The sequence below is a fragment of the Lycorma delicatula genome, chromosome 8 (assembly GCF_047948215.1).
Source record: "Lycorma delicatula isolate Av1 chromosome 8, ASM4794821v1, whole genome shotgun sequence".
NCBI lineage: Eukaryota > Metazoa > Arthropoda > Insecta > Hemiptera > Fulgoridae > Lycorma > Lycorma delicatula.
This window is the reverse complement of record NC_134462.1, coordinates 86,249,235-86,351,490: the sequence shown is the minus strand read 5'-3', so window position 1 is coordinate 86,351,490 and position 102,256 is coordinate 86,249,235. Positions and strand designations below refer to the sequence as shown.

The window sequence follows — 102,256 nt, the reverse complement described above, 5'->3', positions numbered from 1 at the left end:
TCAGGTTCAATCTCTTATTTCTTAAAACAACCTGAAATTCATCCTTCATTTCTTTGCTTGTCTTAGTTATCCCTTTCATGTTAACAAAAATTACCTCCGGGACAAACTAGCCTCTCTCTTTTCTTTAACACCTCATTGTAACTCTTATCCCAAGGGTGCACTGATTGAAGAACAGCAGCGGGGACAGAGATTGTCTCTTGAACCACAACCTCTTTAACCTCGACAGGCTTACTAGCCAAAGCCTTGTAACCTTCGGCCAAAGCCAAAACAACAGCCTTAAATTCTTTTATTATATGAATTAACCTACTTTGTACACTGACGTACTATGTGGGCTTTCTAAAAACGTCATCAATTGATCAAATGACTGTATCAATGGTATGGAAATACCCACCTTTTCAATAGACTTAATTAAGTCCTGTAACACACCTAAATCTTTACCTTTCTGAGAGGAAGTCCCGGCCTGCAGACCTCCTCCCCATAAGAATTGGATGAATCATTTAATCTCACCTCAGGCACATGCCCTCTAGGTACTTTGACCCATTTTTGGGCTTACCTACCTTTTTATCTGATTCTGACATGGTTACATCTACTGCACGCAACATTTAACCGTTGCCGGATCGGCTGAGAAAACACTCGCATAATACCACAAATTATAGTTCCACCCCAAAGGTGACAGACTAACAGACCTCATCCTCACTAACTACCCTTCAAAACCTAACAATAACTATGAAGGGCACTTGATATAATGTGGGTGCACGCATTAACTAAAACACTAAACAAAATAAATATTAAAATAAAAACCACTCCTAATAAATGAAAACAAACAATACGGCTGCTCATATAAACTAACAGCCAGCTGTACATAAATAAACAAAATATCCTTGGCAACCAAAAATTAAACAAAATGAATAAAATATTCAAAAATAACCAAAACAGCACACACAAAAAAAAATAAAAACAATAAACTAGTTTGAAACAGTTACCTTTACTAAATAAGCCACCCCAAGTAAATAACTCAGATAACCTATGCTAACTTCCTACCAGAAAGTTCCAAAAATATACTTTTTAATAACATTGAATCCCTAAAAATAAATGGTATACCAATACAAATTCTTACAGAACCTAACTAGAAAGCAGAAGAAAACAAACAAATCAAAAGGAATTTCAGAAAATCAGTAGAGAAACAGCCAAAGTCAGAAGACAAAAAAGGAACCACTAAAGGAGATTCAAGCTATAGAAAAAAATTACAATAAACACCAGATAAGGGATTACTACAAAACATTTAAGCAACACCTTTCTAAATTTCCAACCTGATGCTTAAAAATAAAAATCGAAAAACTGCCCCTAATAATAAAGAAAGTGCAAAAATATTAATTAGCCTTACTTCAACAACGATCTAAACTGCAAGGAACCTAAAAATGAATGAAAACACTCCAAATAAAATTGCACTATAAAACGTAACACCCCTACATCTATGGAGGTAATATATGCCTTAAAAACCCTTAAAAACTATCAAAGCATCTGGAGAGAACCAACTTGTTGCAGAACTATGGAAAAATGCTAATCGACAAACTAAGCAAAATTTACGTAAACGATATAATTGATATTTGGAATACTGAGAAATTCCCAGAAGACTGGAATACTGCAATCATTTATCCCTTGCACAAAAAAGGAGTTAAGATGGATCTGAAAAACTACACAGAAATCCCCTTGTCAGATGTCATTTACAAAATTTTCTCTTAATCCGCATGTAAAACCAACTCAATGAATAACTGCGGGAATACAAAGAAGGATTTAGACCAGGAAGAAGTTATCCAGATCAAACCATCAGTTTGAAGTGGATATTGAAATATTACAGAATGAGAAGAAAATCATTGGTACCATAGACTACATCTACATCACCTTTGTAAACTTCAAGAATGTGTAAGACTGCATCCAACAAGAATTCCTTCTAAAAAAACCTTACAATTTTGTGTACACCAGAAGATAATAAATCTAATTGGAACAACCCTTAAAAACACAGTTTCCAAAGTGAAATTAAAAAGCGAACTTTCCGAAATCATTCAAAATAAAATCAGGACTTTGACAAGAGGATAGACTCTCCTCTTTACTGTTTAACTGCGCTCTGAAAAAGGTCATGAGAGAATGGACTAAAAAGTGCAGGTCAACTATTAAGATTGGTACCAACATCAATTCTATCTTATTGCTTTGCATTCGCTGATGACCTTGATCTGCTGGCAAACAACATGGGAGAAACTCAAAACAAAGAAAATTGATCTCATTCGACAAAACATAAGTTATGCCCACTTTTGAAACAGAATCTACAGTCCTCCAACTAAATAATAACTTGGAATCTTAAAAGAAAAAATAACTGAGAACAAAACAATGAAACTTAAAAAAGCCCAAAGATTAAGATTGTCCACATTAAAAAAAAATCAATAAATAAATAAATTTAGACATTATAATACAGTTATTAAAATCTGAAGTCACATATGCTTGTGAAACCTTGTTCAGTCAAACCTACAAAAGATGGATAATTCCCAACAAGATTCTCTACAACATGTCAGAATCAATCACCAATACCATGAGAAGGCAAAAACTAGCTTAGTATACACATATTAATTATGGATGCCAGAGACCATACTGATGAAACAAATCTTCATTAAAATCAAGAATTACAAAATGAAGAACAGATACAATTAAGGTTTAAGGAAATCAAAGAAGACCTACCAAAACTTAAGATCACGGAAGAAATTATTCTGGTAAGAGAAGACAAGAGAAATTCATCAAAGAAGAAAGGAAAAATTCATCAAACTCCTCTTGAGAAAGAGAATGTACAAGATAATTACATAGAAGAAAAAAGGACAGTCAGATCTTTACATATAAAAAACTAAATGAAAAAATATTGTGAGAAAAAGAAGCAGATACTTCATTTTTGAACTTGTTCAAGGATTTTGAAATAATGAATTGATTAATGTGCTTCTCAGTGGGCGTAACAATACGAATACATTATCTTTAAACATTATGTATGAATTCATTGAATATATTTTGTACATAGAAATTAAAAAACTTCATTTCTTGAGTTGAAAATTAATGCTTCATTTTTATAAATTTTTGAATTTAGCATGAAAAGTTTCAAACTCTTATTTAATATTACACGAGTTATTACCTCAAGCCAACAGCTAAACAATAATAAAAAATTAATAGATGAAATTTTTAATAAAATTCATCCAAACGTGTACTCTTTTTTAATATTTTGGCTTTATTCTGTTATATATAATAAAAGTACACTAGGCTAAATGAATTTTATTAAAATGTTAACTGCAGTTTTATATAATTAATGAATTTCTACCAAATACTAACTTATTCAAAATGGTTGTTTTCAGTGACCAGTGAAATTAATTCTGATACAACCAAAATTGCAACTGACAACAATGTGTGTATTACTTTGCAAGAGTACACCAATGAATCGGTCACAATTTTATTTTTCATTAAGAGTATAAAAATAAGACTATGAAGGAAAAGAAGATTCAGAAGTAATCTTATTTTAATTTGAAAAAAAAGATTGTCATCTAAAACAAGTTTTAGATTAGCGATTGAAAAAAATTTTGAAGATAATTTCTTCAAAGCTGCTTGAGGAAATACATCATTTTTAACATTTATTGATGCAACATTCCAGCACACAATTTTATATTTTTTTATTCCCAACTTTTATAAATTCATCCTTTTCTTGTAATTAAAATTTATATGCAATAACAGATACAAGGCTATTTTATTAAACATTTTTCATCAGCTAATATTATTAATATTTTGCCATTAATATCTCAAACCATTAACAATTTGTTTTGACATTTTCAATGCTACAAATCACCATCATCTTCAGAAACTATTGTAATTTGAAGAAAAAAAAATATATATGAAATTTTATAACACCTAATAAGATGTATTAATTGCCAAAATTAAAAAGTGCTTTTCAACACGCTAATTGAAAAATGAGACAAGTATGATATAATCATTTGTTATTCAAGTAATTCTTACAACAGTATTGCAATCTTAAGCAAATCACCACTTAACTGACCTGTTTCAGTTAAGATATAAAAATACAAGATATAAAATTTAAAAAAATACTTGCTTTAAACAAATTTATTTCATTTGATTTTACATGTTTTTAAAATTCTTACAACCTTATTTTATGTTACTTAAAAGGAATATGATAATTAGACAACCTATATACTAGTTGGGTGTTTGAAAAAGGTTTTTTAAGTATATTTTCAGCTTTTAATATCAGGAACATGTGATGGCATTAGGATTCAGACCCTTGCCAGTAACCTTAGGACATGACTGCTGATTTGATAGAAAATCTTTAATTTTTTGATAAAATAAACAAAGTTTATATTAAAAGAGTAAGTTTTTGTGCCCATCTTCAGTGAAACAGACCAATAAATTTAAAAACATTATTAAAGTAAATTCAGTAAGTTTGGTAGGTCATTAAAAATTATTATGTAACAAATTTATTACAGATAATAATAATGATTATTCCAATAAGAAATAAATTAAACAAAACTTTCTTTTGTTTTACTAAATAAATTAACAGTAAAACTGATAATAAACAACAATCAATAAATAAATAAAATTTAACTGAAAGGAGTAAAACGAAGAATTGGTAAGATAAATTAACATAATACACCAGAAGTTAAAGAATTTTAAAATGGTAGAAGTAGTAGAATTAAAAATGGTTGACTAAGTTGGGTAGTAACATCAAGAACAGACTAGCACCAACAAGGAAACTTTACCATTTAGAAAAGATGTCTGATATTATTAAATACAGATCTAAGAATTTTAAACAAATTCTTTAAAATCTTAACATTGTTATGGTAATGAAATGCTGACATTAACAGTAGAAATTAAAAGAAAAAGGTATTGAAATGAGGTGCTTCCAGGTATTTAAAAATCAAGAGCATAAAAACTGTAGAGGAAGATAAAGAACATAAAACAAATAAAAATTCTGTATATGTATTAGATATGTAAATTCTTTTTACACATAAAAAATATTATATACAATTAAACTTTCAACTAGTTAATTTTTTGGTTTTTCTTTTACAAACAGAAGGCTAAATATTTTACTGAAATTTCAGTCTGGTGGATCTGTTTTTATGACTTCTTACATTCTCAAATTAAAATTTTAACTGTAAAAACAATTTTAAAATTTTCAGGATGAGTCTCCTACCAAATAGGTTAAATAAATAGGATCAAGTAACAAGTTTAATATAATTAAACAATAACACTAACTGAAAAACACAATAATAATAAAAAAAAACATAATTAATAATTGTATTTTAATTATTAATTAATGCATTACAATATTTTTTACAGTATATCAATTAATATTAATTGATGACATTGATAAAAAAAAAAAATATTGAACAGATAAAATGAACATACAGCAATAAAATAGTAACAGAGATTATAACTGGTATATTTTTCAATTTGTATAACCAAAATAAAAAACCACAATGAAATCAAAAGGTACTGTAATTTTTATTTACTGGACAATGAACGTTTTTTACAACACAAATAAAAAAATAAACTAAATTAATTTAAAATAAATGATAACAAAACTTAAAATGACAATATTTCCATACATAAATGAAGTAATAATACATGACAATGTATTATAATATATAACAAATATTTTATACAATTAAAAAAAAAAAAAAAAACCACAAAATGTAAATTTATTTAGTTGATACCAATATTAAATACAATAATAATAATAATCATAATAATTACAGTATATGCTAAATGGATCAAAGAGAACACAGCATGCTTTTACTCAGTTTTAAAACATTTAAAAAAATCATACATAAAACTTTCTGATAACAGATTTCATTAAAAAAAATTATTTTATTACAAATAATATATTATTACTACATAATATCTCATTAAAATCAAGAAAAACAATAGTAATTAATTCATTCAAAGGGAAAACATGATTGTCAACATCAACAATTTGATGGCATTTAATCATAAAATATAACTTACTTCCATAACAAATTCTGTATATAATAATTCATTTACATACAAACAATTTTAAAAATAATTTAAAATTAAAGAATTATTCAATAAGCAGTCTATAATCTAAGAAATTTTAGCAAATATATAATTAAAACAACTAACAAAACTGCTTTTTGTTCCATTAAAAACTAAATACGTAATAAATATTATTATATCTACTTTACTTAGAAAGTGAGTTCTTTAGAAGGAATGACTAGACGTACTGATAATTCTATCAAATAGTCTCTTTGACCCATGAATTATTAATAATAATGCAAATTATAACATAATAAACATGTTACAATGTACATTACATTTATTCTAATTTAATATTAATAACAATAATAAACACATATCACTATAAATAATAAAAGAAAATAACCTCAACCACTAATTAATATATTAAAAAAAAAATAAATATTTGAAAGAAATATTTGAAAGAGCATTAACAAAAAAAAAAAAAGTTCAAATATATATTCCTAATTATTTACACTTATTTATTCTTCACATTAACCAAAAATTAACTATCTTTAAATAAGCAGAACTAAATAATATTAGAAAAAAATTCAAACCATTCTCCCACAATTATTTATCAGACTCGCACACAAAATTTTCTTATTTTTTCCTAATATATTTATACAATCCATCACCTATTCATAGAAAAAAAAAAAAAAATTGGTACCGGAGCCATGCGCGAAGTTTACCTCAACGTAGCCTGGCCCAGATTTATCACAGTAATAAAAATTCTCTATGAATTATTTATTCATTAGTAAATTGATACACAATATTATATAAATAATTTTATATTTTTTAATTATTTATTTATGTATGCATTATTATTATTAATTATATTATCGTCATCGTTGCTTGTAAAAAATAATTCGCTCACTATATTCACCAATAATTTATTAATAATGTATGTACGTAAAAAAAGTCCCAATAATACGTAATAGTAGTAGTAGTAGTTGTAGTAGCAGTAACAATTTTAAATCCACGATTCATAACATTTAATTCATTACAATTTATATTAAATATTATAATATAACCTTTAGTTAATAGTTAATGTACAATAAAGCCATGGTTATCGTCATAATTACAATCAAATGTTAACATCATGTCAGTATAATCATTTTTATGTGCTTTTTTTTTCTTATGGGCCAGGCCATATTTTGTACATTCAAAATGCACACCATTATTATTATCATTAATAATAATAATAATAATAAATTTTAATAGGTACTAAAGAACATATTTATTTTATTTACTAACAATTAACTAATTTAACCTTAATAACTGACACTATTGTTAGAAGATTATAATATGTAGTTTTAATAGTATATAATATAATTTTATTAAATAATATTAATCAAACGTAATTAAACATAATTAATTACTTTATATTGTGAACATCCTCCTCTCTTAGATAATATTGTTTTTATAAAAATATTAAATAATTACTGAACAGCACTACAAAACATATAACAATAAAATTTAAATAAGGCCGTTTATGTATATCCACATTTGTGTGCACAATGCATACATATATAAAATACTTTCAGAATCATTTATACCTACTATTTAAGAAGTGTTCTGAGACAGAGTGCTCCTTAAAATACGTATTGGTTGATGAATAATTATGTTTATCAAAATTCACAGACCTAGTCATCATGTTGCCATGGCTGTTTTAAGTAAGATATAATTACAGTAGGTTATAATTAGTAGCTTGCATTTAATTAATCTCTTTGGTTAATACAGAGTATGAATTTTATATGGAATTACTATATTTATAATTTACGTTAGGGGGTTTTACAAGTAAAATAAAACATGAACAAATGAACTTAATTTAAACATATGGTTCGTAAGATGTTTGCAACTATTATGAAATAGAGTTAATATTAAATGAAATATTACCAACCTATTAATAATTAATTACTATATAATTTGTAGGATATCATTTCCAAATCTAACCTGTTCATTTATCAATTTATTATTATTCAAATATATATGAATTTTTTCTAAAATACTGGTTTTATAATAATTACTATTGTATTCTAATATTTTAATATATTTGTTAGGGTTATAATTATGTCCAGTTTCTAAAATGTGTTTTAACGAAATTAATTTTTCTTTATTAATTTTAATAATACAATTAATATGCTCTTTAATTCTAATAGCAAATGAACGATTTGTCATTCCAATTTATTTTAAGTCACAATTTTCGCAATTAAGATTATACACTCCTGGTTTTTCTAAATTATAATTACCTTGATTTATTGTAATAGGTCTTCATTATTTATGTATTTTATTATTTGTTGTAAACACGGTTTTTAATAAAAGTTTTACATATTTTATTAAATTTATATTGTATTCAATTTTAGCGTATTAATTTATTATATTATTGTTCGTTAGCTTTATTTTGTCCTTATGTATATTTTATTTTTTTATTCTGGTGTATAATTTATTTATTAATTTAGTATCACGCCCATTACTTAAAGCTATTATATTTGATACTATTCATTTCATTATTAAAGGTGGCAATCTTTAATTCTGATCTTTAATCAGAATTAAAGTATTTTAACGCTCTAATTTATAGAGCGTTAAAATACTTAATAAATATGATAACATAAAATTGATGAATGAAATTAATAATATCTAAATAACGAATATATTAAAATACTATAATCATTATAAAACCAGTACTTTAGAAAATTTTCATCTATATTTGAATAATAATAAATTGATGAATGAACAAGTCAAATTCGATAATGATACCTTTATAAACAAATTATACAATAATTAATTATTAATAGTACTATTTCATTTAATATTAACTCTATTTCATAATAGTTGGAAACATCTTATGGACATGACGTTACAGTCTTACTGACATACAATTTAATTTTTTTTCTTGACGACCAACTATTATGAACGTAACAATTTTAATTTTCCAAATCTACTCATAATTTAAACATGTAAACTGTTATAATCACAAGTATTTAAGTCAGCCTATCATTGGCCAAATGACATGGCAATACCGTGATTTGGTTGTTTATATGTTTACAACAAAGACTGACTGCTCAATAATTTATTATAAGTAAAATCTGTTTCAGGTAAAATTTTAACATCCTGTACATTTTTTTAAATACACTTATAAATTTGAATTAACATCTTTTAGGAAATCCCTGATGATGGAGAAATGGCTCCAAAAGTACTAGGATATATACTTTTAAAACTGTTGGTAAGTGGAACTTTATTTTATATAACTGTATTAATACCAACGGTGCCAAATTCTTCATATGAAACTAATTCTTCATATCCATAAACCAATATTTTCATAATATTAGATGAGACCGTGTGATAGGGATGAATAAATAGTATGAATCTAATGTGTATGAGTAATAACAGTATGAATTAAAGAAAGTAGCTATAGCTATCATTAAAATAGATGTAGTCAAAGAGGTTTTTGTCCAAGATTTATTATGTCAACTAGGTCTAATGAAAAACAATTATTAACATTAGATTCCAATCCTATTTTTCTTATTCTTCTATGTATTTGAAGTGTAGAATTTGTATTGCTTCATCTTCAGGTGCCCATTAATCTACATCAAACTCTACTAACTTTGCATCACATCAAAAAAAAATTTAACTGAAAAAGTAAATATATTAAAATACACTAATATTAACAAATGACAATTTTTTTTACTAAATCAGAATGTAGTGCGTGGCAAGCTTATTTATTAGTAAGTTCATTACAATGGTTTATCTTTTTTTTTAATTTACACCTTCCACATTTTTTTTCATTCAAGTTTCATAAGAATTGCAAAGAAAGTCATGAACAAAACATGAAAGTTATAGATAACAAAGATTAGAGAAGTTACAAAGGTTAGGTAAGAACAGATTGCCGGCCTCCATGGCGTGAGTGGTAACGTCTCAGTCTTTCATCCAGAGGTCCTGGCTTCACATCCCAGTCAGGTATGGCATTTTCACACACTACAAATGATTCATCTCTTCCTCTGAAGCAATAACCAACGGTAGTCCCAGAGGTTAAAAACAAAAAAAGTAAGAACAGATTAGATAAATCAATACTGTTAACTGTAAATAGTCAATAAAAGTTCGTTACACTAGCTAAATTATGATCTTTCTTAATTTAAAAATTGTTTTATTTTATTCCTATGATTAGTTTCAATAATGACGTCCACATATAAACAATATTATTATATTGCAATAGATGTAGAATTTAATTAATGGATGCCTGAAAATGAGGAGAAAATCTTAATTTGCAAAATATTAACATTATAACCAAATCTACTCATAATTTAAACATCTCAATGTAAACTGCTATAATGACAAGTATTAAAGTTAGCCTATCATTGGCCAAATGACATGGCAATACAGTGATTTGGTTGTTTACAAGTCTACAACAAAGACTGACTGCTCAATAATTTATTATAGGTAAAATCTGTTCAGGTAAAATTTTAACATTCTGTACATTTTGTTTTATGTAAATAATAAATATATAACATTAAATAATAATTTTCACAACATATTTTTTATATTTAATACAATAATAAATCAAAATTTACATGGTAACAAAACATGATTACATAAACTAAAATACTATAATTTATATTACAGAGAATGTTCACAGTCTTCACTTATTTAATGCATATTATACTATTATAGGAAAAATTATTAAAATTAATAATGAAGATAATATAGAAACTTTCAACAGAAAATGCCAGCCATAATAACAATAAGGAGATTCATAAAAATATAAATAATTAGATTCATAAGCGTTTTTATTTACTTCTAAACTTATTATCATTCTATATTAACTTTATTATTTTTTATTTTATTTTATCTTTATTTTTTCAAATTTTAATTTTATAATATTGACAAAATTATGGATGCCATTTTCCTTTTATTACAGCGAAATAATTATAACTAAATATACCAAATAAATTAATTTATCTATATAACATATTTTAATATATTTATAATAATTTACATTACAAATCTTATATAAGAGCAATAATAACTACAACAAAAAACAGTGTACAAAAAATAATATAAAAAAACGCAGTTCATTCAAAAGCAATATTTTTCATAGAATGGGAGATATTTGTAAATGTATTATACATAGACCTTATAACACACAAAAAAATATTTTAACATATCTAACAAATATAAAAAATTCCCTTTTATGGTTTTATACAAGTCTGAAGAAATCACAATAAAATATGTAAGAAATTTTATTATTTATATTTTTAAATTTTCATTAATACTCTTAAAAAGATTTATTGATTTTTCTATTGTTTATATAAAGGAGGAATTGAGATACACTTTGATATAATATTCTGATAAATCTACATTAATAGATAGCACAGTAACCACAGATAACATGAAATATTATTAATCTATGGTAATTGAGAGAAAAATTGTTTTTTCTACATTTTTGCAACAATTCTGTAAGGAGCTTATCAGTCATTTTTAAATTTTCGACAATGAAATTTATTAAAATTTAATGTATCTATCTAACTTACGTTTTCTACTGTCTGAATTTTTTTGTGCACCTGTTTCCCACATCTCTTTTCATTATAAACATTCTTAGAAAAATATAATTAGTATGTTTTTAGTTTACAAAATTTAGTAAATATTCATAAAGGAGAAATATTTCAAGAACAAATAATGATATTTAAACGTCCTGCAGAAGCTTATTTTATAATTACAAAATTTCTTTATGAAAATCTGATTAAAAAATGGTGCCCAAATTACCCATATAGGGTACAAACATAAAGTTCAGTTCATACTATGTCAACAGTTAAAAATAACTATGTCAACAACAATATTAAATCAAATATGATTTAAAACTAAAATAAAGTATTAACACTTTTAAATAATTAACAATTTTTTTAATTATAATTAATTACTTTGTCCTCTGCTTCTTGATACCAATCAAATATGTTAGTAATCTTTTTTACGATGTGGATAGGAATCTCCTTTTAATGCTAATAAAATACCAGTGCCTCTGTAATTTATATTTAATTACTTGGCTTTTAGTTTACAAACTTTATAAGCTATTATGTATTTCAGATTTTAAAACTCAGAAAGGTATAAATACTAAATTTCAGCATCCTGTTGTCTTGTTTGATGCTACAAAGTACAACATTCTCATGTTACAAACTTGTTTTATTCTTTTACATGCTGGTAAATTCATTTCCAGTGTTCAGCAATAATGCTTATGAGGTATAATCAGCTGCTACTGTTTACAAATTTTAGTTAATGTAGTAATTGTAATTATTTACTTATTTAGCTAATAAAATTTATCAAAGTACCTATAGTCAATGAAAGTTTATATTATTAGGACTTATTGATTGATTTTCTATGTAATAGGGTTAAAGTTCATTATGCATGTTTAAGCAAAATTATTCTTAAATTATAACACATCTGTAGTCTTTGTTCTCCTGACTAGTAAAGTAATATGATTTGTCTCACAACTCCCAAATGTAAAATTTAAATATTATTAGGTGTAATATTGATATTTAAGTTATAATAATAATAATGATCAATTTCTTCTTTTCTTTTAATGGCAATCAATTTCTTTTTTTTCTTTTAATGGCAGAAATTATTGCAATCAAGTACCATTACAATTTTTCATTACGGCAGTTTGTATTATTTAAAAATGTTAGTTTATAATTCAGCAAAAATATGAATTTAAATTTAGATGTTTATCCAGTCTGTGGCCGAGTTATAAATGTTGTCATAAATCAAAATTATTTATTCCAAATGACTGAGGTACTGATACATAGCTGCTAGATATACTACAATTTATTGTGCAACTAATAAGAGTGAGAAGATCTTCAGACATGTCAATGCATTATACGTTTTGCTGTAGTGCAGTATTGTGTAAAATGCCTTATTCAATCCAGGAGAGGATAGCTGTAGTTGAGGCCTATATTCGTGCTGGATCGTTTGAAGTATTGCCTGTACCCCAGCGAAGAGTAGCATACACAATTTACTTAAAAAATGGCGTACAACTTGTTTCAAATGCAAAATGAAATAGGCAACCTTACATTAGGACTCCACAGAACATTGCCGATATTGAAAAAAAATTACTGCCAGTCCAAAAAAATCACTACACAAATTATCCCAACAATATGGTGTTAATACACATCTTGTAAAATTCTTCATGAATTAAAATTTAAATCATACCGCACTGCAACTGTGCAACAACTGCAGTAGACAGACAAACCGAAACAACTTCATTATTGCAACTGGCTTCTCAAAAACATTGTTGGTGGACGGATAGAACCAACATCGTATTTAATGACAGACGAGGTATGGTTTTACTTATCTGGCCATGTTAATTTGCAGAACACCAGGTATTGGATGGCGAAGAATCCTTACGAGACATTTGAGCATCTACTTCACAATGAAAAAATTGATGTTTGGTGTACAGTTTCCGGTAACTGTATAGTGGGACCAATATTTTTTGACTGTCCTGTCAGTACACACGTTTACCTCACAATTTTTAAAGAATTCAATGAACAATTAATTGATATTGAAAAAGAATACAGCTTCTTCCAACAAGACAGAGCAACGTATCACACATCAAACATTTCCGCGAATTGCATTCATGCAGCTTTCACAGATGAACGAGTCAGCAGAGGACCATAGCCTCCAAGTTCCCCAGAGTTGACTAGTTGCAATTTTTTCCTTTGGGGCTACTTAAAGAAGAGAGTTTATGCATCTAATCCCCACAATACAATGAGAAATCAACGCAATTGACAACATTTTGATAAGTCGAGCACAAAAGTGCATCGATGCCCAAGGTGGTCATTTTGAACATCTTTTGTAAGACTAAAGTAAATAAATGAAACATTTAAATTATGTCTTATGTTTTTCTTATTTAATCTATCTGCATCATTCATAACATTTCAACATTACCTATCGACTCTGCAGTGGTTACACATTATGGATTCGGTTTTATGTTGCTCACCCTGTGTAACATATAACAGAAAATTATTTTCCTCTACAAATTAAAGAGCCATTTCTGAACATATACAAGATACAAAGGAGCTACTCCATCCATCTTTGTTAATTGTGTAGCATTCTAACTAAAGTAAAACAACATAAATCTAGCTGAACTGTTTGTTCAGCTAGATTGCTCATATGTATTCTAACCATATATTGTTATTTCTTACAGACAATAAAATTAACAAAACCAACTTATAACAAAAATTTTAAACAGGATTTAATATCCTAATTTTATTATTGCATACATGCTGTATTAATGCAAAATATATTTATTTAACTGTCATTATTTTAACTAACATTAAACATTAGAAAAAAGCTTCTATCCAAGAATTACTAAACAGTGCAAGCTCCAACTGCTAGCAGGTTATGATATTATTTCCAATAAATTTCATTACATTCAAAAGAAACAACTAATCAAAATTGTACAATACATCTCTGAATAAATGTTTTACCTTTTCAATTTCAATCTCATCACAAATTCTTTTGTAAAACCGTTCCAAAGCAAATCGCAAATAACTTTTCACCTACAAATAACAGGTTCCCAGCATATTTTTTTTTTTAAAAACGCAGTAAAACTACTGCATTAAATAAAATTTGTCATTTAAAAAAATGTATTATACATAAATACTGTAAATTTTATTTTGTAAAATATAAAATTATTAAATAAGAAAATTCAAATGAATGTAAAAAGGGAAAAGAAATTTTTATTTCAACCTCAATCAATGTCTCGTACAACTGACTTGTTATATATAACTTTATTAGATTAGTTGTTTATTGGTAGTACTGTTTCAATGTTAGATGTTTGTTGTCAAGTTTAAAAGTAAATTTAAAATAAGTGCTCCTTAGTCCGTAGGAAGAAATGCATTTAATCCATAGGAACAATGATAATTTAGGATTACTTAATGTATTATTAAACCAATAGGATAATTCATAAATGCAGCAGCATGGTATGCCTTCCGCTTCAAAGAATAATGACAAAATTGAATATAATCAGACTTGAATTTTCAATCAACCTCTATTCTTTAAACATCTCAAAAGTCTGGGTTTTTTTAATTTCATCAGCTGACAGATACCAACAGAGAATAGATTGAAAATTTTCCAGAAGTTTTTGAGACATTACACAGGAGACTCCATTTTTCAAACAGATAATAATGGCCAATAAGACATGAATCCAACACTTTAAATCAGAGTGTAAACAACAAAATTTATTCTGGAAACATCCTTCATCTCCAATAGCAAACAAATGCAAAACTCAACATCTGCAAGAAATTTGATGACAATATTCTGCATGCAATAGGGAAGGTCCAGTTTCTATTCATCTGAAAATGAAATGAAATCACTGTGAGCTATTACAAACACTGAAAGCAAAAATTAATTCCAAAAGCTGTGATTTTGCTTTAGAATAACTCTTGACTTCATACAGGCCAACAATACAATGATTTGTTAGCCAAACCACAATTTGTCTTCTAGATCTTTATTTTGAGCTGCCGGACCCTCCATCATACAATTCTGATCTGGCTCCAAACAATTTTATCTTTTTAGGCAATGATGAAAAGGTCATAGAGCAGTGCAAAAATTTGCTACATAAGAATTTTTTTTTTACAAAGAAAATTCTTTCAAAAATTCAAAGGTTGTTAACAATATTAAAATACAAGAATATAAATATTCTACTATAGCCCACTTTCATTATATGTTGACTTGTAATGTCAAATTCATGTGAACAAGCTACATTTTCAAAATAAGTATATTTCACTTTTCCAAGCAGAATACTCACTCATTCGGCACATAGTAAATAAGTAAATGTTTTGGTAGTGCAAGAATTGTGAATTACTGTTATAAACCAAACAGATCTAATATTTTAATAAGGTTTGACAATATTCATAGTTAATTTACTACATTACAGTTATTACTGCCTTAATGTTACATTTTTATAATGAATATGAATATTTTCAAGTTAAAGTTAGTGGATAGTTAAGAAGGTATATAATCTTCTTACACACCTAATAAATTTCTGGAAAAAATATTGCTTGCATTGAAATCTGGTGTTGAGACTTTTATTCATGTAAGATTTTGAATTACAAAACAAATGCTTATAAAATTCCAATTCCTCCTGCCAGAACTTACAACAGAAATTCTAATCTTTTAAATTTAAGACATTTTAGTAACTTCAGCAGAAAAGCTGTGATATATAAATAAATTAAATGGTACAGGAAGACAAGCAGTTTTTTTCACATGCAGGATCGAGACCAGAAATTTGTCTACAGAAAATACCTTTGTTAAAAGCTTTTTATGCAAGAAATAATAAAAAATACTTGTAATATTATGATTTAAAAATATATAATACATCATTCTTGTTAAACAGTCTTTGTACATCATCTGTAAAAAGTGAAACGTTTAAGAAAACCACAAGTTCTAGCCTCCAACTCTAGCAACAAAATACATATATCTAGGATTGCTTAAAATATTATCTTTAAAAAACACATTTTTGATTAAATTTAAAATTTCAATATTTATGATTAACTGAACACAGTAATGATATTTTCTTCTGTAATCTTAACTCAAATATTCTTTCTTAGAATTTAGTACCTTTTGTTCCTGGGCAAGATGAACTGCATCATTACAATATATTTCTACACCTGAAAAGCATAAAAGCCTTGTACAGACTCAGACTGACCATTCTGGAGACATATGATTAATTGAACCCCAATCACCAACGTACATGGTATCCACTGTCTATTATTCAAATTCATATAAAAGCAACTAACATTTGAACCTCTGAAAGTCAACTTTGAAATCAGCTGATCATGTGGTATGATTTTTCTTTTATTAAGCAAATGCTCCTCATATGGTATAAATTTCATATGATTTTTTTATTGCTCTTGTTATATATTATAATAGATATCAATAACAATTACAAAAATATATATATAAAGCAATTATCATAAAAAATTTAATTAAGATTATTGACTAAGGAGAAAATAAGTATAGGGATAGTGACTTAAAAGGTATACTTAACATTTTTAGGATATGAAGGAGCTTAGATGAAGTCTGAACCAATATTTTCCTTTCCTTACCTTTGATCCACTTTCACCTAAACAAATGACAGGAATTTGGGTCATCTACCACACTTCTTTGAAAGCCAGTGGAGCTTAGAACTGTTGTATTCTTAGTGAAGTTGGTGGGGTTGCAACTCTATTCATGAGCATGTTTGTGTCCATGGAATCCACTTTCTATTTGATGGGTTTCTCAACTTATGGTTTAGATTCGAATAAGATATATTCAGTCTTCATAAAATGTCAATTCAAATCCATGATTCAACAATATATCATTCAGACATTGTTATAATAAATTTAAGACAAAATTATTAAATCAAGAGATAAAATATAAAAATCATAAATATTAGCAAGAAAAAAATGAACTTTATACATATAAATTTTTGTGTAGACATTTTCTACCAATCAGAATATAACGCACAAACCCAAAAAAATTATTTCCCAGGATCCACATTCCGAAAATGATACGGTACCAACTTTCACAGCAAAGTGGTTATTTGGTCTTTGTTTCTGAAAATTCTCGGTTCAAGTCCCAGTCAGGCAAGGCATTTTTTTACATGCTATAAAATTACAAAATCATATAAGTGATAATTAATTACAAGTTTGCAAAGTACTTTATGGTACAGAAATACCTATAAATTTTACAGATCAAAAGATGCAATTATTAAAGATGACATATTTCAAAGTACAATTTTAAATTTAAAATACTGACCCAATTATGATGGTAAATTATTTTGGAAAAAATTTTCCACACAAAAAACTAATTATTATAATACATATTTATTTATTAATTTTTTTATTCACGACATACTTATAAAGGTCCATATCAAAATATCCAAATAAGTCTGAACTAATAAAGAAAAAATAAAGTTAAGAATTACTGAATGCTTCTGTGGTGAATTTATCATTTTAATAACGAAAAGCAAAATTAGCCATAATGCTAATTGAACTGCTACATGAATATCTTCAAAAAAGATTGCAGAAAAAAACAATTACGGATATTTATATTAAAAGAAATATACATATAATTAATATTTTTTTTTAAATTAAAAACTTGACAACTTTTGTTTTATCTGATCATGAATTATTAAAAAATAAAAAATAGAAAACTGTGAAATACACTTTACATAAAATTACAAGTTTGTAATATTTTGCTAGATAAAAAGAGGTTTCCTACAAATTTTTTTTGTGTATTTTTGACAATACTTTCATCAGTTAAAACTAATTAACAAGATGTTATTGTAGTTCAAGAAAAAGTTCCTGCATGATTAAAAATACCACTTGTCTATGATCTATAACATTACTTAATAATTTTCTACAATATTTATCTATTTATTTACTATTTACCTAGCTAATTACAATATATAAAATACATACATAAACATATGATATCAAATTAATGCAATCACAAAAAGAAGTAATGTGCCAAACTATACTTGACATAAGTATATGCATATGTGGGATGCACATGCACAAAACACACAAAATTCATTTATAAAATTAATTGGACATGCATACTGTTTAAAAATATACAAATATGTAAATAACTTAATGATGTAACAAATAATATTAACAGCAAGAAATCCTGGTAATAATAAAACTTAGTACTGATATTAAAAAAAAAATCTATCAGTTCCCAATCACAATAATAATGTATAACAAATTTTGCCTAATATAATCTCTTTAACAAAATATTTTTATAATCCATTAATAGTTGGTTAATATTAGCAGCATGCATACTTTTAGCCATGACATTAAAATTACTTTTAACTTTATTTTCATAGAAATCTTTTCCATAAAGAAATAACAATAAGATACTACAAATTAATATGTAAACACAGAGTTTTTAATCACTGTTATCTTTGAACACATTGCATTGTATAATTTTACTTTTTTTCATAAAAATAATAATGCAATAATTGTATTAAAAATAGCACTATTGTTAAATTTGCAACAAAATACAAAGTTAAGTGCTTGAATAAAGCTGAAAAAGTTAATTATTTATCAAATGCTAATTTAAAGAGTTTTAACATTATTTAGTTATATAGAAGTAAACCAAACAAGCCTCTATAACATACGAGTTTTTTTTAATTTGAAAAAAGTTTTTAATAAGCTTTCTCAAATAAAAAATGATTTCAAAAATGTAACAGAAATGATGTGCATATCCTAGAAAACAGGCCAGTAATACAGAGATCAGCATTACTACAAGATATATTAGGATCCTGAAACAGTTCATAGTGTGATTAGCAATTTAAAAAAACTCCTATCCATGTTAGATCTAGTTAAGTGGGTTATCCAGCTTTAGATGTTTCTACATCTAAAAAGAAATCCTTAAAATATCCATTATATGCCAAAAAAAAGTATCAAATCTGGAAACCAAAACCATATTTTATAGCACAATTTTAAATTTAACATACTGACCCAATTTTGAGGATGAATTACTTTGGGAAAAAATTCTTCAAACAAAAACGCCAATGTATTACAATGCACATTTAGATATTTTTTTATTCAGAGCATTACTTCATAATGATCCAAAGCAAAATATTCAAATTATACATCAGAATTAATAAATACAAAATAAAGTCTAGTTCCAAGTCAAGAGAGATGTGGTGAATGTTGAAGTTATTGAAAATGAGTGTGAAAGAAGTTTTTAAAAAGGTTTTAATTGTTATGGAAAAATGGAAGGAGTGTTACACGGGATTACTGACAGAAGAGGGAGACAAATTAAAGGAATTAAATTACTCGTTGAGAGTGGTGGATATGTTAGAATTTTAGTGGAAGATGCGAGAAATATCTTGAAGGTTTGAAAAAGAAACAGATCACCTGGTCCAGGAGGTATTCCCATTGAACTTGTTAAAGATGCACCACTTGTGGTGTTTGCTAAGTCCTGGCAAGCTTATTTATACTTCCTGTCTTAAAGAGGACAATATTCTACGATAATGGAAAATAGGAGACATCAATTTCTAAAAGAAGATAAATAAAGGTGTTGTCAGATAATGTTGACTATGAATGTCTATGCCCACATGAGATGGATAGATCCAGGGATGAGACTATCATGCCAGATTTGGGAATGGCTACCACCAACCAGAAGGAAACATCTGCAATGGATCTCCTATTAAAGTACCTTTTTTTTTTACTAATTCAGGAATTCCATAAAGATGGAAGACTAAATTTTTAATTAGCATATTTAGTAACTATATAAATGTTTGTCAGACCCTATCTGCACCTAGTAAAAACCAAAGGATGTTACTAGTTACTCAATGTATGTTGTGATTTTCATAGTAGTTTACTTAGTAAGAAGCTTATTTACAGTTTAGCAAACTAAAATTTTCTTCAGTTTTTATAAATAAATTTTATGTCTTGTCAGCTTAAAATAAGAAGAATCAAAGTAATATATTGGCACTCCAATTTCAATTGAAGAATTTTCTTTCAATCTGTGGAAAAAATCACAACCAAATAATAACCTATTGCTTGCTAAGTTCCCTTATATTTGGAAGCTTTTTTTAAGATGTTCAGATGAGTATTAATTACATTCAAGATAAAATAAGTTTTGATATACAATCAATTTTAAGTATTTAAATTATTTTGTTAAGGAGTTTAAACCTGTAGTCATTCCATATACAAAATATTTTTGGTATTGTTTGGGATGGGCTATTGATATCTTGTACTTGTTATTAGTGACTGTGTAATAAAGAAAAGAAATTCAAATTTTGTTGCCGCAGGTCGATGCAAGATCAGTGACCAGCAATGTTAAGTAAAAATTCTTCGTTCTCAATCTTCCAAGGTATTATGTGCAGAATAGGAAATGCTTCCCCTAAAAAGGGCCTAGAGCATTTCTTTTGGATGAGCTGTCTGTGTTTGGATAATTGGTAAAATTCCCTTTTCCTAATATTTATTCCTTATTCCTACCTTTGGGTTCTGTGGAAACTGCTAACTCTATGTTGAGAATGTTGTATGAACCTGTCTGGATCAATGCACCTTTGATGTGATTTGGTGATTGACCTAAAATGTACTATTATAATAAACTTTTATTTAATTATTTTATTAATAAATAGATGACTTACGCTCTAATATTCTATTTTAGTTCTAAATTTTATTATAAGCTGATGATATGTTATAAAAGAAAGAATATAGCATTTACTGACAAATTTTGGTATTCACAGGTTATTCAGTTCTAGATAGTATGCCAAGCCAACGATTTTCTTACATACTTTTTTTTTTTACTGGATATTTCTTTTTTTTCATGATAGCTAATGTTGAACATAATATATGCTCTGCAAGGAATAAACTAATCAAATCTCTGACAATAATCCAATATACTCTACTATCACTGACTAAATCAGGGCATTCTAGAATTTACTTAAATTCATTAATCTACAGCAGATGTTTTCATTCTAATGACACACAAGGGCTCACTACCGAAAACACTTAGTACAGTATATGATGCTCATAGTTTTATTTCTCAACAAATGTCATTTACAGTTAATGCTTTCTATTCAGGAGGAATACACCTTCACAACCATATGTTTTAAGTTTATATTTAATGCAAACAGATTTGAATCTATTATAAACTATTGATATGCATGTGTATACAGTTGTAAACATATCATGACATTTGTAAATATGTCCATATAAATGATTAAAATCTGTTTACATCGATAAAGATCCTATTATGTAACATTAAAATCAAATGAAAATAATAAGTAATGCATTTATTTTGAGGTAACATACTTACATAAATGCCCACAGTTAATAACAACATTGTTTATATGTTATAGAAGAAAATTATTTTTAAAGACGACAAACTTTTTGAATACTTTAAAATGCCTTATTATACATTCAATTTAATGCTAACTACAATAGAACCTCACTTAAATATACAAGATACCCACTGGAGACAAGTAGCAAGGTAGCTTACAAGTATTTAAGGTACAGAAAATTAATGCTTTTAAATATTCCTACTTAAATTATGCATCTGTGTTAAGCACAAATGTCACCATAATCATCATAATTTAGGAACAATGTTTTTATTATATCACTGATTTTCAATTATTTCCTTGTTTTCTCAACAATAAATACTTAAAATATTGTTCTTATTGGTAATAATACTATTCAATATTATTATTGTTATTTAAATCACTAGTATTATTTTTAATATATAGAATGAAATAAATAAGACACACGTTATAAAAAAAACCCAATATATAAAGCTAGTCATAAAAATCTGTAATTCTAAGTGCAAGTAAAAAAGTTAATCAACTTATAAAATTTCCACCTCACAGACATTAGTTAGGTAAATTAATTAATGTTGTATTCTTAAAAATAATGCTGCAAAATAAAATTGTTTGGATTGCGATTGATGCTTGAACTTGTCGTAGAATTATTACACGAGTGACTTAGGGAAATGGATGTTTTTTGAACAGCCAGTGCATTTTTTTACAGGTGGTGGAGAGATTGAGGTTAGGTAATTCACTTGAGTGTGGCCTACCATTTTAGTTACAATGGAGCAGTGGATAATACAGTATCAAGTTTTCACGTACAATACTTTTATTTGAAATAATGAGTCTATTGCCACAACACAGCGGATCTTTCGTCGCCACTTCAACATTGATCAGAATGGCACAGTTCTAAGCCAAAACATGTTGTTAAGATGGGTTGAGGAATTCAGAACAACAGGAAAAATAACAAAGTAAAGCCCACCAGGCCCTGCAAGAATTGTAAGGATGCCCAAAAACATCACCAGAGTGAGAGGTATTGATCAGGAGTTGGAGTCAATCTGCACACAGACATGGATGAGAACTCAATATGAGCCGTGACTGTGAGAAAGATTTTACGACTTGATTTGAAATTCCATCCATTTAAAATGTAGGTGGTTCAGCAACTCAAAATGGGGTACTATGAACAAAGAATGACATTGCAGTGGGTATTCAAGTGTTGTTTAACGATAACCCTAATGCAATACTGTTAATGAAGGACAAAGCTCATTTTTACCTAAATGGTTCGGTAAACAAACAAAACTTTCATTACTGGGCTTCTCAAAATCCCTTTAACATTCATGAAAAACCTCCCCATTCTCCGAAAGTTACTGTTTGGTGTGCAAACAGTTTCATATTTTGGTGATGTACCGTGGCTCCCAAGGTCACCATAATTGTCTTCCTGTGGAGATATTTGAAAGAATGTGTTTATGCTCACGAACCCCGTAGTTTAATAGACTTGAAAGATGCAATTACATAAGAGGTAAATTTGATTGAACAAGACATGTTGACCTGAGTTAAGGTTGATTTTCCAGAGGCTGGAAACCTGCATTCAAATGGATGGCCACATGAGTGACATAATTTAAAAAAAGAATGACTATTTTTAATCAAATATTATGTTTTGACCTTTATTTGTTTAACAATAAAATAATATTATTTTGTAAATTAACTCTGTACTGCTCATTTTAAAACTGTCCATTTGTTTTTCATAAGTCACCCTGTATAACAGTTATATACAGTTTTGTGGTTCCAACAGATTAGGTTGACTATAGTACTATTTGTTGATGAAACCTTTTTCCCTTAATGACTGTTCATCATTCACATTTAGTAATAATATTTTAAAAAATTACTTTTTAGGAAAATATTTACAAATTAAGCAAAAAGAAAAATAATAAGCTTGTGGCAGTAAAAACCAAAAAATATTAATATTAATTAATAACAATACTAATTTTATTTTCACTGCCTGCACATTATCAGTGTAATCAGCAGCATTGATATGTTTGAACATATCAATTATAAAATTAGATAATACTTTTTATTACTAGCAATAGTGGAATTTACTGTAAGAACAAATCACTGTTGTGTTGTGAATATACCATAATTCCTCTTCTCAAGGTAATAAAAATTTGTTTTGTATTTTTGCTGATGAAATATCAGGAACTTTTATTAATTTTCAAAATTTTATTAATTTTGCTCTCTTATGTTAGAAATTTGATGTATAGATTTCAATAATTATAGGATCAATATATAATATATATTTAATCTACAAAAAACTAACTAAAAAAAATAATATTTTAATTAGAGAATTGCAGTTTGTATAATAAAAACACAATTGTATTTTTTTTTCCATTTTTTGGCATCATCTTTTCAAAATTAAATTTCATTGAGTAATAAAATTTCTCTGAGGTGTAAGCTTTTTTGAAAATAATAATGAAGTATGGTACACTGAGAACAAATATTTTTATTAAGATGACCAGTAAAATATGAAAACAAATTAGTCAATTTGCTTTTTTAAAATATTATAAACAAAGTAAACTACACAGAGTTTGGGCTAAATTACAATTTTTTCTTATAATAACAGTCAGCATATACAAAATTTGTTTAAAGATCATCCTACCATAATTTGATGTGTTTTTTCCTATTAATATATTATTGGCTATCTTTTTAAAAAATTATCTTAATTTTAAAATAACTTTATTATAAACTAAAATAGATCTGCATGTTTTACATTAAAACACACTGTAACATGACTATCTGTAATAGTATTAATCAGTTACATCACAGACAGATGTTTCCTATGAGAAAAGGTCAAAATCATCTAGGACTTTACGATCATCTTATGGATGCTTCACAGTACTTTGTTTGTAATAATGCATAGTATGTTCATTTAGTCAGGCCGCTTAGTCTTTCTTTTATCTACTGTAAAGTATTGCAAGCCAATTTTTAGGTTTTTATTTTCATCAGAATTATTTTAAAATTATTTTAAAATAATTCTATTATTATTTTAATTAAATCAAAAGAGATGTGTTAACAAATTAACTGGCAATTATTATAATTACTAATAATATAAGCGATCTGATTATTCTTTCTTGTTATATTTGATTTTACAAATAAAATATATTTTATATTTTTCCTGGAACTTAAGGTTTTGCTAATTAAAAAAGGTGAATTATTAAATCCCATTCTTGACAGTTATTTTTCATGAGTTTTTGTAGGCACTTAAACAAGCAATATTATTAAAAAAATACACAATTTTTAAAAATTTGTTGCTGTGCAAAGCAAATGGTTATTTAACTATGTAGATAGTAACTTATTAAACTGCATGTATTAAAACTTAGGTACTTAAATTAAAATTTCAGTCTTTTTTTAACAACTGGAGTAAAATGTAATATTTTTTCAATTTTAAATAGACAGTTATTGAGGAGGGAACTCATAATCTAAAGTTAAAAAGATAGAAACACATATCTTCTTTATTTAAATAGATTATAAAATCACATTGCGCACTATCACAAGATTGTTACCATATTTTTTGTCATCAACTGTCAAAAAGTAAACATTAAGCTATGTAAAGCTGTTCAGTGCTTTATTTTGAGAACTGTTAAATCAGATCAATATACTTTTAGAGTCCAGTAAAGGATGACACACAGATTACTATGTTAAAACATTTGATACCATAACTTCAATGCTGTGTATATAAAATATTTTAAAAATTACAGAAAAAAGTTAATATGAATAAGATTCTCTGTAGAACACTTATATGTAGAAATGTAGAAATCAGAAATGCCAAATTTAAAATGTTGTTTAATTTATTTTTAAATCTCATTAAAAAATAAAATTTAATTTCTGATAAAATATTACAAATTTACTTTATGCGATTGTTTTCTTCTATTATATCAAGCGTACATAATTGTCAGACCACTTAATGAACTGAAAATTCATGCAAAATACCTAACACCTTAAGATCTACAACAGAGTGAATAAAGTATTCTGTGAAACATTTTACCTATTCAGAAATACTACTTAATTTAAAGTAACAAAAATTATATTTCATCTAATAATAAAATAATCCTACTTTAAGTAATTATCAAAAAGTACTACTTCAAGTCAAGAAAATGTTATTACTTACAATTTTCATTAGATTTGCTAAACCCTATTTGGGAGTAGACCCCCAAATACATAGGGGGTATTTGATTCAAAAGCCTGGCCAAAAGTAGATTTCATAGAATTACCGATATCATAAAATAACCTTATACCTGAGATACTTGAAAAGATGGTAAACAAAGAGCCGACCCTTTTTCATCCTCCCACCTCACTATTTCATAGCATTCTCAGTTGGAATTTGATCGTTACTCATTGTACACGTGTCCGTTCTTGGCGTTTGTTACAATATCAAATATATGAAAGTGATTTTTGAAGTTTTAACTACATGTTAACCAGTTATTAATTATGGATGTATCAGAGGCAGGCATGTATAACACATTTTACTAATTTTAGTTGCAATACATCAAAATGTATTATGAAAGATACAATTTTTTAAAAACTAGTTTTTTAATATTTTTGTCTGACCTTTTCTTTTTAAACTTAAGAGTTTTATTATAATTCTGGATATGTCCTGGTAATGATTTATCTCAGATATCCACTAATCATCCTACTTATTTCCAACTTCATCAAACTTCCAAAGTAATCGCTCTAACTAAACATACCCAGCAAAATAAAAATAAAAAATTTTATAGCACAACCTTTTTCTTTATAGGTCCCTGCAGAGTCAAAATTATGACTTGGAAACAATTCTATGACAAAATGAGAGAGCACCCAGGTAAGACAAACAAAAAAATTGGAGCATGCTGAATGTTCTTTGTTGGATTCAGAGTATTAAACAATGAACTGACTAAAAGAAATGCGGACAAATTATCATACACAAAATCAGAAATAAAAAATAGATGGATCGCTTCACATTAAAGAGAATATCTTTTTCTTAAAAGAAACAACAGCTGGCTTCAAGGAGTATTTGAAATATCACAAACGAGAACTCGACCGAGGCATCCACAGAAGTCTTTTAGTGAAGCAAAAGAAGAAAAAAAGAAGCTCCTTGAAATTAAGCGAGCTCCACAGCAGAGTTAACTGTGGTCACTTATATGAAGTTATGCTCGGAGGGCAAGATGGATACTTCAAATGTGATAAAAGATTTAGCACAAAATCCAATGTGTGTAAAAAGATATAGAAAATTGTTCATTAAACTTAAAAAAAGAAGTAACAAAAGCAGCAATTAACATAGTTAGCAGAATTGTTCATGTTTGTTGAAGCTGGGCTATCAAGGAAACAGTATGAAATCATAAGGAACTCTAATAAAAAATTCTATCTATGCTATACAGCTCTACAACAGGACAAAAAAGACTGTCATCCTGTGCAAGAATCATTTACAATTACAGATGCTTATGCTGAAGTCAATCTCAAAGATATTTTAAATCACACTGTTTCACAGCTTCAGATGCCAACATTTTTCAAAATTCATCTGTTCCTCTGCAACTGTCTTGTAGCGAAGAAAGTAAGATAATATAGCGCAATCCATTGTCTTCATATCCATGATTTTGCAGATCAACTCAAATAAGATTTATAAAAGAAATAACAGATATCCCAAAAGAAGAAATTAGTTATGTAGAGAATAAAATAAGTTCATTGGAAGCAACTCGAATCACACTAACAAACAAAACATTTTTGGTAAAACATGTCATGACGCTGACAATGGTTGATGCTAATGTATACAATGCCGAGACTATCAATAATGAAATGCTACATCTGTGGAGCTTTGTCCAAGGATTTGAATGATTTAACAAAGCAGATAACTGAAGATCCTTTGAAATTTGGCTTACTGATACTGCATTCCAGAATAAGATTGTTTGAAGGGCTGCTTCATCTTACATATAAATTGCCAGTAAAAAAATGGCAAATAAGAACTCAAAGTGATAAGCAAAACATTCAAAAAATAGAGATACTAGAGGAATTTAAACACAATTGGATTTAATAGCAATGTTCCTAAAGCAGGATTTGGAAATAGCAATGATGGAAACACGAGTAGATTTTTTATGGATTGTGAGCTATCAGCGCCAATAACTGGCATAGATTATAGACTAATATACTGTCAAAAAGTAATTTTAAAGGATATATCTAGTGGCCATAAAATAGATACAGATAAATTCAGTCTTTGGTTTAGAAATGGTGAAATTGTATCTGGAATTATATAGGGCATCCAGTTATACCTACTCTTAAAAAAAATATTATTCATGGATCTATCATCATTGAAAAGTCTGTATTACCCCAGGGAATGATGTCAGAAGACGTTGCTGAGGTTTGAAACAAATACTTTCACTCATACTGTCAAGATTTTGCTTGAAAGTTCAATAGAGTTCTGCAATCTACATGTTATAAGTAGATTGTTGCTTAGCTCAAATCCAGTAATAACAGGCATGCGACTTACTCTGAAAAAAAAAGAGAAAACCATCCTCAAAGAGACTGTCAAAATGCTTCTTCCCGCTGAGGGGTTAATCAGATGATGAAGACCTTGCAGAAGTGCACAAAAATCTTCAAATGAGCCATGGCTGTCATCATAGGATTAATGCCATTTTTTGTTTGTTATTTAATGTATAATAAATTTCATTTATAATAGAAGTACCTATTGGGTATTATTTTGAAACCTAGTGTGTTTTGCAACACTTTTTAACTAAGAAATAGTTAAATTAGTCTGTCCTATGATGTTTTCTATCAAAAAATAATATTGTCCAGGTTTTTTAATTAATACCCCTATGTGTATCGTAATAAAGTAACTGTAAATACTTGATAAAAATTCATGGATACATACTAGAATTGATTATATGATATAGCACCTCTGGTCATCCTAAAACTATATTTCCCTTGTGACTAATAGGATTGTAATATCACTAACAAGCACATACAATAGGCCAATATATACTCACAAAAAACAATTGGTTAAAATTGTACATCAGTTTACTGATGAAACCTGTAGATTATTTAACAATTTACTGAAATCAATTACAATATATAGCCTAATAAAACTGCAATTGACAAAAAAGTTCTACTTATTTTCTTGTTTAATATAAGATAGTAACAAAAACATTCATTTTCTGGAGATTTGGACTTTTTATTACAATTATTTTTTCCTAAAAACATGTTTTCATGACCTAAAGTTTATTTTTAAACTCACCTTTCCATTCTAGAATTTGTAGAGTAAAAAAATTAGAGAAATGTGTTTTGTGGTTAAATATTTCTGACTTATAAAAACAATCTAATACAAAAATCTGACAAAATACAAAACCTATTTTGTAAACATACAAAAACTAGACTGCTTATAAAAAAAATATATTTTAATTCAGCCACAACAGCTATCTTATCAAGCTTGCGTAAATTGTTTACACAACCATTTTTATGTTAACCATTTAAGGGGTGATCAAATTTTTTAAAAATGAGTAAAGCCGTTCAAAACAAGCTAAATAAAGAAGGCCATTCTGGAACTGTCTGAGTGAATCTTATAGATAAGATATTATCTCAGATTTTTACTATAACAAACGAAAAAATTGTTTAGATAGTTTTTGTCTGCATTGTGCACAGGGCGGAGTAGAGGCAACTAGGTACAGCCAAGTGATTGACAGACTGCGCGTGTCAGCTGCTGGTATGCTATTATCTGATTCTTGATGCCAATCACATCTCCTGTTTGTTCATTCAGTTGGCTTTAATACGTATGTTTGCAACTGTTATTTTCTTTGTATTATAATTTAGAGAAAATTTTTTATCAACATACATACTGAGATTATGTAAGTAGTGTTGAATTTTTTTTTCTCTTCCAGTATGGATAAAGATCCTGATAAGTTATTCTACAGTGATTAAATATGACACCTAGTTATGATATTAGTGAAAGTGATCGGTTTACACTGACAGTGAAAACGATGTTTTACACTCCAATGAAGATGTTTTTGAAGATTGTGACTGTGAATTTGAAACAAGTTTTGAATCCTTTTTACAAGAGACAAGTACTATTGATGATGAAGGTAGTTCTAATAACACAAACAATGATTCTGATCAAAATGAATTAAATACTTTTACCCAATCAGTAACTGACCCTTCAATGTGTCCTATATGCAGATGGAAGCAGAGCAATAGATTTTCTCCAAAAAAATTATGATTTTCACCCAACAGATTTAGGCCTAACTGTAGATATAGATAGGTTGGAGGGAAAAGAGATTGATTTTTACCAGTTGATAGGCTAGGATCTTGTGTCGCACATTGCAGAACAAAAACTAACAAATATTAACAGGAAACCTTGAAAATCAATGTAGGCCTACAAAGTTTCTCTAAGCTGAAGCGATGGTCAAACACGAATGATGATGAATTGTATTGCTCTTTTGGCTTACTGCATCTTATGCCTTTCGTAATAAAAAAAAATTATAAAACTGTATTGGACTAAAGATCCCGTTCTGACAATCCTAATATTTTCAAAACTTATGAGTCAAGACAGATTTCTTCTCTTACTAAGAATGTTATACTCTTTGATGTTAATTCATTTGCTCACAGTGGAGATAAGCTATACAAAATACGAACTGTAATTGAAACAGATGAAAATCCTTATAAAGTTTTTCTCCTGGTCAAAACCTAGAAATCTATTAAAGTTGATATTTTGGAAAGGACGGATTGGTTTCAAGCAATATATCTCCTCCAAGTGAAATTGATTTGCATCAAGCTATTTGTTCTATGTGACAGTCAAACAGGCCTAGTCCTTGATTTTCTTGTATACACGGGGAAAGTAAAACATATATTGAAATTGGAAATTTGCACAAATGATTTGCACAATTGAAATTTGCACAAAAAAATTTCCACAAATGAAATTGGAACCTCAGCAAAAGTAGTTAGAACTTTAATTCAGCCATTCTTGGGAAAAAATCATATTCTTTTGTAGATAACTGGTATTCCAACCCATATTTGAGTTAGTAATTACAAGAAAACTCTAATGGAGCATGTCGTACAGTTAGATTGAATCAGAAGAACATGTAAACTGGTGATGTAGTTGTTAAGAAGTAAGAAGGAAATGATTATAGTCATGTAGTGCGACAAGTGTGAAATAACAATGCTTAGCACTATACACTGTCATGCTATGGTTGACATCAATCGACATGGACATGTATTCAAAAGTCAAAAGCAGTTGTACATAATAATATGGGTGGCAGTTGATAAAACGGATATGATGATTTACTCGGCATGAAAATCATCTACATGGGCAGTAAATCATTTTTTCACATACTCCATATAGTTGTTTTGAATTCTTTTCACATGTTTGGACTGCACAACAAAAAGAACACTTCTGTTTTTAATTAAAGACTAAATCTTATCAGACAACTGATAGAACGCCATTTCACTTCAAAAGAAGTGACAGCTATTATTTCAAGGCCATGGTAGTGAAACCACTATAGCTGATCGCACAGCACTTCCCCCTACTAGCCTCGACACCCACAATTAAGATGAGAAAACAGCAAAGGAAGTGTGTCGTGTGTGCAAACATGAAAACCAAAAAAAGAGAAAAGACAGTACCCTTTGAATATAACGCTGGATTATGCATTTATCCAGGTTTTGAAATTTATCACACCAAGAACAATTTTTAGAATTTTTCAGTAATTTTTTGAAATTGTTAAAGAGATTTTGTAATTTTAATTCCAAATACATAGAGATTTTATGATATTGTAATATTTTGAAGTTTTTTTTTTTACTTCATTGTGATAATTTTCATGGTATAGGTTACCATGCACCAGTTGATTAGGACATTCCAGAACAGCCACACTGAGGGTTAATGTAAATGCAATAAAAAAATTCATCATATTCTAAATTCCTAACAGATACTTATGTTCAAATTTCAGATAATAAAATTAGCTTTCATAAAATGAATGGTAAAACAAAATCTTCATTTCCATTGTCTATAAAAGAAATGCTACATTATTTTCATTTTTTTTTTCTTTTAATTTAATTAATACAATTGGACAGATTTTACTGCAATCATCCACGACAAAAAATGGCAAAGAAAATGAAAATGAAAGGCACAAAACTTTTTTTGGGCTAAATATCTGAATTTTTTTTACCACTTGTAATATTTTACAAGACTTTTTTTAAAAAACATCAAATTTATCAAGAAAATTTTGCCCCTTTTAGCCAAGAGCTTTTGTAAAAAAAAATAATCATTTTTAACAAAAAATCATTTACTTTCTCTTATAACAATTTATTCATTTCTCTTTTTACTGACATTTTTTTCCTAAGAATTATAACTAGAAATACTATTAAAAAATTATTTGCATGATGTTGCCATGGTGAGATTGTTTTTCCCCGCAAAAAGATTGAAATTTGAATGAGATTTCTCAGGAATTATATTAGCTATAGAGATAATTTTTATGTTGTTTTAAAAGTTAGAAAATAAACTAAATAATAATAGTTCATGTGTGTACATATGTAATGTTTAAATTCTGAAACTTACATTTCTTTTATGTCATTTTGACTTTTTATTACAATTTTTCCACGTTTTGAATTTCTGTGTTGAACAAATTAATTTTAATTTATCCTTATATTTACACATTTTTTGTCACGTTTGAGGTTATGTTCATGTGCAGTAAAAAGTTGTATTTTAGTGACTACATTATTTAAGTATTTAGATTATTTATTCTGGAACATTCGTAAACATTATTTGTGTCTTTTTTATTAGTATATTCAAGTTGCAATAAGATTATTAGTTTTCATGTCACCAAAAGTTTTATCTCTTAAGAGGGGTTCGTTGAAAGAGAAAGAACTAAAAGCAAAATTAGTTGTTACAAAAAGATGGAAAAAAGACAAAAATGATGATGAAAGTGTAAAAGACAACAGTTCAGTTCCTGGGCCACCTAATAATACAGTTATTAGTTGATAATTTATTGTCCTGAATGTGCGAGTTCCTGTTTTAAACTTGAACAAAAAAATAATTTTGGATTGGTTCGAATTATTTATTTATACTGTAATAATTGTCAAAAAGGAAAAAACTGTCAGTACTTCCCCCACTATTTCTAAATAAAATGGTTAGGACATAAATAAGAGTTGTAAAAGAATTTACTTCTATAGGAATGGGTTTTGGAACCCTAGATCAATTTTCTACAGTCATGAATGTGGATACAATGACAGAACAAACATTTCATTAATATTCTGTTATTTATAAATCATCCAAACATAGTAGTTTAGAAAACATGAAAAAAGTACATGATGATGTTTGAGAACATATAAGTCGTTAAACCTCTCAATAACAGACCAATCTATAATTAGAAATTGTTGTTTCTTTTGATGGCACTTAACAATCCTTGTGGTTACACATCAAAGTACGGAGTAAGATCTGTTATTGAATTAGCGATTGATTTTTGTGTTTTGTCTAAATTCTGTCAGAATTGTGGTTATTATTCAAAAACAGTTGGGAAAAGATAGTCTTGAATTCTATTTTTAGTTCAAAGGCCATGAACTAGAATGAGGTAGAATTACAAGGGCTCATCTCCTAATATTGGAATGGAAGCTGCTGAAATACTTTGGAAACATTCAGTTGCATATCATTTTCATTATACAACTATTATAAGCAAAGAAAACTTTAAGGTTTATACACATCTGAAAATGTTGATATTTATAGGCCAGGTTTAATTATTCATACATAAGAATGTATTAATCATGTCAAAAAAAGACTTGAAAGTGCACTGCAAAAAGATGTGAAGACCTGTTAATGCTAGTACATCAAAAGTCATACTTGGTAAATTTTGGGGCCAGGTTATCAAATACCACTATTTCAAAACCCTCTACAAAACCCTGCATTACTACAGTAATGCAGTAGCTGTACATGTAAATAAACATGTTGTCTATATGAAGAATGCAATTTTAGCAACGCTGAATCATTGCTGTTCTACTATGACAATGCAAAGCATAACAAATGTCCAGAGGGCATTAACAGCTGGTGCTTCTTCAGTAGAGTGATTGCTGAAAATGAGGTACCTGGACAACACAAAAACAAAACATCCTACTCCTATCAATGATTTACTTCTACGACATATTGCACCAATTTATGTTAGAATGATCAAAAGTAGTTTACTGCAACGCTGTATGAAAGGGTACACCCAGAATACTAATGAAAGCCTCTTCACAGCTGTATTTGGCATCAATGGGAGAAGACTACAAATGCTTCAAGGAGAATAAATGAAGCTGCTGCTGTTGTTGAGGGGGGTAAGTGTTTTCAATCTTAGAAGAACTTCATGCTTATCTGCTATGGTAAAAGGTAAACTGTCGCCTGGAATGAAAAGCAAAATAATTGGCAGACATCAAAATCAAAAAAGGAGGAAGGTATTAGTAGCATTTCATTCAAAGAAATACTAAGAAAGAAGAAGGAAACTAAGACTTAGTGAACTCAGAAGGGAAGAAACAGCCTTAAAAAAGAGGAGCTACATATACTGCAGGAGAATTCTACTAATGAGTAAAAAAAACTACATTTTTTATTAGTCAATTCCCAAAAAATCTTATTTTCAGGAATTTTCAATCAATAAAATCTGTATAACTTGAGCTATACATTTTTTTTTTAAATCACTTGAAACATTATAATCAATGCAACCTAGCATAGGAATAACTTAATGCTTAAAAAAAAAATTATTAAAAAAAGCATAAAGTCAAATTAAATAAAGAATTTTTAACATTTCCATGGAAGTAGTTGGAATAAAATACATACTAGGTTGCATAGAGCAGAACTTCCTCTTAATAATGGTTTTTTAATCATTTAAAAATACGCAATATGCAAAACGTTATAACATTTATCATGAAACTCATATTTTCCATGCCCCCTCCTGCAAGAGCTCGGGGTTTAAGTAAATTATAGTTTTAAAAAATGTTTCTAATGGATAAGTAACATTATTTTAATGTGAAAAATGTTAACTTTATAATCTGAAAAGATTTTTGGAAGGTAGACTCCCCTCTTAATGTAAGATATATTGACTGAAGATGAAATGAACTATGGTTACTTGCAATAGAAAAATGAATGTATCATTCTTTTTTGAACTGGTGGGGAAAAAATTAACTACCGCACTTAGTTCCTTTTAATACCCACAGGGCATGCTGTCCTACTAGCTGTTTTTTATTGCTGTGAAGTTTTGTAGCTGGTAACTACTGTTGAAAAAAAATGCACGCATGCAATTTCTGAAGCTATATACAAAGCTATTTATGATCAAATAAGCTCATTTCCTTAAGCAATTGCACATTACAGTGGAAAAGAAATGAAGTACCTTCATTCTAAATTAAATGTTAAAAAAGTAACACTTTTTTAAAACTGAAATCATGAGGCTATTGTTTAGCTTCTACTTATAATATTTTAATGCAAATTCTAAATTTAATTTTTAATTTTGGAAGACCACAAACAGATGTCTGCAGTAAGTGTAAAGAGTTACAAACTAGATCAAAAACCTCACATCTCTGTGATGTGAAACAAGTTAAACGTGCCACAGAAAGTGAAATAATGATACATAAACACAGAAGTAAACGATTTTCTACACAGAACTTAATTATCAAATCATGTGGTGTATTCGAGTTCATGCAAATTCTCTCACTGCCAAACATTCCCATACAGTAAACCTTTATTTAAGACAGTTGTCAAGTTAACAAATTTGAAAGATAACTCTTCTGTAGTATACCTTTATTCTGAAGGAATGCAAAAAAAGATGCTAATGAAGTATATATGTGTTTTCATATCATTACATTCAACATTTTTTGCCCAATATTATCAAAACTTTTCTCCTATTTTCACATGCATGCCCAGGACAAAATCATAATCATACATTTATCCAATTTTGTACGGACCTAACAGAATCTAATAGACCGGCCGACATTGTGCATTGACTTCTTGTTTGTGGCCATTCTTTTTTAGACTGCAACAGGACATTTGCTCTTATAATACAAGCTATAAAAATAACTGATCGAAAATATGCATAAAGATTATGCATTATTTTATTATTGCAAATATATAAAATAAAATTTATGTTGTAATGTCAGAATGTGATGTAGTACTGGATTTCAATCACTGGTGTCCATCACTTCCATCACTGTACAAAAAAGTCGTCTGCTGCTTCTGTCTCAAGAAATGAAAAACAGTTTTTCACATTGACCAATTTTAAAGAATTTAGTTATTCATTTGAAAAAATTGGAATTATCAGAGCATATCCAATGATAAAAAGTATGCGCTACACACTTTTCAACTTAAGCAGTCTGCAGCTCATCCAGTCATACAACATATTCAAAAATTTGCAAACTGTTACCCACAAGGAAAAGTTCCAGTTAATGAAAATAAGATAAAAGACATTAAAAACTTATAATTAACTAAATTCCATCGGATTAAATATTTAATTCCATCAGATTGTAAATATAAAAACGTATTTGAGTTGCCAACAATAAATAAGGACATTCATGAAAATTAAATTCTTTCATAATTTAGTTAACTTTTTAATGTAATTAGAAGTATTTCTGACTTCTTGTGAAAATACAGGCAATTTAACAGTATATATCATAAAAACAATGTTATTATTTCATGTAGAATTAAAAAGCACTAACTACACAACAATTAAAATTAATTTTAAATTCATAGAAATTCAAAACCAAAATTAAAACAATATTTCATATAAATACACATATATGTAATAATAAATTCCAATATTATATAATTTTTCTTAGAAGTTATTAAAATGTTAAAATCTTTTTTTTTTATTTACTGAAAATCTGGTTTACTACAGTTAGTGACTTTTAATTCTAACTGATTCATATGGTTAAGAATAAAAAAACGTTCTATGGGAAATGTTCTTTTTTTTCACTCTACAAATTTCAAAAAAGAATGTTTCAAAATAAGCTGAAAAATAAAATTAGTTTAATTGTTTGTGGGGGGGAACCCTCCACGAACATTATATACCACTGTATCAAATAATTATTAACAAATAAATATTTAAATCCATAAGATACAGTTCAATAAAAGGTAAGAATACTTACTATCTGTCTGTAGCACTTTCAAAGCTTTAAATCCATCATCAGCATACAAATTTTACAAAATACACAATTATGAATATTGAAATATTTAATATGTTAGTATGCATATACTATTGTCATATTTAAAAACTTCTTACATCCACCAAGGTAAGGTAAAGATTAGTTTTTCATTATTGAACTATCTGGTGAATTAAAATTTATTTGTTATAATAATAATTATATATATATATTATATTTATCTCTATTAATATAAACACCACAAGACCTATCTTACCTTAATTTTATCATGAAAGTTCTTTTGCAGGATTCCACATCCTCTTTGTAAAATTAATGTAAGATATATCTTATCTCAATATTCTGTATTATGTAGTTTTTAAATAGAATCTCAATATTCTGTATTATGTAGTTTTTAAAGAGAATTTAAAATATAATTTAACAGTACAGAGGAATAATATGAATCTTAGAAAGACTAATTTCAGTAATATATATATATATATATATATATATACTCATTTGGAAGTCAAAAATCAACAAACTGGATTTTTCAGTAACAGGAGTATTTGCCTATGTATGTCACCAGTATTCAAAAAAGTAAAAAATAAATACAAAATAGTAAATATTTTTCTCTTTCTTCAAGAAACCATCGTATTGTGATTCTTTCATAATGATTAAAAATTTAAAGCAAGCTGTGCAGTATGTATTAAAACTTAAGAGTTCAATTATTTTTTCGTAATGCTAACTTTCTGTTTACAATATTTCTGTACACCTGCTAAATCATTTTTGAATTATCTAAGAGGGATAACTCTAAAGTAAAGACCGCTCGGAAATTTCTCTCCTTAAGGTTGGTGAAACTGTGTCATTCATGGCCACTAGTAATGTACACAACACTGCATTGTTGTCTAAGTTGTCGCGTTGTAGTATCTTCGATTACGTGTGAGTTATTAAGTTATAAAATGTATAGGAAATTCGATGTTGCCGCCGATTGTGAAATATGTGGAGTGAAAGAAACATGAATGAAAGAAACATTCGAAAATGGTGTGAAAGGTTTAGAAATAGCAGAATTAATTTGCATGATGAACGTTCGAGGAGGCCCTAGATAAATCACCGAGGACCTGTTGAAACACGTCGAATGATGAAATCAGAAAAGATCGTTCTTTCAACGATCTCAGACTTTGTTCTTTTTCCTGATGTTTCAAGACCTGTTATTGGTCACATTGTTCATGAGCATTTAGGCTTCAGAAAGGTTTGCGCACGTTGGGTGCCGTACGTCTTAATGGAATGTCACAAAAAAATTCTAATGTGATCTGAATTGGAATTTTTTATGTACTACACAGACTGGCCAACGATGAAACACGGATTTCATATTACACACAAGGAGAAGAAACAACAATTATGAGAATGATGTTATGCCACGTGGAATGAATATAAATGCAGATGCCTACTGCAAAACTCTATGTAAGTTACAGCATGCCATTCAAAATCAGTAACGTGGGCGGCTAACCAAAAGCACCACTGTCTTGCTGAACGATAATGCATGTTCACATGTTGTGGGTCTGACACGTAATTTACTGAGAACATTTAGATGGAAAATTTACAATCGCCCACCATATAGTCTGGACTTAGCTCCTTCTGATTACGATTTGTTTGGGAAATTGAAAGAATTTTTGAGTGTTAAGCAATTCACGGGTGATTAACTCAAAAATGCTGTTGATCAGTGGCTAAATGGACTGGTGGTAGAATACGACAAGGGTATATTGAAGCTGGTGTATTGCTAGAAATTAAAATTAATATAAAATTAGTAACTAAAACAATAAATGTTACTTTTATTGTTGTTTAAAGTTAATTACAATTTTTCAGTGTAAAATCTTTCTTAGTCAGCAATGTGAAATAAAATTAAATATTAAAGAATACTCCCATTACCCTTCTTGTACTTACACTAGACATTACTGTATTAAGCTACAAGCAGAGGACCACATTTTTCAAATGCAAATGTACATGAACAGACCAAGGATATTTTAGAAGTAACTCTACTACAGCTTTTTTACCAAATACACACTATCACAAAAAAGAAAAAATGATATAGTTCATTTTTATGTGCTATTCATACATATAATATGCTACTGATTTCTGATCCCACAAAACTATTGTACAAAGTAATGGTAAGGGATTTCCTCTTCATTTTATTCTATTCTTTTGTGGTTATAACAAGTAATTATAAATTAGCTATTATAATAATGCACATTTGAAAGACATGATTAGAACAGTAGGTTATCAGTTGTTCTATAATGTTGAAGGACCCAGTTCAACCGTATACAAAAAAAAAATTAGATCTACTTTTTATTAGATTTAAATGACAGTACATTTGTTTATAAAGTTCAGTTATAATTGGCACAATATCAGAATTGTCTGAAACAAAATATTAATTAAATCCTTACGTTGGATATCGTAAAGCTTTATAAAAAGTTTTGAGATTTCTTTCAGCACCAGCTTTCTTGCTGCACATCTGGAGTCTGATTACACAGCAACAAAAAGATTCTCTTTCAATTTACAAATGTAATATCATTTTTACCCTTACTATTACTTTGTTATCGTAAATAAAAATTTATAACAATAGCAAAAGGTAATATAATTTTGAAAATGCAATAAAATTCTGGCTGAAGTTGATATTTATGTCTTTCTGTGTTGTGAAAGTGGAACAAAATATGTTGTAAAATTAGTGACAAGTAAAAACAAGCATGAAATAAGATACTAAAATTTTGTTGGATTAATTCCCTTGAAAAAGTAAAGCCTACTAAATATTATATAAGTAAACACTTCCAATAATTCTTTATTTAGTTAAGCATATTTTATACTGCAATACTACACTATTTTTTCTCAGGAAAGACCATTAATAGATTAAATTAAAAATATTTAATAAAATAATATTTCTACATACATAAATAAAGTATACTTATTTTAAGTATAAAACGAGATAGTTTTATTTCTTAATAAACATTTTATAGTTACACTGCATAAATGGTTAGCTACATAAAAATATCAAAAAATAATAAATAAAAAATAAAATCACATTTGGTGTAATTTTTGTTTTTCCTTTTTTAAAAAAATAATATATATATATATTATATATATACCATATTAAAAATAACTTGCATTGATAATAGTATATTTCAGGAAGAAAAACACACTGATCATTTGAGAATATGTTTTTTGTTTTAATTGATTTATATTCCAAGTTTGTAAATTTACAACTAATAATTAATAAAAAGGAAAAAAATTACAATACTTATTGTACTATACAGCTATTTTAAAATACAGGATCACTAACAGTATTTTCTTAAACAGTAAATATTTAATTTAGCACAACTTTCATAATTAAACAAAACAATGAATCCTTTGGAATAATATTTCTAAACTTAATAAAAATATCTCATTTTACAACTCTTTCTCAAGAGTAATATACAACTAGTTTGCTTTTTATAACAATAAAATTAAAATGAAATAATTGACAAAAACAAACACACAATGTATTTCAAACTGTAATGAATAAATATATATATATATATATATATATATATATATATATATATGTGTGTGTATTGTGTGTGTGTGTGTGTGTGTGTGTGTGTGTGTGTGTGTGTGTGTGTGTGTGTATGTGGTATACTTATATGGATATGGTTTTGTATATGTGTTAATATAAAAATTAGGCTGAAAGATTGGGACTGATAGAACGACTTGTTTGTAAATGTTCTCAAACATAAAATACACGCATTTATGATAACACTACCTCACTTTATGTTCTTCATTAATTATTTTTATCGCAAAGGAGCTCTTCGTACTGCTTTCTTGATGGGGCGTCTTGAAACTGGAGTAGCTGGTGTTGTTCCAGAAAGTGGATTGGGTGTAGCGCTGAAAAGTTTTTTTAATTATAATCAAACATTTCATATTGTTAAAAATAAAAAAACTGAAATATACTTAGCAAAAATAAAACATCAAAATTGGTTCCCACAGATCTCCCCACCCCTTACTTTCATAATTTTGGGTCCAGTATACCTAGCTATTGATATTTATTAGTAACTAATAACTATTACTGTCAAGTAATGCCAAAATAGAAATCATTAAATAGGCTATATGTATGTTAATAGCAATGTAATTTGGGATAAAAACATCTGAGCGTAGTTTGCTTGGATCTATGATTTTAATACCATGCAATTAACTAAGACACTAATTTTAAGACATCCTGTTGTTACAATTCACTCACTGCTTGTGACTGTTTCTGGATGTCCTATTTTATCTTATCAACTTCTTGTCACAAAATCTTTTAAGGTGCATAAACAAATGTGAAGATCACTTGATGCTAGTCCAGAATGAATTGTTCCAAATGAAATAAATTCAGCAGTTGTTTCATCATGCAGGCAGAATGTGGTTGTAAACTGTTACACAGCAAACAAACAGCAGAACTCAGTAGACTTATGTTCAAGTGCCACACCAAAACATTTTTTGTGTTTGCTAAGTGCATTAATGTGTTAATTGTGAGTTCCTCTAACAAACCTCTCTTCCAATATTGTGCAGCATATCTTAATTGACTCCTCATCATGAACAACTTCTCTTCTTTCATTAAACAACTAACCCACTTTCTAACCATACCTTCAATAATCATGTTCAATTCATAAATTTTACAGAAAATTCTGTGCTGCCAAATTACTCAGACCTGATATAAATATATTTTTAACAGATATGTAATGATCCTGAATTGAACATAAACAACGTTAACAGCTTTGACTTCATTCTTGAATGGTAGGATGTAACTACAGATTTATAGCCTTGACATTCCCTAATATACATTTGTTATACATAAATACACTTATTTTCTGGATACAAGACTTAGGAGTACAACAGCAACCAATCAAATTACAATGTTGATTATTGATTATTGATGTTACTTTTACATGGTGGTAGGAGGGGCCCTACTTTAAATCCAAATGGCAGTTTCCAACTTGGCTCTATTATGAATATCTTTTGTTCACGTAGCTTATTTGTGTAACTAGTCATGGCAGCTGAGTGGTGAATGTTCCAGTCTCATAATCATGTTATCTCAGGTTTGAGTCACTTTCATTTTTTTCTCACATATACGCTAATAAAACAATTCTTTTTATTTTTATTTCAAAGCAGCCTAATAAGGAACCCATCAGGTTGGTCTAGTGGTTAACGCGTCTTCCCAAATCAGCTGATTTGGAAAGTCGAGAGTTACAGCGTTCAAGTCCTAGTAAAGCCAGTTATTTTTACACGGATTTGAATACTAGATCGTGGATACCGGTGTTCTTTGGTGGTTGGGTTTCAATTAACCACACATCTCAGGAATGGTCGAACTGAGACTGTACAAGAGTACACTTCATTTACACTCATACATATCATCCTCATTCATCCTCTGAAGAATTATCTAAACGGTAGTTACCAGAGGCTAAACAAGAAAAAAAGAGAGCCAATAGGGACCATGGGTACATTATTACTACTCTTTTCTCTCTTATTGAAGTTTTTTTAGTTCTATAAATCAAATTATTATTTTATAAAATAATAATTTCCAAATATAAAATTCAAAGTTTTTTCCAGATTTTTAAACAATATTATTATAAATACTAAGTATAAAAAAATATCTGTATTAGTGCATATGTAAGAAAAATGTGTTTTAAACAAAGATTTAAAGATTTGCATCTGAGATCTTTGGAGTCTAGAACGCAAACCACTTGGCTGCTATAACTCTAGACATAAAAATAAGCTATCAAAAATAAGCCAATCTATACCAAAAAATCTAAAAATAATCTATACCAAATAAGCTATCAAAAATCTCTAGATAGAGTTTAAAAATGGAGTCAAGAAGCTTCCATTTTAGACTTAAAGTAGGGACACCCCTCTTCCTACCAACTTGCAAAAGGGTATCAATAAACTCCATCAGGATATTCCATTTTAATTCAACAAATTATCAGTACACCACTATATTTTTGATTTTGATATTTGGTAGATGATGATAACTAACCACCTTGTAGTGGCCAAAAAATATTTTTTTTAATATAGTTTTAAAAAATTCTTTTCTTGAGTAATAGACCATTTTCTAACTCACCAACAGGTAAAAACAGTCATTTTCATCACTTTTTCCATGAACCGTTGCATTCTTATTTTACATAATACATAGTCAAAAAAAACTTTATAGAAATAGTAAAGCTGGGATTTCATGTTAGTGTATTCAAAATTCATTTTGTTACATAGCCAAATCTTGTAATGTTTACTGAAGTTACGTTTATAAATTATTTCAAATTTTGGGCCCAAAATAAATAATCAAGGGCTTTGGGTAACAGGCATGTTTTTTACTTTTTAACCCTTAGGGACTTGTAAAAAAACTGGACTGTTACCAAGTGTCCTTCACTAAAAAAAATGACCACCAAATTGTAACATTTTGAAAATGTCTCATTTTGAGGACCAAAAACCACATGTGGGACAGGTGACAAAAATCTAAAATGATTACAGCAGTAAGTACTTTTTATTACTTTAAAACCACATAAAATTTATTTTGTTACTCAAAGGGGTTTTGACATATAATGAGGCCAACAAAATTGCTATAAACACTGTTTCTTCTAACCATACACAACACATAAAAAAATACTGATATATTTTTTCAGATTATAAAAATTACTTAAAACTCATTAGAATGAATAAATTTATAATTAATAAATAGTCAATTACAGAATAATAAATCACAGTGAATGAACTACACGTTTACAATTCTAAACATGACCTAACCTAACAGTGAAATGAAGATAGGGGATAAAATAAGCATGAAAGCATTATATTCAGTTCAATTAAGTTAGTAATAAAGAAAACTTTCAAAACTTGAATTTTATTAGACAGCTATTTTTTTTCTATTTGATGAACTGCAGGACTCAAATGTCATTTTATTCATTTTTTTTACGGTGACTTTACGAATCATGCTGCTAGATAGCAGTATCTGATGGTATTAGGTAGCATACAAAAACTTGATAATGTACTTGAAATAATAAAATTAACAAGAAAATATACTACAGCTAGTTTTAACAGTAAATATGCTTTTATGTAAATTAAAGTACTGAAGATGAAACAATTTTTTTAATCCCCCATCACTTCCTTAAAAAAAAAGTCAGTTTACAAGAGATCATACTAGTTTTATTAAAAAAGGACTAAATAAAACAAATAAATTCGATTGGTAAAATCAAATTTAATGATAAAAATCAACAGTTACACTTACAATGTAATTAGATCATACTAGTTTTATTAAAAACGGAAAAATATGGTACGAAGTGAATGGTATTGACTAGCGAGGTAAAAAATTGGCTGTGAAATTAAAAAATGTATTTTTAATTGTTCTAGAAAGGCAATAAATTTTAATAATAAATCCATAAGATAACACAATCAGTAGTTCATAAAAAAAAAATAAAAAAATAATCTAACAAACTGCAGTGATATCCAAAAAAACTACAATGAAATTGTAAACAGTATGGTAAGTCTCACAGATTTCTTCCGCTCAAAAAACAAAAATTTCTGTAATATAAATAAATCTGTTTTTAACAAAACAATACTGACATCAAAAAAGGATAAGACACTACATTTCGATAACCAAAATCTGTTATAAATTACAATTTTGTTTAAAAAAAAAATACATGTAGTAGAGAATTATGTAATAGAAAATAGATATACAATGGATAATAAACAATGTTTAAGTGTTCCATGTAAGGAAAAAAATAGAGAAATTTGTTACAAAACTCTTACTGGGTAGATTTCATTCATTAAACAATGAATAATACATCATATCACATTTACAGAAATAACATAATTCTTAAGATGATTCGTTGTTTAATAAATGAAATCGGGTCGGTAAGAGTTTTGTAACAATTTTTTTAAATATTTTTTGTTTATTATATGTAATGCTTAAACATTGTTTATTATCTATTACTGTATATCTATTGTCTATTATATATATTTAAAATGTATTTTTCTTTCTTTTAAACAAAATTCTAAATTATTAACAGATTTTGATAGTAGAAATATAGTATCTTACCTTTTTTGATATCAGTATAGTTTTGTGAAAAACAGATTTATTTATATTATAGAAATTTTTGTTTTTTGAACGTAAGAAATGACATCTGCGAGACTCTTACCATATGGTTTACAATTTCATTGTAATTTTTTTTTTATAATAATTACAAACCTTACTTTACTTCTGTTAATGGAAGTTATGAATAAATCTTACACTTTTTGATAACAAACTTAAGTAACATAACTTAGTGTTCTTCCCATTTTTTTATTGAGCAGAAACTGAAAAGTCCTCATTCCTCATTCATCTTTGATGTAATGTTGTGTTGTATTCCAGTAGTTGATAGAAAAAGCTATGAAGGCATGAGGAATCTTTAAAATATTTTCCAGTTGAACCCATGTTTGATTATCCCTCAATGATTTCTTGAATTAAGTACCAGGACCCGGCGGATGGAAAAAGTGTATTCGATGATCCTCTTCATTTTCATGTATTTTGACTTTGACATTGACTAACAATCACTTGCCATCGTATACGCAGTAGACATAATTTTTACACTTGGCTTTGGTAAACCTATACAGCAATCAGAAACACTAATGTCCTTGTGTACATATGATACTAACATAAATGTTTGTGATTCAGAGGTAGCCTGGGACTCTCAGAATACATTTCTGACTTGTTGGAACATAACTGTAAAAACTTCTTGTTTCTGGGACTGTTGTGAAAATCTTTGTTAGAGCAGAAAATAAATGTTATATTTTTAGTATTGTCTTTGCAATAATTTTAAATTTCAAAAAGTGTAACTATTTGATTGTTGACTGTCCTTTGAAGTCTTGCTTTAGTCACAGTCCTTTATAGTTCCACCAATACCATAACATGGCCCTTTTCCATGGTATGAGGCAAAAAATGCCATTCACCTGCGATTTCAAAATCTTCTTGATGGTAGCACAAATTTATCAATTTTTTTTTATACTGAGCTGAGGAGCAATCAGAAAAATAAAAAACTGTTTAACTTGTGATAATGTTTTTACTTTATTTATAACTTGCTCTTGGAAGCAGAAGAATGATGTGGTATTGCGCTTCAAGTAGTCACTAATCACACAGTAGTTTTGGCTTTGTAATTTTCCTTCTTTTTTAAAATATATGAGAAATGTTTGTATTGTGCAAGTTTTTGACCACAGTGATATGACTGAACTTCATCCTGCATCACAAAAGGAACATTTTGAGAGAAGTCTCCTATTACAATACATTCATCCTCCAAAAGTTTTCCTTTTTAGTGTTGAGGAAATTAGCTTCTTTGGAACAAAATGATGCCTTTTTAGATTATTTAAATTTTCAGTAGTTTTATTTAAGTCTTGAAATGGAAAAATTTGAATACTAAATTGACAACGGTCAACAGAAGCCCACTGTTTGAAGATAATTTCAGAATCAAAATCATCCCAGCTCTCGTGCAGCAATCTGAGCACTTCATTAGTGTCTGGACATTTTTCACACTGACAGTATGCATGTTACATTTTCTAAATCACATACCAAGGTTGAAAGGAAAATTTTATAATCAAATTTCATTTTCAAAGCAGAAAACATAAATTTTAACACAGAGTGAGTACCTGACCCACCAGCCAGAAAACAAAATTTGAAAAAACAACAATTTGTAAACGCAACTTTCTGTACTAAAATATATATTTTGTGTCAAAAACACAGCAATTAATTAATCAATCATAATAATATTCTACAAAATGGAACAGATAATATGTTCCATTTTGTAGATAATATGTTAAAACTAATTATAAAATTTAAGGAGTTAAGTATTTATTAAATAACTCACGTAAAAGAAGGTGGTGTTGAGCCAGAAGTAAAATTGAAAGTAGGCCTGACATTTGGATTAAATGCTGGAACTGAAGGCTGGGTGGTGGGTGCAGCTGGGTTTGTATCTGCATTAGATGAACCAAATATGAATGCATTTGGTGAAGAATTACTTCCCTGTAAATTAAAAATCACACTATAAACTACAACATTTCCACTAAAAAATATTAAAATCTTTTATTTAGCACTATTCTATGCATGTTAAAACAATCCTGAAATTTCAAAAAAAAAAAAAAATTTATTATGATTGTTCTTTTAATTTCCTTTTTTATGCTCCCCTTCCATTTTTGACAATTGCCTATCAATTACTAGGAATAAAACATTAAAGTAATAATAAATCATTAATTATGTATGTTTTAAGTTATCATCTTTTATAGTTTCTATTGCCTGTCATTCAGAAATCTGTTTTACGTAGGATAACAAGAGATCTATGTAAACATAATCATATATATATATAAAAATAAAAATTAAGCAACAAATTAAACAGTGGCATTTCTCCTCAAACTGTTATGTTTTTTAATCACATTAAGATTAGAAAACGACAAGGAATACAGAAACATAGAGAGTAAAAAACAACCTCATTAGTTAATAATATTAGGTAATAGAAAGGAATTTATCAGTTTTAGATATACCTGGTAGTGCAACTACCAAATACATTCCTGATTTATAAGCCTGTAATTTACAAAATAATAAAAATTACCCACAAAATCATGCACATATTTACCTTGACAAATATAAAAGGAAACCTTAAAATCAATTTATTTTTATTTATTAGACAACTGTTTTGTGGCAAACAGATATAATTATTAGAATATAAAGCTGCTTTAAATAATACAATTTTTTTTTTTTGTATAAAAGTACCACTAGTGACAGGAACAGGAAAAGGCATAAGTATGGTATGTTAATGATGTACTATAGCAAGGAAGGAAACAAACATCTTGCTTACATTTTAACCACTCTATAGAGGGGGTAAAAAAAAAATGTACTCACTTGCTAGTCCATATCTCGTGACAAATTTGACTTAAGTGACAATTTTTGGTACTGAGAGAGTGTTATGGTATGTGTTCAAAATGACCACCAACAGATTCTACACAACGCCCATGGTGCCAAACTGCACACCGAACTACGGCTGTTGGTGTATCTGGCATAATAGCAGCACATGGTTCTATGATTTTTTCACATTGCTCGTAGATTATTACTGTTTTTGTTTTTGTCCCGAAGAGGTAAACGTCCAGAGGTGTCAAATCAGGAGACCGAGGTGGGTATTCAACAGCATCTCTTTGACCAACCAACCATCCAGGTTGAGTTTTATCAAAGTACAAAGTAAAACAGGCTCTGTTTTGTTACACGTAAAAAAGTTCACCATAAAGGTTTTGGATGGCAGGAAAAGTCTTAGTCTGAGGCATATCAAGATACGCCTCATAGTTACGGTACCCTCGAAGCAGAAGGGACCAAACAAACCATGCACTGATAGACCAACCACACAGCAACCCCCCCCCCCCACCCACCCACCAGTAGATTCACTGCCCTGTCTACATGAGCGTGAGGATTTTGAGAGCCTATTAGACACAATTGTGGCAATTAACAGTACCGTTAAGTTTGAATTGTGCCTTGTCAGTCCACACAAACTTCCCTGCAAATTCCTCATCCTCACCGATCATGTGCTGAAACCATTCACAGTACTCAATCCTTCGATCTGGGTCGTCCTCATTCATCACGTGTAGCAGTCTTGGAATGTACACTTTCCACTCTTCAGAATATATCTTACACTTGACCAGATCATCCCACTTTCGCAAGTTACCTGGTTCACACATTTTTTCGGTGATCGGATAAAATGTTGCAGCACTGGACGCTGGAACTTGTAGCTGTTTGTGGTTGGTCAGATCTTTCCTTGTGCACTCTCTCTTCCACTGCTGTTGTACTTCCAGTACCCACTTCAGTATAGCCTTCCGTTCAACAAACGATAAGCGAACCTCAGCCATTGTTGCTACTCGACTATCTTCTGCTGCACTGGCTAATATGACTGGCTTGTTCCACCACCAATCACCCATGCATGTGCGGCATAAATTGCCAGCTCCACCTATCACAACAAATTTAATACCTTACGCTACACAATACATTAGATAAGTGAGTCTAAGTCTTTTCGGTTAGATATTATTTAATTACAAACAGTGAGTACATTTTTTTTAGACCCCTCTTTATATTAAAGAGAGCACGACAGGGTTAAAAGGTGAAAAAAATTTATTTTTGATTTTCACATCATGATGTTTTCTGTTTATTTCTGAGTAATTACATATAATTATTTTGCTTATATATTAAAAATTAATACTATTACAAGCAATTTTGTGAATTACTGGTGGACAATAATTTGACTGATTTTTCGTGAAGTAATTTTTGCGTAAATAAATCATTTTTTCGTTACTTTGTATACAAGAACAGCTCTCACTGTTTATATACTAGAATGCAGACCCATTTTTACAGTTCATTAGACCTGTACGTTATGTTACTGTCATTTGTTTGTAAACAGAAATGTAATTTCTAAAGTAGTTCATCATGAGTGTCTGTCTATTTTATTTCATGTTATTTTAGTTAGATTTGTAATTTGTGCAATGATTGTTCTGACAAAATGCCTAGGACAAATTATCATATAAAAAGAAAGTTTCATGGTAATAAACATACAAATTTTGTTTCTGTGCCCACAACCTGCTTGCTGGAAAAAGTCAACAGTTCTTCTAAAAAACTTTCTTTTAGCAAATATGATAACTATGAAACCTCAGGTACAGGGAATCTTAAGTTTATTTAGTAACATGATCAAAAAATTAAGTTAAGTTTTGCAATAATGAATATTGTATTAAGCTATGAAACTTTGGATGAAGGCAAGCAAGGATTAGCAGCGAAAACTGAATAAAAGTGTAATATTTGTTTTGTATCTACTGAATTTTACAATTCTACTTTATGTGACACAAAGTATGAAATAAATATTAAGATTCTTTGTGCAATGAGGTCTCTATTGGCAAAGGTTTGAATGCAGCAAATGTTTTTTGAGCACTGATGGACTTGCTCTCACCTCCTCAAAAATTTTAAATATATAATAAGATATTTACTGAGGCCGAACAGGATTGTGCTGAAGAAACTATGACACTAGCCACAGAATGCTGTAAATAAAAACCTGGACTAAATAAGACCTTGCACTTTTGAAAAAATGCTTAAATGGACATACACAAAATACAAATCAAAGTTTTAACAATGTGGTGTGGTTTTTGTGAGACTGAATACTCTAAAATTAGGGGTGTATGACTCAGTGCTCCATTTCAATAATGGTTTCAGTCCTAAATTAGTCATTAAAAGATTAGGCCTGAAATTGTGTAGAAGATCAGTTCTTGTGCTACAAGAAAATAACAAATGCATTTGAGAAAAGCAGATAAAGCAGCCCAGAATATGACCAAAGATGCTAGGACACCAAGATTGAAAAGAAAAGGAATAAAAGATGTATGAAAAAGAAGAAAATCCAGCATATAGTGCAAGGATGTTTTAAAAATGTAAGTTACTCTAAAAATATATTTTGTGAACTTACTGTTTGTTTTCTGAAAAATCAATTTTTTTAGATAAATTAACATTTTTTAAGTACTATCGTAAAAAAAATTCCCGAAAAGGAAATTTGTAATATCTTTTATTGATTTTACAGCCGTTGATCATAACTGAACATATAAAGGCTTGGCAGAATTTCAGCATCATAGCTTTAATGATGTCTGAGAAAAATTACCATGTAATTTAACATGGAAAGTATGTCTCTTCCTGCTCCCCTTAAGTTTCTTATCTTTTAACATACATTTATATTAAAAGTACCATAATATAAATTAGTTTTTTTATGAGGATGAACAAGACGTCTCAAATATTTTATATTGTGCTGTTTTATTTCAATTAGAATATAAATATTATTATTAATATCGATCATAAATTTAAGAATTAACAAAAATCATAATTTATTATTTAACTACTTTAACCCATAAGAAAAAATTATTATTAAAAAATCTACTATTGTTTTAGTAATTTCAGAAGCTGTATTTAATCCTGGTAAGTATCCTTACTCAATTTTGGACAGCATTTAGTGATCAACACAATTTAATGAATTATCAATTTAGATAACAGGTTTTGGTAATCAATAAAAGCCTGTAATAATTAAATCCATTCTAAATATAAATAGTCTGTTTACAAGAATTATGTGAAAAGATAGTAAGTTTATTTTGAAAACTAACACTACACAAAATATCTTTTACTCTTTAAAAAATATATTTTTGTAATCTGTAACCTGTAAATAAGATATATTTTTCTTACCTGCATACCAGTAAAACCAAACACAGGTGTATTAGAAGCAGACTGAGGCTGTGGTTGTGCCGAATGTGCTCCAAAACTAAACAGATTATTTGGTGTAGAACTACTTCCGAAGCTAGGAGTTGGATTCTGAACACCAAAAGCAGCAGGTGTTGGGTTATTTTGCACCACAGGAACTGCTGAGAAACTGAATGGTGCACATGGTTCAGCCTCCTGAAAAAAATTCATAATATTTATCACTCATACAGTAGCTACACATTAACTAACTGAAAGTAGTTTTCATCAATTTAATATTAATATAAACATAATAATTGCCTAATAAACTTTATGTAATAAATTCATTGCAAGAGCTGAAAAAAAAGAACTTTTTTCAGTTTAGTATTGTCTAATCCATATAACATTTAACATTTGTCTAACCAATTGTATATTACCATTTATGTATAAAACAATGCAATTTTTTCTATATGCCATTAATAATAAATTAACATATATGTTAACATGTTGCTAACTATTCCACAAAACAATAAAAAAAAGAAAAAGTATCTCTTAATAGAATATTTTATTTTCACACAGTATAATCTAACCATCAGTTGTTTTGTATTTGCTAAATTCATTAAATAAATTTCACAAATTTACAGCATTCTACAATTGTAAAAAAAAAAATCCAGACAAATATATACTTACTAATAATAAATTTCTTACATTTTAAATATGGAACAATGCATAATTATTTCATGCAGCATGTTTCACTTTTCTTAATTGTTCATGTATGGTTAGGTTACTTATTAACAAAAAAAAAAAAATACTTCAAATTTTTTACTAATAAAAAAGTATTTTCTTGTTAAATATAAATAAACCAATATCAAAAAACCAAATGGAAGAAGGGCAACACTGTTTATGACCATTTTGCCTTTACATGGATGATTTTTCCTGTTCAGATGAGTATATGGGAAGAAAATTTCATCATATAAATATTTTCCGCAAGCAACAACACACATGTGATAAACAAGCAAGGAGAAAAATATGTTTGAAATAAACACGATTAAAAAAAAAAAACTTGAAACTGAGAAAATTATAATTAGATTTCTAAAAGAACATTTTTTTACACATCAAGATAATTCACTCCTTTGCCAATAGCTGAATTACATGGCACAAGAACATGTACAACTTTCCTAAACTGTGTTTGTTCAAAAAAAGATTCAGCTGAAGGATCAGGGTCATTTTGTCATTTTATTCTTGTAAATCAAAATTATAGTGGGGGGGGAGAGGTAGTTAAACTACTAATTCATAAGGAAAGTCTTCACCCTGACAATCTAAGCAGATCGATGTAATAATAATGAATATAACATTCTCACAACATCTGGAAGGATCTAATGCTTTTTAACAAATTACTCAATATCTCTCCAGAAAATAATAGTGTTGTAATAAGAAGTAAAACTGTATATGAAATGGTGAAGTTTAATTGAATTAATAATTTTTTTAGTAAGTTGACAAAAGTTAATTTAAATTGCATTTCTTTAAGTTTAAAACTGTATTTATGCTAACATTTTTACTAGATTCATTTTCTTAACCAACAAACCTGTTTACTGAAAAATTGTAAAAATTCAGAAACTATACACTTACTATAAGTTTAAAGTGTTTAAAAATTGTAACATAGTAAAAATTTATTTTTATAATTTCATTACAATATTAATTATTAAAAAATAAAAAATCCATGTTTATCACAAACACATTTTTCTCTTAATTTATTTTAAAAATATAATTCCTTTAAAAAAATAAAAAAGCGTTCTATGAAATCAAAACTACAATATTTTCAACTAGAACACCTTTACTACATAAATCTATAAAAAAAAAACTAGCGATCACATAATCTATAAAAGCAGGAAGGAAGTATAGATTTGCAGAAAAAATTCTTCTATAAGAAGAATTTCTTTACTTTGTAGAGAAAAGAGTCAATATTTTTCTAGAAAATTAGTGACAGTCATGAATTTTATTCTTGGAGATAATAGAATATATCTTAAGGTAAGGAGGACTGAATTTCTATGACGTATGGTATTTTACTGGCCTCCAGAGAAAGAACCTTTCTTGAAGACAGCATTATTACTACTACTACTGTTATTATTATTGCAGTCCAAGTGGTTGTTGAGGCAATGCAACGAGCAGAAGACCACAATCATTTTCAACCCATTTGTCCTTCTCTTTAAGTTGGATGTGAAAAACGCATTCAACTCTGCACGGTGGAGCAATATGCTTCAGGCCCTGGAGCATTCATTCCACATGCCTCAGTACCTCCTTAGCATGATGGATCCATACGTGAGGAACCATGGTCTCATCTACAAGACCACACAGGCTGGTGTAGAACCATTATTACATCAGGAGCAATGAAGGATGCAGGGATCAATCCTCAGCCCCAACCTTTGGAACTCTGTCTATGACGGCTTGCTGAGGCTTGAGATGCCAGAAAAGTTGGCCTTCGTTGGATACACTGACAACGCTGCAGAAGACAAAAGGACTGTGCCCAACTGCAGCTCAGCCAAGTGATGTACAGCGTCAGCACCTGGCTGGCGAACTATAAGTAATCTTGCCTTTGGCAAGACAGAAATACAAAGAAGCACACTGACACCCTGTTCTGCTAGGGCCTTGGGAATGAGGTTTTTGAGACCAAGCTGGTCACTAAGTCCATCAGTACGATAACTGACTGGAAACAACTTTGCTGAACAGCTACGGAGAGCCACCAACAAACCTGCTCTCAGCTGACTCATGAAAAAAATTGGCGGACTGAAGCCTAGCAGACAGTGACCGCTGATATCAGCAGTATATTCTATCCTGTTATACGGGGCAGAAGTAAGCCCAGGTATTAAGATTTGAGAGAAACCAGAAGCGGTTTGCACAGGTACAACATACTGCTACCTTGTGAGTCGCTTCCATTAGGAAGCTCTCTGGACAATCTCTGAACCTGCCATTCTGGTGTTTGTCAACGTTACACCCACTGCTCTTTTGGAAAACAAGTACCAGACAGCCCTTGGAGGTGACAGGCAGGCGAAGACTGGGAGAACATTGCCAGGGAGGAATGGACTTGCACATTTCTTACTCGACAAGAAATCTGGGAATATGAGACCAGAGGACAATGGACTTCAAAGCTCATCCTTCTTGTTAGACCATCGACAGAGGGGCAGCATGGAGAGGTGGAATACTATAGACCCAGTTATTAACACGTCACAGGTACTTCTAAGCTTATCTCCAACTCATCCCTACTGTCTCTAGTGTATGAGACAACAGCGAGCACACTTTTTTCAAATGTGCTTAGTGGGTGGCAGATCAAAGGATTCTAGAGGTGGATCTCAGCAGAGCACTGAGCCCCACAACGTGGTTGTGATGATCTCTCTAGGATCTGGGAGCAGCTGGGAGAGTGTGGCCATTCTCAGGGCCAAGAAAGGCAACTGCGTAGTCCTGAGCCCGGTGAAAACTACGTAACAGCCTTCTCAGGCTAGGATAGGAAGACTCGGCCTGAAGTAATATGTAAAACAGTCCCAGGTTGAGTCCTGGTAGAAAGGGAGTGGTTTTTAGCCAGTAATTTATTGGGGGATGCATGAAAAGGCAAATCTAAGAACACCACCCCCAACTTAAAGCGGTAAGTCTTTCCAAGGTGATTAATTGTCTGCGAACAGAAGTTAGGTTTTTTAGTGGGTGGTAGTTCCACACTGGGGAACGTCATAAGTTCCCTGATGGTGATGGATAACACATTATTTTTCCTCCTCTATTAAAAAATATTATTATTGTTTTTATTGAAGTTAACAGGTGCAATCCATCTAGAGTCACTAATTTTTTACTTGTCCCAGACTAAACTTACAAATTTTTTTTAGAAAGTTTACATTATCTTGGTTATATCCATTTAGCTTATTTTAATCAACATTGTTTATGTAATAATCATATGTAAAAAAATAATTTCATTAACTACTCTAAACTAGATAACAAAATTTACCTTTGGGGTAAAGTTAAAATTCTGTGCAGGTGTTGTTGAAGGAGCAGCAAATGAAAAACCAGACGATGGAGTTTGTGATGAAAATACAAACGCTGCTTTTACTTCAGTATTACTGCCATTATTGTTACTAGCTACAGCGCTGGCACCAAATGAGAATCCAGTAGACTGAGTAGTAGTAACTGTTTGAAGACCAGGGTTTGAATTTGTTAAAGAAAACAAAGGCTTTTCTTGTTGCTGCGACCTTGAAGGATTCTGGAATGGAGACTGTGTATTAGAACTACCAAATGCTAGGAACGATGGTGCGGATGTTTCCAGTTTAAAACCTCCTTGAGATGTTCCAATATTATTATTTGAACTTGCTGCATTAGCAAATGTAGGAACATTTGTACTATTAGTCAAAGAACTGCTCAACACAGGTTTAGAATCTAAACTGTTACCAAATACTGTTGTTACTGAGATATCTGATTTAGCAGTCCCAAAAACAGGTGCTGTTTCTTTGCCAGAAGAAAATTCAGATTTTGTTTCTGAAACAGATACAGACTGCTTTTGATCATTATTACCACTGGAACCAAAACTAGAATTTGACTTATTTTCATTAGCAGATGATGCACTTCCAAATACAAACAATGGGTTAGGATTAGATTTGGTAGTACTGGTACTGAATGCAGCATTATTGCTTGCAGTGCTACTTCCAAAAGTAAAAATCTCTGACTGTGTTGTATTTTTTACCTCACCCTGAGTTATTTTAGCAGCTGTATTTCCAAATACCAGATTTGTTCCTAATGCAGAAATTTGTTCGGGCTTTGCTTGAAAAATAAAATTACTTGCCTTATTAACACTATCAGTCTTCTCCAGTGAAGGAGAGGCACCAAATATAAATTTATTTGAAACCACTCCACTTTTATTTTTCAATTCATCATCAACTTTAATTTTTAATTCATTGCTTTTTGTAGTTTCATCTGTATTAAATAAATTCTTATTGGTATTTCTATCTGAACTACCTTCTAGTTTTTCAGTATTTTTTTCATGATTAACACCAAATTTAAAAATACTAGTACTCTGATCGCTTCCACATTTTTCTTGCACCTTTGCCAATTCCACCAGTGGATTTGGTGTTTTATTATCAGCAATACAATTTTTCTTCTCTTTAAGCAAGTTGTCAGCATCACTAGTAGATTTTGCTGATGGTATTCCAAAAGTAAAATTTGCACCGACTGCTAAATTTGAATTAGCCAAAGAAGTGTTCACCGAACCAAATTGGAAATCCGAATTCATCTTAAACCCTTCTTTGTTAGTGGTAGCTGAAGCTGAGGTCACTGGTATAAATCCAGTTCCACTTGATGCTGCTTGATCAATACCAAATTTGAAACCAAAACCTACGCTTGAAGATGTGACAGCAGTGTTCTTTTCAGCTCCTGGTTTGGGTGTAGTACAAGCTACACATTGTAATGCTTTGCTATCGTTTTGTACCATACATGAATTACACTCCCAACAGCCTTCTGGTTTTTTAAACATACTACCGAAGCCTGAAGATACTGTCTGTTGTTTATCTACAAGTAAAGCACCAGGTTTAATGCTTTCACAAGAAACACATTTATTAGAAGTATTTTTATTTCTGACAAAGCATTCTTTACACTCCCAAGTATCACTCGGTGGTTTAAATTTATCGCCGAAACCGCTTGAAGTTGTTGATGAAACAGTAGTTGTTGAAGAATTAACAGAACTAACATTTGAAACCGCAGTTGTTGTAGCAGTAGTAGATGTTGTGGAGACACTAAATTCTTTAACCACTTTAGGTGAAGCACATGCAGCGCAGATGCTGACAGAATTCTTATTTCTAATAAAACATTCTTTACATTCCCAAGTATCAGGAGGTGGTTTAAAACTAAGTGGCGAAGAGGAAGAAACAGAGACAGTAGTTTTCTTAGTGTTACAAGCAACACATTCACTGACATCCTGGTTATTTTTTACCATACACATTGAACACTTCCAGTAACTATTACCTGGCAAACACGTTTTACTAACTGCATCAGTGCTAGTAGTAGTTGTAAATGTAGCAGAATGTTCAACAGTTTTTGCAGTAGTACTTGTAAGTCCTCTATCGTCCTTTTTATTATATGCACTATTATTCGATTTAACACTCATAATATCTGACGAAGCAACAGTCCCCACCCTTTTATCACACACTGCACTAATAAAACTAAATGAATTACTACAGTCCGCTTTTTTAGAGTTCGAACTCAAAGATTCAGTACTTTCCATTTTATTATTTTTTTGTCTGATTGGTTCACAAAAAACAAAATTAAAACTTTCTGCATTTAAACAAGTCCGTGAAAAATTATCAGCCTTTACTGGTAGTGGTGGAGAAATTTTAAACTCTTGGCCCAAAGATGTAGCACATATAGGACTATTATTTTGAATTACTGAACTGGCAATTGTACTCCTATTAGTTGTAGAATCAGTGTTAGTTGTAGATACAGATGTCATATTTATAGAAGTACAAGTCGGACAAGGTGGAAGAGGTATGTCAATTTTTGGTAACGTCTTAACCGGAAGAACTGCTGCCGGTAAATTAAATTCTTCTAACTGCTTATAAACTTCAGAACATTTCCTGGTTATCTTGCCAGTACGTTTTTCATCTGATTCTTTATTTCTGGAAAAAAACATAATCATATAAATGAAATAAATTAAGATCTTCTAATATTAATTATCACTAGAACTAATGCTAATAACAGTAACTTTAGTATTATACTATAATTTAACCTGAAATATACTGTTTATTATCCCTTAACCAAAATTAACATACTATTAAAATTTTTCCAAGGTTGTGAATTCATTCATTATTTTTCTACGTTTTCAACAATATAATTTAATTCATAATTACCCACTAAAATTAAACTACTCTTATAACAAAAGGAAAAGATTAATAAAAATGACATAACCTTGCAATGGACAACAAAAAACATGGCAATAAGTAACAACTTTTTAATATTAGTATTTCTTTTGAGACTATTATAGCTCCCAATTACAGAAAGTAAGAAAATAATTTAAATTGTCTTCAATTTCTAGACTGATATTATCGTTGTTTACATTCACCTAATCAAACTCTGAATAAAATTTTCCTTAGCAAAAAAACAAATTTTCTTTTGCCACTTTTTACGGGAGGTCTTCAAGTTAGGCCTGGCTCATGTTTTTAAGCATATGCTACTTAGCAACCATAAAATGGCAAATATTTAATTCAAAATAATTCAACAAAAGAATTTTAATGAAACCTTTAAGCAATTAGCGCTGCTTTTCAGAGTTTATGTATTTAAAATTTCCAGTGGCAATAAGAAAAATAAGCAACAAAATAACATAAAAATATGCTTTTAATATTAAAAAAGTAAAATTTGTCAGATTTTTTAAACTTACTAAATAAGATTTTTACATTAGAATTTTTGAAAGTAGCTAAGGTCACTCACTACAAATGTTACAGGGTGGGAGAGGGTGAGAATCAAATTTCTTCAACCTACTATGCTGTAAAAATTGTAATTTACAGCTATTGCACAAACACTGTACTGTGTGGATTTTCAGAACTGGTACTGTAGTATAATGCATAGATTACAGCTGAGAAGTCAACTGTAATTAGTTATATCAAAATTTTACTATCTGTGTAAAGAATAATGGTTATTTTAGGTTTGTAGAGCCTATCATACCCTGCCTGATGTTGCTGTGTGTTTTTTCAGGGTGTTTCCCAATTGATCTTAAGGTTTTCTCATATTAAGTGTATATAAGTAGCAACCAAATATGATGTAATAATTGCTAGGCATTATTAGGTTTACACATCATATCATTCCATCCATTGAAATAACCTAAAAGATGGATAGCCATGGATCGTCTGCTGACAAAAGCACCTCATCTCAAAAACCACAGAAAATTCAATTATCGGTTAGGTAATAAGAGTACAGGTCAAACTTCACCTATATTATTATGTGGATATAGTGAGGGTGATGTATGGCAGGCTATTTTGATATGCCCATACAAAGAGGATTTGCAGATTGCTTTTGGAAGAATCCATGCACAATCTGAGAAAATGTTAAATAGCAAAATATAAAAATGTTTGAAAAGAGTATAATTTCATGTCAAAGTTGAAGCTGCCATCATTACCTGTAGACATGTAGCCAAAACCAGTATTTTTTTGTAAATTTCTTCAGGTTTACAGTTAAAGAGTATCTAACAAGAAAGGCAAGCTGGAAGAAATGGATTTCTTATGTTTCTATTATTGCAAGTGTGGGCTAAAAATCCCACAATTCTCTTAATAAAACAGTTAATATAGTTCTTCCTGTCATATGATAAATATACTTCTGGCATGTATCTATTACAGGCTGAGGGGGTCTATTTATATTCAGCCTATATGGCTAAACACTGAAGAAGAAAAACGATCCTGAGGAAGAAAAATACCATTAAAAGCCAAGGTTAGGTGGTAAGACTATAGCACAGAAGCTGCCCTCTACAGCACGCATCTCCTACCTTTGGGTTATAGATTAGTCATTAATAATCTCAAAATCCACGGTTGTTAAAAATATCGATATAAATTTTAATTATAACTAAAATATGACATAAGACATGAGTTTTTATTTGTACACTACATTGATATTATATATCTATGAGGAAGTTAATGAACTGAAAACAGCTTGGATCAACAATTAAATAACATGTTAAAAAATTGAAATAAGCTAAATAATTTTGAAAATTATTTTCTATTTGGTCATAAAATGAATGATAAATCATAAATAGGGTAATTTGACATAATTTTTTATTTGCTTCCAATATTTTCAACCCTCAATGATTTCAATATTTAGCTATAATTTAGGGAAATTTTAAATAATTTATTACTTGTCCCTCCCTCTATGAATCATGAGACCTTGCTGATGGTTAGGAAGGGTTTGAGTGCTCTGTGATACAGAGTAGCTGGACTGAAGATGCAACCATATCAGAGAGGTTATCTGTTGAAAGCCAGACTAAGGAATGATTCCTGAAAGAGGGCAGCAACTGTTAAGGTTGTATGTAGGTCAGGAGGACTTAAATGGCCATATCAACATCAATCAATCTTCTGAGTACTGCGCAACTGAAAGCAATGGAAAACAATGGCGCCTTCCTTGGTAAATATTCCAGAGGTTATATCCCCTGTTCGGATCTTCAGGTGGGGACTAGTAAGGAAGGGGTCACGAAAAAATAAAAAAAATAACATTCTACGAGTCGAAGCGTGGAATGTTAGAAGTCTAAAAAAAAGGTTGGTAGGTTAGAAAATTTAAAGATGGAAATGGATAGATTAAATGTAGATGTAGTAGGAATTAGCAAGGTTCGTGGGAAGAGGAAAAAGACTTTTGGTCAGGTGATTTTAGAATAATTAACACAGCTACAAATAAAGGGCAGGCAGGAGCAGGTTTCGTAATAAACAAGAAGATAGGAAAGAGGGTGGAGTATTTCAAAATGCTCAGCAATAGAATCATTGTAATAAGGATTAAATCAAAACCTAAGCCGACAATGATTGTTTAATATGCCTACAAGTGCCCTAGATGATGATGAGGTTGAGTGTATATGAAGAAATTGACAAAACAATTAAACACAAAGAAGGATAAAAATTTAATAATACTTGGAGACTGAAATGCAAGAATTGTAAAAGGCAAGGAAGAAAATACTGTGGGTGAACATGGGCTGGGCAAAAGGAATAAAAGAGGGGACCGACTTATAGAGTTTTGCACGAAGTACAATATGGTAATTGACAATATTATTACAATATTGGTAATTGACCCAGTTTAAAAAAAACTTATGGAAAATATTAGATGATACTGAAAGGTATCAAATAGATTATATCATAGTTAAGCAAAGATTTAGAAATCAACTAATCGACTGCAAGGCTTACCCTGGAGCAGACATTGATAGCGACCATAATTTAGTGATAATGAAATGTAGATTGAGGTATAAAAATCCTGAAGAAAAGGTGTCAGATGAAACGGTGGAATTTAGAGAAGCTTGAGGAAGAGGAGGTAAAGAAGATTTTTGAGGACATTGCAAGAGGTCTGAGTAAAAAAGATAAGGTAGAAAATGCAGAAGAAGAATGGGAGAATGTTAAAAAGGAAATTCTTAAATCAGCAGAAGCGAACTTAGGTGGAACAAAGAGAACTGGTAGAAAACCTTGGATTTCAGATGATATATTGCAGCTGATGGATGAACGTAGAAAATATAAGAATGCTAGTGATGAAGAAAGTCAAAGAAACTATCGACAATTAAGACATACTATAACAGGAAGTGCAAACTAGCTAAAGAAGAGTGGATTAAAAAAAATGTTCAGAAGTGGAAAGAGAAATGAACATTGGTAAAATAATTGGACTGTACGGGAAAATTAAGGAAAATTTTTTGGTACATAAATTAAAATCTAATAATGTGTTAAACAAATTTAACACAGATTAATAAATACGATACACAGATTTATAATACGACAGGAAAGGTTGAGAGGTGAATGGAATACATTGAAGAATTATAAGGAGGAAATGAATTAGAAAATTGTGTTATAGAGGAAGGAAGAGGATGATGTAAGGATAGAAACAATACTGAGAGCTGAATTAAGGAGAGCATTAAATGGCAGAAAGCCTCCTGGAATAGACAGAATACCTGTAGAATTACTGCACAGTGCAGGTGAGGAAGTGATAGATAGATTATACAAACTGGTGTGTAATATTTACGAAAAAGGAGAAGTTCCGTCAAGACTTTAAAAAAAAACTGTTATAGTCATGATACCAAAGAAAGCAGGAGCAGATAAATGTGTAGAATATAGAACAATTAGCTTAACTACTCACGCATCGAAAATCATAACTAGAATTCTGTACAGAAGAATTGAAGGAGAGTGGAAGAAATGTTAGAAGATCAATTTGGTTTCAGGAAAAGTATAAGGACAAAGGAAGCAATTTTAGCATTCAAATTTAATAGTAGAAGGAAGATTAAAGAAAATCAAACCAACATACTTGGCATTTATAGAAAGAAAAGGCATTCGATAACATAGACTGGAATAAAATGTTCAGCATTTTAAAAAAATTAGGGTTCAAATACAGAGATAGAAGAACAACTGCTAGAATTTACAAGAACCAAATGGCCATCAGTAATAATTGAAGAACTTAAGAAAGAAGCTGTAATAAAAAAAGGAGTCTGACAAGGATGTTCCCTATCACCATTACTTTTTAATCTTTATATAGAACTAGCAGTTAATTATGTTAAAGAACAATTAAGATCCAGAGTAACAGTACAAGGTGAAAAGATAAAGATGCTACAATTTGCTGATGATATAGTAATTCTAGCTGAGAGTAAAAAAGATTTAGAAGGAACAATGAACAGCATGGATGAAATCCTATACAAGAACTACCGCATGAAAATAAACAAAAACAAAACAAAAGTAATAGTAGAAATGATGAAGATGGACCACTGAATGTAAAAATAGGAAAAAAAGATTATGGTGGTAGAAGAATTGTGTTATCTGGGAAATAGAATTACTAAAGATCGACAAAGCAGGAGCGATATAAAATGCCAAATAACACAGGCAAAATGAGCCTTCAGTCAAAAATATAATTTGTTTACATCAAAAATTAATTTAAACATCAGGAAAATATTTTTGAAAGTATATGTTTGGAGTGTAGATTTATATGAAAGAGAAACTTGGATGATTGGAGTACCTGAGACGAAAGATTAGAAGCTTTTGAAATGTGATGCTATAGGAGAATTTTAAAAATCAGATTGTGGATAAAGTGAAAAATGAAGAGATTTTGCAGTAAATTGATGAAAAAAGAAGCATTTGGAAAAATATAGTTAAAAGAAGAGACATACTTACAGGACACATTAAGGTATCCTGGAATAGTCGCTTTAATATTGGAGGGACAGGTAGAAGGAAAAAATTATGCAGGCAGGCAATGTTTGGAGTATGTAAAACAAATTGTTGATGTAGGATGTAGGGGGTATACCAAAATGAAACAACTAGCACTAAATAGGGAATCTGGAAGAGGTGCCATTAATGCCTTTTTTACAGAAAAAAATCACATTTCAACTGAATTTTTTATTCAAACAAGAACAGTTGAAGTCTCAGTGTGATGATTTTTTATATTAATAAATGCACATCATATAATCTTATATGAATGCACATCATGGTTGTCAAATGCAAGATTCCATTTCTTTTATTTTTATTTTGATTATAGAATAATATTAAAGTTTTAAGAATTCTTCTTATTTTGTGCTTATTTTATATAATTTTTGTGTTTACCTTGAACTCATTTCAACTTTATTTTGGAAATATTTTTCAAAAAATTTAGAAGCATTTTAAGCAGTAGTTTACCTTATTATTTACCCAATTATTCTCAGCAAGTGGGTGATGCACACATACAGAGGTGGGTGTCCACTTGGTACTTAAGTTTAGTACAGGCAGATTAGGCAAAGTATTATTTAACAGTCACATTATCTGATGTAACTTTTATTTGTGTGATCTCTGCAGCTTTAAAAGAAAGTTATTACACAGTAGTAATTTAGAAATTTCTGTTTGGATTCTTAAATCTTTATCACATAAATTTTGAAGATTTAAAAATCCAAAGATGTATGACTGTTATAAAAAGAAGTTATTTTTTAAAAATAATAATCATTTATTACATAGCATTGCAAAACAAATTATTAAAAGAATCCAAGTATTTTTGAGGACCCAACAATTACTTTAAAGTGTAAAATTCCTCATTATTATTATTATTACACTAAAATTATCCTTTATGGTATACATTTTTTTTATTAATTCCGAGAGTTAAGTAAGATATCTCTTTTATTCCTGTACTAATTTTAGTCCTATTATGGTATTCACCACATTTATGTTTACTATAAGGCTCAAATTTACTACTAGAATAAGGGGTCTCTACTACTTCATCAGTGTAGTAAACAAAAAAACAAAAAAAACAAACAAAAAACCACTCAATATAAAACAAAACACAAATGTTAATGTAGTGACTTTCAGCTAAAAAAATACAAAACAAACAATTTTAAAAATAACAATTTTTACTACATAAGAATAAAAAAAATATAATTTTGATCTTCAACATAACCACCTAGGAGATATTTTAATTAAGTATCTTTACTAAAACTTTACCCATTAAAAATGAATGAAATGATTAGAAAAAAATTGTACAATTTCATTCAATATATAGTTTTAACCTAATTTTTCAAATAATACAATTATTTTAGAGATCACAAATCAACACATTTTTCATAATTATTTACTCAGAAACCAAAAAGTGACCATCTATTAGGCTTTATTTTCTTTAAATCTAGATAGATGAAAGAAATGAATACAGTACCCAAAACACTAAACGAAGGAATATTTGTGGTATAGAGTTGGTAGAACCATCCTAATATATCCAATACAAAATTCAACCTGCTGAATAATTTGTTGATAACCTGGCCCAGGCAATGGTACAAATAAACACAGATGTGTAAATGTTCACAGTTGTAACAATAAAAAAATTGATGGTAACAAAAAATGTATAAAATCTACTTTATACTGGTAACATGAACTTCATTTTCAATAATGATTTTGACTGAAAATACATAAGCAAAACAGGTGGCCTGACTGAAAATGCTGGAGGAGTAAAACTTACTATTTACCCCAGAAACATGATAATAGCAACAACATTTATTAATATTATTATTACAGTTTTATCAAGAAACCTCCTGGTGAATAAGACAAGTCTTGTCTAAATATTTTATTATTTTACTACATCCTGGGCTAGATTCATATTAGTGAAGAAAAAAAAACAGTTCCAGAAAAAGAAAGATTATTGGCAAAAATGGTAAATAAAAAATTCTCAAATCTAAACCTAGATGCACATTTTAATTGCTACTTATTTCTATCAAATCTGAATCATAATCAGCAGAAACCAAAGAATTCATAAAGGAATATATATATAAATACACATAAAAAAAATAAATACAAGACAGGAAAACAAAGTGAAACAAACAATATTTATGAGCACTACAAAAAAAATTTTCTATTTGTGTTTATAAAATACCAAAAACAAATTACATAATTACAATTTTTTTCTTTTATTTAGTTGTTAGTTACAAAAAGCCTAGAGTTTGTTAAAATCATCCTAACAATTTTTCTTATGTACGTGGTGAAGTGACAAGTCCCAAAGGTGAAACCTAACTCCATTAGTAAAAATATGCTATGAACTTTATTTTACGTGTAAAGTCTGGGACCAAACAAGGGCCTGGGCCCCACCTATCTGTTGTTTATCGTGTTCCAGGCTTCTCACTGCATGGAAAAATGGCACATGGCACATGCCATTTTGCTCTCCCTAAGATTTGGAGGGAACCCAAAGATCACTCTTCTGATTATTATTTCTGCTTAACATTTAAGGGATTACGTCAAAATCAAAACACACAGTGGTGTACTCTAACTTGCAATCTGCAATGAGACAAGCCTTCCACACTGCAAAGAATTGCCCATAGCAAAGCCTCCAGAACATGTGACATTAGAAGAAGAAAGCTCAGAGTCTGACGGAAGTAAGGAAAAAAGAAACAGATTCTTGTGATACAGCTTTTGAAAGCATTTTCAGCTTTTGAGCAGTTCATCTGAGCCTCATTTACTAACTCAAGAAAATCTTGAGTTAACTTTAAATCTCATATGAGATTTAAAGTTATCCAAAAACCAGTCTGAAATGCTTGCTTCCTGGTTAAAAGGATGGATTAATCTTAATAAAAGAATTTTAAAAATTTCACATCCTTTTTGGCTAAACCGACAATTTTAAATTTATTTTTCTTTAAGGTTACTTTTTACTATCATATACATTTATTTATATTTACTTATTAATTCCCCAGCACATGACTGCACAACAATTAAAAGAGTCCATCTAAAATTAGATTCTACTGGTTTTAACAGATAGTTTTTGAACATTTTTTTCTTTTTGAATCTACTTAAACATGTATTAATTTTACTGCTAAATTATGCTGTCATTTGGTAAAATATATCCTTAACATCCCTGTTCAACTGTGAAATACAGACTCACTATATTCCTGGACTAGAATTTTTAAACAGTTTGCTATAAAATGGTTAAAGATAAGTTATATCCCAATAGTCATAGGACACTACAGGATTTACAGATCATGGTCAATGTTCAGATGGTATTCCATATCATGTCCTGAAACAACATCTGTGAACATGTTATGTCAAATGTTAAGAAAATGGAAGATAATTTATCAACTTTTGCAACAGTAATTTTAAATTGGAGCTTAGTATCTACTTGAGTACTAGGTATTTGAAACACTCTGAACAAATGTTGAAGCTACACAAATACAAATCAACAACTCGAAGTTATAAGTAACATTTTTTTAACAATTTTGATTTTACATTATCATCGAAAGATAATAATAAAATTATAAATTACTGTTTGCTTTCTAAAGTTATCAATAGTATTAAATTTTTAAAACAATACAATATTTACAATAATAAAAAGAAACAAGAATATTGACAAAACAAGTTCCATTTTTTCCTAATGTAGAAAACCTCCAGCTCATTTTATAAATACGGTTAAAACAACTGATTGAGATTTGACTAAGACAACAATTGCTATGTTTATTACAACTGAACATTTAATAAACTAGTAAACAGATCACCAGAATCAAAAAATATCTATTTTATACACAACTCAAGTTAAAAAGAATAACCTATAGTACTATTAAAAATACTTAAAAGACTAACCTAATTCGGTAAGCTGATTCAGATTGAAATGATTTACTGGACTGATGAGAACTTGAAAGAGATGCTTGTCTTGCAGCTGAAGTTGACTTCTGTAATCGTTCTCTTCGCTTGACACGAAGGAGTTCTGTTGTTGTAGGTAGACTAAGTTCTGCATATCGTTCCAACTTACGTTTTGTGCCTGGCACAATAGGTAATCTCTTGGCATCAGCCACCTACAACCATAAATAATTTAACATGCCAAAAAGGGAAAAAAGGAAATGCATTGATAATTTAGTTCAGTTTTTCAGTACAAAATAACAATTTTTCTATTCCACATTTTGATTTTTGAAATGAAATATTTAACTACAAACACATGGCAAAGACCATAAAAAATTTTAATTTAAATGAGATCATTTAAAATGGCTATTTTATTTTACTTTTATTTAAAATAGGGTTAGACCTATAAAACTACTGTTTTTATGGGGGGAAAAACAGTTAGTAAAAAATTAAAAAAAAGCTAGAAACCTGGATCTTGATAAAAATAAGAAAAGAATGCAGAAAAACCACAAAAATAAGTACTATAAATGTGAGGTTCATTCTCTGGAATGCAAAAATATGTATTTGGATATCAGAATATAATGCTAAAATACACTACTACAATGTAACAAATACCAACAAAAAAAAATCTTCAAATTGTCTACATTGACAATGTAATTCTTTATTTAAACAGAATCTACTTACAAACTAGGATTCAGAACTAATATACTTCTTTACAAATCATCAAAAAAAAAAAAAAAAAAAAAAAAAAAACATCTAGCACACATTTAAAAAACATCCTTTTTTTCTCAAGTTGGTTTAAACAGGTGAGAAGCATATTCTCATTCCTGTTGAGGGGCAAGCTTACATTTTCACAATCAGATCATATTGGTACTGTGCAAGCTACATGATACTAGAATGACTGTTAAAGAAACTTAAGAATTCTAAATTAAACAGAACAAAATCTATACATACTTCAAAAGAACAGCCATTTGAAAGTCTACAAACTTCAATATAATACCAGTGCTAATAACATATTTACATTGACAAACAAATAACATATTTACATAAAATATTCAACAGCAGCACATAAACCTCTTTCCTTGCTGTGCACAGCAGTACCAACCATGCTTATTTGATACTCCTTATTTTACAATACTTCTTTCTCATTCATAATTTTTATCAATTTCACTATTTTAGCACACACTGATCTAATTGTATGAGAAATTAAACCATGAAGATATATTTTTAATTTTTACAAAAAGTATACATATGTTATAATTTGAATTAATTTTTTTTCTGTAGGGATCTTTTAGCTAACCATAAAAAAGTAAAAAAAAAAAACATGAAAATAAAAAATTGCCAAATTCACAGAACAGCAAAATGTTAAAATAATTAATAAATATTGCAAAAAAAAATTAGGTTTGGCACACTTAGATGACAAAAACTGATAACAGTAATTTTTTTAAATTACATGATTAAATCAAAAATTTTATTTTCTGCTGGATGACCTAGACATAAAGATCAAGCCTTTTCATATTTCACTAAAAAATAATGTCATTAATGGGATAATGTTTTGTGATGCGATATGGATGATTAAACCATTTTGGACTGCAGAATATCTAACAATAGTGTGTATGTGTATGTGTATGTATATGTATATGTATATATATATATATATATATATATATGTGTGTGTGTGCGTGCGTGCGTGCGTGCGTGCGTGCATGCGTGTGTGTGTGTGTGTGTGTGTGTGTGTGTGTGTGTGTGTGTGTGTGTGTGTGTGTGTGTGTGTGTGTGTGTGTGTGTGTGTGTGTGTGTGTGTGTGTGTGTGTATTTTCCCAGGCATGCTTAATTTTTTTTATATACATGAACATTTCTAAAATAAAATAAGATGTTCTACAATAATATTTAAAAAATCCCTTTTAGCACACTGGAAGGCGAAGGTAGATTTCACTGGTGCTAAGTAGGGGATAAAAAAAATTATTTCCACTTTAAAGTTAAGAAAAACTTCAAATTTACTCAATATGACAATGGCTGCATGTGAAAAAAGTTTCACGTGTTTATACTGCAAGCCCCATCTTCTTGCAATTCTAGTAACATTTTGTTCATGCCTTGCCGTAAGGGTTGGTCATATCAATAATTGTTTCAGACAAAAGTTTTATGTAATGTTTAGAGGACTAATTACCACTTTAAACAAATTCGATATTTTACTTAAGAAAGTTATAGCAATATTTTATTTTTTCAAAAAAGCCCCTTTTCCACCCCCATGGGCTGATTTTGCCCATTAACAAAGTTGACCGAGATTTTGGGTTGTTATATTTTATGTATAAATTAGAAAGTTATTGGCGCAAAATTACAACAGTTATTGTGTCTGCAAGAAAGTGAAATATAAATATATATATATATATATATATGTAACTCAAAATTTAAAGATAATAACCAAAACTTACAGGAGTTGAAAACTGCTCAAGAGCATCCAAAATTTTTCTAGCCGTTGTACTTAGTGCAGGTTCAGTGGGTGTATTCACATTAACAGGTCGAACAGTGATCCCAGATCGTCGAGGTGTTTGAGTAAACAATCCCGATGATGTGGAGTTATATGCTGAAGCACCTCCATACATAGTTCGACCCCTGTAGAATGGCGAAGATGTCACATTGGGACTTACCGAAATATGCGTTAACTAAAAATAAAAAATAGAGATGATGTTATTCAGCTTTATTAGAATTTTTTTACAGACATTAGTGAGTCACTACCTACACCAATTTATTATTATCTTTACATAACCATTTTACATTTTGTATACAGCAGATATAATAAATGTGCATCAACTCTCAACCAGAAATGCAACTGACCAATTATTTTAATTATTTTGATAATTCACACTATTGATTTTGTTTATTTATTCTTAATTGCTACAAAGAAAACTTTACTATGATAAACTTATTGTTAACAACTTAACGGAGGTTAGAGGTACATATGCTCAGTGTGTTAGATTACTAATATTGTGGTACAATTTTCTCAGTTACTATTTTGTAAAAGAGTCATAAAAAAAAATAATCATAAAATGAATGATTTTTTTTTTAAAGATCTGGAGTTTTAAAAGAAATTCTAACCAGTTTTACCTAAAATACATGTTTTTGAAATTTTGATTAGTCTTAACTTATTAATTAGCTTATAAATCACGAAGTGCATTACTGCAATAGATGAGATGATATTGAAGTTAGTCTGAACAAAATTTCAGATATCTCAAATTTTGATACCACTTTTGATAAAATTGTACCAAAAGGCAAAAACAACTGAAAAGGATTAATTTACAGAAAATTAAATGTTAAATTAACAACTCTGAAAATGAAAAGTAAAACTACTCACCACCTGTAACTACTGACAACCTGTACCATTATTCTGAATCATCTTAATTTTCTTCTTTTTCTTTAACCAGTAAGTTGGTTACCTTTTCACACTTCTTTTCTCTTTTCTGCTTTCTTTGTATACATCTTGCACTGCTTTATCCATCTTTCTAATATTCTTATATCATGAATATACTTTTTAAACCTTGAATAGTTTTATCGGAATTTTTACAACCTTTTTTTTTTGCTTGATGATATCACCACATATGCTTGAAAAGCTTGTGAGTGGGATATGAAAATGGAATTTTGTAGCATGTGAAAGATGCCAAGCCTGATCAGTATTTAAACCCAGAATATCTGGATGAAAAGCCAAGATGCTACCACTCTGCCACAGAGATTGGCATTTCCTTTAAAACTTTGACTTTGTTTATATTGCAATCATTGTATTGTCAAAACAGCATCCCAGACATCCATTTTTACTATATCATAACTAACAAAAATTGTTTTTGCAAGCTTCCCCAAACTGAAACTTTCTTTGGGATTCTGTCTTACCATGAAGACATTTTTTCAGCAAATGTTATGTGGTCTATGAAAACAAGTTTTATAAATTACAAAACCATTTTTGGCAGTGAATATTTGTGCTGATGTGGTTAATCTGTGACAAGGCTTAGATTGTATGGACACAAACTATCCTCTCCCTGGGAAAAATAAAGTATTCAGACTCATCATCAGTTAATATTTTATGTAGATAAATTGCTCAAACAGCTCTGTGCACATTTTAAGCATAGTCCAAATTATTTCTGATAACGAAACTATAATAATTTGTAGCTAGTTTATAACTGCTCCTGATAATTTACTACAGTCACCTAATGTTTATTGTGAAATGAAACTCCTAAACTAATTATCTCTTAACCACTCCAATAATACTTCACATTATAAGCATATAATATTATTACCTGTATATAATAAATACAACTAAAAAAACATTAAAATTCAATTTTCAAACTTGTACAATAGTTGCTTTTCAATTATAACTTTGACTCATTGTTTAGCTTAGAAATATGAATTGTCATATTTCAACATGCACAGTGATTAAAATAAGGTTGCAATAATAAATTTTATGCCAAATTAACCAGAAAATAATAAAGAAAAAAAAAGATTTTTGACCAAAAATTTAACTTTTTTACATCCACGCCCCCTTATCAAAACAAACTCCAAAAACCAAAAAATGATTTAAAAGCAGAGCTTCACAATGTTTACTCAACCAAAGCTCTTCAAGCCCATCTCCCTAATAATTCACACTATCATCAGTTATTGAAAACTTTTTGTCAAATACTTTATAGGAACTGAGAAGTAGTGCACATCTTCCCTTCCTACACTAAATGTTGATAAAGTTGAAAAAAATAATAATACAAATTTTTAGAACAATATGCATGAACAAAACTGGTTTAAAATTTTGAACTTGTATATGCAGCAATTCTGGAAAATTATCACAGTCACCATTCATGAGTTATCTGAGAAAACATGTTTCAGTTCAAATGTGCTGATTCTTGAGAGTAAGTTGGCATTATATATGTTCAAACTTGTTTGAACAAAATTTGCATTCACATAGCCAAAAAGGGGCGAGTTTTTTTACAGTTCAAAAATTACAAACAATTTTCTTCAACTTGTCATTAAATAGTGAAGAATCTCCAGTTTACTAAAATGAACCGATAATTCTAAAGTACACAACCCGCTGGCCTCCATGGCGCTTCATCTGCAAGTCCCAGGTTCAAATCCAAGTCAGACATAGCATTTTCACACGCTACAAAAATTTTCCTTCATCTTATCCGCACATGCAGGGTCTAGAAATGCCACTTCGTTATCAAGTTACGACTGGTGAAAGATTTTGCCATGATTCCTGGGTGAAGAGTGAAATAAAGCAATACTGTAATTCTAGGGACCCAAATTAAGGGGTAAGTTTGATGGTTTCTTATGGCTTTTGATCTGACAAATTGAATACAACAGGTTTAAGAACTGTACCTGCAGTGGATTTTGAGAAAACTGGGCTAGAATGCAAAAAATTGTGGTGTATACCACAATAAATTCATAAAATTTTTAAATAAAATCTTATAAGAATTTAATTGTGAACAAAATAATGTAAATAAACTCAACTACAAAACAAAAGCAAGTTACAAAAAATGAATTTTTTAACATCAAAATATCTGAAATGTGGCTGAAAAAATACATTAATTTTTAAACAGAAAGAATAGCTTTTTTAACATCCAAGAATATCTAGAGATTAAATCATTTAAGAATACTGTTGCCTGGAATCATGGCACAATCTTTCGCTATTATTTTGCTGTACTGTTATATTTAAATTCTATTAAAAACCACCTAGTACAGAATATTGAGATAAGAAATATCTTACCTTAATTTTTCATTAGAGTACTTTTACAGAATCCCACATCCTCAGTCATGATTGAAATAATTCAGTTACTGCATAATAAATAATTAAAAATAAAAATACTAAAATAATGAAAATTGTGCATTAATTTAAATGAGTGCTGCTATTTGTTGCAGTTTTTATAAACCTGTTCTGACTGCATAGCTGTTTTCTTGTGTTTTGTTTGTAAAGGATCAGCCGCACGCATATTCTCTTGTGATCTTGATTTTGTGCCAGACCGTTATTTATAAATAACGCTACACTTTTTACTGTTTTTTGAAAGTAAATTCTGCAGAAATGGGACAATCATCTATGTCTGAAACCTAGTGGTGAATTACCAGTGCACAGAAGTGTGGCAAACTCATACTGATCAATAGCAACTAAACTTAACGTGTCTAAAACTTGTGTTGAGAACAAAGTGAGATGTTTTAGGTTAGTTAGCACAACCACTGAAGATCCGCAAAGTGGCAGACTGCAAAACTCATCAGGATCGAAAGCTTTTAATTTTGATTTGTAAGAACCAACATTAAAAAATGCAAGTAAATACTTTAATAATATATACCACTATCTTGGTCACTAATAATCTGAAATACAACCACACATATTTTATGAAATTGTCAGCGTTCCACATAATTCAAATTTAATAGAAATTACAATTTTACATATTATCTGGCATTTGCAGGCATTTTTTGTTTTAAGTAAGAGCTTCCATGCCCTCATACAACTTGTATTTGGTCTCTACATCTGAAAGTTTTGAGTTAAGATCTGGTTCTTCCATAAATTGAAGCATTCAATTATAGAAATGTAATGAAAAAATAATTATGTGAGGTTTGCACAAAAAAGTGAATGTACTAACATAATTAGATGTACCACATTACAGTTAAGAGACTGTCATACCTACAGCGTCTCAAATTATTCTGACTCCCAACGTACTTCAAATTATTGATGAATATAAGAATTATTCTATGTTTTACAATTAGAATTGTTTCACAAAATAATTAGAATTTTTTGTCTGGAGGGCTATTAATTAAAATATGGTACCAGTATAGCTGTGCTAATGATATACATACACAACTCCAAATATGTATGCATATATAAACTATTACAAATACTTACAGAAATATGTTTGATTATATATAATTCACATAATATAATAGTAGTTCATTCTATATTATTTCACTGGTTAAAAGGACTAACCCTGCTAGATGTTGTAAAAGCTGTGGTATCAAATGATGGTCGTCTTCTGTGTAATGAGGTAAGATCAATTTTTGAGCTACTGCGACCAGGAAATAAAGACCTGTTGAGCCCTGAGGTTCCACTTCTACCACCTGTAAATTTTAAGGTGCCATCATAATCTTTCAACAAAATTATAATAAATATAATACAGAAAACAAAACAAAAATTATATTAGCAATGAGGTTTTCATAATATGAAATTATCATAATTAAAAACAAGATAATATTGTGTTTTATGAAACTACATAAACCATAATCTTTAATTACAAAAGACAACAAAAGTTACAAAACATGATAAAATAACATCTCCTTTAGCGAACAATCTAAAATGCATTAACTGATTAAAACATATTTTTAATATAATATTTATATTATATTTTTAATATACATTTTTTTTTTTCATACAAATTGACATTTCTTCTATAAGAATATTTATATATTTCAATTATTCAATATAAAAATAAAATTCTGAACAAACCTCAAGTATGATTAACAATGATTGTAATTAGAACTATTTTAAAATTGACATTCAACTGGGTAGGAAATTTTATTCACACCTTCATACACTCCAAGATATAGAACAATTTCTCTGAATGGGTCTACCTAGTGTCACCTCTGTAATGATTTAATTGAAATCACATAAATAATCGTATTTATATAGTATTTAATCGTATATAATCGTATTTAAAGTTTTGATATTGAAATAAACTAAAATTCAGAGGTATATTATCAAATTTTGTATGAAAACTGAAAACTATTAGTGAGACATAGTTGTTGAACGTACTACACCATTTAGGCGTTCCAAAAACATCAAAGTCTGAGTATTTTAATAGATTCAAATAAGCCAGATGTGAAGACAATCCCTGAAGTGGGCAATCAAAAAAAAATATGATGTGAATAGAATGCCAGATTTGGCCGATGTGAATTAAGTGTGCAATTAATATCAAATGAATTTTAAAGTTGAGAAATACTCAATACAGAAAAATTACAAGATTTTGTTCTAAGGAAAAGACCTGAATTCAGGCCTGAAAAGTAGACGATTCATCAATCAAGATGAATACACCAAGCCATGGTTGTCCCTATAAACAGAGAGCGTCAAGCCAAAGAGAAAAAAAAACCATCACCAAATTAGGCATTCTGATTCACCAAACAAACTGCTGTGATTTCTGACTGTTCACAAAATTAAAGATTGTATTAAAAGGACATACACACAGCTGATATTGGAACATATGATAAAATTACTGTAAGTGTTTCCAGATGGGAAGACTGTCTTTAAACCAATGAATAGATAAAAGCAGGAAATACATAAAAGCAACAATAAGCATTAGATTACTTTAGCTTTTAAACAATTCCAGCTTTACTTAATGAATTTTCATGCAAAAAAAACTTAACCTGCACTATAAAAAACAATGTTTTTAATGATTTTAAACTCTTCAACCTCCCAAAATTACAACCAACACTGAATTAATGCATGCCACAATTTTATTCACATCACAGTAACTCAGTGGTTTATCACAGTTATTGCCTCCACTACGGTTAGACTAATTAAACAATTTACTCAGGTTTGGTTTAAGTGACAAATTATTGAGAAATCTAATAAGAATGCAGTCAATTTAAAAAAAACTAATAAAAGAAAATGGCAAATAACTACAAAAAAAGGGAAATTTACTATAAGAGAATTTGTCAAGTAAATGATTGAGGAAAATCCTGAGAATTGCTCAACTTCGCAGCAAAACAAAGGACACTTATGTCTGCAGTTTAATTGAGCATCTGTAGAAACTCGGTTTAACCAAGCATCTAAAATAAACATAACTGTATAAGAAAAAGTTTTACTTAGTAGATAATACATATTGTTTTCATTTGCATAAGCAACCAAGCATTTACTCTTAATTGTGTTGTTTATCTAACATGGCAAAAATACATATTTAAATCTAAATAAAAGTAACTGAATAATATATTTGAATCAATGTACAACAGGGGTTATATCAGCAGTTTCAACATTATATTATTACTGTCTGTCTCGCTATCAATAAATATTGTGATGTGAGATTTTAAAATTTCTAGTTTTACTTTTTCTAATGTGGACAAACCACAGGAAAAATGTACCTTTACAATAAAAATATTTTAACACAAAGGAAAGAAACCTATTTTGTTAAAAATAATAAAAGTTACAAATAAACTATATAGAAACCATAAAGTCTAAGTGCAATTTGGTATGTAACATGATGTACAAATCCATAATAAAAATTAAAATGGCTCTAACTTTCACATTTCTTTGGTTAGCTAAACTTCACACATGTAAAAAAAATTATCAGTACTAATTCAAAGATTTCACTTAAAATTATTGGTTTTTGTTTTACTGAATATATTTTTCAATAGTTACCACTAACATAGTTTACATCTAATCACTCTTTTACTTCCAGTTTTAGGGGTTTTTTTTCTGGGAAACATCAATATTAATATTAAAAAAGAGTATGTGAATTATTGTAAATTTAAAATGTTGGTTCAGATGGTCAAATATTAAAAATTAATTTCAAAATTCTAAAACACCATTGCCTAAATGTGTTTACCAGTAAAGTTCAGGTGTCTTGATTCACTTCTACGACTCTGAGACGTCTGAGCCTGTGGAACAAGAGATGAACAACCACTTGTTGATTCACTTGTTTCCGAACAGTCATCACCTACAATAAAATATATAAAATTATAATTGTCTTTTATGAAAAAAAGGTAATTCATTAATTAACTCAGTATTTATTGCTGAAAAAAAAACATATGTGTAACAATCTATTCTAGAACTCATCATACATTTCCCATACTAAATACAGCTGGAAAACATCCTGGAAGAAATTTGTTCAATTAAAAATGAATGGTTTTCTTTTAAAGTACCAGTTGTTAATATTTTTAAATAAAAACGAAGTACAAACCAAAATTCTTAAAGAAATGGGATCTAAATCTGTTCAGATCGACTTTGGCATTTTTCAAGTTATAGATTTTTACTAAAAATGAATAACACAAGAGCAGAGTTTTTATTTGACATAAATTCAACATAAAAATCCAACTAAATTGAATAGTTTTACTGTAAACCTCTGTACAAATAAGAATGCATGAAAAAAACAGAAAAGGCTGCAATTCTAATAAGATAAAACTTTACATTATAATTATCAAGCTATCACCTCATTTTCAGATTTTTTCTTTCTGATAGTTACTCACTAATGTTTTGTTAAATAAACAGGCAACAACATTTACTAATGCTATTCTCAAACAAGCAGGCGTACAAAGTACTCAGCTGTCAACAGCCTGATAAAAGTATATCTACACTGCCAATTTATTATCTGGCAGTATATTCACAATGTATTACAATTAATCTTGTTAGATGATTAAAATACAGAAATATAAGAACAATTGCTAACATTTACAGGAACCATAGAGCAACAGTAATAATTGAAGAACATAAGAAAGAAGCTGTAATAAAATATACAAAATAAATAACAAAAGTCTGACAAGGATGATCCCTATCCCAATTACTTTTTAATCTTTACATACAACTAGCAGTTAAAGAACAATTCAGATCCGGAGTAACAGTACAAGGTGAAAAGATAAAGATGCTACGATTTGCTGATGATATGTAATTCTAGCCGAGAGTAAAAAGGATTTAGAAGAAACAATGAATGGCATAGATGAAGTCCTACGTTAAGAACTATCGCATGAAGATAAACAAGAACAAAACAAAAGTAATGAAATGTATTAGAAATAACAAAGATGGACCTCTGAATGTGAAAATAGGAGGAGAAAAGATTATGGAGGTAGAAGAATTTTGTTATTTGGGAAGTAAAATTACTAAAGATGGATGAAGTAGGAGCGATATAACATGCTGAATAGTACAGGTGAAACGAGCCTTCAGTCAGAAATATAATTTGTTTACATCAGAAATTAATTTAAACGACAGGAAAACATTTTTGAAGGTATATGTTCGGAGCATAGCTTCACATGGAAGTGAAACTTGGATGATCGGAGTACCTGAGAAGAAAAGATTAGAAGCTTTTGAAATGTGGTGCTATAGGAGAATGTTAAAAATCAGATGGGTGGATAAAGTGACAAATGAAGAGGTTTTGTGGCAAATAGATGAAGATAGAAGCATTTTGAAAAATATATTTAAAAGAAGACAGACAAGCCACATATTAAGGCATTCTGGAATGGTCGCTTTAAGATTGGAGGGGCAGGTAGAAGGAAAAAATTGTGCAGAGAGGCAATGTTTGGAGTATGTAAAACAAATTGTTAGGGATGTAGGATGTAGGGGATATACCAAAATAAAATGACTAGCACTAGATAGTGAATCTTAGAGAGGTGCATCAAACCAGTCAAATGACCAAAGACAAAAAAAAAATTGGTAATTTTCTCATAGATAGAAGAGATACATAAATAAACCACTGTACCAATCTTTCAGGTTGAGAAAATATGATTAAATTGCTTTTTGTTTTATCCTTTCAGAACCAATAGTTTTTTAGTTATGATTTTTTCTGTAAACCCTTACAATCATAAAAATAAGTGTGCGCACCATAACATAAATGGCTGCCACAGGTAAACTGCTTAAATAAATTTTTTTTAAAATAATAAAGGTCCCGTGACATTAGAAAGGGGTGCTACAAATTCACTTTTGTAGCATAGCGGCTTCACCAATGATGGCAGTGATTTAATGTGAGAACCCAATTTGGTCTGCAGTTATATAGACAAGTGTCGGCTTGCTTGTGGAACATCAACATTACCATTGGTAGGTTTATTACTGCCAATGTTTGTAACTGGAAGGTGGTCGACTATAGCTCAGGGGATCATAAATTTATTGTGCATGAGATTGCTGGTGGTTTGAGCAAGTGCTACCAATGTAACATTCCGGTTCAGCAGGATCATTTTCTGCTGCACAGGTATATGCACTGGAAAAAATTTGTTCATTTTCTCTTGGCCAGACTTCAGGTTTTGGATAAGAGTCTGGATGTTCTAGATTTGGAAAACGTGGTAGGTTTGTCAGTGGTTTTTGTTGATGCCACCGAGTGTTCAGTTCCTCATAGTTCTGATCGAGAGAGGCTGGTTGCATGGAGAAGCAGGGAATTGCCTGTTATGAAACAGGTTGTCTGTCATTCACGAAGAGCATTTCAGCGTGAGAGTGATCCGGAATGGTGGGCGGTCCTTGTTGGCAAATAAACATCTTAGATTTCGATATTTTCATAAAGTTCGGACAACAAACAGGAATTCCTGGCATTCCTTTGTGCATAAGCAAGGGAACAAAGATCCCTGGAGGTTTGGGAATAGAGTCTTGGTACAGAAACGATGGAAGTTGTTCTTCTGCCCATTCTCTTAACCCGGCTCGGTGTAATTTCAGACATGTCTGAAATTTTGTACATACTACTTGACAATAAGCTGCCTGATGAAACTGAAGTAGGCGAGACTACATACCAACCGTGAGGTGTGTGGTTGCACAGTTTCGCAGGGTGCAGTCTCCTTGGAGATTACTGAGACTGAGTTGCATCGAGCTATCTGTAGTCTAGGTAGAGATATGGTTCCTGGCTTTGATGGGATAACATTTGCATGGTGGGGGTAAGTGTGAGAATTATCACACGGGTTTTTAATAAATTCTTATTTGGAGGGTACTTCCCGGTGTGCTAGAAGGAGATTGTTAAAGGTAGCAACAAGGATCCTGCTGTTAGTTTGTCATACAGGCCCTTGACATGATTGCCAGTTATTGGTAAGGTCTTTGAAAAGATTCTGTAGCTTTGTATAAATGAGTGATTCTGTATCTTCATATAAATCAAGCAGTTTACTAATGGATAATCAGTACGGGTTTCCCCCCCTTTCTGGGACAAGGACACCATACTTCATGTGATGAGTGTGGTAACCTCCAATTGGGAGGAATATGTCCTGGGAATTTTCTTGGACATTCCTAGGGTGGCCTATGATGGCCTTCTGCTACATACCAATTACAGAAGAGAGATTGTACTGTGGGTGAGTTGCAGGTTATGTGAAGTTACTTCAGTCATCGGGATGTGCTGCTCTAAAAGGGTAGCCATGAAGTGGAGAAGACACACTGGCCAAGGGTTGTCCGCAGGGCGGTGTGTTGGGTCCCTTATTGTAGGTGGTGAAGTTTGATTCACTTCTGCAGCTGAGGTTGCCCAGTTTGTATCGCCACAACTGTTTAAGCTGATGGTGGTCTCCTGCTAGTCAAAGGAGGTTCACGGAGGGGAGTTGAATTCCGGCAACTCAAGCATATAGGATACTCAAGGTAAGTGGTCAACCTAAGATGACGTTTAGCCCAGAGAAGACCACGATGATGCTCCTGAAAGGCCATTTGGATGTGTGGCAGCAAGTCTGCTTATCAATGTCAGGCCAACATATTAGATATGTTCAGGTTCAAAAGTAGCTTGAGGTGCTCCTTGATGAAAAACCGCAGTTTTAGAAGCACCTTCAATACATCGCGAGAAAGGTATTTCTTCGGAATTAAACGTGTGATCAGTCCTGATTGGGGTCTTAATTTTAAGATTATGAGTATCTTATGTAAAGACATCTGCAAGGCAATCATGCTACATGCGGCACCTTTTTAGGTGCCAAAATTTAAAAACTATCGGGATATTTTGTTATGGGCTCAACACCTTATATTGCTAACAGTAACAGGTGGTTACCGCACAATTTCACAGGAGGCGGTCTTGGTGATCGCAGGCATGAAACCGATAGACTTGATTGCATCTGAGAGGTAACAGCTTTCTTAACAGCGTTCTTAGAAAGTAATTCAATCTTGTACAAGACTTGGCTAGATGAGTTTTGTTTTCAGTTTATGTTGGTTAGTAGGACATCAATGAGAATTTCGCTTGTGGCATTCCCATTGGTGGCATCCTGGCTGAGGCTTGACTGAAAGATCTCATTGCTGAGGTAGTGAAGATGACCTCCAGTAAAGCCCAAAGGGCTGGGTACGAAGTGGGTGGTGTGGCGACAAAAACCGTCACATGGAGGGTGTCTTCCCCTATAGGGTCAGGATGATGCCAATTTATCATCTCAGATAAACCAGTTAAAATAACAATGACCAAAAAATTACCAATGTTTAGATTAATAATTTAAGAAATCACAATTCAACAGCCTAACTGAACAAAAAAATAATAAAATAAAGTATCATTACTGAAAAAAAAATTAAAAATTAACATAAAAATTTCACACTTGAGATATTTACCATTTAATTTATCAGCAGTAGTCACACTAGTAGCAGCAGAGGATCGCTGTGCTGCAACAGAACTTAATTTATTTTCTAATTTTAGTTGTGGTGGTTCACCAGCACCGACTAACGTTGGCGTAAAATTATTTTTCTGATTCAACTGACAGAGCCCACTAGGCCCTGCAATAGCTGTGTCATTAGGAATCGTAGCAGGTCCTATGGGGCTTATTTCTTCTTCTGAAAAGAGAATTTAAAGAATAAATTTTATATGTGTGTGTACACACACACTGGTTGAGTTTATACATGTGTGTATATTATATACACAAAAAGTAAAGAGATTAAAAGATATCCAAGATATAATATATGGGTATAACAAAATATACAACAAACTTATTAAAAAATGTTTGATATAGAGAATCTTATAATTTGGCAATTAAATCTAATAATTGTAAAATAAGTTAATTAAAAAACTAATAGCAATAACAAGGATAAATACACTAAATATTTAAGTAAAATAAAACAACCAATTTAACATCTATATTGGGAAACCAGATCACTTAAATAAGATATTAAGAACATACATATGGCCATATAATAAAAATAAAAACACTAACTTCTAAAATAGCTAAGCAGTCATAAATAAAAATTAAAAATTCAATAATTAGTTTAGGAAGTAACAGAATATTAGAAATTAATAAGTTAACAACAGATAATCTAAAAATAAAATTCTTATCTATCTTACACGCACACACACTTTTTTTTAATGTACATTTAAAACACTTAAAATTTCAATTAAAATTAAATTTTATTGGCACACATTGGTCAATATGTAAATGAATTAATTGAATCTTCAAATATATTTATACTGAAACAAAAATAAATATATTACAAATTCACAAAGTTTTACACAGGCCAGCAGGGGAGGATATCTGAAAAGTAGATATAAGTAATTTATTAACACACAGAAAATGTTTAAATAAGAGTTTATACATTGCTATGATAAAGGATTTTAATAATTTGACAAATTAATTAGTAAATTTTAATCTCTTGAAAAATCAAAAGAAAGAAGTTGAGAGTTAACTCATAAACTGAGATTTCTTTAAAATAATAAGGGAGAATAATAAAAAGCAAAACTTAGGAATACTCAAATGTTTACTTGCTTGTCTGGAATTCATCTTACTAATAATTACATTCGTTTAACCTTTTAGTAGAGAGGTAGCAGAAAGTCTCTTTTCATGCTATAAAACAACTAATAATTTACAGACATCTTAATGTTAACAATAACAAAATAAAGCACAATTATCCACAGGATTAGACTGAAAATAATTCCTAAACAGTCACTTTTTTTTAAAATAACTAATAGAGAAAAAAATATAAAATAATAGTGTACATTTAAATTACTACTGAATATTATTTGAATTATTAACAGTTAACAACACTTCATTATAAACAACATTGATATTACATCATTATTATGTCAATTAAATTTCAAAAAGACCATACCTGCTCCTACAAAAACTAATTGTGTATAAATCTCTCTTATTTCTTTTCATTCTATTGAAATTAAATGATGTTGACTAATATATTAATAATTACTACATAATTTGCATATTAAGTTACAAATGGGTGTAAATGCTTGCTCATTCAATAAGCAATTTTATTCCATTTTACTAATACAGAGTGATACATTAGAATATGCAATGTAGATAAACGTGAAATGAAATTTAACTTCTTTTTACATTTACACTTATATGACTACAAAAGGCTGTATACAAATTCATCATGCATTTTATATGAAAAGCATTTATTAAAAATAACACCCACATGATAACTATTCAGGAAAACCTAAAGAAATTGGCTACAACCAATGGAGATTACTTCAAAATCTTTACAAAGAATAGCGTTCAATTCATTAATCCTTTGAGGATAATGAGAGAAAATTTGGCTTTTAAAAACTTATAAAAGGAAACTGTGTACGAAGAGATCTGGTGATTTCACATCACCATTCATGATGTTTTCATTATGTACAACTTAATGATGTTACTAAAAAAATCTCAAAACAATAACCAATATTCTGGCACTGTGGGCTGTACTCTGTCCTCCTGAAACCATATGTTGTTCAATGTACGGTAGTTCCATTTACTGTTGACATTCAAACCGTGATATTACCATTCCAGTCACACAAACAATGTTCATCCTAACTTTCAAAAAGATATGCCATTGCAATTCTTTTTGATGTGACTGCACATCATCATATAACTTTTTCATGTTAAAAAAAATTATAATTAATTCATATTCACTAGTGTAAATGGCAGATTTCTCCACAGCCCTTTTAACACAGATAAAATGTGCATCAGAAATCCAAAGATTTTTCAGGAAATTTTTGTCACACTTCGCTAAAAGCTGTTCTGAAAAATAACTCTCCCATTTACAAATCATGGCTTTTCAAGCTAAATATTCTGCCCAAAATGTGACAAGACAAGCCTAACAACACAGTAAACTGCAGAAACTACTCTGAGGTTCTGGTTGATTCAATAGCTTTTGACATTCAGATTTTTTTTTCACCAAGCTCTAAAATGTTTAATCTACATCTTTACACCATGAGCTGATGGAACTGTATTACAATATCAAACTTGAAAATAACAATGAAGCTTGACTGTATTGACTGGGAAACAAAATTTACGTCACAAAAGTCCAGCCAAATCAAACTATGGCTTTATAATATATGATCAAAACTACCCACTTCTGTGCCGCAAATTCTTATCTTATTAGTTATGAAAAAATTTTGAACTATCATTAATAGCTTGTAATTAAATTGATATATTTATTATATTTAAGTGATAAATAATACTGACCATGAATAGTACTTTGTAAAAATTTATTATGTATGTATGGTGGAGAATTAAGAGGCAGTCGAGGCCTCTTGGAAGGTCCAGGTCCATGGTCTGGTGATATATTTATGTGGGAGTTGGCTAATGGTGTTGAAGTAGGAAGATGTGCATTTGCTTCTGCTGGTGACAACCATCTGTTGAGCCATGTCCTCTGAGGCAACAGTTCAGACACACGTGATGCTACTTTTGCCACAAATGACTGTTAACAAAAATAGATACATTTTGAATATATAGAAATTATTTACAATTAAAAACATGTAGCATACAAACCACAACAGATAAACAATCATCTTTCTGAATGTGATCAAATTAAACAAAATTTATTCAAATAATCACTTTCCAACAATTTGTCATCACAGCTCTGAAATACATACAAATTATACTTCATTTTTATTTATAAATACTTCAATTAGCATAGCTTTATTTGTGCAAATAGTTTTTTTTTTAAGTACAAGCGCTAAGCAACTGATCATAGTAATTCACTGACAAAAGATGAAGTATTAAAAAAGAACCCAGAACTAGCAGAATGGTAGAAACAACTGTAACTGTATATGGAGAAATTAGGTTAGTTTAATTTTAAAGATACAAGTCAGTTATAATAATTACCAGTTCCTGGACCTGACAATTTTATATGACAAGCTATGTTTGACTACTATATGACTTTAATACTACCAAAGTTCATTCTGTTCTTCAAAATAATGTCATGTAATAATTCAAAATATTAATAAGAAAAAACTAAAAACCAGAGGAGTAAAAAAAATAAATAAATATCTGCCCAACAATAATTCTACCATTTGGTTAAGCTCTTTTATTTAAAGTCCCGTTTTAAAAGCAATTAAACTGAACTGCAAGAAATAATTTTTCATTTCTTGTTCAATAGTTGCTGTCAAACAAAAATTAAAAAGATAATCAAAATATTTATTACTCATGTTTTTATATTCAGGATCACTATAGTTATAAAATAATAATAGGTATTCATAATTAGCTCTGAAAGACTGTAAGAATAGTTCAACTAGACTATTAGTGAATGGCTTACGATTAAAATATTTTCAATGTGTGAAATTGTTCTCACTTGGCACTTAACATTAAGTCTAAATAATTTTTATTTCATATTAGTAACAAAAAACACATAAATTAAAAATGAGAATATTAACAAGTTTTAAATTGCGAACTGGATTTTTGTAGATATTTCTAAATAATATTTTTTTGTCCATATCTTCCACTGTACTAATTAATTCCAAAAGCATAAACAAAATCAGCTCAATCCACCAGGTACGATATCAATAAGAGCTCTTGCCTTATTTTATTACTTTCAATTTCTCTTTCTTTTCTACACATCAAAAGTGCTTTCGAGGAATTTCCTCATCAACAGTTGATTAAAATTTAAAATTAATTAACGTTAAAACATTAATAAAACACTAATAAATATAATATTATTACATACTCGTATATGACATAATATATGTAGTGAAATAATTAAAAATCTTTAATTTAAAAAAAAACCATTAAAAATTTTTCAAACGTGTTTGTGGCCAGTCAATAAATACAGCACTGTACTAATACAATATAAACTTTACCTAATATTAAAAAAAACGTGCTGCTATCTATACCAGCTGTGTGATAAGAGTATCATCAAACTCTGTCTGCAGTTTGATTAAGCCAAATTTCTCTCTCTATGATATTTTTCTAAAGTGTCCAATATTTTATTATTGTCACTTCTTTTGTGACTTATTTCCAAATTAGTTTAAGTCGGTAATAAAAGATATTTATTCACTATTAGATGGTCAGCAACATTAGAAACCGAATTTTTTGTTTACATTACATACAAAATTTTCTGCAAATCTTACTTTAAATGATCTGTTAATTTTCCCAGTATAGAATTTTTACAATTTACTATAAATGCCACACAAACTACCAAAATCATTATAACTATGGTTTTTTAAATGTCTTATTATATGGTTGTTGGTCTTATATGATGGTTTATATTGCTCATCATTATAAATATTAATTAAATTTTCAATAACTTTATTAGTATAACAGTAATTTATATAGATATTATCAAAGCTGTGTGTTTTATTTATAGGTTTTAACGCTGTTATGGATTTAGATTTAAAATTTTGTTTCTTTATAAATATATCCATTTTTAATGCAATACCTGTTTATAATATTAATTTCTGAATCTAATATTTTGCTGTTGTTCTGTGTGTACTGTATCGCTCTATTCAACATGTTTGTAAAAATATATTAATTTTGTGTGACCATGGATGATTGGATTTTCTATTAATAGTTATTTTAGTTGCTGCAGGTTTTCTATTTACTGACGTTATAATATGATTCTTTTAATTGATTTCAATATTGACATCTAAAAACTTATTTTTCTGCATTTATTTGTTTCAAATGTAAATTTTCAATCATGATGACGATTGTGTATTGACCAAATTTAAATTATCTTGTTTTTTTTTTTATTATTATTAACCTTTCTTTAGCATTAAATTCAACATTCGTTAGATTTACTTGAGATCTACAAATCTTACTTGAAATCTTGGAAATGTTATATTTGAATACATAGTAAATTTAATCAAAATTAATATTGATATATATAAATACACATATTAAAATAATCTCAAAATAAAAAAAAAATAGCTCAGTTAATTAAAATAGAAAATTATAATAAGAAACAAAGATTTCTATAATAATAATTTTCACAAAAAGTATGTTTAGGATTAAAGAAAAACAAGATAATTTAAGTAAATTTAAGATATTTCAAGTAAATCTAACGAATTGTTTCCAACGAACGTTTCCAAGATTTCAAGTAAGATTTGTAGATCTCAAGTAAATCTAACGAATGTTGAATTTAATGCTAAAGAAAGGTTAATAATAATAAAAAAAAAACAAGATAATTTAAATTTGGTCAATACACAATCGTCATCATGATTGAAAATTTACATTTGAAACAAATAAATGCAGAAAAATAAGTTTTTAGATGTCAATATTGAAATCAATTAAAAGAATCATATTATAACGTCAGTAAATAGAAAACCTGCAGCAACTAAAATAACTATTAATAGAAAATCCAATCATCCATGGTCACACAAAATTAATATATTTTTACAAACATGTTGAATAGAGCGATACAGTACACACAGAACAACAGCAAAATATTAGATTCAGAAATTAATATTATAAACAGGTATTGCATTAAAAATGGATATATTTATAAAGAAACAAAATTTTAAATCTAAATCCATAACAGCGTTAAAACCTATAAATAAAACACACAGCTTTGATAATATCTATATAAATTACTGTTATACTAATAAAGTTATTGAAAATTTAATTAATATTTATAATGATGAGCAATATAAACCATCATATAAGACCAACAACCATATAATAAGACATTTAAAAAACCATAGTTATAATGATTTTGGTAGTTTGTGTGGCATTTATAGTAAATTGTAAAAATTCTATACTGGGAAAATTAACAGATCATTTAAAGTAAGATTTGCAGAAAATTTTGTATGTAATGTAAACAAAAAATTCGGTTTCTAATGTTGCTGACCATCTAATAGTGAATAAATATCTTTTATTACTGACTTAAACTAATTTGGAAATAAGTCACAAAAGAAGTGACAATAATAAAATATTGGACACTTTAGAAAAATATCATAGAGAGAGAAATTTGGCTTAATCAAACTGCAGACAGAGTTTGATGATACTCTTATCACACAGCTGGTATAGATAGCAGCACGTTTTTTTTAATATTAGGTAAAGTTTATATTGTATTAGTACAGTGCTGTATTTATTGACTGGCCACAAACACGTTTGAAAAATTTTTAATGGTTTTTTTTTAAATTAAAGATTTTTAATTATTTCACTACATATATTATGTCATATACGAGTATGTAATAATATTATATTTATTAGTGTTTTATTAACGTTTTAACGTTAATTAATTTTAAATTTTAATCAACTGCTGATGAGGAAATTCTTCGAAAGTGCTTTTGATAAATAGAAAAAAAAAAAATAAGATAACTCATTCAGATAGCAAGAAACTCATTTAATTCTGCAGAAATCTAAGTAAAATGAAAATATGTCTATTGGTTAAATACAATATCCCATCCAGCTAAAACTTCAACAAATGCTGGGAGATAAATGATTAATACATTTTATTCAAAATTAGACAACAAAATAATACAATCATACTTTCTTGACAACAATTTATAACATCAAGAATTAAGTAAATACATTTAAGAAAATTTTCGGTAAATAAAGATCAATAGATAAGTTAATGTCTCATGCTGACATTTTTATTGCAATGTGTCTCTTATACAGGGTGTTTATCAGTTAAAAGCATCTGGTTTTCATATTTACGTTCGTATATTATTAAGTTTTTAATCGCAAATAACACTCTCACTCTCAGTCATGATGACACCACAGCATGATATGATTTGGTTTATTGAAACAAGATCAGTTATCACAGTTCAGCGTAATTATCAACATGAATAGTGATTTAAAGGGGCATTCATCTGACAAACCTACTGAATCTGAACATAATGTGGAACAGATCTGAGCATCTTGTATGCATGAAGTCATTAATTAGCAAGACAGTTTAGAATTAAGAATACCTAAACTAAATCTACAGTATACAATGTGGTACTTAAGAGGCTTAGACTATAAGCACACAACTAAAACAAAAAGCATACAACTTTTACACGAAATCAAATCTATTGACAAGGTTGAAAAATTGCAGTTTTCAACTTTAATGCTTAACAACATTGATGAAAATGAGGACTACCTGAAAAATAACGTGACGTTCAACATTAGTGGGTCAGTAAATTGACACAATTGGAGAATTTGGGGGTCAGAGCCACCACATAAAATTATCAAACAGCATGACTCTCCCAAATTCAATGTTTGGTGCAAACTGATGAATTAACTATTGTGGCCTCATTTTTGTATAAACAATAATTAATGGGGATATATTTTCTGTGATATATTTGAAACTTTATATCTTTCCACAGATTGATGATATTGAAGAATAAACATTAATTTTATATCAGCTAGTTGGCGCTCTGCTGCATTACAGCAACTGTGTCCGTACTGCATTAAATATTCAGTTTCAAAACAGATGGATTGGAAGAGGAGGACCGATCATATGGCCACCTAGGAGCCCAGACATGACACCATTCTTTTTGTGGGGATATATGAAAAATACTGTTTATTCCGAGAAAATTGGTGACATCAACCACCTACAGGAGAGGATTGCTGGGACTGTAGCATATATTATTACAACCAATATGCTGGCAAGTAAGAGGAAAGAGCTGGATTACCATCTGGCTGTGTGCAGGGCAACGAATGATGCATATATTAAGTGTATTAACACCAAAATAAAAACTTCAGAATTTACCCTTTCAGAATATATATATAGTTTTGTAATACATTAAATATAATCTGTTTAAATAATACTTGAAATCAAGGAGTTCTTTTAAAAATACCTTGCATTATGAAATATGAAAAGACTAAATCCACATTTAAACAGAAACGAACTACATCTTTTACTTTACTGCCTTGTCCAAGTAATGAAAATGCATATATAAAAAAATGGACAACTATCATAATTTGTTATAGTTTCCTATAAACATAAATGACATAAATGATTTCATAGCAAAATAACGCAAAACAGAACAGGTTTTAATCAGTTGTTTTAAATATTTTTACAGATGTTTTAAATATCTGTATGTTTTTTAAATGTTAGTTACAAAATTATTACAACTTTAACTCAGGTCCCTTCTTTTGTTAACATAGCAGTTAAGACCAGGCAAAGTGGTTAAGGATATACTGACAAATCAGTAACACAATACTTGTTTTATCATAAAAAGGCTTTTTTTTTTACTTTTACTTTTAAGGCCGCAAAAGACCACTTTAGTCAGAATAATTAAAATCTTTTTTGTCGATCTCTTGGCCTTTAAGTTCTTAGCTTTTACTTTTACTTTTTAGTCATTCTTAATGATCTTGCTTTACGATCCTCTTCTGAATAAACCCTTTTTGTATAATTAAAAGTTCTTAATTTAAAGTTGGTATTTGGATCTTTAATAACAAATTTTTATTTTTCAGATTTATTAAGTAAATCTTCGTTAAGTCAAATTTAATTCTTACATGTCTTCTTTAATTTCTTTAATCCATAATGGGGGATTATGGATTAAAGATTAAAATTATTATTATAGATTATCACCTTTAATACATTTGGTCTTTTTAAAGACCAAAATTGATCAATAATTCTCTTAGTAATCCTATCCTACGGTAATCTTAACAAGTTTGCACAGAAAGAAATTCGCTTCTTTTTCACAGTATCAATTAAGGATTCCAAGTTTTCCTACAGAAATTTATTAGGCAATAATCTGTACTGATTTTCGTGTTTATATTTTTTGTTTATGCAAGTTCTAAGAATCCTGTCTTCAACTTTAAGCAAAGGTTCAGTACTATTTTTCTGATTTAATCTAAATAAAGTCTAGCTCGCGTAAGTAATTACTGGTTTAACCACAGTTTTGTAATGTCTAATTTTAGTGTTAATCGAGAGCGATTTTTTGTAAGTATTTTTGGTTACTTGTAGCACTTTAAATAATTTATTAAGTCTTTCAGTCCAATTTTATTTCTCGTTACAATTACAATTAATGATCTCTCCAAGATATTTAAATTTTTCTACAAGTTCTACTTTGTTTCCATTAATATTCACAGGATTAATAACTAAAGAATCTATAGCCATCATTTTAGTCTTTTCGCAAGAAATTTTAAGTCCAATTTTATTCGCAAGTTCTTCTATATTTGTTATTTGTATTCTGGCTTCTGTGATACTATTAGCTAATAAAGCTAAGTCATTGGCAAATCCTAAGCAATTTAAATTTAAGTTATCTCTTTTGTATCCAATGTGAATATTTTTTGGATTAATTTTAAACCATTCACGCATCAGAAATTCCAGTGCACAATTAAATAATAAAGATGAAAGTCCGTCACCTTGTCTCAGTCCGGATTTTATGTAAAAAGGTTCACAAAATTCACCACGAAACTTAAACCGATCATATTTACCAATTTAGGATCCAATCCAAGATTTCTCAGAATTTTTAACATCGAAGGTATGCAATCGTACGCTTTTTTGAAATCAATAAAAGAAATAATCATCTGTTTTTGCTTTCTATTATAAATATCTATAGGTAATTTCAAAGTAATAATTTGATCTAGGCCAAGGCCAAGGCCGAAAACCACCTTGGTAATCACCTAGCTCGTTTTCTAGTTGATCCTTAATTCTATTGTTAATAATTATAAAAAGGCTTTTATAATAACTGTGTTTTAGCATAATTATGCTTTTTTTTATTGATTTTAATGTATTATTCCTAATTACAATTTGTAATCCTATTTTTCATTTACTACTTTCAATTAAATTTCATTTATGAATCAGTATCATTGACACTTCTTCAATATTTGTGAACAAACCGAGAACTTTTACATTTTGATGAAAAAAGAATTAAAATAAAAATCAAACAATTTGATACTAAATTTTCCAAATATTCAATTATATGATAGTTTTCACTTGCACCCTTAATGTGTTAAGGAAGTTTTAATAAAAACACTGAAGCCTAACTGTTTTTGGTAAATTCATGGTATATATCCCCCCCATAAACTCTTGTAACAGGTTACAAATAACAATATGTAAAAATAATGAAAATTAAAATACTTAGGCAAAAATAGTAATAAAAAAGGTGTACAGCCCTTTTGAGTTCTGCTTTCTATAAAAATAAAAAAAAAACAACTATTAGCTATATACCACTATTTAAAAAATATAGAATTAAAAAAAGTTGGTTAAATTTTATCATTAACATAGGACAAAAATGATTTATATAGATTTTTAGGACTAGAAATTAAACAGATTTTAATTGTCACATTCTGAACCTAAATAAGGATAAATGCAATGATTTATTACGTTCCTCTCCAAATTTTACAGTAAAAGACATCAGTTGCTACAACAGAATAGTGTAGGCACATGGAATGCATATTCTCAATTTTTAATCTGCAAATCTCTAGATGTATGCATATAAAGTGGGTAATATAACCCTAAAAAAATAAGATTAAAATAATATTAGCTGTAAAAGCTATGAAAAGAAACAAAGCCCTTATTAAACCTTAATAAAACTAAAAAAAAAATCAATTCATACCCAAATTAAATAAATTATAATCACTAAACACGTAAAAAACAAAAAAATTGAAAAATGACCATCCATCTTAATAAATTATAACATTAACACAATATTAAAGTAAGTATTAAAAAAAATAATAATAATGATAGATCCCACTTTATGTCACTATAAAATACAACAAAATAACATAATTATGATTTGTTCGACAGCAAATATCCATTTTTTTTTTGTTTTAATTCTTATTTATGAACAGCTGACAATACTTTTAAAAAAATTATGCAACATTCACTTTCACAAAGTAAAGAAATAAAAACTCTTAAAACTGTGCAGATATTAGATAAAATTAATCATTTTAAGTAAAAACAAAATCAGCTGATACATAATTTCAAAAAGAGTAAGCATTGTCATCAGCCATGTTAGAAAAAACAAATATGAAATATTTATTTAATAAAAAATCTTTTTTAAACAATATTAACTATATTAACATAAAAAAATCAATAAATACAAATACTACCAATATAAATCCGATTTATTTTTTAAATGTTGCCACACAATGGTAATCATGCAACAAATCTAAAAATTTCAAATAACCTATAGCTAATTAAAAACAAGGTGTTAACAAAAAAAAAGTCAATTATCAAAAACTGGATAATTTTTAAAAACTGAATTTCTTACTCTCTCAAAAAAAAATAAAAGCACAAAGAAGTAAGTACAATTAAAAATAACAAAATATAGTACTTAATAAACAATTTTTTTAAAGTAAATAACTCAAATTGCACAAATTCTACTTATTTTTTATCAAATATTGATTCAGATGATCTGAAAGCAGATTAAATCAAATACTAATTCATAAGTTATATTTTAAAGGCAAAGAAATATTGTTTTAATTCTATCAACAGTTATTTTCAATAAAATAATATTTATTTTTTGTTTATATCAGTCATACTATAAACAGATCTTTAATACTGTTGCAGAAACCTTTAATGCAAAAAATCGAGGAATAAAAAAATCATTTAAGAAAACTTAAAAACTTAAGGACAAAAAAAATTTTAATTGAAGAAATTATGGAAAGAATAAAAAAAACATAAGAACACAACAAATTTTTCACTGTGTAAAAAAGGTTAGTAATTTGTTTCATTTTTCAATAAACAGATTTTAGCTTAACATAATTTATTTCACACTCTACTGAACACAACTAGCACAAAAAATTATCTGAAGGCTCTGTCTGATTACAGTAGTTTTAATCAGTAAAATATTAATTCAGTCTTACCCTAATAATAATTTTAACACACCAAAAATATATCCACTAAATCTTGAAGATTTTATGAAAATTACTTCACTATTGTTCAATCAACAATAACATAACCTATTAATTTTATTAACTTTTAAGTTAATACTTTTAGTATTAACTTTTATTTTTTTTTAGATACACTTGCTGCTTAAAATTACAGGTACAGCGTAATTAGTTGTACACTTCAAAAATGTTTTACTAAAATTATTTAAATTAAATTTTTTACTAAAATTATTTCATAGGAATTTATGAAGCTATTTATTAATTGTGTTTTATATACTTTAGCACAAATAATGCATAAAATTTTTATTTTTGTCAATACCAAAATTTTTATTTTTGTCATCAAAAGTGTTGATGAATTTAATCTGTACTAAACCTTTCTATTATGATATGTGTTTCAGAAAGTAAGATCGAGACATTCTATTTTATTTATTTATTTTATAAAACAGAATAAATAAGTAATGTTCCATCAGTATATTAAAAAAAAAAATTTCATAAGACAGGTCACAAAACTGACAAAGGTTGTTAATAAAATAATTGTCCTTAATATTACCATTACTCTTTATATCACACTAAAATCTAAACCATGAATATGATACTCATTTTTCTAATAACCCATGACTTAGGTAATAATTAGGATTTCAACATAAATATAGTATATTACAGTATATAATTCTTCCCAAACATTTATCTATTTTGTTCAATTTTAACAGTCTTTGAGAATAGCATTTAATCAATGTCTAACTGTAATTTTATAAGCAGTAAAGAAAGGTTTTTAAATAATTCAAAATACCAGCAGGCAGATCAAAATTATAATTTTTTTTTATACATACATATGTTAACACATAAAAAAATAAATAAATATCAACAGTCCAGGTAATAAGGCGGCCCAATAGATGTAAATATAATTATTTAGAAAAATTACATGCATTCCGAAGTAAATAATCTTGGCATAAATTGTTTTCACTATGCTGAATGCACTACGCCTTATGTAGATGCTAATGTAGTTGTCAACTTACAAAGATTTTAAAATGATTATAAAAAAATTACACATTCCAGTAGCAGCAAGAGTTGATGTTTGAATCTGTATCAACATTCTCTCGTTTACATTTTAAATCACATAATTTAATATTTAACATGGTCAAATAAATTAGACGAGGTTAGCGAGTGTAGTGAGCATTAGGTTAAGTTTACAGAAGTTAGTTACCTCTGTAACTTTCACTAACTACATAACAAATTTTCATATTATATGAGGAAACAACCTAATGCTTGCTTTGCTTGCTAACTTCATCTAATTTAAAAACTACAATAGAGCGACACTTTTTTTGTAAATTTACAATCAACATTGTGAAAACAACACATATGCCAAGATTATTGATGTCTGAATGCACATCACCTTTCTAAATAATTACTGTGTAAATAACAGGCAATTCTAAATGTAGACTCACTAGATCTTACTGTATTAGTCAAAGGGTTATTTCAATTAGAAACAGAAACCCCCCCTCTATAAAACCATCATTGATTTTAATATTAAACCATCATATTTTAATATATCTTCACACATTTATTTTCATAGAATTTTCAGTAAATTTATCATCCCATGTTTATGTAACATCAGATACTGAAAGAATGATTCATATAGGGTGCAAAGATTCAGATATTAATATTAATAATTTAATTATTCATGTGTTTTTTTTCTTTTTTTTGTATGACTACAATGCATTACTCTAATAAAACACTAAATTTTCATCACACAAATAGCTAAAAAGTAATTTTAGTTATATTATAACTGGTACTACTGTAAAATAAAAAATTCAGAACTATTGATTAAAATGAAACATACTAAAAATTTTTATACACAAAACAAAACTGCACACACAGTAGCAGTGGTAGTGTTGTTTCAGCCACAGCACCATATATTGTTGCACATTTTTAAAGCCACTTTTCTCAATAATCGAAAGATATAAAAAAAAGAGAAACCTTTTTTGTAGAAAATTTAATTTCAAATACTGCACATGCTCTCTAAATTTGATTTGACCAATGGTTTGGCTACAGTAAAGTTGAATATCGGCAAGAAACAACATTACAGTGGTCAGATCAAAAGGTGAAATACTTTGGCAATAATCCTATGTTCTTTCCTGGTATAAAAACTAGTACAAACAAAATTACAGCTCAACAATTGAGTAATTTTTTGTGAAGAGTAACAGACTCTCAGAAACCAAAATAAATAAATAAATATATATATATATAGTGCAAATTGTTCTAGAAAGTAAAAAAAGAATCATCCAGTAGATTAGGTGAAGAGAAAAGGTCTGAAAGTGAGTAAAGCTTTTTCTATCTCTACAAAAAACCAAAAATGTAGAAAATGCTTTAGTTTCCTTAGAAGTTTCAAAAAAGAATTAAAAAAAACTTGTTTAAAATAAACAGTACATTAATAGAAATCACAATATAGAAAACTAAAAATTTAATTAAAATAAATTTACTTTTAAAATGAAATAAATTAACTTCTAAAAATGAATTATATTTACTATGAACTCATCAACATCAGTATCTACTGATGCAATGAATGTTAGTCTTTCAAAATACTTTGAAAAACTAACAATTCCTACCAAAATTTTCAGTAAATAAACAGCAATAAAAATATCTCAACCATACTAACATCAAAGATAAGCAATCAAGATCAAGGTAATAACAACACTTATTTTAAGTAATAAATATAAACTTTCTATGTAAAACTTAGACTTAAAAACAAATATATTATCCTCTGATGTTGACTGTTCTCAATGTTAGGGATAAAGATATTTGTTTATTAAAAAAAAAATCACAAGTTTATTTCTGCTAATTTATAATAGTTTCTATTCAAAGCAGTTATCAGCATTAACAAATTAGTAATCAATACCAGGCTAGAAGAAAATTAAAATAATTACAGATAATAATTTATATTAAGGTCTTCTTCCCCTTTTTATTTTGATACCCAACCTTAGCAAGGGGGCTTAAATGCTACAAATTCAACTTTCACTACGACAACTGTCATTAAATCTATCTACAGGAGAGGTTATAATTTGGATTTATCAAAATTTACCTAATGCAGTAAAATCATCACATTAATTTATAATTTAAAATTTAATAAATATTTCTCAAAACAAAATCTCTTAAATAAACTTATAAAAAATAAATATATGAAAAAATGGCACACCTAAGACAGTACTGAACTGGAAATTTCAGATTGCTTTAAGATAACCAATCACTAAAATACCACTGAATCAGATCAGTGATTCTTTAAATCAATACATTACCAATACTAACACACATGATATTTAACTGTACATAACTTCTGAGTTCCACCAATCTTCATTATATCAACAAAACAAGTAAATACATATAGAATGACAAGCATGAAAGGGGTTTTATAAAAAACATTATCTTATGACAGTGGAAAATGTAAACAAACTTAAATAATGTTGTAATAATGTTTATTTAATTTTTTATCTCCCACCTGTTAACATACATATTCTGCCCAAAAAATTATAAATTATTTTTTTATAAAATAGAATTAAAAATAATTTATGTATGTATTATAAAAGTTTTATTACTTTTTGGTATTCATCTACTACTACACTGATTTCAATGAAATTGTTTAATTATTAAATAATTTTTGCCACTCAATACATTTTAATGAAATGTTTAGGATAATATAATACAAAGATAGCTGTGGGTTACACACACACACACACACACACAAATAAAATATTAAATCACTACAAATACTGATTACAAAATAAACAAACATACATACCACAGCATACAAAAATGTTAGTATGAATTCAGTTCACTTTCACTCACCTATATTTAATTAAGACTTAATTTTCAAATTAGTTAACAGCCCTAGTAAAAATACTAAGTATCCTAACTCACCAAAACATTAAAAAAATGGGGCACATAAATTGTACCACAAATAAGTTTTACCAAAAATTAAGTACACAATATTGTAAACTTTTTTAAAAAATTTAAATAATTAGGCAATTTAAAATATTTTACAATCAAACACTTGCTGTTAATAAGGTCTAGTAAGAATTCTGGTTAGTCTGACCACCTGCTAGCATACGGATTCTTCAGAGTAAATACTAAGAAATTTTATAAGTGTAATGAAATTTTAAGAGTATAATTCACTGGTAGGAAAATTCTTTTCAGCAATGTAGGTTACTTTAAGATAATTGTGTGTTAACATTTTGTTTTAACATTTAAACAAAATTATCTTAAACACATTATATTGATATTGTGTTAAAACCCCATGACCAAAGAAAAATGAAATTGTCTCAATGCAATTAACAAAGAGCACATCATCATCATCATTATTATGTCATAAAATCCAGTCAATTATTTCAAGAAAAAAGGGCAAATATAGGTAATTGCTATCAAGATGTTATGGCAATCATAATAGTAATTTTAACAAAAAGTATTCTATAATTTTCAGTTTAAGAATTTAACAAAAGGTACTCTATAATTTCCAGTGTAAGAATTTAACAAAACGTATTCCATAATTTTCACTGTAATAAAATCCACATAACATATTACATGCCTTAGAAATAATAATAAAATCATTAATTATTATTTCAGCAGAGTAGTCTTACTAAATTGGCTAAAAGTTTATTTAACCTAACCTGAACTAAACCGGTTATTCTACACATTTGATTAAATTTCAACTAGTTTTAAATAGACATAAAATATTTTTCAAACTTAATTACTAAAAATTGTTTCAATAAATTAAATCTTATCAAAATAACCAAAAATAACGAAAACAACACTACAACAAATGACGAGCATTGTTTATCGAATAAGGCAAACACAATTAGCTAAGCTTAAGGATGTTGTAAATATTTACATGTAACAAGATGCAACGCTTACTTCTCAAACCTAAATAATATCTAAAAATAAATAAGAATTAAAACGTTATTAAAATACAGTTGAGTTTATAATATTCGATTTGACCCCATACTAGGCAATACCTCATGTCAACAAGGTTAACTTCCTCGAAACATGGGCTACACAAATAAGTATAGTAGACCGGTTCATACACAAAATTTACAAAATGAAACGTAATACAAATCAAATACCGTTTTTAAGGCGCAAAACCTCATCTAAACAACATCGTTGTATCAAAATAAGTCGATGTTGGAGGTCGTTACAAATTATATTGGTCCACGAGCACACACTTTGGCGCCGAAGGCCCAACACAGCATTTTTTATTGTTCTACTTACTTGTGAAACATCGTATGGCTTGGAAGTGTGAGATTTTTTGCTTCTGTAATTGCTACTTCCTTTACTCATCGTTTGAAGATATCAATTGACATTTATAAAAATTTGGTTACTTCATGTCTAAATCACTTGCTCTGACAATTCTCACTACGAAAAGGCAAAATGGCGGCACTGGTGCGAAGATGAAGTCTAGTTGGTGGTGGAAAGGCACGTGACCACATCTTTACCCACAATTCAATGTATCAAAAATTCTACCTGATATTTCAAAAAGCGGGTTTTATAATTTCAAGTCTCTTATCATTAATAAATAACCGTCATGTGCAAAAATTACAATAACTAATTTTAAAACTAGGATCAAAAGAAAAATTATGCTTATGTTAATTATTTTATTTAATATGAAACTTTAAACAAAAACTAAACATTCTGTAACAGTCAAATAAAAGATATTTGCACTTTGTACAAATAAATGAATCTTCATATTATATAGAACCATTTAGCATTGTAAACAAGGTTGCACCAATATTTTCCATAACTTAAGCAGTCCACTTGAATTAAAAATTTGTTTTGATATAGCTTCATTATCTGGATTTTTTGTATTCATTAAGTCAATTTTTTGTATTCTTATACCTTTGTATATTTATAATTAATTTATCATTATATGACTATCATTGATAAAAAAGAAAATTAAAAAAAAAAGGTGTAATCGGTGTAATCAAACAATATAAATATTATTTTAAACCTGCATATTAACAGTACCTACAAATTTATGCTACTTTACATTTATAAGAAAATAAAGGTGGTATAATTGACTGTATTTGAAGTAAAAACATAATAACAATCTGCAATGACTCAACTAACAGAATTTAATGTTTGAAAGTGGTTCATCATCATTTTATTTTATCATTCACCAAATATATTATAGTTTCCTCCCAAAATTAGAACTGCATTCAGTAATTCATTAATTACAAGGTGGGGATGGAATACTTAATTGATGATAGGCTTCTTGATAATTATAGTATACATTCCTCTCCACTGTACTATTAGCAGCTTCTAAAACAGCCTACATATAAAAATAATTAAACTTAAAGGAACTTTTCCTTTTTTAACAGAAAAAAATTTGATTTTCCTGCATTAATTTGGCTCAAAGTAAAGATATTCAATACAGTATTAAACTCTACTTTAGTTAGTACTAAACTTTTTTTTAATGTATACTAATATAAAATCTTTATTTCTTTATTGTAAATAATGTGATAAAAAAATGTAAGCAATCAAACAAAAAATGTAAGAAAGTAATAAGGGAGTAAAAGAAAAAAATATGGGAAGAATATGGTTGATGACATCAAGGGAAATATGAAACTGTTTTATAGAATGTTGAGAAAGAAGAGAAAAACTGAGATACCAGAGAGGATGGAAATTCAATGTAAAAATTCTTGACGAATCAAAAAAAAATAAAGATGTTGTGGAAAGAATACTTCAAGAAACTTCTTAGCAGGGAAGGTAACATAGGAGACAGGAGTGCTAAGAAAAGAAAAGTGCTAAAGAACACCTTGGAAAGAAAACAGAGATCAGTTGGAAGGAGATGAAAGATGCTATGCAAAGAATGAGTAGTGGGAAAGCACCTGACTCCAATGAATTATCTGTGGATATGATAAGAGCTGCAGGGCCATTGGGAATGCAGTGGCTGTATTATGTATTGTCATGCACAGGGAAGAACAAATTGATTCTGGTAGGATTGGAAGAAAGGTGACATAATCCCCTTATTTAAAAAAATCCCTTTTGGCATGCCAGAAGACAGAGGTAGATTTCACTGGTGCTATAAGAGGGGGATAAAAAATATTTCCACCTTTAAGTTAAGAAAAACTTCAAATTTACTCAATATGACAATGCCTGCGTGTGAAAAAAAGTTTCACATGTTTAACATACTACAAGCCCCATCTTCATAAAATTCCAGCAACATTTTGGTCATCCCTTGCCGTAAGGGTTGGGCATATCAAAAATTCTTTCAGACAAAAGTTCTAGGTAATGGAACTAAAAACCACTTTAAACTGATTCAATACTGTGCATATTAAGAGAGGTATGATTTTGTTATCTTCAAAACCCCATTTTTTCCATCCCCTGGGTCATGTTGGTGATATAAAAAAACTTTACTTAGATAAGTTTTAGGTTCTTAGCCAAAGAATAGCAGGAACTTTAAACGAATTTGATATTTCTTAATAAGAAATATCAAATAAATAAGCAATATTTTGTTTTTTTCAAAAAAGCCCCCATTTCCACCCCAATGGTCCGATTTTGCCCATTAACAAACTCGAACAAGATTTTGGGTCATTATATTTTATGTATCAGTTTGAAAGTGATCGGCGTAAAATTATGGCAGTTATTATGTCCACAAGAAAGTGAAAAATATATATATATTATATGTTTTTATATTTATATATGAACTTCTGAACTGACAGTGGTTTTGGGGTCTGGGGAATGTGAAACATGAAGATATGTCAAAATTTTCCAGAAGTTAATAAGTTAACATATTTAATTTTTGAATTACAAATAACCACAATTCATTCTTTTATGGGTGGCAGATAATGATATTTGACTGTCCATTTTTGTCTGAAAAACTTATTTTGACTTTTTGAGGAGTCCCAAAAGATGACATTATACTTTACATGAGAATATATAACAATAATTTAATCCTGTTATATAAATATATTACAGTAATATTTTTGTTTGTTTTTCATGATCATGATAAAAAACACTAGGTCCTTGATGTAAATCAAATCCAGCTCATTGAATTAAGTAGTCAGCAAACTCCTGCTACACTAAATATTTGCAGTTACACAATTATCAGTACAAAAATTGTACAATTTATGTAAAATTTTATAAATTCATTTTTAACCTGTTAAGTATCAATACTTGTTCACTAAATGAGTTCATTAACATTCATTCAAATTTTAAGTAAATTACCTCAATTTGTTGTTCCCAATTTCTCCATTTCAGTTTAACAAAAATTACTTTTTTAACTGTCAACCTTTGGTGGATAAAAGAAAGATGATTCTGGAATTTTTACACTAATTTTAATCAATGGATTGTTTGTAGGTTTCTTTTAATATTTTACTTAAATGAATTTATTTCATTATCACCTAATAAATATTAAAATTAAATATTCTGGATTTGTTTAATTCAAAATAGTTTAAAAGACTTAATGTTTCTCTTGCAACACTATCCCACCTCCTACTCTTCCATCATTTATAATAATTTATATAAAGTATTAAACACATTTAAATGAAAAATAATAAATTGAATGTATTAATTTGTCAAAACTACTTATTCCTTATATATAAAAAGTATATTATAGTGTATATGTATAACTGCTGCATACGCAAAGGCTGGTATCTTACATTGCAGTAAGAGGTAGTTCCTTCCACAAAAGTAGCATAACTTACCAACAAATGATTAACA

General features: G+C 29.0%; 1 protein-coding gene across 2 annotated transcripts; it reads right to left on the bottom strand.

The window, feature by feature from the left end:
- Positions 1–40,547: 40,547 nt before the first annotated feature.
- Nup153 (nucleoporin 153) lies at positions 40,548–98,970 on the bottom strand. 2 transcript variants are annotated; one of them, XM_075372736.1, is made up of 11 exons: positions 98,807–98,970; positions 84,029–84,263; positions 81,192–81,410; positions 76,552–76,662; positions 73,944–74,074; positions 69,424–69,654; positions 66,956–67,167; positions 55,195–57,847; positions 51,216–51,425; positions 46,843–46,997; positions 40,548–40,867 (listed from the first exon to the last, which is right to left on the bottom strand). In XM_075372736.1, exons 1-11 carry the CDS (start codon positions 98,873–98,875, stop codon positions 40,774–40,776), a joined length of 4,320 nt encoding a protein of 1,439 aa, XP_075228851.1. In that variant the 5' UTR covers positions 98,876–98,970; the 3' UTR covers positions 40,548–40,773. The 2 variants fall into 2 exon arrangements, with proteins under 2 accessions (XP_075228851.1, XP_075228852.1); XM_075372737.1 differs by lacking the exon at positions 98,807–98,970 and adding an exon at positions 98,662–98,737.
- Between the last annotated feature and the right edge of the window lie 3,286 nt (positions 98,971–102,256).

Coding starts and splice junctions, on each gene's coding strand:
- Nup153 (XM_075372736.1), bottom strand. CDS start 98,875: ATGAGTAAAGGAAGTAGCAATTACAGAAGCAAAAAATCTCACACTTCC. Junction 67,168..69,423: donor TTGAGCAGTTTTCAACTCCT/GTAAGTTTTGGT, acceptor TTATGGTTGTAG/GTGGCTGATGCCAAGAGATT. Junction 57,848..66,955: donor GAATCAGCTTACCGAATTAG/GTTAGTCTTTTA, acceptor GTTTTTTTCCAG/AAATAAAGAATCAGATGAAA.